Genomic DNA, 140,625 nt, shown 5'->3' with positions numbered 1-140,625 from the left:
GCACTGCCTGACATGGGCGTCTAAAAATAGTCAGCAGTGGGGCGTGGTGGAGCGGGGCGACATTAATCCTGCAGAAGAAGAACGAGGAGAGACGTGGTCTGAAGGATGCAGAGGAGGCTTTTACTATCAGTGGGTCATTGTGAGCTAGAACACGGACAAAATAAGTCAGAAAATCTGAACAAAACATTTAAAACTTGATTTGTTTTTGGTCAATTGTCTTTAACAAGCAGAAAAAAGGGTTGAAAGCATCTGATGCACCATGTGACTTTCCGTGTGAGAAATGAATCAATACATCACTAAAGGAAGCTGTAGACATCTCAACCTTGGTGCAGACCTGGACAGGAACTGTAGGATGGTTTTATTTTCTCTGTATGTTTTTCATGACTTCATGAAAGGCAGAAAGCAGAAAGTGATCGACTTTTAATCTCGGTCCAAAGTTGTCTTCAGGGACATTTCTGGGTCGTATCATCTTCACCTATGGCTTTTCCTAACTCGATCAATCTCCGTCTCCAGGTCAATCTTCTGAGTTAAACAACTTCTGACTAATATCCTGCCATGTTTTGTAGTCCCCCCATCTTTGCCTACAACCTGAGGACTTCAACCAGGTTCAGGTTTGTTGTTAACCTTCACGCTGTTACATAGGAGCTGTAGGTGAGTCACACACTAGTAGGAATCTACTAAGACTACATGTTTTGGAATGTCTCAGCTGAAACGCCCACTGAAGTCCAGACTTGGAAAGTCGGATGAACCTCGGAATCCAAAATGGCTGCTTCATGCGTTAACTGTGTGAAAGCTGTAGCTGTAACTGTGAAGCTGGTCTGAACTGGAACACGGTCAAGTGAGGTGTGACATAATTCCCAGCTTTTACCTGTTTGTGACAGGTGCTCCTTTTCCCGTGGTACGTCCATGTCTTGGACTGGTTATAAAGCACGATTCCCCCCCACTGCTTGGATCCGTTTGGGCAGGATTGGCTGAAATGTGAGGGTCAGTAGCTGATGGTCTTCCCCTGTCCTATAAAAGCTGCTCCATGTGCTCACATGCTCCCTACACATGACATCAACGCTGACTCTGGTTTTCCAGTGAGTCTGTGTGGACTCTTGAGCCAATTTCATTTTCATAAAGTAGATGTGTGAAGCAGGGACCTTGTGTATGGCTTTTTCCTGGAGGCCGATTATAAAAGTAGGTTTGTTTCTTCCTGCTAGTTTAACACACTTCATTTCTGCCTCGTGTGTCCGTACAAACACTAAACAATTGTTAGACCTGTTCTTCCTTTCAAACCTGCAGAAATTTGTCCCTTTTCTCTGCACGTCAAACCACATGTGGGTGTTGACACTGACGTATGACGTGCTGTATGAAACTACACGCAAAGAATCAAAGCTGTGTGTGTGTGTGTGTGTGTGTGGGGGGGGGGGCTCTAAAAGCCCCTCTGGGCCTGTAGAGGTTTATGGCAGTGAGGTGACGCACCGCTGGAGCTCGACGAGGAAGAACAGCAGTGTGGAAATCTCATGACTCCAATGAAAATAACCCAGACTTTAAATCCTGTTTTCCACTCTTTCTTTCCGCCCCTCTTTGGAACCGGAGCAGGGAGGAAATAAAATGTGTGTCCTTGTTTGAGAGTGGCGGTGACCTGGTTTTCCCTGCCTCCACACTGGCTGCATTTGTCCTCCTGATATCAGCTGACTGCCAGTGAGATGTGGACTCCCCAGCCCCAGCAGCGACACACTCCTCCTCATCTGGATGTTAATCCGGTGCATCCTGCTCTCTGGGAGGGTGGGTTCAGAAATCTACAGTTTTTTGGTTTGCAGGGATAAAACTGGCTTGTTTTTCTAAGCTGTGGTGCTCCACAGGGAAATGTTCTGGGACGTTTGTAAAAGCCTGCATTCATCAGAGCCTGCGTCACACACACGCTCATGTATATCACATGGTGTAAACACCCTGACATTTGGATAAATGTAGTCTACGTGGTGTTAGGGGGCCAACACAGAGCTAAACTGTCTGTGAGGAGCAGTGCAGCGTCTCTCTCCACGTGGTCTGGTCCTGCACGAACATATATTCTGGACTTTGTCTCAATAACAGCCTTACAAACACACACACACACACACTCAATTCTCAGTAGACAGATGTTGCCACATGGTCCATGTTGTAATCCCAAGATAAGATTTGTACTTATTTTGTAGATTGAAGGTCAACTGATCAGAGACAAGAAGCTGCAGAGACGGAAACAAAAGGACAAGGACATGAGTGCAACAGCAAAACAACATTTAAAATACAAGTCGATCACAAACATGTTTTCCTCAGGGACTAAAAATAAAATGCTGAGTGAGCCCATGCAGACGTGTCTTTCTTCATCCAGATTATCCCACGCTTTAGTTTGTTTTGGCTTTTCCATCCCCATGACACCGTGCGAGAAACATGCACGAAAAGAGAAGATCTCACTGAAATTAAAGTTCACTGGTGATGTTTTTCTGGCTGAATGAATTTGCCTCAGTTGGTTTTACAATGCGCACAGCGACGGCCACTGTCATTAGACCCTCGGACAAGGAAAACCCCTCAGAAACTGAGACAAAAAGGAAAGTCATCGGGAGAAGGAGACAGAGGGTAAACAGTAGTTGCAGTTTTTCCTTCTTACATCTGTCTCGTCTTTTTGTTTCTAAATCCGGCCCTTAACCGAAGTATCAAGTTCATTCAGGATTCACAGCCATAAAAGAAGCCTCCAATTAACATTTGACTTTGTGATGCAACAACAATGACATAAACACTTTTGATCATTTTCTGGAGAAAGTGGAGATAGAAGGAGGCGTGTTGACGTCAGCACACACAGATCAAATATAGCAGCAGCCACAGGGAGCCAGGGTGGGGGTGGGCAGTTCAAAGGTCGCACTTTGATTCGGGAAACTACCCAAATATTGAGCAAGCCTGGCTCAAAGTGCTGAGCAGCTGCTACACATTTACCAGAGGAAGGTTGGCAGGGAAGCAGCTCGTCCTCCTCCAAGTGTCTCTGTGCTGCTGCAGGGGGATATTTAATTACAAAGCAGATCTGAGGACGATCCGGGCCCCCCAACACGGCTGAGAGCCCAGCTCCGCCCTGCATGGCACAAATCACACTGTGTTTAAAAGCTAACGCTCAAAGCTGAGGCTAAACAGAGGGGCCGGAAGCATGGGAGTGCTCCACTTTAAAGAGAAAATCTCCGAGAGACTTGCCAAAAAGCAGATGAAACGGCGAGGCTTAGTGGGGAGGAGAGGAAAAAAAGTTGACAATCCAGAGACCGGATGAATGACACAGTCAGGTTTTTCTTTGTCAAGCCTCTTTAATCAAAGCCGTGAGTAAAAGACGGCCTGAAACCAAGTGAACAGCAGTGATTTTATCATGGGAATATCCACCATCCAGCTATAACACCTCCCACATACAGCCACACATAGACAAAACCTTGCAGAATGCTCAGGTTTGAATAGTTTAAAGGCCACAAATGATTTCAAGAAATTTTCTGAAATGTGGCTGTTGTGTCAAAAACAGCGTTAATCATTTTTCATAAATCATCAACAGTTCTTATCTCCAGAATGTCTGACTATGGAGTATCACAAGGCTCTATGCTGGGTCCTCTTCTGCTGTGTCCACTAAAATAAATATCTCAGCTATCAAGCAGTTACACACTGTTCCTCCCTCCCCATAAAGACACAAAAATAGAAAATAGACTGCTGTGTTTTCTTGATTAATTAGGGCCCAACTTTTGTTTAAAAAAAAATACAATATATATATATATATATATATATATATATATATATATATATATATATATCTGTGATTGTTTATTCATCTTTAAAATGAACCAGTTGGAAGACGTGATGCTGAGATGTGATGACCCTTCCACAGAAGCACCAGGCTTTAACAGAATTTGCTGTTTGTTCAAAGAAGGATGAGTGCAATGGTTTCAATGAGTCGCCGGAGAGAAATCGACACGTCTCTGGGGAATCGACACTCGCTGATGACACAGAATCAGTCACTGATCACTGATCAGTGATCTCAGCACCTCTAGCTGACAGCCACAGAGTAGAGGAGTCATCCAACCTAAGCAACCATTTACTGTAGTTATTTTGTCTCCACCGTGTGGAGGAAACCACCTTAAGTTTCCCGTTTCGTTTTCAGCGAAGTACAATAGAAAACCCGACGCTTCAAAGTTTGATGCCCAAAGCAATAAAGAAGTGAAAACAAGGTGCAAGACATTTTGTGATGATGATCATTATGTGACACATGGTTTCTATAGTAAAGAATTACGGTAACATTGTCAGTGAGTGTAGTGTTTCGTTTTCATGTAATTTATCTTGTAACGTAAGTTTCTCTATCACCAACACAGTTTTGTGGTTATAAAAATTGGTTCCTGTACCTGTGGGGTCAGTATGATGCTTCAAAGGATGTTAAAAAGTGGCACAATCTGACTTGCATTCTGGGGATTTAGTTCAGGGTGGAAATGTACATTAATGCTTTTAAACTTTTCATTATTAGAAGTTCAGCTGATGTCATCTGGAGGAGTTTTGGAAAAGCAGGTTGACCATGATTACAAACTCCAAAGTGTGAGCCACAGGAGGACATAATCTGAACTGAAGGTTCCTCCAAGTGATGTCACCTGGAGGCATTTTCCAGCTAAAAGTAGAGAGATATTTTAATACAGGGAAAACAGAGGGAAGTTTCATGGCAATAAGTTAAATGTTACAAGTTCAGTATCGGTGAAGCCGTCCTTCAGTGTCACCGTGTCACCGTGGCTACATAAAACCACGTAGTTAATGTTGTGGGATAATCATGTTGTCATGATCAGTAAACACTAACCAGCTGCACAGTGCTTCTTCTCTGTCTTGGGGTTTGCACATCGTTAAAAATGTAGAAAGTAAAGCATTAAAATAAATGTTACATTTACTTTCTTTGAAAATATATTTCTAACACTGTCCTCTGCCACTTTGTCTCACTTGCACCCTCCTGACATCTCACCAGGAAACCTGAGAGACGACCTTCCTGGTCTGGGTTCAGTTGCTGTGCTCAGACACACGTGGTCGGTGTGCAGACATTCATCACCCACATCTCAGCTGTGTGGACTCAGCTCAGGAGCTGCAAATGTTTCTTTCTGCGTGTTATTTGAGCCGGTTCGTTCGCCCTTTTGTCGGCCCGACGAGCCTCTGGCAGGTTTGTCCTTCCAGTCGGCAGATGCTGCAGCAGAGAGCTTCCTGTCTCTTCTATCTCCGCAGTTCTGACGTGATCAATATCAGATTTGCTCGGCTCCATCTGCTGCGTAATAAAACTGTCAGCCAGATAAGGTGCACGCAGCCTCTGAACCTGCAGCTCTACTGTAATTCTGCCTCTCTAGGCAGCAAACAGTCCAACCTGCTGCTCTCAGGTTATAAAGTATCAGCCTGGATAAAAGGGATCGTTTCCCCCCCTGCTCCCCCTCCTCCCTCGCTGTGGCCTTTGCTTCCTGCCAGCTCACTGACGTGGCAAATCCAGCGTCTCCTCTGTTTACCTTCCAGCGGGGATATCCAGGCAACAGGGCTCGGGCTCTTGGTGCCGGCTGCTATATTTGGGCCTTCGCTCTCTAAACCTCTTTTCCAGATAAAGAGTCAACACAACGCTGCGTTCCTTTCTTGGTACTCGCTGCTGGGAGTTCGCTGATTAATGGCACAGGAGCCTCAGTGGCTAATTATAGAGAGTGCAGCTGCTGGGTTTGACCTGCCGCCGTCCCTCCGCAACCACATACAGCCCCCCCTTCACCAAACACATGCTTGTCTCCACGGCTCTGTAGTGCTGCAGTAACTGTCACAGTTTAACAAAGAGCGGGAATCAGGTGAACTCCTGCCGGAGACAATGGAGTCGGTGTCACATTGACACAAAGCTGTTTGAGCTCCGTGTACGTCCATGTTGCTACACAATGTCAGCAGCACAACACGGACACACACAGTATGGATCCACACCAGGCACAGAACACACCATCATCATAGAGGCCGGTGCCCTCGTCCGTTTGGGTAATGAGCTAAAATCCTTCTCGTACACACTCCAACGTGAAGTTGGCCCCTCAGGGCTTTGTCCTGGTTCTTCTTCTGTTTTCATCAGCAGCTGCAGCTTTTATGAACCAAAGTGTTCACTCAGTGTCACATTCATCCAAATCAAATTAATAGATTTAACACAGGACCAGATTCTTTCCAGTTTATATGTAGGAAACGACAAGAACAGAAAGTACTGTTGTGTTTGAGAGTTTCGATTGTTTAGGAAGATGTGTCGACTTTTTTACCATCTATGCAACCAGCTACAAAACGCTGGTGACGACTGCAGCTGATGTCACTGAGCCAAACACATCAGAGGTTTGTATTTTTCTGTCAGTTAGCCTGATAACATAAAGGTCTGAGTCGCTCTGTTCTGCAGGCGAAGTGTTGTACAGCTCAACGTTTCTCCTTATCAACACACACATCTGCACACTGTCTGTCACACTGAGTCAACAAACTGTTGTATCAGCATTTTTCCGTGCACCTGCAGGCTGGAATGATGTCGTATAACTTCCAACTCTTTCCTGAGTTTTGATCATAGATCAGTAGTAAGGTGGATTTTTGTACTTGCTCCGCCATGAATTCTACTGTTCCATGGTTATAATTTCTCACTCACTCTGAACAGGATCGATCGGCCAAAACATTAAACTAACGCACAGAGAATTATCACCTTTCACAGTTTTAACTCAAAAGAACATTCAGCAGTAGAATTCTTGGCATTCTGTGAGACACTCCCTGCTCGTACGAGCTGCCCGTCAGGACTCACTGACCCGGAGGCTCGTGGATAAGCTAAGGTTGCCCCACCAGCAAACATGAGCTTTGCACAGAGTCTTTGAAGGTTTATTATCTCATATTTGGATCCGTCTCTGTTTACACTACAGTATTACTGGAAAGACTATTTCGATTCTCCGGTATATGTTGCACACATTGTGAACTGACAATAAAAGCAACTTGAATCTCGAATCTAGTTTGACTGTGCAGCTTGAATCAAAGCTTTTAATTTGGCAGCTGATATGCTATTAGAATTTTAGTTTTTGGTCTATTTGGCTGTTTTGTCTGCTTGTACCTGTAGGTTTTCTGTGTCAATACTTTCAAGTATTTAACTCATGTCATACTCTTTTTTTTTTTTTTTAAATCAACTATTGAAGTGGAAAGTGAATGTGCATGTGGGACACCATGAGTTTGTCCTTTGTATCACTAATATATGATCTTTGCTGGGTCGTTAATGGATCGTGCACAAGCTCTTCCTGTGACCTTGTTTGCAGAACAGGAATAAGTTCAAAGAGGGAACATTTACAATGAATCATTGCTCATGAAACACGTGCAAAGCTGCAGCCTGTTGTGTGAACTCTCGCCGTGTTCTCAGAGAACAGCTGAGGTTTGTTGTTCCTGCTTGCTGCATGTTTGACTTCAAGACGTGTTTCCTCCAAGTCCATCCTGCACTTCAGAGTCAGGGAAGAGCAGCAGGAGGGGGACGAGGAGGAGGAGGAGGGGGGACAGCTGAACAAACACGGGGAGAAGTGAGAGAAGCCCTGAGTTTTTCTTCAAGTGTGCCACGTAATTTGAGCAAACTCATTAATCCCGGGCCACTGGCTCTTCGGGCCTCTGGGTGTCGAGTTTCAGTGAAAGAAGAAAAGAAATGAGCTTGCTCGGCTGGAATCTGAGGCCGACCTCACGCCGCAGATGAGCCAAGCTGAGAGCCAGAGAGAGGGCGGAGGTCTGGATCTGGTTCGGACTGGCCCTCTGATTGGCTGGCAGAGATGAAAAGGAGCAGCGGACCGACATTTTCCACCCACTTCAGGGGTTTTCGTTGTTGGGAGGAATGTGAAAGTGAAACAGCCGAGCGGGAGCCGGACTTTACTACACAAAATAAAAGTTACTAAAGCACCTCAAGCAGAGGGAACTCTGGGAGTCCCCGTAGTCCCAGAGAACCAGACTTAACCACATCATAATCTACGTCCACATCCTCACCTTCATTGTAACAAGAGTTGTCTTTGAGAAATTATACACTATATACAGTAGGATCCCAAGACTACGGGAGTCTGGTTTTGTTCATTGTAAACTGTTTGTTGGTCAGTTTAGAACAAGGTTTACAACAAGGCTTGGGATTAACTGTAAACACTTGATCCAGGTAATCAGCAGTGAGCAGGACCAGGTCTTTGAGGACCACTGCACAGGACCACAGTACTAATTAATACAATATTCACCAGTGGAGAAAGTACCACAAGCAAAATATTCCATTACAAGTATAATCAGAATGTAATTAAGTGCACGTGTATTAGCATAATGTACTTGAATAAAATTGAGCATGTTAGTGATGAGGAGCTGCTTTAAACTTTTATTTAACATGAGACAGAGACGCAGTTTTGTGTAGAGATGGTGGAGACATGTCCCTGCCAATGTTTGAGTAAAGTCATCCACATAACCTCTGGTGTGAAGTGATGGAATATGGCAAACTCACCGCGCTGGGTAATAAACAGTAACAGCTTCTGCATTTTACCTGTGTTTAGCTGCAGCCACAGTCACGGTGTCGGTTACTACAAACTAAAGAATTGAGTTCAAAATACAAGAAGATTACTTCTAATAACATGTAAAAAAAAAAAGAAGAAAAAAGAAGAAGCAGTAAAGAGGAAATGTAGAGGAATAAATATCAGGGGATTCTGGGTAATGCTTACAGGAAGTGGGTATCTAACTATGGACATGAGAGTTTCTGCAGGTGTAGTTACTGTGGCTGCTTCCCGCTGTCTGTGATGGACAAGATTTCCAACATTGGAAAGTTAAAAGCTTAACTTCTTTAAGCACCAGCCTTGTTCAAACACGTGTGTGTTTACCAAGTGTGTTTGATGAACTTATTTAGGGCGGTTGTGAATGTTGAGATTAAAGCGACACACTCAGCTAATTAATTTGATAACATCGGAGTGTTTGGATGACTGATAAGTCAAAAATAAGGAAAAAAAAAATTCTAATTTTCCTCTAAGTACTTTTTGTTGCAAAATGTCGGATAATTATAGTTATTTAAATGAAATCATCTGTTTGTTCTCTCAGTCAGTGTTAAAATGTTTGGAAATCACACATTTAATTTTTAATACTAAACTATAGATTTTATGTTGGTTTTAAAAATAAACAAAAACTAAATCCAGATGAACAATTTCACCTTGAAATGCAGTGGACTAGAAGCAGAAAGTATTAAAATGTCAACTGTGACTTTTTGAATGCGCCTACAGGGAATGAAAAAAAAAAAAAAAGCATAATCCAAACCACTGCTGACCTGGTTGGGTCTGTTGATCTGGTCTGAATGAATCCGGCTCTGCACACCAAGAAACCACAACACTGCAAAACCTGTCAAACATCATTTTATGTATTTAAATGCAGCGTTTAATAATGTAAACGAGGCCATCGACCAGTTTGACTCAATCATCTGTGCATTTTTCAAATAACCGTGTCAATCATTTTGGAACGCTCGTCTTTGACAAGCAGAAAAAAAGTCCACACAGCTGAAAGCAGGTAAAGTTCGACGAGTTTTGCTGAACACAAAGATGAAAAGATGCTTCTATTTTGAAGCTAAAGTATCATGTTTGTATTACTAATTGAGTCCTTCTCACTGTCTCTAGAATTAATTTTTAAAATAAAAGTCCAGCTTTGTCGCCCGCTTTAAGCAGCACAAGCCAAACTATTACAGAAAAGTATTTAATTTTCCTACTCAACACGTCTGCAGGGGGAGTTTCAACCTGAATCTGTAAACAGCAGCGTGACGACACAAAGGAGCCAAAGAGCCCTGAAAGGGTTAAAGGCCCCCATTCATCCGCTTCAACAGTGGAGGCATGTTGTTGGAGCAGAGAGGGGGGGTGGGGGGTGACTCAGGAATTCCAAAGGGGAGCACGTGACCCCTGAGCAAGGCATTTATCCCCCCCACTCTCCGGCAGGGGCCCCTCTGTACTCCGAAGAGAGAGAGAGAGAGAGAGAGAGAGAGAGAGAGAGAGAGAGAGAGAGAGAGAGAGAGAGAGAGAGAGAGAGAGAGAGAGAGACACTCCATACTATCAGCAACTGTGATGCACAACTAACTGTAACACACACTGAGCCACAAAAGCCCCCCCCCAAAAAATAACACACACACACACACACACACACACACACTAGGTTGGGTTCTGAGAGGAGCCATTTAGGATCATGTTATGGAGCAGGATTCCTACCCCGAGACCCAAAACAAAACCCAGAGGCGTCCGTGTGATCCTGAGGGTCTGTCGCTCGTGACCTCACGTCCCCGACAGGTTTCCAGTGGGATCAGGACGTGGGACATCTGCAGCTTCTCTTAAAAAGAAAATAACCGTCAGGAAAACACGCAGGTCCAGACAAAGACTCGTCACACGAGACGCCACCGACGTGTCAACAAACGTCTCGTCGCTCTGCGGCCAAGTGCACACTTTCCACAACTCACTATTTTTAGAGTCCACTTATCTCCCGGCGCAGACCACGCGGCTCGGCGGCCAGCGACCTCGGCCCGCCTACACTCGATTTGCTGTGCAAAACATTTATGCAACACACTTGTAACCCAGCCTTCACACTCCTCCCTCCCTCTGCCTGCTACCTCTTCCTCTCTCCTTGACTTTTCCTCCACCCACTCTTCCCTGGAAGCCGGTTTGATCCTGTTGGAAGGTGTTGCATCATGGCTGACTCACAATCAGACCATGACTCTCGAACCAACTCCTGGCTGGATACGGAAAATAAGCAAAACCACAGAGACACTAGAAATGTTATTACAAGTTCTGAAACTGTATTTGGCATTTTTTTAATTAAACAAGTGCATACATGTACAGCTCGAAGCTTTTTACTTTGATTTTATTCATTTTTTAAGCCAAGTGCTTAGATTAGTCACATTCTATTCTGGACAAAGGCTTCTCCAGACCTAAAGTACACTGATAGATTGAAAAGAAGCGAGTGTGAAGCTGAAGAGTCTGTTATGAGGCGTACATACCTTTTCTCTTCAAAAATATAGAAACACAATGTATTGAAAAAAAAAATAAAAAAATTATACAGCCACGTTTACAAAGTGTACACTTCCTTTGTGTCCAATATGTACATGTCTGTCAGTTTCTCTGGAACTCGCTGGATGAGTTGTGTTTGTGAGTGAGTGTTTTTGTCCAGCGGTTGTTGCCGTAGTTCGATTACAAAAAGAAAGAAGTTCAGGAAAAACAGCTGCAGGGCATTTTAAGGGTCCCTCTCCTTTTTTACCTTTATGTCCCCAGCCAAGATGGTGGCGATTTCCCCCTGCATGAAGGCCCAGGGCACGTTGGAGCCAACCAGTGGGCACCGCTCACCACTGGGGCAGTACACCTCACCGGTGGCCCCCTGCTGCTTGATGCTCTCCCGGGAGCAGGGGAAGCAGAACTTGTGCGAGGGCACCGACGGGCACTGGACAAAGTGAGTGTCCTCCAGGCGCTCGTGGCACAGGGTGCAGCACAGTGGCACACTGCCAGGCACGGAAGAGTCTGGAATGCTCTGGGGCGGTGGAGCGTGGGGGTCCATGACACTGGGCGCATGTGCGGCAGAAGGGTTGGCACCCATTGGACCATCCCTCTGTGCCAGCCTCCTCTGAGAGGCTGAGGATGGCGACAGGGGGCTACCGCTGTTCCGCCGCGCGCCTGCCGTGGTGGAGTGTACCTGGTTGGCCTCCTTAGGCGAACCCGCGCTGCCTGCATTGTCAGTAGCGAGGATAAGTGCCGCCATTGGGGACTGGCCATTCTGCGCTGTGGCGGCCTCAGGTGGGGTGGTGCGGGAGTGGGGGGAGATGGTAGAGGGGGGAGCAGATGAGAAGCCCGGCAGGGCCGTCGGGGGCATCTTCAGGACCTCAGAGGGCGAGGGGAGCCACGGCTGACCCTCGGTGCCATTCATTTTGGGGCCACTGCTTTCGCCTTCCGGCTCTGGGGAGGCCTTCCTCTTTATGCTGCTGCGTGGGTGCTTCCCCCTGTCTGAGGAAGAGGAAGAGGAAGAGGGAGGGTTAACACCACCACACCACACTACACACAAACACTGCAGCACGCTGCTCTGTGAAGAATGACACACAGGAAATTTCTCAACACACGCGGAATAAAGCTCATTTCTGTAGCTGCTGCCAGAGCTGCACATGCACGGACGTCAACGTGTCCACAGGTGCAGGAAATGATCGAACATTATTAGTCTCACCTGTTTTCGAGGAAGCCGCGCTCGCCTCATATCCCATCACCCTCTGCATGGCGGCGTGCTCCTTCTTGTACCTGTTGTCGAACGCGCTCACCGCCATCAGGTCCCGCACCGTCTTGCCTTTGCCCATCCAGTCCTTGTGACCGTCCGACATGTCCGACAGGCTGTCCGGCCTGTGCTTGTCTTTCAGCTCCTCCGCACGCTTGCCGTGCTCCCCGGGGACAGGCCCGGCCAGAGCCCCGGGCAGACCCAGGTGCGCCGTGCGCCCGTTGAGCGGATGTACGCTCTGTAACGTTATGCCGCCGTTCACCAAAGGCACCAGGTTGGGGGGAACCGTGCTAGTCCTGCGGGGGTTTGGGCTTTGGCGGTTCAGCTCCGGGGGTTCGTCCGGTTTGGGAAATCCGTTCGGGACTGGGAGTCCGTTCGGCTGCCTGCCCGCCTGGTACTCCGGTCCCAGCCGCGGCGGCCGGTCAGAAAGCGGGTAGCGGTCCAGAGGCTGCGGAGGACGTGAGGGGTCCACGGCCGAGTGGTTGAGTTCCTTCCCGGCGTGCTGGGGCTTCCCCGAGCCCTGAGAGCGGCCGTCCTGAAAGCCGTGTGCCCTCTTCAGCTGCCGCGCGGTCTCGATGACGAATTCAATCCGGTCGGCACCCTCGTAGTTGACACATCCGCGGCACACGGGCTCCGTAAAATCCCAGATCATCGCCCACGGCATGCGGGGCAGGTCGCACAGATAGCAGGACTGCCTTCTGGAGGCAGCGACCGCCGCGGCCGACATGTTGTAGCCCGAAGCCACTGCACAACTCCCCAAAATGTCCGTCGGCTTGTTCACGTCGCTGGAAGGAAGAAACCACCTGAGCAGGAGTGAAACCTGTTCGGATTTTCCGTCAGAAAGCGGCGGAGTCGCACCAACCGGAGCTCATCGCTGCTGCGTCCACTGCCTCGGCGCGTCTCCGTCTAAGCTCGCGCCTACAACTCACCTCGAGCTCTCAGTGTTGGGCCGTGACGTCAGCGCCGACAGTAGGCTCGCTCTCCGGGATTCTATTTACTGGATTCTTCGACAACCCTTCCGGCGCATGCGCACTCTATTCTCGCACACACAGATTGCGTGTGACTGAGGAGAGGTATCACTCTTCGGTGTTACTGTGACCGCAACGTGTTATTACAATATATTCAGCCTCAGTTTCTGAGCCGGAGAGCTGCAGATCGCATCTAGCCAGAAGTGCAAGGAGACAAATACATGAACTAGTGCCATAAATCTTGCTGTAGTCTGCAAACATTAGATCTTTTTTTTTTTTTAGGTACAAATAAGAGGATGTAATCATACTATATTCTGCTTCACTGATGTGTATTTTGACTCGTAGTCCATGTAGATAAATGCCATTAGACGTACCTCTGACTTCCCGAAGATAGAATCTCTCTACTTCTAGCTGAAAAACTCCTCCAGATGACATCACTCGGAGGAACCTTCAGTTCCGATTATGTCATCTTGTTGCTCACACTGTGGAGTTGGTGATCATGGTCAACCTGCTTTTCCAGAGCTCCTCCAAAATCTGGATCTTATTATGAAATTATGCAGACAAGTAAAAATGGGTGGGAGACAAGTAGACACATTCTATTACACACTGTTCTATACTATATAACTAACAATTCCAAATCATGGCGTGATAGCAGTAATAATAATGGACTGGTAAACTCTCTAATAAAAATACATAAGCTTTTTAAAAGCACTTACAAAATACAAACCATAAGCAACAACAACAAAATAATTTATGTCCAATTTTTGACCAAAGGAAAAAATGCACTTTACAGAATAAAGTCAAGACTATAAAGATGTATAGAGAAAAGAAGCAGTGTTTTAAATTCTATTCTAGATTGAATGGGAAGCCAATGGAGAGAAGCTAGTGAAGGTGAAATATGATCTCTCTTGCTAGTTCCAGTCAGCACTCTTGCTGCAGCATTTTGGATTAATTGCAGGCTCTTTAGGGAGTTACTGGGGAATTACAGTAGTCCAACCTAGAGGTAACAAATGCATGGACCAGTTTTTCGGCATCACTTTGAGACAGGATGCTCCTAATTTTGGCAATGTTCCATAGGTGGAACAAGGCTGTTCTAGAGATTTGTTTTAAATGTGAGGTAAAGGACAAATCCTGGTCAAACATAACTCCAAGGTTCCTTGCAGTAGTACTGGAGGCCAGACTTATGCCATCTAGAGTTGTCTGAGTTTAGAAGTAAAAAATTGTGGGACATCCAGGCCTTTATGTCTTGTAGGCTTGAAGCTTTATTAACTGATTTTTTTCATCTGGTTCCATAGATAAATATAGCTGGGTATCATCAGCATAACAGTGGAAATTTATGGAGTGTTTTCTAATAATGTTGCCTAAAGGAGACATATATAAAGTAAAAAGTATTGGTCCTAACACAGAGCCTTGTGGAACTCCATAGCTAACCTTTGTGTGCATAGAGGATTCATCATTAACATGAACAAATTGAAATCTATCAGACATATAAGATTTAAACCAACCTAGTTCAGTTCCTGTAATTCCAATTTCATGTTCCAGTCTCTGTAATAAAATGTTATGATCAATGGTATCAAGGCCAACTTGTAAAAATCAACAACTTATTAAAGCTATAGCTTCCTGTAGCTTTGGTGTTTGAAGGGTGTTATTTAATTAAAGCATTTCCAACCAAATAATCTGGACGTGTTGTATAAGAAGTGATCTGATTGTGATCCGCGGAATCACGGGCCGAGTGGGAGCTCTTCTCTCTCCTCGTCTCTGCCTGATCTTTTATCCTGAAACCCTGAGCACACACTAGAAAATCAGTTACATTTTTCTTGCACTTTGTGTTTTCTTTAATGAAAAACACAGAACTAAATACAAAAACGACGTTTACACGGTGTGAAAATGTTATCGCGGCTTTTACGACACGAACTCTCTGCAAACTGAAAGCTACAAGTGGTGAACTCAGCTGTATTCCGGTACGAGGTGTGACGTCACAGGGTTGAGAAGCCAATCACACAATTCTGCTGCTGTTACTAGGCAAACTGCAAACCTCCCTCTTTCATTCTGACTGCTGCAGAGCTGCAAACACCTGCACACAACATTCAGTTCTGCTTCTTTCTGCTGTGTACGCAGGTGGAAAGTACCTTAATACGTTTACTAAAGTACTGTATTTGAATACAAATATGAGGTGGTTCCCTTTGCCATGACTACTTTATAAAAATGTGGTACTTCTTCTCTACTACATGTCCTTGATAAATGTAGTTACCAAGTATGTAAAGTATTTCACAGTATAATTGTTGACAACAGCAACATTAAATTAATGAACACATTTATCCATCAATAACTCTTATCCAGTAAGATTGTATTTAAAACACTTTAATGCTGGATGTTTTTGTACTTTAAGTCAAACTCTGAATGCAGGACAAGTTATGAAAACTGCTTCTCCACATGTTGGTTTTACAGAATTGATACAGTAATATAATGCATTACTATTTGCATTTACTACTTTACTACTATTTTATATGTTGATTACACTAAATAAGCCAAGCAGGAGAAGTTTCAAAGTGAAAAAATACTTTTAGGTATTTTTTTTTTTAGATTGTGAAGCTTTAAAACGGGTCAATTTGACCCTGAACATAACAGGAGGGTTAAAACATTATCAGAAGACAGTGGACCTAGTGCAGCTCATGCAAACAGACCTATGGTGGATCCTCTAAAATGATGGTTTAGTTTCACACTCAGATGTTCTGCTCGTTAGCCTGGTTTGATGAAGTGGAACAGGAGCCTGATATGGTGATTTCACAGGTGGTGATTATGTCAATGATCCAGTTTCAGGAACATGGTCCAGTTGAATTTGACTTGGTGCAGCCACAACGATGTCCTGACTTCACTGCTCCTCTGAGTTAGTTTGGAGCAGTCTGAGCTTTCTACAGTCAGTGAACATCAGACATTAATCAGGGCTCCGCAGTCTCCTGTTTGTACTGTGAAGATAAAATGTCCCTGTGGATCCCAGGACCTCGATGTGGGACACAGGCTAATGAATCTTATTGAGCTGAGGGTGTTTTACCTGGTCAGCTGGCTCTTTAAATAGCCTCTCTAGAGGCCACTCAGATGGAAGATTTCAGACTTGGCCCCGTGGCAAAGGAGGTCAAAGCAGTCAGTTTATTCAGCTTAGCAGTTTCACATGGGGGGAGAAAGTCTGCAGGATAGAAATTCAGCCCAGAAAAGGAGAGCGGGGAGGTGAAGTCCAGGTCAAACTGAGTCCCAGACTAATTAACAGTTTACAGTCACAAAGATAAGCTTTACTGAGAGTCTGAGAGTTCTTCTGCAGACTGGGCACCTCCTCCACAGGCAGCCATGTCCTAAGTTCTGGAAACATCGGGTTTTGATCACTTCACACAGTCCCACAGATACTGTTAAAGGTCTAATGAAATGATTCTCTCTGAATGGCTTTGTCTTGCAGTTTGTCTGCACTTGTTGGATGAAAATCACTATATAAATAACACACATTCTTTCCCTTATTAAATCTTATTCTTGTTTTCCAGAAGGTGAACTGTTGAGATTTTAATGACCCCATGACACGTCTTCTAAGTCCACCCACTTTGGATCCAGCCACATCTTGTCCTGCAAGAACCGATAAAGCCTCAGGGTGTTGTTTCATTTTGCTGTAATCACCTGCAGGAAACACCAGAAGCACTTTCCAGGGAGTTTCCTGCCTAGTTTGCTGTAAACCCCTGCAGGGACTTCTGGGTCAACCCCCCCCCCGTCCACCACGAGCTCTGCAGAAGAGCTGTGCAAACACAAGCGGGTCGATGCACTTTAAACTGCCCATCAGCTCGTATCTTTATTGTCAGGAGATGAGCAGTAATGAACTGCTTCCTGTTTACTGCTGCTGCTCTCTTCTTCTTCTCCTCGCTCTCCAGCTGCAGAACCGCTGTTGGCACCGGACCAACGAGTGTCTGTTTACCCCTTCAACAGACGCATCTCCATCTCATTTACATGCCGGTAGCCTGTGCAGCCTGCGGTGTCTCTCAGTGCAGTAAAACCTTCCTGTCTGGACCTGTCCCCCATCAGATGTCTGCGCTCCTTCACAGGAACACACTCAGGAAATGACTCACGGATGCTCTGACAGACAGCCACACAGATTCAGCAGATTACAGCAGATTATTAGAATTACTGGGACCTAAAGGGGACTGAAAGCCTCCTGAAGCAGCCTCAACCCAGTTCTTCTGCACGCATCTGTGCTGTGGGCTCGTGCACACATTCATGTGAAAGCTGTTGATGCTCAATTGTTTCATGAAGCAGTGATATAATACAATATGGTAAAAACAAGTCCAACACAATTGCAGACAGGTGGTAATAAATTTTGTCCTTGTTATGAACGACTGAACATATCAATCTTTACAGAATGCACTGTGTACAGCAGGTGTCTATTCTCCGTGTTCAAAACACAAACAGTCTGGTTCATCATCATCCTTGTCGACTCTGCAGTCTGCAGGAAGCACCATTTTGGGTGCACCCCCCCTTCGCCTGTCACCTCAGGATACAGCCCCTGACTGCAGCATTTATAAAATGGACGTCTAAGTCCAATATACCCGGGGAAACACACTTTTGGACGCCTCGCATCTGGAATCAGAGCGGCGGTGATGTCAGCCGGGACAAAGCAAGGAGACAAGAGAAAAACAACAAGGCTCTCTTTTTCCCTTCACCCCCCCCCACTCTTTTCTAATCCTCTTTGCAGGCCTGCAGGGAAAGGTCGGCCAGCTGCCAAGGCAAGGGCTGCTGGGAAAACGTGGCGGCTGCCAAGTGGGAGCAGTGGCAGGAGCGGTGGCAACGGTGGCGTCGCACACAGCTTCGTTCTGCCAGAGACGGGACTGGACCACAGCCAGGCTGAAGCCCCACCCACCGCACACACAAGTCCCAGTCTCTCCGGAGGTTTCTCACATGCACACACACACACCTCTCCCTCCCTGAAAGCGCTCGACCCGGCTCCGTGCCGAGGGCTTCCTGCCAAACACTTGCTAGTTGCCATGGCGGCAGAGAGAAAGAGGGAGCGAGCCAAGAGTAATGACTCACTCCAGGAGCCAGATGTGCCACATCTGCAGCCATGATGGAAATTCTATATGTGTGTGTGTAGGAGAGGGGGTGGGGGTGCCAGTTTTGGAGGGGAATGAGGGTCAAACAGGGAGGACGGGGATTCGACTTTGCATTTCCAAAAAAAGGTGATGGTTGGGCAGAGAGAGCTCAGGCCTCGAGAGGGAAACGATCGGAATTTCCCTGGAAGAAAGACATGTTTAAACAAAGAGAAACAAAGCTCAAAAAGCAGAGAGGGTGGGGGTCTGTTACTGGGAATCAGCCTCGTTACCGAGCTGACGCGACGGTGATGATGGCAGCGCTCGGAGCCTTGCCAGCTCCTCTCGTCAGATGAACAGTTTCCAGGCCACAGACAATTTAAGAGGCGGGTGAAGTCCAACACGCACTGCTGTAAAGGTTTTATTTTCAGTCGTGAAGAAAATCTGAATCTGTAAAATCAGACCTGCTCCAAACGTTTCCCTCCCTGTCGCTCTTTACACTTTCCAACAGCGTCTGCAGGGACCAACTGCTAAACTCATCAGCAGGAGAGTGTTTACCTATCACGGAGTCTCCAACAGCCTCACTGCTGTAAGCAACGGTTCCTTTCACCCCCCCTCATCCCCTTCTTTCTCTGTGCAGGGCCAGACTTCCTCCATTCAGGTGCAGAAAGCCACTTGGCCAAAAACAACATCAGCGACACACGGCAAAGTTCAGCCATGATGTAACCGAAGCCCCGGGAGCAAGAATCTGCAAATAATGATGTCTTACGTAACGTCCCGACACACCACAGCCGAACCACAGGGTCGGGAATCTGCCAGGCTGCTGACATCAAACGCCGAGCTCGCCACAAGTTCAAAGCCCCTAGAATCGAGTGAAAGATTAAATATTACAGGGAGTTTCTCTTTAACGATTTAAAGACAATAAACTTCAACAGGCAGAAGACTGTTCTGATCCAACAGGCTCATGAAGGCCGTCGATGCACAACACTGGATCTGACAAACTATGTCACAAATATAATTCAGTGAAAAGAGATGAGGCTGATTTCACAGGTTTCAACTATAAAAAGAAAAAGTTTGCAGTCCTGAAAAACCGAGAAATATGTTTGGCTCTTCATTAGGTCCAATCTGTGTGAGTACAGTTAATGTCTGTCACAGCAGGGATTGTTAAAATAAAGTCTTATCACACACAGAGGTGCAAAATCCTGCAAATGTGAAGCATCAAAATAGCCTCAAACTTTACAGAAAACCAGCAGAGTCTGAAGAATGTTCTGGGTAGTTTGCTAGCTAGGCTAATCATCATCATGGAACTTCACTGACATCAAGGAAACTCCTATTTAGGAACAAGCCTCACAGAAAAGAAGTGACAGAAGTTTTAGGACAGAAATATGAAAATGATTCATGAGGCTCAGTGACTGTATTCATCCAACAAACAAATGTTCTCATACTGAATTTACTTCCTCATAAAACAGCTGATCTGCTGCTACGGTAACGGCATCTGTGGAGCATTGGGGTCCATTGGTGAAAACGTTGGTTGGAAACTTGTTTATCTGTGGCCAAACGATGCTGTTCATACATTCGTTCATAACGTGGAGGAAAAAACAGTGAAATGGAAGTGAACTCAGTGTATTCTTTTAATTGTCTCTGATGTTCGTGCTCCTCCGAACAGGTTAAAAGACAAAAATGAATAAATAAATAATGTCAGAGGAGGAAAAAAGTCAGCCCTCGTCTGGTCGTGTTATTATGACCACTTGTCTGCTTCCTTCTGGGAGGAGAAGCTCGTAAAAGAAAAAAATAAAAGCGTGGTCCCTCCCTGCACAGGAAACACTTTTATAATGTCTAGCACATGAATCCTCACCCTGTCACTCGTTCAGATTTCCACAATGTTTTCCAGGACCCCACCTCCAGCCCTCGTCTCTGCTTTTGTCTTCAGTCCACGGCTGGATCTCCTCAGCAGGCCTCAGCATGTGGCTGAAAGTCTGCAGCTCAGAGCCTCATCTGATTGCACTCATTGAAAACAGGTGTGCGTGTGCATCAGGCCGTGTTCTCAACGTGGTGGGAGATTGATTGTGTTTAAAATAATCAGACAGGGAAGAAGCTCTGCCATCGTCCTTTCCCTCTGAGCTTTTAGAGCTAGAGATAATGAACGGGGCTGATTTTGTGAAGGTGTCACTACGATTCAGTTGATTCTACGGTCGGTGTTGGCAGAGTTGACCCCTGACATGTCGGTGTGCACTGAGGCGGAAACTTGTTTCTGCAGATTCATCTGATCCAATGGGCTCAGTGCAGCTGCATGATGCAAAGCATTGTCTGACCCAACAGAGCTGTTTCCTGTCAGCAGACTTTATGAATTTTCTAGAGGGTGAAGCGTAGCTGGAGGCAAAGTAATTCCCTGACCACATTAGCTAATGCTGGCCTGTATCTAACTATGACTGAATATGCTGGTTTTGACATTTCAACGCCTGAAATCAAATTTGTGATTCGACACCGGCTGACGAGCTCTTAGTCGTGGTTCTCTGCTTGAAAACAATGGTTTGCTCACGTCAGGTTGAAGGCAAGTTGCTGCTCAAAGTAAAGGGGTGTAAGTATCTTGCAGCCTTGTTCCTGAGTGAGGGTAAAATGGAGAAGGGAGTGAGGCAGGAACTGGAACGGGTCAGTGGGCTCACATTTAGAGCAAGGGGACAAAGTTCAGACATCCAGAGGGAGGAGAGGCCGGTTTAGGTGAGTTGGGTTCTGATCAGGATGCCTCCCGGACACATCTAACTGATATGAGACCCCTCAGGATCCTGAGGGCTGGGAAACGTAGCTACGGGACAGGACTGAACCTGCTGCCATGTTCCCTTCTGAGAAAAATGAAACTGATTACAATTTATTTAACATTGTATGAAGATGTCAGTTTATGATTTTAGCAGCAGTGTGTGCAAAGTGTGTCAGCTGTGAGTTCATATCTGTGCACGTGACTCCATCATGTATCTGCTGTGTTGCTTCTCCACAACCTGTTTTTTGCTCCATTTCACTTCCCCCTTAATGGATTTGCACTCGCACTGCTTATCTCCACACACACACACACACACACACACACACTTACAGTGGGTCAGAGTACGCTGGGTGCCCTTGGCGAGACAGATAAGCCGGCGTTATGTGATTACACAGCTCAACTATTGTGCAACCCCATGACTCAGTGCTCTAATGGGAGAGAGAGAGCTTGAACTGACTCTGCTGAAGGAAAATAAAACTCAAATATATTAAAATGTTCCTTCAGTTTTTCCTTCAGCCACGTTGTTGGACAGTTCCATAGGCAAATTAAAACACCAGTGATGCAACTTTGATGGATGTGTGTAGCAACAAAAAGTGCACGTTACTGACGAGACTGGGTCACAATGAAACTGGATGACAAATTGTCCTCCGGGTGACTTGTTGCCTCCCTCATTGCAAAAACATTTCAATGGTCTAGTCAGGCTCCTAAAGGCTGATGTAAACAGTGCAGACCTAATGAGAAAGAGTGGGATCATCAGCAGGAGGAGGAGGGAGACACTCAGTCAGTTCTGTCACAGCCGTGTCATCTTACTACACAGAGAGGATCAGGAGATGATTCGGTTGTGTAACCTCTTATCTCATCTGCGAGCTGCGTCTCACAGCGAGGACGAGGCCGAGCCGTCCGTCTGCCTGCTGAGTTGGCAGAGGAGCCACATGAGCTCACTGCACACGAACAGGCTGTTTCCAAACACTGACGGCCGCTGATGGTTTGCAGTTGGTTTGTTAGCTCTCGTTTAGCTCAGTTTGCTTTTTGTTAGTCCGGGTTTGTCCAGTTTTTAATACACTATTTCTGACATCAGGCTTAGACGGTCGCCACCTTTGTGTGGCACAGTTCGGGTACAGATGTTGTTTATTTGTCGCTCTGCGGTGATTCATGAGCTCGATTCTTTCATGCTTTGTCTAAAGTACAATAACACAGTGACAGGAAGACTTGGAGTCAACGGTGCAAACGTCTTAATTCTATTAACAGCACTAAAGAAATCTGACCTAAATACAGTTGAAGCTGCAGTTTGTAACTTGATGTAGCACTGACATGAGACAGACGTCTCCCCGCTCTGCTACGCTCTTCTATTATCTGCTCCACTCCACTGTCGAGGAAATGTCAAGGACATGTCGAGCACAGGACGAGTGCAGGTCTGCACTTTGTAAGCTGAGGCACGCTGGCCTGTGGGTGACCTTGGTCCTGATGTGTCTGACTTCCTGCTTCCTTCAGCACACAATCAGGTGATTGGAGCAGAGCACTGAGGTGAGAGCTGCCCGGCAGGAGGATGAATGTTTGAGTCACCCTGGCAGCAGCTCGCTGTGCCAAGAAAAACCTCCCCCCCCCCCCCCCCCCCCATTGATCCGCACTACAATGAGGGCACGGAGCCGAGAACACACATGAATGATCTGTTCTCTGAAGGGCAGCAGAGAACAACAAGAGCCTTTCTGAGGAAGAGCTGCTAACACAGTGACTCAGGGCTGAAATGAAAACTAAGTGCTCACTGAGGTGGAAAACCTGCAGCATGGAGTGAGATGACACAACTCGTGAGGGTTTTATCCTGAATTTCTTTTAAACGCAGCAGAAACCGGCTGATTACACAGTCACTGCACATTTGGCTTTTAGAAGCAGTGTTTTAATAAAGGACTTTTCCCTAATTTCTCTAGTTTTGTCTTTAAAGTCCTTTTGTTCCCGCTCATTTCTGTTTTTTTTTATCTCTTTGTGGCTGTTTTGTGTCCATTTTTACAGGTTTTTGTCCCCTTGTAGTCACACAAGAGCAAGTTTATCTGTTTACATGAGGCATAATGGCATTAAACAGCCTCTGCTCAGGTGATCAGCTCCATCTGCAGAATCCACGTCCATGCTTGGACTCAGCAGACAGCAGAGTCTGACTCTGCCAATTCTACTTTTACAAGGTTATAATTTCTCAGTTTTAGGTTGAAACTGTGATAATTCTACTGTCTGTTAATCATTGAGGTCAGAGTGGGGGGTGGCGTTGTACTGAAGTGCATTATAAATAGAGGTGGTTCTAAAGTTTTGGCCACAAAAATCATTGTAAATCGTGTGGAAACAGCGTAATAAAGATAATTAACTATGTATATTGGATTTATTATATTGTCTATACATAATTATCTACATAAAACTTGTGTAGAAGCACAGGCCCTGACGTCGTATCGTGTTTGCTGTACAGCACAGTATAGTACTGTGTACTGCTCACAGCAACGCAGCGTCTCAGGCTGCCAACCTCAGCGATGACGAGTCATCTCCCCACTGCGTGACATCAATGATAAACACTGTTATCACACCAACGCCAAGGCCAACAGCACGGGGTCATGGGTAAACACCCGCCCCAGGGAAGGATGTAATGTGTCACCAGTTTTCCAGAGAGCAGGGCGAGCAGCTACACGTTAGTTGCTGTTTTCCTTCATGAGTTAATCTTTTATTGCTGAAGTGGACTCAGCAGTCAGCTATTAATAGGACAGAGGTGGTGAGACAAGAGGGAGGCTAAAGCTAAAGTGACTGCTTTATTTTATTGAGCCTCAGGAGGAAATGGTTAGACAGCACTCAGGGTTCGATGTATCCGGGGCGCTTTGTGTGGACAGGAGGAACCGGGAGTCAAACCACTGACCCTGTGGTTCACAGACAAGTCTGTTACATATCTACTATTACTGAGCATTAAAAGTCACATCACTGTGTAAGAATACTAACATTTGGTTCAATATAAACTCAATGTTTAGGTCTAATTTCCAAACGTCCTGCATAAATACAAAGCAGAGAAATCAGGGACACCAGCGTTTGTCTGACCCACCGGGCTGATTACACTAACCTGATTTCTGTTTATACGACAGTGTAGGAATGTGGTTCAATCTGTGTTTGACTCTATCATTACCTGATGGATTCCAGGAAAACCCGTTTGTTCCAAGCAGCTACTTCCCGAGTGCTTCGGGTCAGGGCAGGATGATTGGGGTGAGGCAGTGCGGATCGGGGACTGAGAGTCTCTTAGTCCTGCTCTCTGACAGAAAACTGTGCACATTTGTGATGTTACTCTAAATTCTAATGGTCACAAGGAACTTTCCCTTAAGGAAAAGACAAAGACAAAGAAGATGTTTTTAACTTGGCGATTCCAACACTGCGGTCTGGTTCAAAGCCTTCCTCCCTCCAGCTGATGTCATTTTCAGGGAGGTGGAGGAGGTGGGGGCGTCATAGCTCACACACCAGCGAACACACACAACGCCGCAGCCAAACATGAACAACTTTGTTTAGGGATTCCTGTTGGGAAGCCAGAGAGCAGGATAACCTCATTGTTGGAAACAAAAAAAAAAGCATCTGGAAAAAAGCTTTTCCAATCACTCTGGTGTCCTCTGGGATGAGGAGCGACACAGTGTGTGTTTATGTTGGGTTTCCTGCAATTGCCACCCTGACAGCAGGTGACCAGCTGCTCCTCCACACCTTCGTTTGTTCAATCAGAGGTTTCTGTCCTGAAACAATGGAGGACAATTACAGGAAGACGCGGCAGCACAAGCAGTCGTCACCACTTCTCTGCTGGTTTCCTTCTTCCCAATGCTGGACTCGCTCAGTTCACCGCAAACACCGAGACACTTTAGGAATTTATGTCCAGGACGAACAGCTGGATTTACATTAACCAGGTGCTCGGACTTGACTAAACCCGATTGTTAACTCCTGCCGTAGATGCTGGGAGCTCATGTTGTAGGAAGTGAACGTACAGAGAGCTGAGGGGAAACTGGAAATTCCGGGTTGTGCCCTAGCAGTGTGAACCCATCATTCATAAACCCACTGACAATTCTATCATTGTTAAAAACACACATATGCAGCCTGTTCCAACAGTGCGGCCTTTGACCTGCAGAAGGCTTCAAAAAGCATTGATATCATTGTTTATGCGGTATTTCGTTTTGTATATAAGTCAATGAATTTTATGGATGTGGACGAAACTAATCATCACGATGATGAACCACCTCTAATAAACTGCAACGTCAGTGAACAGTTTGTCATATAAATTTCATAATGTAAATGTCTTATTGCCAAATTAATATCAAAACCTTCACAATCGGTCTCAATGATCCAAATACGTCAGACATTGCATATCACACGTTATATGTTTGTCAGATTAGACTGAGTTGATCTCATGAGCACCAGACAGTGATGACTGCACCTAATATTAGGTATTGAAAGATCATTATCAGTCTTAACCATAATTGAAAATATATAAACAGTTCACGCTGGGGCAACTGTGGCGCAGGAGGTAGAGCAAGACACTGAACCACTGAGTACCAATACGTAGAAAAGCGCTATAGTGCAGAGCGTTTTCCTTCATGTTGGAATCACATAACTGTGACACCAAAGACTCACGTTGTTTACAGATGACAAAGTGCTTTATTTTTTGGAGGGCAGGTGCATTTGGATAAAAGCATTTACTAAATGACTTATTGTAATTTTATTTATTTATTTATTTATTTTTGTCCTTTAAGCTTATCCCATAATTTCAGTGTCGCCACAGTGGATCAGTGTCCGCATGTTGATTTGGCACAGTTTTTACTGTGCCAAGTTTTTTCTTCCTGAGACAACCCTCCCCAATTTCTACCAGGCTTGGACCGGCACTGCACCGCTGGGGAGGGGAATGGGCTGTTAGGGGTTCAGTGTCTTGCCCAGAGACCACTGACCCTGTGGTCCATGGACACCTGCCTTTACCAAATGAGTTACAGCCGCCCCCCTAGATGACTAATTGTAATTATTATCCACTTATTGTGGCTAATTTGAATGATTTAGGTCAGATTATTATCTATAAGTATTATTAATAGTGTGCTGGTTTATCCCGGTTGAGAAAATATTGACGAGGGAATAAAGAAACATGTCAGTCACTGCAGAGGTGTCTGCCTAAAGTGTTTAATAGTTTTTGGACGAGAACCACAGCACAGACGAATAAGCTGATCCAGGCTGCAGACTGACCAACAATTAACCACAGTGCTGATGATGGTGAATTGTAGTGTTTGTATGGTGAACGTTGAAAACACCCTTAATGTAGAAAACGAGCCAAGTCCTGCATTAACAGGAGGAGTTATTAGAGCAAGGAAAATGGACACCTGACTGTTAAAAGTCAGAACGACTGGGACCCCGAGCGTTTGGACTGGTGACTTTCTTTGAGTCCAGCGTGATGTGAATGCCTCTGTACACTGCAGCAGTTTGTTCTGCAGCATAAAGACGCTGCTCGTCCACAAAGCTTCCTGTCTTTAGTTAGCAACCAGGAGCCTTTTCCCAACATGCTGAACCTGAGACTCTCGATTTAGCCGGTGCTGCTTTCTGAAGCTTCCTCATCCTCTTCAATGCTCTGTGTGTCTCGCCTCCCATTGTCCCACCGCTATTGAAGGAAGGAGCGTAAACCAACACTGCCGTTCCCATTCGGAGTCAATATGGCCGAGACCCGACACCATGTGAAGCGATGGCTCGGCTCCTCTCAGAGGGATCCTGTTGCTTTGCTTTAAAAAAAAAGGAAAAAAACCAGGAAACCCGGTCCAGCTCAGCACCAGAAAGAAGCAACGTTGTCAGCGGAGTTAGAAGGAGGAGGTGGAAACAGCATGAGATAATGGAAGGACAGCTGACCGGACAGATGGAAATGATGATTCTGGAAAAGATTTGCTCAGAAACTGATATTTCAAATCTATGTAAAGACAATAAAGGTGATATACGTCCAGATTGTTGTTCCATGAGTCAATTGCAGTCAAATTAATAGTCCTGATCCATACAGGTGGGTCCACCCTGCAGGAAGAACCTGCCTGGGTCAAAACTGTCTCTCAGTGCAGTCTGTGCAGGATGTCTCATCCTGTCCATATTCCCCTTAGACTTTTTTTCAGTAATGTCCTATTTAGCCATCATAACCAAAGTCTTTATTAATAGCTCCCCCTGATTTTTACATCATGATAAAGATTTTTAAAACCTGCTGCCACATGAATAATCAAGTGCTTCTGTTGGCTGTTGACTTTTTTTTTCTCTGGGCTGTTTTGCTGAATGAATATGACAGTTGGGCCAAATGTGCAGGAAAAGTAAAGGGATGGAAACTGTCTTATAAATGTGTGACCCAGTTGGATGCTGTGCAGGAATAAAGCTACAGTTTCCACCGAGTCCATCTGACTGCTTGACTTCACCTTTGCATAAACGGAGGAAAAATGTGACTTGCGTAATTTTTTCCTGTGCTTCTCTTTCCCTGTAATCAAGCAGCAGCCGAACCAGGTCGAACAGCACAAATGTCAGTCACACCTCAAACAACAGCGACGGGAAATATGTTTTCAGATGTGTGAGCATCTTATCTAGAGTCCAAAGCTGCCAGCTCCTTGGACAGAGTTTGTGTAATGGCCAATCGAGCTCAAGTAGGAATAAAGCAAAACAAAACCAAGAGAAACATCGAGGCCTAAAGACGAAGAAGCTTCAACCGGGGGGGTAAAGACACTCAGGAGCTTCAGGTGGTGTCTCCTGCTTCTTTGCGCTGTAAACAAAGAGCTGTGGTTTTTGTGGACAATGTTTGGGCCTGATCCTCCTGATACTGAGAAAATGGATTAAGGCTTTGTTCAGAGACACTGTTGTGACTTTATGACTGTAACCAGGTGTGTTCGATGAGCCAGCTCGATTCAACTACATACCGGTGTCCCGTCTTCCTGCCAGGTTCCTCTAGCTCCCCTTTAAGGTCCTTGTTCAACCTACTTCCTCGTTCCTAGTTGTTTTCTCTGGGCTTTGTAGGGGAGTTCCAGTAAAAAGTACAGGGAGGCATCACAGTGGTCAGGGTTATGAAACTAGTTACAAAGAATGATGTTGTGGATGTCTACATCCCCTAAACAAGTCAGCGTGAAGTCATTTTGGGAAAAAAAAAAAGAACAGAGGTAATACTTTGGTTATGTTTCTGATTATCATAAATGTCTGTGATTTTTATGATACAATCAAACACACTGACAGTTTTCATGTCAGATTCTTCATAAGTTACCTGCAGAATGTTTTCCTCAGTTTTTCCATGTCAGCTCCCTCAAACAGACACATTTACTTCATCACATGCAAAAACAATCAAAACTCTGCGGAAACATCGTGAGGATTCTTCAGCTACTTCAATATTAATGTTGGTGTTTCCGCCTTTACACTACAAAAAACAACAAATAAAACCTGCGGTTTTTCATAAATAGCCAGTTTTTACCTGCCATAATGGGGAGATTCCGAACGAGAAAAGAAGTAATAAAAGCATTTTGTGTTTATTTTTTTCCCCATGTTCAGCTCCATGATCCAACAAAAATGCGAGTTGCGTAACGAGTTCTTTTACTTTTATTACCTGAACTAGGTTTTGATGATATACAATTTACTCTTTCCCCACAGTGGTGATGATGCTTTTACTAACATCTTTTTTCTCCTTCTTTGTTTTCGGGCTTCGACGCCCTGAATATGTTTATGAGTTTCCTGCTTGGTTGTGATTGCACAGGATTTCCAGTGAATCCGAGCACTTTCACAGCTTTTCAAACAGAACAGCACAACAACACAATGTGTTTCAGTCGTGGTTTTTTCCATCTGGGCCCCACATGCCGCTTTCCTCCCTGCACTCAAATGACGACACACGACGGCCTTCCGTGACTCACGGGATGCTCCAGGATCAAAGTGTTCATTTCCACCTCGTGGTCCATTTGAAACGTGTGTGTCAGTTCCACCCTCTCCGCTCTATATTTAGGGGCCAGGTTTCAGCCGCGCCCGTGGTTTCCCTGCATCGCCCATCATGCCCTGCGGTTGTTTTGTTTGGCGCGCCTGGCAGCCACGCCCTCCACTTACGGCTTGTTTATGAAGCCAGCCTCACACACACAAAGTAGGTCAGAGCTGGGCAGGTCGAACACGTCAGCAGAAAACATGTGGCTGTTTGCGGTGAGCTGAAAATGAGCAGGTGTGTGCGTAAACGCCGTTTGTGCAGGTTCCACCTGTTCCTGCAGCGAATACTCAACACAGCAGAGGGAAAAGTCACAGTTCACTACTGAATGTGACATGATGTGAAAAGTGATGAATTTAATCAGTTCTAATTATCGACAAAATACAAACAACAAATAACTGATAATAATCTGAAACTGACATGACAGGATCCTCAAATATACTTTAAATTGTCTTCAACTTCGTTGGTAGAAGCTAAGTAAACTCCTACTTTTATAACAATGTTAGTATTTTCATTCTATGCTGACAAAGGTGAAAAATACCATTGATTCTTCAGAAAGTCGGTGTGTTTGTCAGTCAGTATGGGGCAGCTGAACACACACACCAAACACCCTGTGGGTCCATCTGAGGATGGACACCTCATTGACATGCAGTCATTTCCTGCAGACGTCCCCTAACCTCAAACCAGGTCCTTCGCCCACAAAGGACAGTATGAGGAAGTCCAGCTCCCACAGTGTGATTGTGTAAATCAACATGAGTAAACGCACACGCCCACACTGTCCTGTCCTCCTGTCCTCTCTGTGTCCTGTCTGCAGGACTGATCAGCAGCAAAAGTGCAACAGTGCTTAGTGTGGGACAGTGCAGCTCGCACACGTGGAAACACACACGCACACACACACACTGTGGTCCTGCCATCAGCTGTAATGGAAACCAGCAGCAGCCTGTGGGGACGACACTGTGGACGTAAATGGAAAAAAGGACGGAGGCAGAGATGAAGGAAGGGAACGCGAGCGATATTAAACAGGGAGGCTGCTTCATTTTTACCACAGGAGGAGGAGGAGGCCCAAATCCCAACACAGTGAACGGGACAAGTGGGACAAGTGTTTTGGACATTGAAGGAGCGAGAGACAGCTGTCCTTAAAAGTTTGTGAACACGATTTCTTCATAAATGTGATCAAACACACAATCAGATTTTAAAAAGTCCTAACATGACGCAAAAGGGGGAGGAGCAAGACAAAAAAATACTCGAGTCTTCTGGGATGTTTAGAAGAATCTAGTTACGGTTCTACAACAAGCCGATGGCGTGAGTGTTGCATCATGAAGACCGAGACACAGAGAGACGCTCCTGAGAGGACGAGGCTGAGAACAACTTGTAGCTGCAAAGCTATTTCTGTCCTGACTCCCAGAGGAAGGAGGATGTGCATGAATGGCCACAAATCAGTGTGTGTGTGTGTGTGTGTGTGTGTGTGTGTGTGTGTGTGTGTGTGTGCCATTGGGGGTTGTGTTTAATGCAGAGTGAGCAGCAGAACAAGAATGAACTCGCATTCCAATGAAAGTGTGGCTGTGCAAGTCAAAGAGGCACAGAGCTAAAAAAGAGCTGCCGTCTCCACACTGTCTCTTCTTAGTCTGCAACACACACACAGGTTTGTTGCTCGCTGACAGAGTCACGTCCCTACACCTGGTTCTAACGTCTAACAGCCCTTTAAAGATGTGAGGAGCAGAGAAAAGGCCTCACAAACATATAGAAGGATTCAGTGTAAAACAGCGGAGTGAAACTACATCGCTCAGAAGCACCAACATGTACTTAGAATTTGTAAAAGCAGTGCGTTAAAAGACGTTTGGTTTCCTGTGTTTTCCCCTCATCGTGTTCAGATTTACTGAGAAGTGTTGTACAGTGTGCAGTTCCTCAGTGTGGAGTTATTCTTCATTGATGCTGCACCTGCGCCGCAATATCCTGAATACAGTGTAAATATTCTAAAGACGCTTCAGAGGTGTTGCAGGGAGGCTGGTGCTTGCAGCCGTTGCCATGGTCACCGGACGTTAATGGATGGAGTCTGTCTGCTGACTCCTGGCTCCCACGGTAACGAACATGAAAGCAGCAGCTCAGGATGTTTGTGGTTATTCTGCAGAGTCAATCTCAGCAAACTGATCACACGGTGTGAAGGAAGCTTCATACATGCTCCGTGTGGTGGTTAGAGTTAATTCATCACTGCCGTCCACGGTGACGGAAAGGGCCCCCACCCATCCTACACAAGACCCCCACACCAAAGGAGACGCAAAACCATTGTGGGTTACACCATGTTGTTTGTAGTCGTTTTTTGTCCTTTAGGTCTTTTTTGTCTCTTTTCATCAGAACGTATTTGTTGTTGTTTCTAAAGACGAAGGTAAAAAACAATGTGATGATGATGTTGGTAGCAGGAAATGATATGAAATAACTCTGCCCCCCCACCCCCACCCCCTCTCACACACACACACACACTAAATACACCACCTGATCACTGAGGCTTTAAACCTTGTCCCCACAGAGACACAAGAAAGTTGCACACACAGAGGAATTCACTAATCACATGCAAGTCTCTCTCTCTCACACACACACACTTGTGCATTTGGATGACAGAGGTCATGCAGCCTCCCCCCCCCCCACATCACCGCTAACTTGAAAATGCCAACACACTTATCCATTTCTTCCTCCTATATCCACACACACACACACACACCACATCCATTATTCCTCCGTCCAACAAGGCCGACCATTCATCCGCCACGTAGGCTGACGTGCCTGGAATCAGATCACTGCTCTTCTTACAGCAGCACAATGACCAGACTGTGTGTGTGTGGTGTGTGTGTGTGTGTGTGTGTGTGTGTGTGTGTGTGTGTGTTACCTTGTTAGGGCCAAAAAAAATTTGTTTCCTAACCGAGTTCCTACCAGGGACTTTTTAGCGGAGTGAAGACATTTTTGTGGTCCTGAGAAAGTCTGAAGGCCTGTTCGGGGGTCAGCGTGGGGGTTTAGGTCAGGGCTGTCTGAGGGGGTGGGGACCACGTTACACACTCACACCTGAACACTGATGAAGGAGCTTTTCGTTACGTGAAGCAGCGATGTGACAGTGAGTGAGGCAGCAGCTACAGATTGAGTTGAGTTCAAAGATTGGAAACAATTGACACTTTCTGTCAGGACAAAAATAAAGTCCAAAGTCTCTGTAAAGTCTCTGTAGACCCCCACAAGAAGAGTTTGTGGTGAGTCTACGAAAAGATCTGAGCCTCCTGGGAGCTGTGTCCTCACACCAGGACTGTGCTCAGGATAAAACTCCAAAATGAGCCTGTTCTCTTCAGTTATGGTCTCGTGTTTTTAGGAGCAAACCACTGCAGCCTCCAGCATTTGTTTTCAGAGGGAAGCTGAGGGTTAACTGTCAGTGAACATTATTTCCATAGCTGCTGTACGTGCCTGTGTAATCCGGCAGCCGCAGAGAAACGCTGCCGACAGCACTTTCTGAGGAAGTATTGTGGTGTTGCGACATCAGGCTGAGCAGGTTCTGCTTTCTTGTTTGCCAACAGTAAAATGTGCCCGAACCAGCAGTGACTCATCCCTGAGAACAACAAAACAAAGTGTGTGTCACACATGCTGACAGACAGAAGTGTGCGGTTTGTAGAATGTTAGATCACGGTGGGCGGAGAGGCTGCAGGCTTCTGCTGAAATTCACTGAGCGGCTGCGTGTTCTGTCAGATGGAAACTGTGGGACAAGAGCTGATTTTACACCTTTGTGTTTGTCAAATGTCGTTCTCACGTTGGACAAAATGTGAACGTCCTACATCCTGCAGCTTATCTCAAAGATCTCAGTCTTTTCCCACCGGACGTTCTGTCTGACATGACGTAACCAGCTGTGGGAACCAAACCACCGGCCTACAGAGTCTCAGTTTCCATCAGTCGGACAGGAGGCGTTCAGGCGCAGCACACAGCTCGATACACTGTCGCTGTGGTTGCATCAAAAGCAGGAAAACAGACTTTAAAGCATAAAATTTAAAGCATTTCGGGGACACAGTCCTGCAGGTGATGGCGAGGACGCGCGGGGAGCGAACAAATCAACGTCAGGTCTGTCACTTCCTGTTCCAGCAGAAGCCTGTCAGTTAGGAAACTGTGACTTATATGAAATGAAATCATATTTAGATGGTAGTTTTCTATATGCACAGCTGTAGCTATCTGAGATTCAGAGGAACAACCTGGGAACATGAAAGTAATCGAGTGTAAGTATTTTGGAAGTAAGAGGTATTTATCCTAATACTATGTGCTTCAAATGTTCCTAACAACAATCCAAAGCTGACGTGACGCAGCAGCTCTGTCAGTCGGCCTTTGAGTCAATGTAGCATTGGTTGCATGAGTTGAGCTCCCTTCAGGTGTTGCTGGTAATTTGTCCACACGTCTGCGTCTGTAATGAAGCTGCAGAGTTGATCGTGACTCACACAGTGAACTCAGAGGTCCCTCCTAACAACAGATCAAACTGTGGGGACAAACAGAGGACGGGGTCCAGCAGGGTGGAGGATTCAAACTGCTGGAACAGATTCTAACATCTGTATCTGTGATGATGGGCGTCCAGCTGCAGATGCTCTGACCTCCCTTCACATCTCATCGGTCCATGTCCTGCTCCAGGTCTCATCAACTGTTGGAAGCTGTGGATATGTCAGTCCCACTGATTCTTTGATCTCTGTTGTTTTCTATCATTTTATACTGTTTGTCCTCGGTTTTCGTCCTCTGGGACCACCGGCCTGTCTCACTTATTCCACCTTACTATGTGAAGACCTCTGCGTTAGATCCTTAGCAGTGTTACCTGCTGGTTTTTCTTTCTTTTCTTCCAACTGCATTTCAGACAAAAGTCCAGAATTTCAGCTTGTATTTGAAATGTTAAACATTATAGATGTCTCTGTTTCAAGACATTACAAATTGTCCCACCAATAGTTTTGTTCACCTAAAATGTGGCTAATCTACTGCACAAAGGTACTTTTGTACAGTAGAGTTTTGTCTCATACCCATCTTTTGACCTCAAATGTCTTCAGTGAACAGGAACAAATTAGCTTTGCCGAGCCAATAGTTTTGGAGCAAACTGTGACACGAAGCTCTGTGAGGAAACCGTGAAGACAAAGAGGAGGAGGAGAGGTCTGTGGCTGCAGGGTGAAGAGGTTCAGTTGTCTGGTTTGTAAAGCAAACATGGCCGCAGTCAGGGGGGAAACTTCAAAGCTCAGTGGGATGTCTCTGATAAAGACTTCATACAGAGAACGTCTTCGCCTCGTCTTCGATAAACACGCCGTCACAGCTGCTATAAACACACGCCGTGCAGACACGTGTTCCCTGTGCACTCATGTGTGAGCAGATATCAGCCTGTGTTTATGTCAGAGCCTCACGGGGACGAATTAGGGAGGCTCTCACAATGCCTGATGGGATTACAGAGGGTGGGGGCGCTTGTTTCCAGGAGACAGACGGAACCCAGTAACACCTCATCTGTGTTACAATCCACAAGCAGGAAAATGACATGGGTTTGTCCTCACATATTCGATGACTAATAAGTAATAGATTACTTATTACCTAATAGATTACTTAGCGGCTTAGTCAGGAGAAAGGTCTCCTCAGTTCAAACTTGGCACAATGGGAACAAAAAGCTACAAAATGAACCTCATCACACAGACAAACTGCCTGTTCAACACTCTGGTCAGTGTTCACTGGGAATTTCCTGCCCTGATTAATGCCTCTCAGGCAGCTGTAATAAGGCAAGCGATGAAACACATGATGACACGTGTTTGTTCGACGACGCCTCTCTGTAGCAGACATGTCGGATGACAAGATGTTTGGACGATTCCCCAGGAACCACGTTAAAGCAGCAGGAACATCTGGTTTCACTGCTTCCCTTCCACTTCCACCGTGTGCAGCAGCGTCCAAAAACGAAGCTGGAGAAAACCCACAATCCTCCTGGTTTCGCTCTGTGTCATTCGGTGCCAAAATCAGAGCACAAACAGGAAGGAGGGAAGTGAAAGAGCCAGCATGCCAGAGAGTCATGGAGGTCAGGTTGCATCATCACATTGTGACTCTGGGCGCTGGTCAGATCTCGGACATGTAAACAGGAAACGGAGAGGGAGAGAGACAAAACTAGGACATCTGAGAATTCCCCCACTTGAAGACATGAAGTGAAAGAGCACAAAAAAACAAATAATGTAACTGTTGGGTTCTGGGTCCTTCAGCAACACTTCACACAATCTGTATCTTTCCAGAACAATCCCCTAAAAATGTGCCTTATAATTGGCTGATATTTAGTTTTTAATGACCAGAAAAAGGTCCATAGAAGGACAATTCATATGGTTAAAAGGCATCAGAGCTTTGATGGGACAGAATGGGACATTCCATCAGACTGTCCCATACACTCACCTCCTCCAAAAACCAACCCATTGGGGTTAAGTGGGAAACAAAACAACACTGGAGGAGAAAAATGGGAATTTCTTGGCCAACTTTCCCATAGACTGAATTGTGTGCTTCCCGTCCTCATCATCAGTTTGACACACAAATCTAAAAGAATGTCCACTGTCAACCATGATGCAACACTAATGTCAAAGATGTGGGTATTTTACTCGACTTATCGCCCCATAGATCTTTAGCTCGGGAGGCTGTTCAGCCTTTCTCAGAAACTTAAATTGAATATTGGCTGTTTCTCCTTTTTGCCTTAAAATACTCAGCTACAAAAAAATGTTTAAATTCCTCCACTTCCCCTGTAATTAGTCCCAAAAATGTCCTGGTAAATAACGGCTTATTTATAACTATGGATTTAAGAAATTATTTGGGGAACATGAAAATGAGAGTAAAACAAACTTTAATACCAGAAGACTCAAACGCAGCTTTTTTGCTTGTAGCAAAACTGTGGATTTTGTCCCATGACTTCCATTAAAGTTGACGTTATTCAGCAAAAAGCCAGCGCGTCCTCCAACTTTGGCTACACACGACAAAATGGTGGATAGAGTTGCTTAAAATGGAGCCAAAATGGCGACACTCAAAAACACTGCAAACACAGCGTTTTGGTTAGAGTTAGACACAAAACAGTTCAGGGTAAGTTAAAAACAGTCACTAAAATCAGTCTCACATGATGCCCATCATGTGACTTTTCACAAAAGCAATAATAGCACCTGTTTCCCATTGGACTTGAACTCCGGCTTCCTTTGTGAAAGTCCGGCGTAGCCTTCACCAGAGATGTTCTCTGCTCATTCAGGCAGCTTCTTCAGTCTGGACTGAAGACCAGGTTTAGATGATGTCACCTGGAGGAGCTCTGGAAAAGCAGGTTGACCATGATCACAAACTTCACAGTATGAATAATGTGAACTGTAGGTTCCTCCAAGTGATGTGTTCTGGAGGCGTTTTCAAGCTAGAAATATAGATATTTTATTATAAGGAAGTATGACAGAAGTTTAATGACATTTATTTACATGTCTCAGCCAAACTTGAACCAAAAGAAGAACGTTCAGTATCAGTGAGACGTCCTTTAAGCAAACGTGTCCCAGTGGGGACACCGCTCCGGTCTCTGCTGAACTGAAACTCCTGAGACGTCAAACTGGTGTAAAAATTGAAAACAGAAGAATCTGAACTCTCACTTCCTCTGTCTGTGTTTATTCCTCCACTGACTGTGAAGAGACAAACAGAGAGGATGCTGGGAGCCCACCCTGGAGCCACAGCGCCCCCCAGCAGAGGCAGAGGGGCACTGCAGCCCAGTCTGCAGGAGAGACAGCTCAGGAGCTCTGCACCTAAAACACCACCTTTATTTTATAGGTTTACATGGTCATGAACGGTTTTCAGCTGTTGGTTGTCCACATGTTGTCCACATGTCTGATGTGGTTTCTGTAGCTCTCCTTCTAACCACACACCTGCAGCTCAGCTGCTGCCATGTTTGGACACTGAAACCTGGTGGTATCAGCCCTGAAAGATTCAAGTCTTTTTATCTTTTGTATTCTGTTTTTACTGACCTTCTCACCTGCTTTTGGTCCCTGTCCATTTCGTACGTCTGTCCTTAAAGAAAGTGGTACTGTACAACCGATAGAGAACCAGGACCTGGACAAAGTCACGAGGAGGACTTTTCACCAAGTTTTAACGTTTTAACCTCGACTGTGACCCTGAGGGACAGAGGAGGAGGAGGAGGAGTGAAGACAGGACTGAAATAAAAAAATAAATCAGGCAGATGAGGAGAAAACTGAAGCCAAACAAGGACAGAGTCTGGTCTGGTGGAGGTGAGCGTGTCATGAATATTTAAGCTCGTTCCTGTTGGGCTGTGAAGGGAACACATGAACTTTTAATGAGCGCGCAGGTTAAATGGGACATTTTATGTCTGTGAGTGGCTCATCAAGCTCGGCTAAAGTGTTTGCTGAATAACAATAAGGACGAGTGTGGAAAGTAACAGAGTACTTTTACTCCTATAGAGAAATATTCTCTTTTTCACTACATTTACTACTAGTAGTAATAATAATAATAATAAATAACAAATAAGAACATTTTTCTGAATCAAATGCAAAAAATTTAAGATAAAGATGAAAAAAAAACCTAGAAAAACAAACACTGACACTAAAGATCAGAACAGGAGGTGAAGACAGGCTTTGCTTTCTGCTCAGCCACAATGGTTCCCATCAGTATGGTGGCACAGAGGTGCCAAACACCACAACACTGCTTGATCCTGATTGGACAGAACCACAAAAACAGTTCTTCAAACCCACTTCGGAATTGGATTAGTAAAGATTTTCTCACCTGGAATCACTGTGTCTGCAAATATCAACCTTAGAAACCACGATCAGCAGCTTCTCCACTGTTTACCTGCTAGTGACGAAATGAAAGATGGAGAAAATGAGAAAGCAAATTTTTCACCCACCAGAGCAGCTATGAAGAATTTAAAGATGCTGCAGAAAATGCAGAATGATGGAGGCGTCAGACAAACTAAGCGTGAAACCATCATAACAATTCTTTACATGATCTGGGCTTTAATCTCAGAGGAAGAACAAGGTAAAGTTATTCTGCAAACTGTTGCCTGCACTGGGATCCTGAAGTTATGTGGGAACAAATGTCCCAGTGAGATGCTTCTGTAACAGTCTGTATTACAGTGTTAAAGCTCAGGTACCTGATGTGCTGCGAACAAAACACACTTTCCCGCAGCCTAAGTTTTCTATCATGTTGCCTCTTGAGAAATCAGCTGTTTGTCCCACGGGGATGTTTCTTACTCAGACGATCTCTCGCTGTGTGTTACATGTGTTAAACAGCCTTTTGTTGCAGGTAAATTCATTAAAAACTGTCTTAGTCCATCACTCACTAACACACAGAGAGTTCGTGCACACATTTGCGTCTATTGATGACCACATTTTTGTGTTAACAGGAACCTCGTCCACTGCAGCCGGTGACAGAGGAACTTACTCTGACCCACATATAGTTGTTTCCTGAAGCTGTTATAAATGTGCATCTTTTCATTACTGTCTCAGTGACTTAATGTTAAATCAGCTCATCAGCAGCTGGATCAACTTCCTCAGAGTTCATCCTGTTTGCACCGACTAAACCTGAGAATGAAGCTGCTCCTCGTTGGTCTGAAGCGGCTCAACATAGCTTTGGAAAAACCACCAGATCCAGGATCAGGTTGCTAACCTGTTAATCCACGTATCTGACATGTTGCATTTTACAGCTCTGAGCCACCGAACAGTAATCAGCTTCTGCTTTTCTGTCTCAGGGTTCAAACACAGGTGATGTCAGGTGTTTTAAGGTGCACATGTACTTAATCTTTGCTTCAAACTGATCCTTGAAGAGACTTAACGGCATAAAACAGAACCATTGTTTTTTTTTTACACTTTTGTACTGCACAACAATAAAACTCCTGTTATTGTGTTAGTGTTCATGATCTGGCAGCAGGTTTGAACCATGTTAAAGCTGATTGTGAAGAGATCTGTGTCAGACTCTGAGCTTTGAGGAGCTTTGCTGGACTCAGAGGTTTTGTTTAATGTCCGTTGTCTGCATAGCCGCTCGCTGCAGTTAATGAAGCCTGTTGTTGTGCAGCTGTAATAGTCCCAGCTTCACGCAGACTCATTACGCCCGTCTGGATCTGCTCGCATTCTGGCTCATTTGGGAAATGGCTTTCGTCTATGTCATCAATTAAATGAACTGAGTCTCTCTGGTGTTTAGAGGAGAAGAAGCCGACCACAATCAAATTGGACATTGGAGATTAGTCTCTCAAAGTCAGCGAAGCCTCCAGAACGAACATCTCTCATACTAGAAACTAGAAGAAAAACCCAAAACCATGGTTTTGTCTAAAAAGGTGAGCAGAGCTGGTTAAACCCTGTTCACTGCTCTGTGAGCTAAACACAAGCATCAGCAGGTTAATGCAGTTTTAACTGATTGGTGCATGAAACTGTAAAACAGACTGATGGAGTCACTTTAGTTCTATTACACTTAATGGAGTGGAAACTATCAGACGTCAGCTCCTCTAATGAAAACCAGCTGCACACATTTAAATGTTCACAGCAAAGTTTAAGGCGTTTACGTTTTAGAGCTTTGGTGTTTCTGGGTTCAGGTGATGAACATGGTGCTCGGTGTCAAACACTAACGATTTCTTTCTTAATGTGTGAAGCTTTACCTGAGTGAAACCATGACACACGATGCTGCAGTGATCTTAAAACTCCTCGTTTGGGAGAGTGAACCATCTAGAGATTTCATATTTCTGCAGCATCAGTGCTTTGTCAGCAGCTCCGTGGACCTGAGCTGCCATCTACTGGTCTGACAGAGCAACAGGACAATGATCATCCCATCCACCTGATTAAACCTGTCCCCTCACAGCTTCACTCGACTTACAGTAAGTATAGAATCTGATGTATGATTGTGCATGAAACAGCTGTCAGAACATAATATGGTGAAATCAGTTAGACCTTCACTTGCTGGTGTTTCGGTAGCAACACTGATCTTTGTCCTTAGACATTGGATTTTTCACTTTAAAGGTTTACAAAGGAGGCCTGGTGGCTCAGGGGTACAGCATTGAGTTGGGATTTAAACATGTGGCCTTCTGCATCCGAGCCTACCAGGTGCGGCCCCGCCCAGGAACCAAGAGCCCCCCCAGCTCCAGTCCCGAGCCCAGATAAAATGGGGGGGGGGTGTGGCAAGAAGGGCATCATGTGTAAACAGTCAAGTCAAATCAACACGCAGCACATGTTCCGCTGTGGCAAGAGACACAGCGATAAGCTGAAACACTGCTCTTGAATTTTGAAAGTTTACAGCACAAATGTGAAAATTTAAATAGTTTAATTTCTTTGAAAAAAAATATAAAGGTTTTATTTAATATACCACCAACTAAAGTGTCAGTCAAAAGAGATCCAGATTTTGCACATTAGTCAAACTAGTTTTTGTTCATATTTCCAGTACAAGTCTCCACCCAGGACTTGTAACTGGAAGAAAGTACAGAAGAGAGGAAGGAGAAGTACTGTGGGTACTGGGGGGGTTAACTAACTACAGAGCGCATGTAAATGTAGTTGAGTAAGTCAAATGACCTTCCTCCCACCACCCAGCCATTTTATATGGGCTCAGGCCCTGGGTGTGTCCACACCTGGTGGGGTGGGATTCAAACCTGCAGTCTTCTGCATCCCAACCCAATGCTCTACCACTGATGCACCAGGCCCCTGTGTAGAAGTATTGAGTAGCAATTAAAAAAAAACACCCTCAAAGTTGTACTTGAGTAAAAGTACTTTGTTTACATATGTACTTTGAACAGTCTGATGACACCTATAAAGTTTAATACTGGACTTTTTGACCAGGACAGTATTCTGGTATTTACAGTACTACTATGACCTGAATAATTCATAAAGGAAATACAGTCAACCTTTGATGTCTAATGTGAATCTACAACCCACCACACTGCATTCACCCAGTTTAGACATAAGATTTATTGGATCCACATCTTTAAAATCAAAACGTGTACACGGATTATTACAATATATACAGAGTATTTTTCTATTTACAGCACATACCGAGGCTTTAACAGTGAATAAAATCCAACGTGAGCTGCAGGTCGTCAGTGTCCAAACATCTCCTGAGAGGCATACGTCATGTAAAGGAAGCCGTCCTCGTCCTGGTGGTCTTTGTAGACCTGAGCCATGGTGAGAGACATGCTGGCCAGGCCGCTCCTGTCCACTAGGAGGTAGAAGGCCTGAGTGGGCAGCAGGGCCATCCTGTTCCTGAGGGGAGGGACAGAGACAAGGCAGGGGCTGGTTTAGAGACATGTCCTGCAGGCTAAGAGACACACACATATATTTACTGCTCAAATACAATGTGCTGAAAAGACTGATTGAAGTACAGTGGTACGACTACTTACTACCTTAGCAAAAGTACCACAGTATTAGCAGCAAGAACTTGAAGTTGGTTTTGTATTGGGACCATTTAAGCACTAATACCACAAAAGGAAATACTCAATTACAAGTTCAAATCTTATGCAAGAACTTAAGTGAAAGTACTCAGTGCAGAAACATCCCACAGAATATATTAAAAAAAGCAGATCAATTTTACTGAACCTCGTTTGTATCAAAGTATCTTTATACAAGTTAAAGTATCCGAGTATGACAAAACTCAGATACCTAAAAAAGTTCTACTTGATTACAGCACTTTTATAGCTGGTCCACTGCCTGAAGGTTCCCTGAGGATTAAACTGATTCTACAGGTTCACTTGTCAATCATTTCCTTAAATACTGCAGAGACAGAAAAAGGTCTGACAGAGACATGTCCACAGCTACAGTGCATTACTAAAAGTGTAGAGAACAGTGAAGGACAATGGGTCTGACCCTAGTCTGAGACATGTAGCAATGATTGGTACCTTTAGTCAGTGATCTGCTGTGGGACTGTTCATTTCAGGCCTTTAACAGTTTCAAACTAAAACACTCAGCTGCTGATTGTCATTTCTGATGGATTGTGGGTCAAGTGTTGTCTCTGATCTGGACTGAGTTACTGTATACAAGTTCTACACAGAACTGAGCAGAATTAAAATACTTTATGGACACTGATATGATAAACACAGTTGAACCCTATTCTTTACATTACTTAAGTCAGATTTAACTGTACTCAGGAGAATTAATGTTCTTGACTGGAAACAATCTAGTTACTCAGTTCTTGTATTATATTCAAGTTATATTACTTTGTAGACAAAGGTTATATTTTTATGGTTCCAAACCAGTATCCAGTAATTACAAGTACTCTGTACTACAGGTCTGCTCTCATCTTTAAACTCCAATTCTAAAATCTCCCAAAACAAAAAAACAACAAAAAAACACTAAAAGTAACTACAGTATGCAGTACACTGAGTACAGGCAGTACTATGTACACGTGGAGTGTAAATGAGACACCGCTCAGCATGTGACACAGCCTCTCCACCATCTGACTGCCGTGACACCGTGACTCTCTGGACCCCTGAACCCGTGAAAGTGAGCTGATGTCAGCCTTCTGCTGAGTCATCACAACGCAGACCAGAATCAGGAAGCTGAAACTGAGTCTTGAGGCGCCGACTCTGAAGCTGTCAGGGGTCAGATCTGAAACACAAACTGAGCTTCAAGCTTGGCAACGTTTCAACAGATTTTTGTTCTTCCTATTTGTGGCTATAAACAGATCCTTTGGTGAAGCAGAGCCAGAATCCAGATCAGGTTCAGTACAAGTTCTGTGTGTTTCCCCGTTGAGCTGCTGTGGGAGGAAAGAGGGAATCTAAACTTAAACACTACAGCTCTGAAGAAATCCACTTAACTCTTAACTGATTCAGTTTCTACTTTAAAGAAGTGTCATTTCCTACAATAATCTGACTTATAATCAAATCCTGAAACAATCTGAATTTTGGACTTTGACCTGGATTAGTTTATTCGTCTGCTGTAAACTATTAAAACCAGGTCAGACACTGCTCCACTGTAGGACATGTATCAAATCCAAATCCTTTAACAGATGCGGCCCCAAATGTTCTGAGTTAGCAGAACTCAGAGAGGTCTGAAGTTAGCGGGTCAATCTTCACTGGGAACGTTCCAGACCATCAGACACTAAAGGGGATTAGAGACAAGTCATAGTGGAGGGTTGGACCAGGCTCCTGCTTCAAATATACAATAGAATTCAGATCATTTTTACTGAGGCTCATTTGGGTCCAACACATTCTCTTAATGCTCCAGTGTCAGCAAATATCTGTATTTTCTAAATTAACTGAAATTGCCAGTGAAATGTAGTAAAGGAAAAGTACAAAATGTTCGTTGGAACTGTAGTAGAGGCGACAAGAAAATGGGCGTAAATGAAAATATGCTGTGATAACGTGTTTTGGGCAGAGATGGAAGTACTCTGCTCATTTACTACAGCAGCAGTACTACAGTAAAACATTCTGTGGTGAGTGAAATTCCTGTGTTCAGAGTTACTAAGACAACAGTACTACAGTCAAGATCAGTGGTCTCTGGCTTGACCCATCAGGGGTCACCACAGTGGAACATGTGGCACATGTGGATTTGACATGTGTTTTTACACAGGATGCCCTTCCTGCCTCAAACCTCGTGTTTTTATCCGGGCTTGGGACTGGCACCAAGGTGGCCCTCGGTGGATGGGCGGGGCCACATCTGGTGGGTTGGGAATCGAACCCAGGGCCTTCTGCCTCCCAACCCGGTGCTCGACCACTGAGTTTGCAGCATAGAAGTTTTTGGACCATTCAAGTACTCATACCACACTAGAAATACACAAATGCAAGCTAAAGTCAAGAAATCCATATTAAAATGCAGAAAAAAAACCAAATAAAAAATTGTCCAAAAATAAACTGAAGTAAAAATCAGGACTGGACACCAATTGTTTTGGAATAGATTCAGATTGTTTTTAACGGAAGGTCATTTGGGTCCAACAAGCATCTGAGATACAGTATCTGCAAATATCTGTACAATATGAGTACAATTACAGGACAATGTCCCTCTGAACTGTAGTAGAGTAAAAGAGTTAAATATTATCTTTGTCACTTTTCAATTCCAAAATCTCACATGTATAATCAAGTGCACTTTGTTGGTCCAGGCCCTAAAACTCCCAGGGGATCAAACTGATTCTGCAGGTTCACTTGTCCATCATTTCCATAAAAACTGCCGTAAAAGTACAACTTTGCAGATACCACTGCCACTGACAGGAACCAACCTAAAGACGACTGCAGACACAGGAAAAGGTCAGAGACGTGTCCAACACTCATGTTCATTTCTAAAACTATGAAGACAACAGTTAAGGACAAGACTGTTTTGTTCCTGTTCGGTCGGAGACATGTTCCAGTGATTGTGGGTCCAGTGTTGTCTCTGATCAGGACTTGGTCAAATATATCTGAGCAGAAGTAAAAGGACCTGATTCACATTCTGACATGAGAATGTTTAAGTTAGAAAGAAACACACGTTCATTGTCCAAAAAGAGCAGAAGTCCTGATCAACCAGGACTCGACCACTACACGTCACTGAGACGCCAAGAAAAATTCAAACAAAACAAGCAAAGAAAACCAACTGTGAGATTCTTTAATAACCATTATTTACTCATGCTGACACATGTCCTCTCAGCAGCTGTTTGGACAGGGACTCTGTGACTGGGGATTGTCACTAAGGTTATAATGTCTGCACAGACAAAACGGGGGCGTCTAGTTCCTGCAGGAATCTCAGAAATGTGAAGGAATCAGCAGAGATTTAACAAAGGTGGATTCACCAGTTTAAGTAGTTTGTGCTTCTAGAAACTGAGTCTCTAAAGTCACTTTAGCCACAAACAGGCTTTTAAAACGGGTTAATACAAGTAAAAATATACTTTAAAGTCTCTTCAAGAGGACGTTCAGTCAAACGCTAAATTTAAAGTTCTTTAATCTGCTTCAGGCTCTAAATTTAACAATTCGTCGTTTCGGACAACCGAAAACTATGAGAATTAATAAATACATTCCAACATCGAAACGCGTTTTCTACGGCTTCAAGATTCCAGCAGTCGGAGAGTTGAGGCCCGGTTCGAACCCGGTCCGGTGCGAACCCGGTCCGGTGCTGGGCAGTGAGATTTTACCTGATGATGGTGACAAACTGGGTCACGGTGAGTTCGTGCGGCACCAGGAACTTGGTTTTGTCCAGCGGAGGCAGGTATTTCTCCCGCTCGTAGCGCTCAATGATCACCTGTGAGGAGGCGGCACCAGGTGAGCGCAGGTAAAACACACCGAAAACGCTTCTTTTTAAGAAAACCCCGTCTCCAGCTTACCGGGATTTTGTTGGGGAACTTGGACCTGATCCCTGCCACCTCTTGTTTCCTTGTAGCTGCGGAGAAAGAAAAAGAAACTCCGTCAGATTGTTCAGTTAACGACTTTTCCCGTGTTTGTGGCGTAAGAGACGTTTACCGAAGCTCTTCCTCTGTTTGAAGGGTTTGTGCTGCGTCTTGTCAAACGAAGGCATGTTGTGAGGGAGGACGCAGAGCTGGTTCAACATCCGAGCTGCTCCGAGCTGGAGTTAAATAGTGAGGAGAGCCGGCTGTGGCGCATCAGCTGATTAGCACATGGACGCAGGCAGCGCGCTGCAGGGCCGGCGGCAGCGTTTAGGGGCCCCCGGCCCCCTCTGCCCCCCTTCAGTAAGCATTTATCCTGCTTTAAACAGTGGTGCTCAGTTGGGTTTCTTTAAAGTAAAAGTAAAACACACACAAAAAAGAACTTGTTTCCTTTCAATTTAAAAGCAAATGAAAACATTACATCATGCGTCACATGTTAGAAATCACTCATTTTAGGCTGCAACTATCAGAAAAGCATCCACAAAATCCCGGAGGAGCTAAAATTATGCCACATTCACAATAATGAACAGCTGATTCATTAAAATGTAACAACAATGGCAACAATTCACATCTGTAATGTTACGGATCACATGTCATTTCCACGTAGTCGACTGACCTCAGTTCTCAAATGTTAAAAGAGGTGATACAACACAGGGGTAAACATGGCCACTGTTAAATGTGTTGCTGGCATTAAATTCCACATGAAAAAATGTTTTTAAAAAGTCCTAATCTTCAACATTTGATGTTTTTCTAATATTTTTTCTAGGTTTTAAAATGATTTTGTAAAAATAATTTAGTGTCCCAACTTTTTTGGAAACAGATTTGGCATTTCTGGAGCGCACATGTGCTCGTCTCTAATTGGACATTGTTTCTTGCCAATCAGGTAATCAGCTAATGGCATGAGCGAATTTTGCGTGGAGGGCGGGACAACCGGGGAGGATGACGTCAGTTTACAGGTACGTCAAGCTACTTTATGTTAAAAACTGCAATGGCTCCAAAATAAAAGACTGCTTAAGGGAACAAAGACCTGAGAGGTTTTCTGCCTGATGTCTGATACAAACTGGCCATTTATGAGTCATGCTGTGCTGCATCCATGCTGTTTTTGAGATAACAGAACTAACTAAACCTAGGATGCTAAACCATGACATTTAAGTCACAAGGCAGGAAAACACAGGCATTTGCAGCTTAAATCTTCAGCAAATTGCAAGAAAGTTTTTTTTTAGGAATAAAATGTGAATTACTTTTATTATCATTAAAAACTACAGTTTATGATAAGAAACAACACGGACATCCAATTAGCCATGGCCATCTTTCTAATTTCCTACATTTGCTGCAGTATTGTTATTATATCCATCCAAATATGGACAAATCTTGATATTTACATTCATTAGATTTGTTTTACTACAGTTATTCCCACAAGAATTCTTTACATTTCCTACGTTGTTACAGAATTACGTCAACGTGTGTGGTTGTATTTTGAAACTCCGCACCGGAAGCCGCGTGCTAGCGGGATTCGTGAGGTCGACGATTGTCCGCTGGTTTGACAGCCGCTCAGACCGGAGTTGTGCTGCCCAGCTGACAGGGCTCTTCATCGGCCGTACTTCCCTCCTGAGGATATTTTACTGAAGCGACTCGCAGCACCTGACCGAACCGGAACCACCTCGACCCGGTCCGGCCATGGACGAGCAGGCGGGTCCCGGTGTCTTCTTCAACAACAACAACAACTCGGGTCTTCCCGGCGCTGGGAATATCAAACCTCCGCAGGCTGCCGACGTCGGCGGCGGGGAAACGGCCAGGGCTCAGTACAGCATCCCGGGGATTTTACACTTTCTCCAGCATGAGTGGGCCCGCTTCGAGGTGGAGAGGGCGCAGTGGGAGGTGGAGCGGACCGAGCTGCAGGTGAGCAGCCTCAGCCACTGAGGTTTCCATTGTCGGACATTGTTTTGTTTGCTAGCAAAGCTTCGTACTGAGCAGAGCGCTGCGCCAGACCTCGTTACAGAAAATGAGGAGTGTGGATTTGACGCTGATCGGTGATTGTACGTTTGAAAAAGTAGCAAATTAAACTTGGTTCGAATGGGCAATAACAATTATTGAATTTGGCTATAATGCAATTCAGATATGTGCACATTTAAAAAAAACATTGGTATTGTTGTAAATGCTCGTAAAGGTTTGATGCTGTTTTGTGGCTTGTGTTTTTCTGAACACTCAGTGGCGCACATTCATTCTGTAATGCAAAGTTTTGCTGTTGGCTCCTCTATTTATCAGTAAAATGCCGAATTAAAGGGCACAGTGCTGTGGATCCGGTAAAGCCACAGGGAACCGTTTCTGGGGATTGTCTGCCAATGTCAAGCAAGGCCAACTAGAACCGTGCGCTATGTCCATGGACGTGTCGCTGAATGTTGCGTATTTACGTTACCTGCTACCCAGGTCGGTTCTGGTTGACATTTCATTTGTTACAGTTGTAATGTGTCAGGTTGTGTAGTTGCGTCACAGTGTGATGTTAGTTTGTCTATTTATGACGGTCGAGCCAACCTGCTGGGTTGGTTTGCAGACTGTCTGGTCTCAGTGCATCAGGCCTACATCCATTATCGGACAGACAGGTACGCTCGTCAGCAGCAAGCAATCAGTGCCCGGTTTGGCTGTGGATTATTCCCGTAATCAGTTCTACCCACGCACTGCCCCCCCCTCCTCCCCCCAAAGCCCAGACACTGCTATGAGGCTTCGTGTCCCAAATATTTGACTGCTAGATCTGTTGGATTGTGTCCGATAATGGACACAGCAGTGTTGAGCGTCCATGCGCGATCCAGAAATGATGTTGTGCTGGTAAATCAGCTGTAACTTTGAATCAGGAGCCGGTCTGCGGACGGTGTCCTCTCGGTTTGGATCTTGGAGTCTCTGCAAGACAGTTTAGTCCTGGAAACTGTCAATACCATCTTAAAATGCAGGGTGTTAAAAAGAGTGGCCTGTAAACATTTTAATTCATGAAATATCTCTATTCATATTGAAATTATGATCATATATGCAATATCTCAGTGACCTGCACAGCTAACAAAGGGAATATAATAATAGGCTAATAACCTTTATTCATACGGCACCATTACAAACGCAGTTACAAAGTGCTTTGCACCCACAACAACTCATAACCACCAATAATCACAATAAAATGAAGAGTAACAACACAGACACCAAAAAAGTTAAACATGAGATGACAATACAATAGTTTTTTTGCAGCAACAATATCCCGAGCTTTCGTGTGGCATCACCAGCAGGTCAAACCACGCATGTAGTCTCTGCATAGACTCAGTGGATTGGTACACATCACTAACTTTACCAGTTTTTCTGTCAGCAACATTTGACCCACACTGAGCTGGTGCAGCTTTATCTGATCAGTCGTCATGAGGACATCACATTCTGCTCAGCAGTCGTTAGTTGTGTCTCCTCCTTAAAACAGAATAAGCTTTGTTCATCCCAAAGAAAACTGTTGTGCCAACATGCTCTGGTTTACAGAGTAAACATAAGAACCAACCAACAATTTAAAGAGAAGTGACGAATAATAGTAACAGAAAAACAGAAATTGCAGATGAGCCAGTTTGGTTGAGTTTTCAGGATGATCAACTATGAGAAACAACTGAAACAGCAACAGGATTGCATCAGCTATAATAATAATAGTGTCAATAATAAAACTGTGCTGTAGTGTACAAATAGTGAACTGCATATTTTGCAGTTTTAAAATAAAGGGATACAAACTTTTGTACCTAACTGTAGTTGGAACAGAGACAAACTAAGAATAAAAGGTTTATACAACATTCTGTATTATACATAAATTCTGAATGTTTAAAAAAATGGCAGGCTAATTGGTGACAGGTGAGAGCATCACGATTAGATATAATAGAGACATCAGCCAAAGGCTCAGTGTTTGCATGCAAAAATGGGTCTTGGCTCATGAATGTGTGCCAACCTTCATGAGAGAACTGTCAGTCACTTCAAAAGCAATATTCTCAGCCATTTGCTCTCCATAATATTGTGAAAAGATTCAGGGACTCAGAGGAAATCTTGGCAAACAAAGGCGAAAGGTGGAAACCACTGTTGAAAGTTTTTGAGCTTTGAGCCCTCAGGCAGTTCATCATGAGAAACCTGTATACTATCACAATGCCACAAGGGCTCAGGAGTTCTTTGGAAAACCATTGTCACTTAACGCAGTGTGCAGCTGTGTCCAGAAATACAACCAGAAATTGTATTAAACAATCAGTTCAGTGCAGAGAAGCTGGGTAGTTCTCTGGCCTGTGCTCCTGTCAAATGGACTGAAAGGTGGTGAAAACTTGTACTGTGGTCAGGAGAGGCCACCTTTAAGCTTGATTTCAAGCAAAATGGCTACAACATGGCAACGGTTCCATGTGCCAAAGACAAAAATTAACATCCAGACTATTATCAGTGAAAGGTGCAGAAGCCAGCATCTGTGCATCCGTGCACACACCATGGGCGACCTGCATATGTGGATGATTGTAGTGCGACACATGCTGCCATCACTTTAATGGCTTTTCTCTGGAAGTCAGTGGATATTTCACCAGGTCTTATTCTGCACGTGTCTCTAGATATAGAGTGCACCCTTGACTGGCCTGCCTGCCGTCCAGATCTTTCTCCTGTTGAAAACATTTTATTTAATCACATTCTTTCACTTTGTGTTCATAAGCTAAGGTAACTCACCGGGCATTGCCCACAATCCCACAGGGTGACTTGCAGTGAACCTGCAAGATCTCTGTTCTCTCGCAGTGTGTTGGAATTAAGTAGCAGAGCGGAGACTCCAAGTTATTGACCGAGCTGTGCTGTGATGGCAGAGCCTCCATAAAGGGAACCACTTCCTGTCAGTTCATGATGTGTGTCTCTGTGTATGACTGTTCTGCACTGTTTACTCTCATTACAAGCTCACACTGCAGCGTTCTGCTTTGGGCATCGTTTGGGGGGGGGATTCTGGGGTCAAAGCGCCACTCGGCTTTACCGTTTGATTTGTAATTTTCCTCACCAGTGAGCTGGGAGCTGATCAGAGCCACTTGGAGCCCACTGACTGGCTGGGCTGGAAACCAATTTCAGATGTAAATCCATTTGTTCAGCTGCTGTGTGGTGTGAAGGTGCTGCTGCTGCTACTGCTGCTGCTGCTGCTGCTGCTGCACACGGGTTTTATGTCTTCAGTGTCTGAGGCTGTGGAGTGTCACTTCCTCTGAGCCAATCCTCTGCAGGGAAAGAAGAGGAAACTTAGGAAGCTGGAGAACAAGATGGCAGAGACTTAACTGAAAACACAGTAAAAGTCGTGTGTGTAGGCAGTTTCCTAAAGAGAAGGGAGGAGGTGCAGTCTGAGTAATTTAACACCATGGCTGATCACAGCCACTCTGTCCAGGTCTGCACTAGCCGAAGACATAAACCAGACAGTGTGAGATGTTTGAAGCATCTTATCTCACACCTCCTTATCTAGTTAATGCCTGTTTTTCAAGCATTTTTGTAACATACAGTGGAGGTGACAGGAGTATGGGGGATTCGTGATAAGTAACAGGAGGACACATAATGGGACACAAACACCTTTTAAAGCAAAAGAAGAATCCTTTCAGTCCCTCTAGGATCTCACAGGCTGTGTGTAAGAAACAGCAGGACATATTTCCATGTTTTAGGCTTTTGTTGAAATGAAATTATGTCGCAATTTTACATTTTCTTCTTCAAACAGAATTTTGTCATGGAAATAGACGAGCACACATCTGAATGCAACAGCATCTGTCATTGTGATTTGCCTTGTTCACTGTCCCCACGTTTCTCCAGCTGTGTTTTGTGGTAGAAATTTAGTTTTCAGTCGATAACTTTCATTTGTTACATCACAGCATTGTACATGATGCAGATCAGTTCACTAGAGAAGATGTTTGCAGTAATGGATGTAGACACACTCCTCTCCTGGAGGTTCTTGAAATCTCCTCACTCTACCAAATCACTCGCACCTGCAAATATACAATGTCCTTGACTTTGAATATTTCTTTTCTTCTTGTCGTAGTTTTTCTCAAAATGAGACAGATGAGTGCTTACAGTGTACTTGACCATTTTCATCGCAGTTGATCAGCTACAGAAAACTTTAAGAAGCTGGGAGATCATCTTGGTGACCAACCACCACCTCAAAGAGCTGTCCACACTGGTTTTTCCTAGTTTCAAACTTTATCACCAAAGTTGATCTTGGAGAACATCCTAGGACGTTCTCATTGGAGGATGCTTTCTTTACTACAACAACACTTCCTTCTCTGTCGAGAAGATGCTCTTGAGCATCAAGAAGACATGATAAAGGCAGTGAATGAAGAACTTGCTAAGATGAAAAAGGATGATTTTCAGGATTCTCAGGATGAACCAGTGCAGTGCAACTTATTTTGAAAATGAAACTTGTAAATAAATAAGTTGGACCTGTATCTGCTTTATGGACTTTATGGACAATACCATTGGTCAATTACACCCAAAAGAAAGCACAGTTTTGCCCCGGGGGGGTCTGCTGGGACATGACATTGTGGTGAAGTCATGCATGAGCTTGGTTGAGTGGGTTTCGCGCTCATCACTCCAGCTCAGGAGGATGTTTGCTACTCGGCTTCCTTCCTCCGGCCTCAGCTATAAATACACCGATAAGAGGACCACAAACACACCAGCAGGAGGAGATTTGGAGTAAAGACAAATTGAGCCTGAGATTAATAACTCATGCTCAAAAACATCACATGTACTGATAATTGTTGGATGAGAGTAAGGGGGTAATAACAAACTTTGCTGCAAAATAGTTACTTCTCTTTATTCACTACAAACTATGCAATAGATCTGAACTTTAAACTCCATCTCTGTGCAGGGGCTGTGTCTGTGTGTCTGCTGCTAAATACCCGAGAATAGTTCATCAAGTCCACATGATAAATGCGGGTTACTGTTTACAGAAGCAGTATTTCCACGAGGATGCCAGCCACTGGGCTAGTTCTTCCTGAGAGAATCTCCTCTGTACTGTAGAGGAGACCCAATATTTGTGGCCTAAATATGACTCAAAGTTGTTGAAATGTTGGTCGGCATGTTAATGATTATGCTCAGATTCTGATTCCTACAAGCAACGTGCTCAGGCAAGAAAATGTAGGTAGGGGGAGAAACAGGTAAGGGGCTACAGTTTAAAGTGTTTGGATAAGGGCAGGTAAAGGAGGTGGTCAGCTACCTGACCCCAACATAACTCCAACTCTAACTGCTCCAGATCTGCATGCTGTGGTGGTCCTCAAGAGTCTTTTTGTTTCTTTTCCAAATCAAGTCTCATGAACATAGGGTCACATGAATCTGAGACCCTACCTGTTTAAATTCTTCTGATGCTGTAGATCCAGAACCTGAAGCTTCCTCTAATCTAATGCTGTCGGTTGGGATGAGAGGATCAGCTGATGTCAAGTGTTGAGCAGCAACTGAACAGAAGAAAAATGTGTAAATTACATAGAGTCACAGATATAGTGAGTGATGTTTTATTAATACAAAATGTAAATGTTCATAGTAATACACAGTAAATAGTTGATTCTCTGCACATACACACTGTACGGTCATAGTACCTGGGTTCAGAAAGCTGGATTCTCCTGCTCTTATTTTCCACTGCCTAGTTTGTGCAGCTCATTTCCTTTAGTAATTAAACAATGCCCACACACACACACACAGGACGGACGGACCAACAGGCAGGCAGACAGACGTGTTCTGCTGCTCTGTGTGTTTGTGAGCCCAGACTTTGTGCATCTCTGCTTATGTGTGCTGACAGTTTTGACACATTGCTCACATTCCTCCATACCTTTGTTCTGCCCTGCACAGGCATCATACTGGACACATTCCACATCCATCCAGATGGTCGTTACACCTGATTTAAAGTCAGGGTAGATGATGCTCAGCTTGTGCTCATTCCTTCAGGTGCTTGTGCAGTCGTGGACCTGGAAACAATGATTCTATAACAAACTGTTAAAGCACTGCAGTGAAATTCAGAGAGATGGCGTTGACATACCTGACAAACAAGAGACAAGCTAGGGCCTGGTGGATCAGTGATAGAGCATTGTGTTGGAATACAAAAGGCCACAGGTTAGAATCTCACCCCACCAGGTGGGGCCCCGCCCAGCCACAAAGTGTGACCTTGGTGGAAGGGCATCTGGCATAAAAACACATGCCAAATTAACCCCTGAAGGCACAAGCCGAAAGCCGTTGTTGAAACAACAGGACAAACTCTTCTTCAATTGCACTTTTCTTTCATCTGGCTTCTTAATTTGACACAGAAAATGTGGCAATTGTTACTACAGGCACAACATTTATCATGCAGGTTGAAGAATTATGTTTCTTCAGAAGCTTTTCAATTAACTGATGAATTGTTACGACGCTTAAACAGGAAATGGTAAAACAAAAAATGTTTAGTTCACCACAGCTCAAGGTGACGTCTTCAAATGTCTTGCTTTGCCTGATCAACAGTTCAAAACTTTACTCTCATTTTTATATCCGAGAAGCTGCTAACAGAAATTTCCCAGCCACATGTTCTAGCTCCTCTTGGAGGATCCCCAGATGTTATCAGGTCTGATGAGGTATAAAGTGTCTCCAGCATGTTCTGGGTCTGTCCTGGGATCCCTTGCCAGCTGGATGCCCAGAATACCAGGACGAATCCAGATAAAATTTCTGAACCACTTCAACCTTGAAGTGAAAGAGCAGCAGCTCCTCACCAGGTCTCTGAAGATCTGAACTCTGCATCCTTCTAAAGCTTAGTCCATCCACTCTACTGAGGAAAGTCATTGTGGCTGCTTGTGGTCACATTCTCATCTTTCAGTCCATGACCATAGGTGACAGTGGACCGATTGGTAAATTGAGAGCTTTGCCTCCACTTCTGCTCCCTCCTCACCGTAAGGGTTTGGTACACTGCCACATTACTTCAGATGCCGTGCTGGACACCATGCATTGGCCTAAAGTCAAACTCCAACAGCCTGTGCAGTTGCATTTCTCTCCTAAATGTTTGTCGCCATCTTTGCCTGAATGAATTTCAGCTCAAGTGCAGAATAAAACTGACAGTTTTACAGTCAAAGAAACAGCTGACGTTGAGCTGCATTAAAGTGAAACCTCAGTCCTGTGAGTACAGGAACCTTCACAGTCACACAGCAGCAGCATTCCAGTGCTTTGTGTCTAAATAATGCAGCAGAAGGCTTTCAGAGTGTTTGACGTTACATGAGATCGTCTTATGCAACTGCTGACTGGTCCTCAGCCTTAGGCTGTGAGGAGCTGCAGCTACAATACTTACTCCACCTCTCTGCACCACAACAACACGACCCAACCCGGGTGCATGTAACTTAACCATCTCACCTCCTTCCTAAACTTGTTCTTTCTTTTCTTTTGCCTGTGTTCCTGTATGAACTGACATGTGAGGAATGGCATGCACACCTGTTTGTTTTTCAGTCAGACGTCTGCTGGGTGAGGGTGGGGGGAATGCCACGCCTCAGTGCTGTAACCAAGCTTTGTTTTACAAGGCTTTTGGCCAACATTTCCCCTCAGCCTGACATCAAATGGGAGGGTGCACAACCAGCTGGAGCTCACAGTACCGTACAAGTCCTAGTAGAAGCAGACAGATGCTGGAACTGACATTAAAATAGACCTGACAGCAGAAATCAAACAGGCCAAGTTAGAAGGTGAAGGTAACAAAACCAGTGAATGACAATAAGACTTTTGTATTCACTCGTCTTTGGCATTTTTTGCCTTGGTTTGGAAAATTAAATCCTAATTAAGGTCCAATTATGAGCAGTACATGAATTTCCTTTGGTGTTGGATTTGATATGTTTTTGGATGTGAAACTAATGCAGACAGAATAATGGATGTTTTGTATGTTAAGGGGCACGTGGTCATTTCATGAAGCAACCAGTCATTCTCTCTCAATATCTTGTTGACCAAGATGTTTGAAATAAAATCTGAGTTGTTTGCACAGTTGGTAGAACCTTGAATAAAAGCAGCAGGATTTCAGAAATGACAAAAAAAGCAAATAACATTTGACATAGTGACATCTTCATTTCCCCTGACAACACTTTATTTTAACACTTTAGTTTTTCTGTACTGTTTTTATTTCAGTTGTGTTCTGGGATGTGTGACTTTGTATGCAATAATTACAAGTGTTTGTCTAGTGGTCCACAGTGCTTGTAGCATGTTATGTGTGTTATGGCCATTTTATCATTGTGTCACAACCTGAGGCCTTCATCAGGCTGACGCCTGTAAAGAGCAGGCAGGCTGAGGATTACCTGGAAGTGTCGGAGGCTTTAAAGCACACACACATCATACTGCAGCAGTGTGAAGAGAAAATTCTTGGACTCTGTTGCTCACACTGCACACACTTATCTGACACAGTACACAATACACCCACACACAAGCACACACACAATCAGCAGTGAGTGTGAGCACTGGCAGCCTCTGTCCCATGCTCACAGTTTGCAAGTGGAGTTTATAAGTGTCAGGCGTAGGTGGTTTCTGGCATGAGTGCAGAAACACAAACGCACACACACACACGGTCAATTCCTCTACTCTGGTAGAAGCTGTGTGTGTGTGTGTGTGTGTGTGTGTGTGTGTGTGTTACAGACTCCATTAAATCCAGGAATCCCAGCCTGCTTCAGACTCACTGTGCTGAGAGCTGAAATTAGATCCACTTAATGAGGGTACTTATCAGAAGAGATAATGATGGTAATAATATTGGATAATAACAGTCGTTCCACATAGTGGCTGCAGGTTTCTGCTGAAAGCCTGAAAGTCAAAGAAAAAAGTTCAAATCCTAATTCTCTCTGAGAGTCTGAAGAAATTCCACTTCACTCATTGTCTCTGGTTTGAGTTATTCCACATTTAAATGGAGTTGGTTTAGACTGTGACCACGGCATCTGACATTTCCTTAGCTGAAGTGAATATGATATCAGCTGAAAAAAAGTTGCATTGCTGTTGGAAAGTTACGCAGTTTGAATGAAGACAGGCCTTAGTCATCTTAAAAGTCCAGTACTGTACGTGCTCCTGTTTTTTTAAGAAACTACCTATTCAGCACCTTAAAGTCCTCAGAGATTAAAAACTGAGTATTTAGCAAAAACAGCTGTCTACAATACTTTGAAATGGTTGCAGGACACTGTTAAGTCACAAAATGTTACATTTCCATCTACGCTGTTTTTACTGTTTCTGTGTTTATTGAAGGCCGGATGCAGAATTCACATCCGCTGCTGTTTGTCACACAAAGCAAAACCTACAAACTGCAGTTCCAGCTGCCAGTTCACTCTGGAGTTACCTGTTCTGAATGAATGTTGTAGTAGGAAATTTTATAATAAAAAATGTCAATGTAAAATGTTCCCTCCACTGCAACGTTTTCAGCGCTTTAAGCATTGTCTTCATTATCAGTTCATCTGCTGTGTATGCTTATAATTGTTTGCTCTTCCTTATAGTTCATTATAGTTTCTTGCAGATGATTGGAGATTTGTCTTTAAACATCACGGTTGAACACATCACCCAGTGAACAACCACTGTCTGTGAGGCATATTTAGCATACTTGACCCCTGCCTCCTAAACACTAAAGAAAACCTGTATGAACAGTTTAGTTCCTCCTTCCTTGTACAGAAGAAACAAATACCAGTGAGATAAGATGAAATACAACACAAATGACCCCTTGGGGAAGATTTGGCTGATTCCTTTTAGTCTTTTAACCACAGTGCTTCCTTTATTTATGTCCCTGAGGGGTCAGTAATGTGCTCCATGAGTAAGAGTCTGAAGGGCTTTAAGACAATGTTTTGCTTCCTCTGGAGCTCATATAGAAAAAAAGAACTTTAAGTACAAGACTTAAATCATTCAGTACAAATTAAAGTCAAGGTTTAAGTAATTGGGGATGAGTTGACGTTGGGTTGCACAATATATTGTTTCAGCATCATCATCTTGATGTGCACATGCACAGTAGTCACATCACATGATGTGAAATGTTTTTGTTACTTTACTGTCAATTTTTACCTGAATACATGAAATATTTCATCTGACTGTGGCAAAGCTTGTAACGTTGCTAATATCTGCAACATTGTGTTTCAGTTAACAGATCTGCAGGCGTTGCATTGGTTGCCAGCAGTCACATCATATTTTGACAGTTTTCTTTATTCACCTTTACATGTAGGCATTCATCCAGCAAGATTGTCCATCTTCTCTCCAACAAAGACTTTCAGAGACACAATATCTCCAGATTTTTGTTAGATATTGATGATCTACAAAGCAGAATTCTTGGAGTCATAACCCCTAACAAAATTACCAAAGCCTGATTTAGTTACAAGCCTATTATACAAAGGACAGTGGTTCCTCTGTGGTTTCTGAAAAACATTCTTCGATGAGCTTCTTTGCTGTAATCTGAGCCCAGACAGACTGGATGGTTGGCGAGGTTTGTCAGCGTTCTTTGTTCTGCTCAGTCCTCCGCCTCTCCTCAGCTCTGCTCTTAAAGACTTTGTGTTCTAATTAAAGTCTTGTCGGCTTCTGAGGAGCAGACGTGTTGTCGACAATCCCCGTGGGGAAGCAGTGGGCAAGGGGCTTTGTCACGCTGCTATTCCTGTTCATCCCAAAGCCATCACTTCCTCCGTCACTCTCCTTCTCTTGCTTGACCTCTCTCATGTGAAGACGTCGTCCCTTCACCCTCTGCCATATTTACCCCTGTCCTTTTGTCCGTCCATCCATTGCTTCACCTCTATAGTAAAACCAGCACAGTGGAGTTCTGATGATGCCGGCGGTGAAGGAAACTCTGTAGTGTCAAGATGCCTTTGCAAAATAGAAGTGCAACCAAAGGAAGACAATTGGAAATATGGGCTTGTTAGTGGAATAAGACGAGGTAGGTTTGTATTTAAGAAGCTTTGTTGTCGTTCTCCTTTCTCCTCCCTGAGTGTCTCAATATCTCCCATCACTGTGGTTTAGAAGGTAGCAGTTAGAGAATGGCCTCATAGCCTCCAGCTAACTGTCTGCTGACAGACGGTGAAAGTCTGGAATATTGTCTTTACATTAAGACCAGTGACATTCATGAGCTATAAATGTATTGGTGAAGTAAACTTCATGGGCTAATTAGGATTGCTCTTCCATCTCCATGCACCTTGCAAGAAGGCCTCCACTCTGCTGGGTTGTTATGGTAACCCAGCATCTGTTCAGGAAGTTTGGTTTCCATGGTGCAGTGGTGAAACACACCTGTACACCATGTTGGACACAGCACATTAAAGATATATCCAAATTCCTCAAGTGCAAATACATATCAAAACTCAGGACGATACTTATGAACAAACAGTAGAGCGAAAACAAGACAACCTGAATAATATAAGATAAATACAGACGTGAGAAAACTCAGTAATACTCATCTAAAAGTAGAAGTTCTAGCTTGAAAAGCAAAGCCACTACAAGTATTGAGCCTTTAGTTGGTACCAATTAAAAAGCAAATATTGTTGGCTACAAACCAGGAAACTTTTTATTTATTATCAACTCATTTCATATGTGTGCAATAAACTACTATACAAACAAATAAAAATTCTACATACAACCTCCTGTATTTATGTGTGTCTTACTGCATAAAGTAAGTTTATGTTCTAATCCACTCTGATCGGTCTGTCTGAGGATCTTAATGTTATGGAGGACGGAGGTGGTAGAAGTACACAAAAACAATACTCAAGTAAAAGTGCCAGTACTGACCTAAAATAATTCTATACTTCAAATTCTTTTATTCTACTAAAAGATAAGATAAGATAACAATGTATTTTAAACCATACTGATTATGGTAATTATAGAAAAATGTGTATATGGCCATTAAAAAAAATGAAGGTCATGGTTTGTGAAGGTGGAGCTGATTTTAATCACTGTATGTGCTGACAGGTGCTTAATCCATAATGATACATTGGCATTTAGTAGTTCAGAATATGTTTTATAAAAACTGCATCATATTTTTATTTTAAAACCACCAGGTGGTGTTAATGTTGTGGGTGATTGGTGTCAGTTAATTGGCACCAGTGATGTGACAGCTCTTCCTCTCACCCCCGCGTCCCCCACTTTTTTTACACTCTTTCTCTTCTCATCTGCTCGTCTCTTCATCTCCTCCTCTCCGGCTCTGTGGACGAATAATCCCCTCTCTGCTCCAGATTTAAGCAGTGGAAAATCCCCCTCCCACAGGACTCTTCTCTGAATCCCACAATATAGCTTCTTCATTGCTGTGTAAATGTGACTTCAGCAAGGGGTCGCACACACTCATCAGGCCTATTGTGTGGTTCTGTGGTGGGGCACTATGGATCAGGGAGGTGGTGACATCAGAGTTTTTAATTATTTTAGCCCGATTGCTGCAGCTCATGTAACCGACATCACCGCTGACCAGATTCCCAATCATACAGTGTTTGCTTTCATGCTCCCCAGGCAGCTTTAAGCTTTACTTCACTGATATAAAAGTCTGCTTGCAAACACTTGTGATGCATCGAGTTTTGCTGGAAAGCTCCACTTTAAAAAGTCCTGTTCTTTCCCGTGGACTTTATTCAAGATGGTGTTATATTTTTTTACCACGTCTCAAATTGGTTTACTGTAAAAACTAAAGAGTTTGCTTCTAGTACAAGTTGTTGGACAGTAAAACCCCCATTAACAGCACAGTTGCGTTTCTGAGAAAAAAACAAAACCGTGGGAAAACACCTGTACACTGACCGAGACTGGACAGTTCACACTCAAACACCGTTTTCACCTAGTAGAGGTGAGTAAATAGATCCTGAAAATATCAATACCACAGATACAGTTTTTTCAGGTATTTTTGAAACACTGCACCTCAGTGAGATTTACAGAGATTATTTACTTGTAATTAGGCTAAAAATTGGCTCCCTCTCTTAGATCCTGCTACAAATTCTGGCCATGATTGATTTTCCAAACACTGCATTCACACTTAAGGACCAATATCTCCTGTTAAGCAAACGTCTATCAGCACCCACTCATGCTACGCCCGGTAGAACATTGTGGAGGGCTGCGTCAGGAAGGGCATCCGGGGTAAAAACTGCCAAAATCAACATGCGGACAAATGATCTGCTGTGGCAACTCTGAACTCACGGGATAAGTTTGAATTGGAAAAGAAACTTGTAACATTAGTTCTGTTGAGCTATTTAAGCTGTTGCTGTTTGATTTGTTCATTGCAAACAGCTGAAAGTTTGTAATCTTTGCTAAAACACCTAATTTGCCATGTGGATAATTTTAAGTGCAGCTGTAAGTTGTTTTAGAGAATCAGATTAGTATAACAAAATACAGTGAGAACATTCCTCCAACTTTTAGCTATTTACTTTTAGCAATACAGCACATAAAGTGAACGTTGTAGTTATAAAGTTTACATTTATTAGATTCATTGCATACAGCATGATTATCATATGTGTGTATAAGGTTGTTAAAATGAGCTTTATTGTTACCAGCTCAAACATGAAAGTGACAAACACATTGCATCGGTAATTTAATAATATACATTACTTTCAAAAGTAGTAATTAAACTTTAACTTTAGCTAATTTTCTTAAAATAACCACCATTAATGCTCATCTCATATAGTCAGTTTTTAGACTTTACCTGCTGTAAAGTGCCTTGAATTGACTTTGTTGACAATTGGTGCTAAGTTGTATTGAAACCGTATGTGTCCTATTTTACTGTGGTGCTGTTCTCTGTTTGTGAGCTGAAAGTTATAATAGTGCAGATCACACGTCTTTTATTAGACAGGGATCAGCTTCCACCACTCGTGCACGTACAAGTTTTAAGGTGAGCTCACATAAACATGCAGAGGCAACTGCAGTGCAGCATATTTTTAATACTTTTAGAAGGACATTTCATTTATATTTAGTAATAATACTACATTACTTCTAAACAGAAGTAATGTATTGAATTGTAAGCAGTTGTACGAATATTTCAGCATTGTGTTATTGTAGCTTCAACTTGACTTAAAGATCTGAATAATTCATCCTCCCCGTCTCTACAGAAGCTGCTATAGGAATAAGGTTTGATGGATTGTTTTATTATCTCAGGTGTGGCAGCCAACTGCCAATCAGCAACATTTCATTACACAAACCCTCACATAGGCCTGGAGCTCCAAAGAAAAGTGAAAGGCAACACACACATGCCCGGGCAGGAGGCCTCTGGGTTACTGCCAGGTAGATTACTACCAGCTAACATCACCCTGCAATCACCAAAAGCAGCCTGGAGACTCCAGTGCCTCAGTGTCAGGTACTGCATAGTATGTACTGCACATTCAATCATCTTCAGGTGATGTGACAACAGCATCTCAGGGTTTAAAGAGCACATCAGTCACTGCTGATTGGTTCTGTGTGATGAGCTGCTCAGTCCTGCCTCCTCCCACGCTGCCCAGGCAGGACAGAGGTGGAGAATCTCAGTGATGAAGGCCACAGCTGGGTCCAACGTAGCGAGCAGGAATTTAATATGGATTATCTACAAAAATGCGCATAGAAGAGATTCTACCTGTGACGCATCCTGACACAATTTAATCTTCCTGAGGCCTGTAATCCCTGTTGTCTTAAAGAAGACAGAGTCAGATCCACCTTCACTGTGAGGAAGAGCTGAACACGTCTGTGATCATCAGCACGAAGTGTTCACTTTTTATTACAGCTGGGTCATCTGGGAAAATATCCAGTGGCAAGAGGAATATTTTCATTTAGTTTGATAAATGCTTGGAATGGATTTACCAGCTGCACACAGCACCAGTACTGCAGTCTGGCTCTGTGATGCCTCCTGTGCCACTTAACCAGTGCGGTACAAAGGCAGCAGGTGAACGTAGTGCAGCATTTAGCAGGTATTTGCCTCAGCAGGTGGTGGTGGACACCAAAGATTCAACAGGTGGAATCAAACACAGATTTGAATGTGGAAATAAGGTCATTCTGCTGGATTCCTTTATTAGAAAACAAAGATATCTGCTTTAAATGGGCCATACAAAGGCTTAGGCTCAAAGACAGTGGCAGCTTTTACTGCATCTTGTTATATAGTTGTTTCTTTGCATGGAAGAGTTTGAACATTTTTGGATGCGGTGACAAACGGTGTTTACTGGTTTTCAGATGTGTTTCTGAGCCCATGCTGTGATTTCCACTACAGATTCATATCCATTTTTAGTGCAGTGACCCCTGAAGCATCGGTGTTAGGGAGAAAACCAGGTAACCAGCTGACAAAGTGTGTTGACTGTTGTGCTGTTTGACATCGTCCTCTGAACTGATTGTCTATCAAGTGCCTGCTAAGCTTCACTGTGTCAATGTACAGCTTAATGCACAGAAATAGAAACTAATACAAAGTGGTGCTGTTTAATCATCATCATCACACAAAAAAATATTTTTAAGTTGAGAAGAGTTTTGTCTGTGCAGCTTCTATGAATAAAGGAGTTAATTTACATTTCTGCTCCATGTGATTGAATCTAGAGCACCCAGTATTCTGAAAAGACACAAAAGGCTGATGGGAATTGAGTTGCCCTTGTCCTGTATTTAGACTGAAGGCCTCTTTAAGTGGAAAGAATTATCTCAAACTTTTCTACACTTTTATGATTTCTTACTTTCTCTGCATTAACATTCATCTGTGTCCTTTTACAGACTCTGCTCCAAGTCAAACTTCTCATTTGGTCAGTTTAACAAAATAAATTGCTGTTGGAAAACCAAAGTAAAACCAGAAGTAACATAAGCTTAACAAAGTGCTCATCTTTAGTTATAATGTCTCAAAAATATCAGTTTTTCACCAGTTATAGTTCAGACTTAAATAGTAATAATAATTTATCCATGAATCTTTTGTTTATTGAATACGATATCAGAAAGTTGTTAGAAAACATTTTAAAAATGATATTATTCAGATGACCATGATATTTTCAGGGCTTGCAGGTCAGTGAGTGTGGAGCTGTAATGTGTTTGGCTTGATTTAGATCTGATTTTTAGTTTAAAGTAAGTTATAAGCTAATAGCCTGAGATTTACAGATGTAAACTCAGGCATGAGTGAAGAGAACATGAGTGAATTAGCTCACAGCACTTTGTCCTTTCCAACCTGTTTAACATATTCACTGCGTCCGAGCATTTTCATTTCAACTGGAGTGGAAGCAGAGTGAAAAACAACGTGAGGAAACCAGAGAAGTGGAGCATTTTGACGTCACTGAAGAGCATTAATGTGAAGTTGGTGGAAAGTTTCCTCAGTGTAACGTCTGCCATCGATTCGCAGGCTCCACATTGATCCTCCTCGCCCTCATTGTACGACACAGGCTGCTGATGAAACTCCACAATCAGACGTGTCACTAAAATGTGTAATTATAAGAAAAGATTCCACTGACGCGCTGCAGAAAACGCTCGTCAAACAGACACCAGGGCGACAGACGAAGGAGCACAATGTTATAAGTCCTCAACTTTGCATCTGACACATTAGCAAAATTCAAACCAGGGTCTGACAATTTGTTCTGCCCATACGGGTCATTGAAACCGACGGTGAATCGTCTGTACTCACGCATGATGTCCATTTCTGCTCACTTGTCTGTGACGCAGAGCTCTGCTGTTGTCCAAAAATGATGAGTGAAACTGGGTGACAGTCAAACTTTTAGTAAAAACAAAGCATTATAGAATCTGATGCTGTGGGCGTGTGGTGTTATGTCATTTTGATCATTTCTTGCATCAAAAACGTTCTGATTGTCCCTGAACACCTCTCCACACTCAGCTGTTGATAACCTAACATCACAGACAGATCCATCTCTAAAACCAAAAGATATGCACCAACAGAAGGTTGCGGCTTGTGATTCCAGACTTTCTTGCGTTTCCAAACGGAGACGTGGTCTTGTTTTGAAAACGAAGTTTCCTGTCATCATCTTGCTGTGATGCAGATGCTGTAGCCTCGAGTGTGGAGCGACCCACATACAATACTGTGTGTTTGACATGAACGCATGAATGAAGGGCTGGGTGTCCTACTTGCTCCTCGCTGTGTGTGTGTGTGTGTGTGTGTGTGTGTGTGTGTGTGTGTGTGTGTGTGTGTGTGTGTGTGTGTGTGTGTGTGTGTGTGTGTGTGTGTGAGAGAAATGGCCTGGAAGCAGCAGCCTGCATCGTCCACTTTGCTCAGATGAAAACAGTGAATCACCGATGGTTTCATTCACAGATTGCTCCTCAGATTAGTATTAGAACTAGAGTGGAAACAATCTACTAATGAATGAGTCAGTCAGGCAGCAGCTTTTGGGATTAAAAACTCTTTATAAGACATGATGCTAAAAACAAACAGGTTCTGATTTGAAAAGGAAATATTTATTCAGAAATCTGATGGTTTTTGTTCACTTTTTGAACATATTACATACACTACATACACTAGATCAGTCCTGGTAAACACCAGAATATTGACAATGTTCAAATGAAGACTTATTTGTGTGTCAATGTTAGTGATCACACGTCCCCATATCCAGCTGCTCATTCACTTCAACTCTCTGCTGCTGGATTCTTGGCAGGTACTGTACTGGTCAGTGGACTGAGCTCTGTTCTGGTCTCATGTTTCTGCAGCTCCTAAGAAGCACTGGTCCAAAGCAGCGAGCTGAATCTGTGCAAAGTGAGCTGCTGCTTCTCTGCAGGAATCACTTCAGTTCGTGTCTGTAAGAAAGCAGCTGCATGGTAATGTTTCCTGCTCTGCAGTTAACACACGTTGAGCTGGAGCTGTGCTGGATGCAGTGTGGCAGCTGGACATTGTCGTGTTGGACTCTGGCGTTAAATCTAACAGCTGACCTGGTTCTAAAGCGACTGTCCACACAAACACAAACAAATGTGAGTGTGGGGAGAAGACGGGAACAGACAGAGGATGGTTGGACCTCAGAAGTAGGACGTCAGTGCTGATATCATGGCTCCAGCAGGGGAACAGCTGGGTCTCTGCATGCAGAGCCTGCAGCTCTGAAACACTCAGCAAACTGGGAAACAGACTCACGGCCCCAGTCAAGGACAAACATACAGCACCAGCACTTCATTAGTCATGAGTCGTCATAACACAAACATTTACTAGCCACCTAACTTATATTTAGGTTTTCATTTACTACACTGATTAGATGTTCTACTAAACCAAAAACACGATCGAAGTAGCTGGATTTTTACAAATTCTTCAGTTTGTTTTTGTAATTTTTGAGTGTGTTTCTGACAGAGCAACTATATCCACCTGTGTTGTTGACTTGTGCGACTTGTGTCGTTATATAAACTCGGTCGTGGAACAAAATCAGAGAAGTCCTTGCATTTATTACGATGCTGATGATGGACAGTTTGTGTCCTGTCTAAGCTGTTGTGGACTGAGAGTCCATGTGCAAGTGTGTGTATTTGCTAACAAGTACAGATGGGGGGTATAGCTGCAGTGCACCTTGGCATTAATTCTCCAAATCTCCATTACAGAGACACATCCTCTTTCTCTCTTTTCTCATTTTGATGATGTGGGTGCAGAGAATCTACCACAGGTGTTCAGTTGTGTTGGGATTTGGTGAATACAGAGGCTTTATATCATGTTCATATTCAGAAAACCATTCAGCGACTCTTTGGGTCCATTAAACATTTGTCTGATGTAACATTTATTCAGGTTTTCCTTTAATTTGTCCACCGTCTGTTTCTTTATGCTCAGCTGAATCAGGCCTTTGCTCTGCAGTTTGTAGAGCTCTGACAGCTCATCATCATCACCAGGATGGTTATGTGGCACAAACTCACGTCTGTCATTATGTGTTTTTCTCTGTATGCGTCTTACAGCTCAGCCCTTTCAGAGGCCTTGTGTTTCAGAGTTGTCCATGTGCATAAACATGTCAGTCTCCTTAAACCCTGATCTGTCAGCACCAACTGGAGGGAATTAAATTTGCCACTATTATCCGCTTTGACCCAGGGATGAAATTTTTCAAACACAAACCTGAACAGACCTTCATGAATCAATTATTCTATTTCTTTTTGTTAGTTTCTATTCAAACAAAGTGTGTCTCTCTCTGTCATGGTTTTGTGGGTTTAACAGGTTTTACAACAGGAAATGTTTAGTTTTTAGGGTTCACTTTAGGGACACAACAGTGTTGAATAAGGAAGAAGTTTCATTTCCTTGAGAACGACTCTATGCAACATTATGAATCAAAGTCAAATGCAGATATATCCAGGCCAAAAAATTGGACAGGAAGTTTTTATTTTAGCATTTTGATCACGTTGTCAGGTTGATTTGTTCCATCTCCACTCACCCTGATTCAGTGCAGATAAATGCATCACTTACTCCCTTTGTCTCCCAGCTGGGTTTTCTTTAGCTTTGTCTCTCAGAGAATCCACACACCGACTGCTGCCGTTTCCCTGTTCGAACCTCTGTGAGCCGAGCACCAGGATTAGAGCCAAACCAAAACAGAATTAGAGTGGATGAAAGTTTAATGATCTCTGCGGGGGAATCAGATGGCTACACAGCAGCGATGAAGATGAGAGACAATAGGAACTCGGAGAATAATCAATACTTATAATTACAGCATGAGAAAGCATTTGGACTCGCTGCTTCATTGATTCAGTGATGTTGTTTCAGTTTCTCATCATGTTTAATGAAGATTAGATGTTTTTATCGACCCCCTGAGGCTTTGATTCATCTCTCCGCTCGTCTGTTTTCTTTTGCGTTTGCGTGTTGCTGTTTTTAGCTTCGTGCAGTTAACTCAGCTTTGGGGCTTTTACAGGAAACTCTGAATGACTGCAGAGGTAAATAGTAAAGTTTAAATCCTCATCATCGTTCAGCGTTTCCTCTGTCCTCCCTCCAGGCTCAGATCGCCTTCCTGCAGGGGGAGCGGCGGGGGCAGGAGAACCTGAAAAAGGACCTGGTGAGACGAATCAAGATGCTGGAGTACGCCCTCAAACAGGAGAGGTTAGTGCACACATGCATCCTTAACCCGAACACCAAGTTTACTCGAACTCATTCTTGTAAACAGCTACTTAAAGAGTGTAAAATCCAATAATGTGGATTTTAAATATAGTTTTAAAGGGTCTTATAGTTCATGATCATGTTTGGTCCAGTTAACTGTTTTAACACTGACTATTAATGTCAGTTGTGCTTTAACATGTTTAGCATAGTTGTACAACTCATGGATCAATCAAAACACACTTAAGGTCTGTAGCAGCTGCAGGACACATCAGGTGGCAGCTGTCACTTTCTAAGTGATGTGTATAATCCAGTCTGCAGCCTGGATTAGTTCGTTTAGCTGTGTAAAACCAAAAACACTTCAGCCAGACACACAGCTTTCATCCTTCCAAAACGCTTGGTGGTGACATTAACAAACCAAAACCCAAAAGGCTCATTCAGAACATTTCCTTTAAAAGCCAAAGTGCTGTGGGCTTCACCTATGTTCACATCCTTCATCCTTCAAATGCCTCACAATGTGTTAAAAGTGCTCTAAAGCCTGTAGAATGTCTTTATTTTGAAAGGTCTGGTGTGGGCAGTAAAATCTGGCTGAAAAATACCTGTTTCATTGTCCCCGACCTGTGGCTTTGTTTAATGGTTTGTAGACACAATGGACATTGTGGCACAGAGGAATATGATACCTGACCTGCAGGAACACCTGGGTTTAGGATACAAGCCTAACTAGAAATGAGTGGACCGACTGATGAGCGTGATCATGGATCCGTCCACCTCAAAGAGCAGCTGATCCTCTAATGGAATTACAGGTTATAAATCACATAATCTGCTGAGGGATTTCACACCGTTTGGTTGTCTGAGTGTTTGACTGGCAGCTCTGGATTCTGGGAGAGAGGGGTTGTGGGAAAGTCAGTCACTGAAACGGCATCACTGCAGCATCTGGACTGTTACCAGCAGCTCCAGACAGAACCCTGTTGGAGGTTTTGTGTATTTTAGTGTATTATTTACTTTAGTTTTGTTCCTGCTGGTCTTTGTCCTTCATCCTCTGGTTTCAGGTTTTTCACTAAAACATCAGTTTGCAGACAGAGCTGCAGAGATGAGCCGTCACATCAGCTTCATGGTCATTTTTTCTATTTTCTGTCTTAGTTCTGTCCTTTGAGATTTCTTTTACAAGTCGGCCTGGGTTTATTTTGAGGATCTTGTTTTTCCTCTGATTTGGTTGTTTTTGCGTCTCATTTTTGTGATGTACATCTCTTTGGTTATTTTGTAGCTTTTAATCAATTTATTTGCCTTTTTATTCTCTTCATGGTTGTTTTGTCTCTTTATGATGGTTTTTGTTTTCATGTTTACGTCCAAAGAGGTTTTTACGTGATATAATGTCTTTACTTAATTTGTAGTTGTTCTTCACTTTTCACACAGAATCCTTTTTGTTTGTGTCTCTTTCTTTTTAATGTGCCTCCTCTGGGAATTTGTTTTAAACCCTTGTTGTTCATTTGTCTTCTCGTGGTGATTTTATGTCTCTCTGTCATTTTTCAACTCTTTATTTTGAGCTTCTGTGTCTTAGTAGACATTGTTTGTCTCTTTGGGGAAGTTTTTCATCTCGACATAGACATTTTCTCTATTTTTGGTCATTATTTTCTCTTGTGTTTGTCATTTTAGAAATGTCTTTTGTCGTTGTTTGTGTTTGTCATAATCCTGTAGTTGTTTGGTGTCTTGAGATCAGTTTGCATCTTTTGTGGCATTTTTGCATGTTTGACTTTCAAACCAGAAATAATAATATTCATTTCATACAGACACTACCTAAGCACTTAGGACCCCAGGGCTGTGCCTGGTAGACCCCTTTGGTAAAGCACCAATGAGAATATTTTAAAAATCTAGTTTTTTTTTCTATGTCAGTAAAAGGGATATGATAGAGTTAAGGTACAGAGTCTATTACATTAATAGATTTAGAACCAACTTTAAAAATAAGTTTCTGATGTCTAATGGGATTGTGTGTGTGTTTGTGTGTGTGTGTGTGTATATACAATATACAGTATTCCACAGTATATTACAATCGGTATTTTGGGAATGACAGTTTTATTCCAAGGACGTTTTCCTGAGTTGGGTTGAAGTGTGTGTGTGTGTGTGTGTGTGTGTGTGTGTGTGTGTGTGTGTGTGTGTGTGTGTGTGTGTGTGGACCTGTCTGCAGGCACAGTGGGTGTGACTGGGGGCAGCTCTCACAGTGAATGAGAGCTCGTACCAACAATACAGGCTTTGTAGGAAAAAGCATGTAGTGAAATATGGTATTATTTCCTTATTGAAGCTGACAGTCAGGGTGAGCTGGTGGACACCACAGGGTTTATCTGTGAAAGATGTTTTAAACCGACACAAACTAAAGGAGCCAACTCGACAAACCACCTCACCAACACACATGCTGAGTCTAAAGAGCCACAGGTTGACAAATGTGATAGTTAACATAATGACACCATGTTTATCTCCACAAATATGATTCCAACAAGTGTAATTTACATTTTTTCAGCCTCAGAGTTTGGTGAGGCACTTAAGGACAAAGATAACCTATAATTTGGCTTTATCACTTTAGCCAACATACAGAAGTGACCAACATCTGTATTTGAACACTTTTACACTGGTGACGTTTGCATAACCATACATTCTGGCTGAAAATCAGATGTTCCTAAGTATGTAAACCAAAACTCAGGCTATATAAATGATAAATGAATCAGTTACTGGTAATGGAAATTATGACACATACTGTGCATTTTTATCAATAATTATTGGTATTATTAGAAAATGGTCACAGTGGTTATGTGACCTTTTTAATCAGTGACATCTGGTTGCAGATATAAACTTAACTTTTAAATAAAATTATAAACCTGAATATAGTTGGATCAGAATACTGCAGACCATCTAAAAGCTTTAATACAAACCTACACAGATGAAAAAAAAAACTAAAATTTTATTGAGCATGAAAATAATATGTATAAATGACAGTAAGTCTGACACTTGTTGGTGTTGAAGCTCAACCCCTGGATCAACCTGCAAACACACTAGTTGTATATAATGATCACAGATCACTAATAACTTTTTATTTATCTAATTTTTATTTATTTCATTTCAGTATCAAGATATTTATACAGTCTTTGGTATCCATAGTTTTGGGGTATTTGGAGTATTGTGGTTATACTAATATATCTGTGTGTGTGTGTGTGTGTGTGTGCATCCTCAGGGCCAAATACCACAAGTTGAAATATGGGACAGAGCTGAACCAAGGGGAGATCAAACCTCCAAGTTATGATTCAGGTAAGACAGACATCTCAGTCTCTGTTACTAAGTAACTGCCACAGTCCATCCCAGCTCACGGGTCTGACGGACGAGGCTCAGTGGACGTCTCCAGAGTGACTCTGTGAGCTGTGTGGCTCTGCATCTTCAGCAGAGAAACACAATGGCAGCGTAGTGCAGTGATAGGTTGTTTCTCTGCTGACAGAGAAGCTAGAGCTTGTGCAGGAAGTGGGGTTGTCATAAATGTGAGTGACCCACATGTGAGGTACAGGTTATTAAAATGTGCAAATTTACTGTCCTTCTATTTATTGATACTTTGCATGCTAATATCATGTTTTATGCAGAAAACATTTCCCATTGCTCATAAAGGAGGCACAGGTATAATTCTACAAATTGGTCCTCATCAAGCCACAAGCACAACGTTTAAGATGGATGAGCAGGATCTGGTCGTCTTCCTTCTTTTCTTTGCATTTCTCTTTTCTGTCCTTTTCTGTCCTTAAAGGAGACTTTTAGGGTGATTCAGCATCTGGTCTGGGTCACTTCTGGACACCCCCCTGTGAGTGTACTGTGGACAATTAGGAGAAAAGCCTTTGGGAGAGCACGTTAGGATCCCCAGGAGCAGCTGGAAGCTGTTGCTGTGGGATTTCTTGAAAGGGAGGAAACCGAAACATGTCTGTGATTCTCTGTGTGTGTGTGTTTGTGTCAGATGAGGGCAATGACAGTGAGATTCCCAGTCCTCCCAACAGCAGCCATCAGCTCAGCTGGAAACAAGGACGCCAGCTGCTCAGACAGTGAGTTTACACACATGAGCACACACACAGACTAATTCAGACTTTCACAGTGTGTGTGTGTGTGAGTGTGAGAGAGAACACAAAGTCAATCTTCTTAATGGAGCTTACCACTCTTAATGGGACTCAGACACACTAATCCCATGTGTTCCTGTGTGTATGTGTGTGTGTGAATGAACAAACATATTTTCCAACAAAGATTTAAACCAGCTGCACCACATACTCTATATCTGCTACTTCAGACCGGATTTACATCACATGACTGTAATTCATCACACAGGTAGTCACATGAGGCCCTGCCATGCAAACTGAAGATGAAACTGAATTGACACCATGATTTAGATACGAGCACAGTTGATTGGCACTGTGTTAGTCTGAGCATCATGACTGTGAACAGAAACAGGAAACCTCTCATAGGATGGTTAACGTGCTCCAAACCTGAGCCTCTGCTTAGTCCTTGAGTCTCCTTGTTTTTCCTGTGACACGTTTGCAGGATGCACATCTGTGACTGTAATCAGTAACAAGTTTGCTTGTTGTAAAGGTGCAGAACTAACACACAGTCATGTTAAGCGTCACAGCTCTAACATCAGGAACCTGGCAGCAGGGTCATGAAGAGTGAGACGTCATGTTACTGCTGTCACTGTCCTCCTGCACATGGATGTGCAGCAGGACACAGAGACACAAAATGTCAGACTAAAGTCAATCTGGTTAATGAAGTGGCTTCACTTGTGGGAGTAAAGCTAATTAGAGTGAGATGTGGGGCATTTCAGATAGAAAACTGCTTTAGACATCTAACATTTATTTGTCAGACAACTCAGTGAGCAATTGTTCCGGGTTGAAATGTGGTCCCAGATATCTGAAATTCCACTTTTGCTTTGGAGATATTTGTAAAGTGGATTCTGACTCATGCAAAATGGAATTGCGACTAGCAAACTTTTAACTGTAGAAATCTTATTTTGTCATTCTTAATAATCTGGGTCTAATTCTAGAAGCCTTGTAATTTTGGAGTTAAACTGAGTTTTAGTATCTGAAATTTTTAATTATGAATAATTAAAAAGTTCTGCCATTGACTGGTGTGTTTATGTTTCTTTGTAGTAAACTACAGACACTGTTCCGTATCTGTTGTAGTTTTTAGTAGATGGATATTAGGTCGGTGCTAATTACCTGTATGATCTGTCGTGTTATTACTTGGTTGGTGGTTGTAGGACTTGAGTTTTTGTCAGGGGCCTTGAAGGATTTTCAGAGCGGCAGATTTGTGAGGAGCTACAGGGGTCAGTCATGAACCCGAGGAACTAATAAACAGGAAGATGATGGCTGATGTTCTTTTCATTATCAAGTCTCTGCTGCTGGTTATCGATTAACCATCGTCTTAACACAGTCGGTACAGTTGACATCTGTTTGCGTCTTCTCTGTTTTGCAAGTTTTATGCATCTGTGAGGACACAGAGAGTGTGTGGTTAATGTGTACAGCATATACATTGTATTATTTGTATATGTGTGTCAGCAGCGACGCTGTGAGTGTGTGTGTGGTGACTGTGAATGAAGGATTGTGCAGAGTCCTGCGATCGGAGAGGCTGGTACAGAGGGAGGGAGGCCAACCTTCCTCCCTCTGTTTCTCTGTGTGAACAAACACATTAGATGCTGTTCAGAATAAATCTGTGTCCACTGAGGAGGACGCCTCTCGATAGGACGCTGCTCGCCGGGTGTCCCAGGGTGAAGGTACAGTACACAGTTTGAACTTTCCTTGGGTAGAGAGATGCTTCTCATGAGATTTTTGCAGGAGTTCTGCAGATTTTAAAGTCTTTTTTTGCAAGCTTACATTATATCCAAAACCCTTAAATCCACCAGAAGAGTCTGGAATTTGTCGTGTGACTGGTGTAAAATCAGCAGCTGCATTGACTTTGTGCAGAAAGTGCTGCTGTGATTTAGTGCAGGTGACAGACATAGTGATGAAGAATGAAAAATGAATATTCTCCAGGTTTATTTTGCTCCTTTTAAAACACGGATAAAACCGTAGCTGAATTCGTTGGTGGCACTGCCCTTTAAGGAGGCGGCAGTGTTGATGTAATTGTGTTGTGGGTACAGCAAGGCACCGATGCTGCTGACACCAAGAAACCAAATAAAATCTGATTCTGGTTTAAGATGTTTTTATGCAGAAATACAGAAAACTGTCATGAACTTTTTCACAACACTGTATAATGAAGATGACGTCCATGAAGATTCTCAGTCATTCAGGTCACTTGTAAGAACTGTTTGCACATTTTTGTTATAAATTTAAAATACATACAATTTTCAAACGAGACATTGATGTCTGTCCAAACTGACCAACCACATAAACACCAGACACTGTATCAACCAAACCAGGCACTGCTGCTTAACCACTGGCTGTAGCCTTCTGGTTGTCTGAAGGCAACCAGACCGACCTGACTGCTGACCTCTCAAAGTTAGGCTGTGTGGGATGTTATGGTCAGTGACTTTTTGTACCCTAACCACTCACCGTAGCTACTGAACAGGTCCATGAATCCATCTCCTTTCAAGTTGAACTACTTGGTTTTCCTGTGACGTCTGACAGCCTTCAGTCAACCAGCTTCACTTGCATTGAGCTGTTTTACGGCTCCTTGTCCTCCCTTAGATACCTGCAGGAGGTGGGCTACACAGACACTATCCTGGATGTGAAGTCCCAGAGGGTGAGAGCCCTGCTCGGTCTGGCCGGAGACTCAGGAGAGAAACCTTCAGAGAAGAAAACCGAGCCCATGGTCAACGGCACTGAACCATCCTCGCTGAAGGACAGTGGCGTGGTCAGGTACAGAGTGACAAAGAAATAAAAGTAGATGTTAAATGGTACATGACCAGTTAGTGCAGGCTCTAGGAGATGATGTGTCCAAGTCTTGACCTTTGTTTCATGAGGAGATCTATGACACACTTCAGAAAATCGCTTAAAAACTGCATAACGTACATTAAAAATAAATCCTGAACCAGGAAAGGTTCTGAGTTTCATGCTTTACTAGTTTGAGATCTTTTATGTTGTGTTTACTACCAGTCCTGCTTTTTCCGTTTCCCTACAGTAAACCTGACATGTCTGGCTCGGCCACTGTGCTGGAGGCCTTTAAGTTTATAGAGAGTGCTGCAGCAGAGTTCAGCGACGAAGATGAGGATGAGGACAGTGAAGGAAGGGACAAAACCATCCTAGACCTGGCTGCAGTAAGAAAAGACACATTAACATCTGCTGACTGTGGGTTATTTTAAGAGTTTCAAACCCACGTGTGAAACACTAACTCGCTCTTCTCTCAGGAGCTCATGCTACTACCAAACAAGAAACTAAATATTGATGAACTCAGACTTTGCCGTCTTCCTCCTTTTGTCACGTTGAACAGATGGTGAGGAAGAAACAGTCATCCACTCCGTCTTCCACATCATCTGACCTCAGCGATGACCCAGACACAGAGGAGGCCCTGAAGGGTTTTGATTTCTTAGCCAGTCCAGATGAGCAGGATGGATCCCCAGAGTCCAGGAGTGGGGAGGACAGTGGAGAGTGGGGTAAGATGAGGGGGGGCTAATTTGGTTTAACAGGTTCCCACTGTCTGGTTAGCAATTTGCAAAAAAATGTTTACGGAACGTGCCCTTAGATTTTAGGCCTTTGTAAGTAAAACAGGGACATTTAAGAGGATCGAATACTGTTCCCTGAGGAACTCCACAGCTTTTTCCAGTCCATTAACAACAAGTTTAAATACACTTTATATTATTCCTGGTTTTAATGGATTTACAGTGATACTTTGGTGGTAAAGGTAAAGATAAATAACTATAAAGGGGAAAACACATGGTTTTATATAAACAATACATATTTTCCAGCTGGTGACCTGGCAGCCGCTGCAGTTTACACAAACCCCCCTTTTTCTCCTGTTACTTAGCAACACATTCAGTGTCATTGGGCCAATCACAAACAGCATCCCCACACAGTTAGTGATTCAACACTTCACAGTCCAGATAGTTGTAAGGGAGAGCTGACTCAATGCTGCAGATCTCACCCCACACTCAGTTGTCAAGGCATCAAAGAGGAATATTTGGTGATTTTCCTCATTTCAAAAGCCGCATCTTTTCATTATCAGTTCTCTGTGTGGATACAGCCAGCTGGCCACACTCATGCAGTAACAAAGGACAGTAAAACAGCCTGTGGTTGGCTGCATGCGTCGTTATGAAACACATTTGTCATTTCTGACTCTTATTTTCTTCCTGAACCCACGCCACCTCCATGACGACGCTCATCGTCTGCCCAGGGCAACATCCATCACTTCTTTTCAGCCTGTTGTCATAGTGGCAGGCTTTATTCCTGGACACGCCCCGTTTTCTGAATGTTTCTCATCTCTGCACCAGCTGATGGACACTTAAACCTTCTAAAGACATTTTTGACAGCTTTTATTTTTACCATCACGTCATGTAATAGCTGGTATCTAATGATGCCGTACATTCAGAGTCTTATGTTTACCTACAGAAACTCTTGATTAAATCCAAAATAACAGCAGTGTCCTTTTTAATCTCACACACTGTATTTGTGAGGAGGTCATTGATCCAAAAATTCCGTGTCCTGGTTCAAAAGTATTAATATCATCACATTGAATTATTGATATGGTTTGATGAAAAGACGTATCCCTGTTGGATTTTCTGGTAGTGTTCTCAAACAGTCTTTGACTGACAATCTTATGAACCCACAGACATGAGACGGATCTGAATGTCCCTCACTGTGAAATAAAAGCGCTCTTCTGTCCAGATTGTTAAAGCCTTGTTGAAGTTGTGCTTAAAAGTACGAATGAATGTTGCTCATCATGTTTTTATTTGGTCTGTCAGCATAACGATGGTCTGCGTGTGCTGTAGTGCATCCAGACACTTTAACTGTACTTATGCCACTTTCTTCCTCCTCTTCCTCCTTCTCTTCTTCTTCTTCCTGCCGGCCTGTAGAGAAGGAAGAGCAGTCTCCTCTGGGTGAACTGGCCTGGGACGTGGATCAGGGACTGATAGCTCAGCTCAAGGAACAGTACAAGAAGGAACGCAAAGGCAAGAAGGGGGTGAAGAGTAAGTCCAGCCCAGGAATCGACCTTTCTCCCCACTCTGTCATTTTCCTTCCTTTGTTTTTATGTTTTCTCCTCTCAGTCACCACTGCCGAGTTTTTGAATCTATCTGTTTTGTTTTCAGCTTTGATGTCCATTTATGGACATGGTAGTGCAGTGTGTTATGGATAATTTAGTCACTGACTCACTGTAAAAAAGACTCATTCCACTCACATTCTTTCAAATATCAAACCAAAACACTGTTAGAGAGCTGTAACATAGCAGAAGAAACAATTATTTGCTTTACCTTGATAAACGTTTCATTTCTGCTAAATTAGGACAATACACAGTCACAGCAGTGGTGCATCTATAACCTCCCTGTTTCTTTCTTCATTTCATTTCACCTGTTTCGATATTTCCAGCTTCCACTGTTCCTTTGGTTTTATCTTCCTTCACCTCCTCTGTTCGATGCTCTGCACAGCTGTTGCTTCCACCACGTTCATCTTGCTTTGATGCTGGTGGTCTCCGAGTGTAAAAACTAACAGGACGTCATCCGATTTTTGTTCGTCTCCTATGTTCACCTGTCTTCTGTACTTGTCCTCCTCTTTCTCCAGGACCAAACCGGTCTAAGCTGCAGGACATGCTGGCAAACCTGCGGGATGCTGAAGATCTTCCGTCCATGCAGCCCCCTGTGACACCCCCCTCCCGGCCCATCATGCCCAGACTCAATGAGCATGAAGTGGGACGGCCGGATGACGGTAAACTGCTCTCAGTTCTTTAGCCCGTTCATCCTACTGGTCACAGCGTAACTGTGCAGGATGCATCTTATTTTGTGGAGGTTCGTAACAAGTCTCGTTTTTTAAAACAAAGGCTTTTTGTTTCATTGCTTAGAGGCAATGACCTTCCTGCCATCGACCGGGAAGTCCTTCATACTGGGCAGAGTGGACGAGGCTGTTTCTAACGAGCTGGGACTGGGGGAACTGGCCGGACTGACGGTGGCCAACGAGGCTGAAAGCCTGGCGTATGACGTGAGTGAAATAAAGCGGCACTGCAGCAGCTCTGTCTTATAGCTGCTATGTATACAACCCTGTAATAATTACATGATCGTTGTACACATGATATAAAATTTCACCTGGAACATTAACGCCATGTTAGAAATAGGGAACAAACAGTCCTCATTCTGTGCAAAGTCAACTCCAAAGTTGACTTTAAATCACCCGAAACTTCAGCCTGTGTCTTTCAAAGTTACTGAACATCAAAGTGCTTTTTTGCAAAGAATCCGAGCAGAACCCTTCCTTTAATGTGCTCCTTGGCTGTCAGACTGTTTCAGGACGACCTCCTTTCAGACCACGTCATTATTAAATACATGTCGAGGAGAAATGTCAGTTTATGTTGAACAATCCCAAGTCACCAAATGAGAACTGTTCCTCTTTCAGATCACCAACAACAAAGACGCTCTGAGGAAGACCTGGAACCCAAAGTTCACCCTGCGGAGTCACTTTGACTCCGTCCGGAGTCTGGCCTTCCACCCAGTGGAGCCTGTCCTGGTCACAGCCTCTGAGGATCACACGCTTAAACTGTGGAACCTCCAGAAGACTGCACCCGCCAAGAAGTGAGCTTTGAAACTTCATTCCTCGGATCTGAACTTCCTCAGATTTTCAGTGTTGACTCACACTTTAGTGAGACATTAATAGAATCTCTGCTTTAATCTTCCAGATGTGCTGCTTTAGATGTGGAGCCAATCTACACATTCAGGGCCCACAGGTGAGATCGTCAGTGTTGCTGGAGATTAAGTTCTACAACTCTATATACAGCTCAACAGGTTTTACGTCCGCACCGCGATATATTGTGTTTATGATTAGTTTTGTTTATAATTCAGTGCCAGAACTCTGACTTACTGTCAGAAATAAGTTTCAATGAATCTTCATTAAATCCCTCATCACTTCGATTTTTTCCTCTCTTTATGTTTATTTCTAAATAAACGAAAATATTCCAGTGAATTAAAAATGTACTGAAAATAAGACTTGTAGTAAATCTGTATACACGTGTAATGAACAGAGACAGAGTCTGTGCTGTTTCTGTCCATGTTAAAGACAAACGGACTGAACCGAAATGTTGTGTGTCCTGTAGTGGTGCGGTTCTCTGCGTCACCATGAGCTCGAGTGGTGAACAGTGCTTCAGTGGTGGACTGGACGGCACCATTCAGAGCTGGAACACCCCCAACCCCAACGTCGACCCCTACGACTCCTATGGTACGTTCCAGTTTGGTCTTTGTTCAGACCATCTCAGGAGAAAATGACATAACTGTAAAAATTGTGTCTGACACTCTCGTCTCTGTCCCGGTGGTGGCAGAGCCCTCAGTTCTTCGGGGGGCGCTGTGCGGTCACACAGATGCAGTCTGGGGTCTGGTCTACAGCTCGGCTCACCAACGCCTGCTCTCCTGCTCGGCCGACGGGACGGTCCGGCTGTGGAATGCCGCCGACACATCGCCGTCTCTCGCAGTGTTCAACGAGCGGGGAGGTGAGAGACGCATGGTCCTTTGAGGGGCTCGTCCACTGTGGTCAGAGCAGGACAGATTTTTAAATCTCTGCCTGGTTTTAATGGTGCTGTAGCAGAGATGGCAGCCAGGAGATGGTGAACTCGAATAACTTGATGTTCCAATTATTTTATGACAGAAAACCTGTAAAACTAATGACCACTTCTGCAGCACTGAATCATTTTAAGGCTTAGTTTCTGGATCTGGACACTCACGGTCCAAACGCAGTGTAAACACACTAACTGGGCCTAACCTGTGGGTTTGTGCCATCGCAGAGCTGGGGGTGCCGACCTCAGTGGACCTGGTGAGCAGCGAGCCGGCTCACATGGTGACGGCCTTCACCACCGGACACATCGGACTCTTCAACATGGAGACGCAGCAGCTCGTCCTGAAGCTGGAGTCTGCTGGACCCCCAGGTGATTACAGTTAGGCCAGAGATAAAGAAGAAATCTAAGACACTGTTGAAGGACATTTTAATGTGTGTTAGATAAAACTAAATAAATATGTTTTCTTCATTGTATGTTGCTCTAAAGTGCGTTTAAGGTTGTAAAACATGGACCAACAGTTGTACTTAGTCACTGCCACTGTTTTTCTGCTGTACATCCAAATCAAAATGTCCCTTTGGAAAAACACAGATTTTAATTTTGTCAAGTCTTTCTTATGTTTCCTTTTTAAAAATAATGATAATATTGATAGATTTAATTTAATTTTATGCAAAGCCCATTTTTCTTTACTACCTATTGCAGAATTTCCGTTGTTATTTAATTTATTCCTCTGTATAATGGTTTTGTTTCTTAAGACGGAAAATGATGCCGAGCTTCACCAGAAAAAAGCTACAAGTCTGAAAATATAATACTGACTTTTTGCTTTTCCTGTAAAATACAGTATGTTGGGTTTGAAAAGACTCCTGTGCTTGTTAGCAAGAGATTCTTGTTGTTAGTTTTAGTTTGCACACGAAGGAAAAAACATCACCCGAGTTCTGTATTTTTCTCATTGCACTGAACTGATTTAGACAGTTTAGAAAAGCAAATATCATCGGCAGCGTGTTGTCGTGACGCCTTCTCGTTACCATCTCTAACAAAGTGCTTGCAGGCCAAACCGATGGAGTGAAGACTGTAGGTATCAAATGCTAATCTTGTCCTTCTGCCGTTCGCCCCCACACAGAAGCTCCCTGCAAGATCAACAAAGTTCTGAGTCATCCCACGCTGCCAATCACCGTCACCGCTCAGGAGGACCGACACATCCAGTTCTTTGACAACAACACAGGTACAGATTCGCATCTGAGAGGAGCCACTCCACCAGTTTCACTTCAGATCCCGTTTTATTAGTCACAGCGAGGGCCAGACACTTTATGAAAGCAGTTGCATAATGACTTCTGCAGTGGCGGGAGAAGTACTCAGATCTTCCACTTCATTAAAAACCTCATTACCACAGTGTGGAAATGGAAAAGTGAAAAAGTCATTTACTGAAGCTGTCAAATAAATGGAAGGGAATGAAAAGTCCCTTACTTTAGTGAAGTACTTCAAAATTCTGCTTACAAATAGTACTTGAGCAAATGTACTAAATGTTACTTCACATCTCATTTTCTTTGTCCCTAAAGAAGAATTTCCAAGTGTGAAACTGAACAAAATAACATTAGACCTGTGCTTTACCAGGCAAAGAGGCTCTGTGCAGGTGAATTGTGGGAAATGTAGGATCCAAGGATATTACAAGCATGGTGGACATATTACAATGTCCAATGATCCAATATGATTATCATAGAGGATGTGCACGCATGCTTCCTAAAGATTACAACAAAAGGAATTTTACCAAAGCTGTGTCAAACTTTAACTTCTGAATCTCTCACTTCTGAAGGAAAACTAATCCACTCCATGGTTGCCCACCTGGACTCTGTGACAAGTCTCGCTGTAGATCCAAATGGACTATACCTCATGTCTGGAAGTGAGTGCTCACCCACACACCATCTGATATCTGCAGCACTGTGTATAAATTGTTGGGTTGCCTTTAAATTGTTTGGCCTCTCGGCTCTATAGTTTCTGAGTCAGAGGCTCTGACCAAGGACTTTACAGGTTCAGTAATCCACTCAGCTATTCATAAATTTAACACTAGGGTTCAGCCAGCCAACATCTGTACATAAAAGTTAAATTATTTAACAATTTATTAGTATTCTGAGGGACATTAACCTTTAATTCAATTAGACAGAAAAATAGTTGTATCACAAGTGTAAATTTCACACGGATTCTCTCTAATTTTGGAGACAAGTATTGAGTCTGCTGCTGTGTGGTGTGTATATGAGGTGCCAAGAAGAAGTCCGTTGGTAAAGATTCTTAGCATAATTCTTGACTGATACAAGCTGGATTTAAGAACTTCGGCTGCACAAAGTGTTGGGTTGCACATTCACAAAGAAATGGCCTGATCTTTCCAATGCTGTAGAAGGCAAATGTGCTGCCTGAGACATGGCAGAAATGTGGACATTAAAGCTCAGTTGGCTGGGTCTTGATGCTGTGTTACATGGAAGATCTGGCTGGGAAGACTCTCTGTCATCCAAGCACAGCAAAAGGTAGAAAAGCATGATGAGACAGTGGAGTTGTCCAATGGAAGAGAAGACAGGATGAGCTGTGTGTCATCTGCATAGCAATGAAACTCCATCGTTGAATCTAAACATAAACTCTTTGTGTCTCTCTCCAGGTCACGACTGCTCGATCCGTCTCTGGAACATGGAGAGCAAAACATGTATCCAGGAGTTTACCGCCCACCGCAAGAAGTTCGAGGAGTCCATCCATGACGTGGCGTTCCACCCCACCAAGTGCTACATCGGCAGTGCCGGGGCTGACGCACTCGCAAAGGTCTTCGTATGACCAGAAAGTGGTCTGCAGCAGACTGTGACGCTCTGAGGATGGATGGAGAGGAAATGTCCACCTCAGGACGAAGCATAAAGTTGAAGCTGAGAGTGGCTCCTTAAAGATTAATCAAATATTCATCCCCGCCCTGCTCCTGGACTCAGGCTGGCCTGGGTCCTGAAACCATGAACCTCTGGATGAGACAATAATGAAAGCAAAAAAGAAAGGACCCCAATACATTTTACAAAGTTGGCATCTTTTATTTTACAGGTAAACATGAAAACTCCACCTGTCCACCGTCTCTAACCACAAACAGTCCAGTTAACCTCCTGTGTCTGTTGGTGTCGCTTTGAAATATTTGCCATGATAATGTGCCTTTTTTCAGCAGAACATAACTTCTTTTAGGTGTTGATGATTAGAAGATGTGGGAGCAGCTCTTTTGAATAAAACCTGTGAATGGTCAGAATCCAACAACATACCCGACTTTGCACAGGATGTGGTGGATTTTGGCTTTGTAGTTGATTTGGTGAGATTCCCCTAAAACCACTTTCATCCTCTAAATGCCCACAAAGGTGTGAGGTGTCAAAGGTCACAACCCTGACCTGGTCAGGAGTCAGCACCTTAGGTCAGATAGAAGTCTGATCTGAATAATCATCAGTTTTTTATGTTTTGCATTAATGAAAGGTGATGGGCTGCATGTAGCCTCACGGTGAGGTTCTACTTATTTTGTCCCAACGTGTACACAAAGAGAGCAGCTGCGTGACCTGTGTCATTGTTGACACACTCCCTTGTGTACTCTGTTAATGTCTGCGGGATTTTAAGGCCAGGGAAACCTAATTTCTTCCTTGTGAAGTAATGTCTTTGCACATGGCGACACGTGGCAGTTACAGTTCTGTTGATGGTGACATCACAGCGGAGTAAATGTTAAGGACGTCATTTTCAAAGCGGTGATGAAGCTGTTCCTCTTACTTTGCTACCCGATACAGAGCTGCTGCCGAGGTGATGTTGCCCCCACTAGATGTGGGATGGCATCTCACATATGTGTAGCATTAATTTCTAAACAACACTCCAAATCAACACGGGCTGTGCAGGTTCATCGTGATGCACAGACAAAAATGTACAGATGGCTGTAATCACACCATTCAATGAGCTGTTATCAGTCCATTAGGACGGCTCAGGCTTCTACCTTCCTTGGAGCTTCATGTGATAGAGAGGAGACATCTAGTGGATGTAGTGATTTTGCTGCATTCTTTGTGGCGGTTTTGAGTCTCTGTCACTGTGTTGGGGCCCGTGTCGCGTCATGATCCACACATTTCTGTAGATCAAACGAAAAAGGAATCTGAGGCGCTGCAGGTTTGAGTTTGTGGCTGATTGGTTTGTAAAAATGCGACAAAGCTCGATTTGAAAAGCTGCTGCTTTTTGTCGCCAGTTTCTGGTTAAACCTCCAGAACCAGGCAGCTGCAGCGACAAATAAAACCTCTTTTACTACCAATGAAAAAAGTCCAGATGAAGCCAAACTGTTGAACTGAACTGAGATTCTTCCCTCCGAACCGGACAGATGTTGTTGCTAATGCTAATTAGCCCGTCTAGTTGTAGAAAAATAGTCTTTTAAGTTCCACTTGTTGATTCCACGAACTGCACACGAGCTCCCCCTTAGATTTATACATGCTTTATATGCTGACTGCCTGAAAATATTTTGTGTAATTATCTGGACTAGTTTTTTAAATGAATGTTTGTGTTTGGTGACAGACTTGTAAGATAGAGATAGATCTGTTTTTTTATTCTCTGTTTTACTTGAAAAGTGATGTTGATTCCTTCGGGGTTCCTGCTGGTGTTAGTAGACGTAACGTATACACGACTGCACCTTTCAGCACTACGTAACACTTTTTATGTTTGCTTTTTACCAAATGGTGGGAAATTAGTTTGTTTCTTTAAACTGGTGTAAAAACGGGAAACATATATATGTGTACAGTTTATAAGTATTAAAGCAGATCTATTTATTAACCTGGTGTAAAGAATAAGAAAACTTTAACTGCAGAGTGGAAGACGAAGGGATCAATTATTGACCTGAGCACAAAGATCAAACATCATCTGTGTGACATAGAAAGTGAGTTTCCATCCTGTAAAATGCTGTAGAAAATGAATGGAGTCTGGTTAGAGTGGGCTGAGGTGAAGCACGTGACCACCAGCGCTGGAGGAAGTACTCAGATATTTGACCTACTCTATGTAAAAGTACAAGTACCACAGTTCCATGTTTTGAAATTTGAAGATTTGCTGCTTTTATCTTTATTTATTTTATTAACTTTCAATCATTTGTCATAATTAAAAAATGTGTATACTTTTATTAATGTTTTACACATTTTCAACCCAAATAAGAAAAAAAACAATTGGCATATTATTAAACGGTCCTGCATTTAGTACTTTTAGTTTCCTTTTAGGTGTGAAATGATCCTTTTCCACTTTCCGTATACTTGTACTTTACTTGGTATTATGTAAGACACTGAGTGCTTTTCTCCTGATCTGCAGAAGGTTTTGTTTGAATGTCACTGTGTGGATGATGAACATCTGAAAATTGTGCTTTTTCTGGCTGCATGAATGCGACACACACTTTTTCCTTGTGTGCTAATCATTTTAACTTTAGTATCACATTTCTGCGTCCCAACAGGAAGTTGCTACAACAAGCCGTTGTATGTTGCAGCAACTTGCATCCTGGGGCAGCAAACACACTACACTACTGCTCTTTTCAGGTGTGTTTGCAGAACCATAATGCTGATTTAATCATGGATGGATGGATGGACGTCCTCTAACCAATAACTAATGCTCTTTTTTTTTTCCTCCTGTTGATAACAATGTTAATGTCATTCAGCTGCTGCAGGCTGTTAAATTAAATTGAGATTAAATTCACACCTGACTGTTCACATTTGCAGCTTTTTAAATTGATGCAAACAGAAACTCCAACATGTCCATTTACTCAAACAGAAATAAAGCTTCCAAAGGGTAAAGAGATGACGAGTCAGGAAAGAAAATAAGATGTTTGGGGCCCACAACTTATCAAGACTTCATACATGTAACTGTCCATGAACTGACAGGATGAAAAACGATTCACCAGCATCTCCTGCCTTAATGCAACAACTGAGGTTTTAAATTCATCGTGACGTAAGACTTATTAATCTTTTCTTCAGATGATAATTGTGCAGCTAAAAAACTGCACAATCTCAGCAGCAAAGGTTTTCTGTTAACTCGTTAACTCAGCAAATAAAGTGGTTACCAGGTAACACTGATAAATAAACAACATACAGGTTCATTTATGAGCTTTTTTCAGCTTTCACCTTCTAACACTGACCGTTTTACAATTTCGGCCACTTTTCCTCCGTCTCCATCATCTGACAACCTTCCATCATTTAAACCTGTTAAATCCTCTCCAAAAAAAAACACGTCTGGGAAAAATCTAAATGAAATAGAAGTGACAGGTTCAGCTTTCTCCCATTTTTGTGTTATTTCCTTTCTGCAAGCTGCTGTTTAATTTTAGCCAGATATTCATCCTTATGATAACAAAGCAGTGAACCACCCAGTGGAACATTATGTGTCGGTTTTATTAACAGTTTGATTCTAGAGGTGTAAAGTTACCATAACTGTATGGAATTTTGTTTACTTTTTTACGATTTTACATTTTCTCCTCATTATTAGTTATTAAAGAAAAAGAGATTCTGCCCCTATAAACCAAGCTGCAATACAGCAGAATGTGCATGAATGTTAATAACTCATTCATAAAGATTAAAATGTCTCTGCGGTTGTGTAAGTTGTTGTTCTTGCATTAGGCAGGTGACAGTGTCCTGACAGTTCCTGTGATCGTTTGTAGACGCCTACTATTGAGTGTGATTGTTTCTCTACTCCCTTCAAAAACTGTTGAAATGAAACGATATCAGTTTGAACGGAGCTTTGCTTCATAGACACGTCTTATTATAACAGCTGATGGCGCAGAAAATAACGACGCTTGGTCCAGTAAAACAAAAATGATCCAAACCAAGAAGTAAAAGAGCCACAATCCATAAACCAAACCAGACTCCATGAACATTTTGTTAAACTTTCATAGCGATAGAATCACAGCCTCTTTCCACAGTATGTATATTTATTCTAAAACTATTGGAGCTGACTGTGATGGAGGCAGCTCAGATGGAGCTTTTCTCATCTTCAGTTAAAAGCTGTCATCAGGTTCAGTTTTCCTGTACATTGTTTTCTCGTCCTTTAATGTGTACAGTGAAACTCTTACTGAGAGATTATAGAAGCTAATGTGGCTGGACGTAAAGTACATCCAGATATTGTATTTTTTTTTTCATGTTTTTATTTTCAAAATGGGAGACTGACAGATTTATCAGTAACAACAATAAAGGAATATGTTGTAAATTGTGGTGGTGACGTGTGAGTTTGTTGTATTAAAAATGAAGGTAAAAGGTCAAATTCTGCAAAAATTGAAGTTTAGAAAAACATCAAGTTACAACATTAGTCACTTGGTTTTATCTCGTCTGGTTACAGCTTCCACAGACTGAAAGGGACACAAGCAGCTACAAACTCGTTTTGAGTTTCTTTAGTCACTTTTTAGTTATTTTTAGTCTGTTGATGTTTTAATTTGCTGTCATTCTGGGTTTTGTGTCTGGTAATTTTGTGTATCTGATGAATTTGTAATCATCAAGTGCTTTTTACTTAGTCCAACGTGAGCAAAGAATTTGAATTGGTATTTCTACTTGTAGTAGAATATTGTTTTAGGCAAGTTCTCACTTTTTCTTGAACACTTGGTTGTGGTTCTAGTAGTTATGTCGGCCCCAACAAGAGTGCGTAGGAATAGTGTTTTCATAATTTTTAACTATATGGTTTGTATAACTGCGTTAGAAACAAAAAGCTGTTCCCTCAACATTTAGGTGTCGTGAAGATCAGCAGCCTCAGTCCCAACAAGCAGCTTCCCGTCCATTAAAAAACAGCACTTATCTGTTCTTTTTCTGTGTGGAACTGTGTCTCACAAAACCTTTTTAAAATTGCAGTTTGTTGAGTGAGATGATTAAATAGTTAGTTAGTTGGTGTGTGTGTGGTTACACCAGCCTCCTCCGCCTCCTGACGGTGGCGCTGCTGCTCCTCTAACGTGCTGACGGCGTAGAAGAAGAAGCGCTGCGCTACTGTAAACAAAGCTGATCTGTCAGCGAGCGAACGGCTAAAATCTGCTTAATGTGCGGAGAAGTTCGGAGCGTAAACACATGTGAACAACACTGAAGTAAGTAAAGCTGCACTCACCGACCGAACCGCCGACAATAACTGAGACGTTAACTCCTAAACTTAGCGGAAAACCGTTTAGTTTTGTCGGTGAGCTAACAAACTAGCATTAACATGCTATCGTCAAAGCTAAAACGCGTTAAACAACTAACTTTGTATTTTTCATCGCACTGTCTACGTGTCTCAGTCATGACGGGATTTAATGTTGTAACGTCTTAACTATTGTACAAACTAACTGGTAAAGTGGCTGCCGATGTGTCGCTAGCTGTGCTAACGTTAGCTCCACAGCGACAAACTGTCGCTTTTACATTTTAAAGAGTTTTGTTCCTGTCCATTAATGTCTGAGTAAAAACTCCATTAGCAGCGGTTCTTTCCGGCCCTGGAGCTGCCATGACTGCAAAATAATGGCTGCAGAGCTGTTTCCCACTAAGAAGCTGGTCCCCTCCGCCTCAGCTAGGAGCAGCACCTCCATCCGGCAGTACCAGCAGCAGAACCTGACCAACAACAACACCACCAAAGCCGCCTCACAGGGCTGCTGCAACTGGCAGGGCCTGTACCCCACCATCCGAGAGAGGTGAGTCTCTGACCCTCACCCAAAGATGGAGGTGACGGATGTAAAAAAACCAGCAGAGGTCACAGTCAGTTCTTTTAAAGTACAACCAGAGAGTCTCTGCACACGGAAGTAGGTAAAGACATGAGGTCATGTGTAACAGTACAACTTGGTCTGAGTACAGACACCTGAGGAACCTGAACTTTAAGCAGGAAGATGTAGTTTTATTGTGTTGTGATTCCAGCTCGTGGACAATGGCTTAAGTACATGTTGTTTATAGTCAGACTCCAAGTATAAAGTGGGATTCAAAATAGAGATTTAGGTAGTTTGTGTGTTACACTGTTTGACCTCTGTGGGTCATCGCTAGGATTCTTTGGGCTGCTCAAGGAGAAAACAAAACCAAAATATGAATTGATCCGATTGGTCAGAAGATAAGAGTTAAAGTTTTTTTTTAACTCCTTAAAGCTACAGTCGCCACATGTGGGAATAAAGCTGTGAATCAACCCACCCACAGGTTTCGCTGTGTGGAAGTAAATGTACATTTAAACGAGTCCCGTTTTTTCTCTCATTATACACTGACGGCAGGCGTTTTCTCTGTTGTTGTAGGAATTCAGTCATGTTCAACAATGAAATGATGGCAGATGTTCACTTTGTGGTCGGGCCTCCCGGCGGGACACAGCGAGTCCCGGGACACAAGGTAAAACCCCTGCTCATCCTACTGCAGAGTCTTTGGTGCGAGTGTCAGGCAGCCAGCGATTTAAATTAGTGTAAACATCTTGTGTATTTTCAGGCTCTGCATCCAGAGATAAGGTTGTTCCATGGACTCTTTAGACAACGCGCTCAATAAATCTCTTAGAGACAGTTATTCACAAAGAAACAAAGACAAAGCTTTGAGAACCTTTCTGAATACTTAGCGGTTTCTGTCATAAAATGTCGTCATACTGCAACAAATGCACAATACTGCAACCGACCAGCTCCACAAGATTATAGTGTGAAAGTGCAACAGACTCTCGGTTTGATCTTTGTTCCTCCTGTCATAACAGTTTTTCTCTGCTTCAACAGTATGTCCTGGCTGTTGGCAGCTCCGTGTTTCATGCCATGTTCTACGGAGAACTGGCCGAGGACCAAGACGAGATCCGGATTCCTGACGTGGAACCTCCTTCGTTCTTGGCCATGTTGAAGTACGTCAGCCTCTGATTCGTTCGCTTTGATTGGAGCGTTTGAGTTTGCCTCTCTGTAGATAACCTCAGACAATAAATAATGTTTACCTTGACCCCCCATACTCCTGTATCTATTTGCTCCAGTGCTCCAAAGTTTGAGATATGGAAAAAAGATTTTTAAAATATGTATTAATGTTCCAGCTGTGTCTCTGTGTGTCTGGGTCTCTGTCCCCTCACTGCACCAGGTACATCTACTGTGATGAGATCGACCTGTGTGCTGACACGGTGCTCGCTACCCTCTACGCTGCCAAGAAGTACATCGTGCCTCACCTGGCGCGGGCCTGTGTGAACTTCCTGGAGACGAGCCTGAGCGCCAAGAACGCCTGCGTGCTGCTGTCTCAGAGCTGCTTGTTCGAGGAGCCCGACCTGACACAGCGCTGCTGGGAGGTGATAGATGCTCAGGCCGAGCTCGCTCTGCGCTCCGAAGGCTTCTGCGACATCGACTCCCAGACACTGGAGAGCATCCTGCGAAGGGAGACGCTTAATGCCAAAGAGATGGTGGTGTTCGAGGCAGCGCTAAACTGGGCCGAGGCCGAGTGCCAACGACAAGACTTGCCGGCGACCATCGAAAACAAGCGGCTGGTGCTGGGGAAGGCCATTTACCTAATCCGCATCCCCACCATGACGCTGGAAGACTTCGCCAACGGAGCGGCACAGTCTGGTGTGCTTACGCTCGATGAGACCAACGATATCTTCCTGTGGTACACCGCCGCCAAGAAACCTGAACTCTTGTTCTGCACTAAACCCCGTAAAGGTCTGGCGCCTCAACGCTGCCACCGGTTCCAGTCCTGTGCCTACAGGAGCAACCAGTGGAGGTACAGAGGCCGCTGCGATAGTATCCAGTTTGCCGTGGACAAGCGCGTGTTCATCGCCGGCTTTGGCCTCTATGGCTCGAGCTGCGGTTCAGCTGAGTACAGCGCCAAGATCGAGCTGAAGCGTCAGGGCGTCCCAATGGCCCAGAGGATCATCAAGTACTTCTCAGATGGCTCCAGCAACACCTTCCCCGTCTGGTTCGAGTACCCGGTGCAGATCGAGCCTGACACCTTCTACACAGCCAGCGTGGTGCTGGATGGCAATGAGCTCAGCTACTTCGGCCAGGAGGGCATGACCGAGGTGCAGTGTGGCAAAGTGACCTTTCAGTTCCAGTGCTCTTCGGACAGCACCAATGGCACCGGAGTGCAGGGAGGCCAGATCCCAGAACTCATCTTCTATGCCTGAGCCGGAGCCAGAGGAACGACGACGTAGAGATTTCAGCTTCACTGCCATTTTTTTTTTTTCAGTCGATGCTTCTGGGAAGCTGCTGCAGGAGTGGAAGCAGGGTGACTCCTGTACTTACTGCTGAGCCTTTGATTCAAACATGAAGAGTCTGAATCCTCATTTTCCTTCACCACCTCAGTTTCTTTTGGTTACACTTCTGCTGGCAAAATACATCCGGAGGAGAGAACATCTGTGTCACAGATGTGCAGCTGTGTGTTACAATGACTTCTCTTGTGAAGTTGCACAATTTAAAGTCAAAGTATGACACTAATCTTTATTTTTACTGTCAGTGAATCCAGAGAAAAGACACAAATCTACAAAGTGTTGGATGTAAATCTTTAGAAACCGCTCACAAATATCAGCTCCTCACTACAGGTTTTATCAAACTAAATGGGAAATGGTGCATTTGTTCTTGGAACTATTTTCTCTGGTGGATTCTCTGGTCTTTGCAGTGGGACAGAATAAATAGGTGCTTTCTGATGGTGATACAGAAACACATCACTCAGTGGAACAGACACAGGAGCTAAATCCGGCTTCACTGTGTGTTCGTAGCAGACATTCGCTGTCTGCAGTTACTGGAATTCGCTGAAATTTGTCGACGATAACACAACTTTAACATTAAATCGATCTGTGTAAAGAAAGCAATCATGCAAACATCTCTGAATGTCAGTGATGACACCTCACCTATTGTCCGACCATGTCACAAGACACGAGCAGAAAATCCTCAGATTGGAGATTTTACAAAATTAAAACTGTTATTAAAATTGTTGCCCATAAATTTTCTCTTTTCTCCATTATGTTCCCACTGAAGCTGACGGTGCTGATTTGAGCGTTTCTGCCTCACGAGTGATAAATTTAGTCCAGTCATTTAATCATTTCAACACTAAATTTAAAGCTTAACCACACGCTGCAACTTTTGGCATTTTATTACAAGTAAAAACAGTTAAACATGTTTATTAATGTCTATACAGCAACAAGTAAGGTGTACAGACCTTACTTTAAATATACACAATAAAATCACGACTAATTCAAATAGTTTTGTGTGATGAAACTGCACAACACAAACAGCCGATCTCCTCCTCTCATCAGCTTTTGGTTGAACCAGTTGAAATGTTCCAGCAGTTACTGGAAGATATTGAAAATGAATGAAGCACTTAAATAAAGTTGTGGTGGTGTTTTTACTGTTTTACTTTATTAAAGCTGAATAATAAGTTTAACATTTATAACCTGACATCTTGTCACACTCCTGTCTCATAATTTTGTCCACTACTTCAGATCGTGTTTTGCGACTGATTGTTTGATGAAAGTCATCATTTAAAGGTGCACTTCACTCGTAATCTACCTGAAACTCTTTCCTGTTTATCCTGCAGTATAAAAGCTTATAGGGTTTAACTGGAAGTGTCAGACATCACTCCTACAGAGCGACTCCTGTGCTTTTATTTTGAAAGATTTTCTGTTCCTATTTTAATGTTGTTTAACTATAATTCTGTAAAGCTCCACTTCATCTAATCTCTTTGAAAATGGAGGACAAACTTTTATATTTGATTCTATATAGCGAAAAAGTATTTTTGGATGTTTTTGTTTCCTGTTGTCTCATTCCAGCCAGAATGTGCAGTGAGTCTGTGGCCTTATTAATGTGTTGTTGTGACATAATTTGGAAATAAAAGGTTCAATGGATTTGTTTTGCTTGTCTTTGAATCCACTGATGTGACTGAAAAAAGAATCACATGTTAAACTATAGAGACCACAGTATTGGTCCATTACTGGGTCAACATTTTGGTGTAAGAACCCAGCAGCTATTTAATGTGGTCCAACAACTATTCAGTGAGTCGCCATTAACTCGTTACAGGAAATTGATTCTCGTTCTGTTCTTGTCTACATTTGTTTACATTGAGGAAAACTAAGTAGGACAAATTTGCTGTTAGCTGTTACCTTTGGCCTTGAAGTACTGAAGGTACTGATAAGTAACAATTCATTACTTTGATACTGAAGAAAACCTAAAAACCTGATGTTTCTCAGACAAGTTCTGCCTGAGTGTATTTATAGGAGCAGAAATAAAACCTTAAAAATCCAATAATTCTCAGGCGGATTCTGAAAGTGTTTGAACTCCTGCCTCAGTGACATTCTAGGCTGCAAACTATTTGAGGAATTAGCATCTTATAACAATTTAACAGATGTTATAATCTGTCGTCGTAATTATGCGATAGTAACTCGTAAATCGGGATTCGATATCTCGAGAATCTCGATATGATTTTTATCCCGTCCACCACAGTCCAGTCCAGTTGGTGGCGGTAATTCCCCATTTTGTTGTTTGCCAACCGCCATAAAAGCGTCAAGAAGAAGAAGAGGAGGAAGTGACGCGTTCTGACCGGGAAGAGTCCAAAGAGCAGAGTCCGACTCCGGTTGTTTCATGTTGGAATAAACCGTGCGATTTGTCGTCATAATGCAGAGATTAAAGATTATTTCAGGTCACTTGTCTCCCAGACGGGAAGTGTGGAGTTCAGACTGTGGGTCGGTACCAGCAGCGAGCAGCTGGTCGGAGGACGTGGTGGTGGTTCATGGTCGGAGGACAGCTATCGGCAAAGCCAAGAGGGGGTCTTTCAAGGTGAGCGTGCTTCACCTGTAGCGTGACGCCAGCTGCGTCTGGGTTTTATGTTGCACTAAGCGGGGAAGCTAGCGGAAGGCTAACGCTAACGTGACGTTAGCGGTCAGTTACAGTGACATTTACACTGAGCGTCGTTTTCTCTAACGTTAGCGTGACGTCACTCCAACATATGTGACGTTCTACGCGTAGCTCTAATTACTAACGTTACGTTACGTTACTGCTGTAGACCTGATTGACCCGAACCTCTTTTACTTCCTGCAGGACACCACACCTGACGAGCTGCTGAGTGCCGTGATGAAAGCCGTGCTGACAGATGTTGGACTGGCACCCAACAAGCTGGGAGACGTCTGTGTGGGTGAGAGGACACTTTGGTCTCGTTTCTTTTAGTGCAGGACTGTCCAAACAATCAGATCTCTTTGAATGTGCTAAATTACGTTTTCAGCTGTCCACAACTGGGCCTGAGCTCGGTAAATCAGTTGTTTTGAGGTAGACTGGTCTAGGTTCGTTGCGCTGCCTAACGACTTCTGTGCTCACCTGTGTGCAGGTAACGTGCTGCAGCCGGGGGCCGGAGCTCTGATGGCCAGAGTGGCTCACTTCCTTAGGTCAGACTCATGAGCCACAGTGTGATCTTCTCTGATTGTGTCTGAGTGTTTCTCACCGCTCTGTCATCCCCCCAGCGGGTTTCCAGAGACAGTTCCCGTCTACACCGTCAACAGACAGTGCTCCTCTGGTCTGCAGGCTCTGCTCAACATTGCAGGTAAAAAATGCAACTAAACGCTCTCCGAGGGAGAACGGGGTCCTCTGCTTATTCACCCGGTGTGTGCTGTGTTCCTGCAGGAGCAATCAGGAGCGGGTCCATAGACCTGGGTCTCGCATGTGGGTACGTCAATTCAACAACAACAACAAAAAACATTTGTACTAGCTGAACGTGCATTAACTATTATGTTGATTTGGGGGGGGGGAATCTTGGTTGCTGGTTTCTGAAATCAGGGTAGATTCCTGTCAGAAACAGATTCCTGTGCCATGAATACAGGTAACAAAAGGCTGCAGACAGTAACACACCGCTGACTGAAAGAATGAATGAAGTCATTAATGAGCTGCCTCATTTTAAAAACTGAGTCTGCCACAGAAAATTTAAACGGCAACTTCACCAATGTTTAACTTTCTCCCCGTGGCTTTAATTTAGAGTGTAAATGTACAATAATGCTTTTAACCTTCTCTCTGACGTCCATATTTTAAAGTATTTGTCCTCTTCTGGCTGAAAAATGCCAGCAGACTCATCACAGGGAGAAGTTAGACATCATCAGGAGTTCAGATAATATCTGGGGGAGCTCTGGAAAAGCAGGTTAACCAAAATCACACTCTTCATAGTGTGAGCAACGAGATGACGTAAGCTTCCTCCGAGTGATGTCATCTGGAGGCACTTTTCAGCCAGAAGAAGAGACAAATTTAGATATAAGGATGTCAGAGAGAAGTTTAAAAGCATTATTGTATATTTACACCCTAAATTAAATCCACAGGGAGCCAGCTGAACATGGGTGACTAACACAAAGTTCCTTAAAAAGTCACTTTCCACGTGGATTTTGAAACTTCACAGCATTAATGTTGTGGATCAGCTGTGTGTGTCTGCTGCAGATACAAACACAGCAGAAATCTGGTTTCTCTGCTGCTTCACGTATACACACATTTCCAGTAACCAGGTTTCTTAAGTCCATGTAAACAGTCAGTGACGGAACAAAACGTGTGTCTGTGTGTCACAGTGTGGAGAGCATGTCGCTGAGATCTGTCGGTAATCCAGGGGACCTGAGCTCCAGGCTGATGGACAATGAGAAAGCCAGAGACTGCATCATTCCTATGGGGTGAGACCTGCTGCATCCAGGTGCACATCACACCGTCAAGGTCACAGTTCTTTGCTCAGTTTCTTGTTCCAATGAGATGCGGTGGTAGTGACATGCAGCTGCAGAGGAAAGACTTACATTTGTTTCCTGTTTCTGTTTGAAAATGACTCGAGAACATTTGACGTGTGAATCGAACATCTGTGATTTGAAAGTTATGTCAGAAACAAGAACCAACCAGTGGAGCTGGTTTCACCAGCAGGAGGAGGAGATGAGATTAGTGGTTCTCCTAAGGTGAATGAAGGAACCAACTGATGGAGTGTTGACTGAGTCAAACGCACGATGCCACACAAAATATTTTATTAATTTGTTTGAGCTTTTTTATGGGTTTAGTATGTGATGATGGGTCCGACTGTCTGCTGATGTAGTTGCAAGATGGTCCTGGAAGTGCTACACAACTCTTCCAGTCTTGTATCTTCCCCGTTCCAACATCTTAAAAAATGCTTTGTAATTTCATGTCGTCATGCAGAAATAATGTGAATTATCGCTATAGTTTTGTCCTGTCACATTGCTCATCCATAGCATCTGTGAATGAATCTGACCTGTGTGTTTGTGCAGCATCACCTCAGAGAACGTTGCAGAGAGATTTGGAGTCTCCAGAGAAAAGCAGGACGCCTTCGCTCTCACTTCTCAGCTGAAGTAATTAAACCATTTTTAATCACGTAACAGTTAATGTTGTCATGACATCCGTGTGTTTGTTACATAAGGGCTGATCAGCTGTCAGGTAAACCATGCAACTCAATACAACTCAATACCTGCAGGGTGTTTGTGTAAAATCAGTGCTGTGGATGAATTCTGAGGTGTGTTTTTTTTTTTTTTTTTCCTCAAAGACCAGAGAGAAGTTATTTCTTGATATTTTTTTAGAAACTTTTTGCACTTCTGCTTTTTTTTTTTTTTTTTTAAACTTATCTTACAAATTTAAGACATGGTTTTATGGTCTTAACAATCCTAGTAGTTTTGTTTTTAGAGAATCGAGGTCTAATAACCAAACAAATTTGAATGATTTTGTAGAATGTGTTCAATGTGTCAGGTTTTATTTAACATCTCTAAGACATGAGGTGAAACACTGTCGTCTGTCCTGGTGGGTGCACAGATGTTTTCAGGTGTTTCTAGCAGTTGTGCTTTAACCAACTGGATCCTCCTTCACCTGCAGAGCCGCTCGAGCTCAGAGCTCTGGACTGTTCGACCAGGAGATCGTTCCTGTAACCACCAGATTTGTAGATGAGGCAGGTGAGGAGCGACAGGTGACTGTGAGCAAAGATGAAGGGATCAGACCGGGGACGACTCTGGCAGGACTCTCAAGACTCCAGCCGGCCTTCAAAGCCGATGGCAGCACCACAGCAGGTAAGTCTTCGACCGGAAGCTCGGGTGAGCAGGTGGGTCTCTATCAGACTGACTGACACACAGGTGTTCTGTTTCAGGTAACGCCAGCCAGGTGAGCGACGGAGCAGCGGCCGTGCTGATGGGTCGCAGGTCTGCAGTGGCAGCTCTGGGTCTGCCGGTCCTGGGGGTCCTGAGGGCCAGTGCGGTGGTGGGTGTCCCTCCTGATGTGATGGGCATCGGACCAGCATTCGCCATCCCTGCAGCTCTGGAACAGGCTGGTACGACCTGTGCATCAAACTAAGTACATTTACTAAAACTGAAGGTATCTTCTCATAGCATCTTTTGCAGTTTAGATGGAAATCTGACAGCTTTAGATACTTTACTGAAAAGAATCTTGTTTTTATCTGAAATTATTAATTTGTAAAGTGAGGTAAAAATTTTCAAAAACTGCTGTGCTTTTTAAACTATCATACTTCACTAATCTGTTTGCTCTGCTCAGGGCTGACTGTGGCTGACGTGGACGTGTTTGAAATCAACGAGGCCTTTGCCAGTCAGGTGAGTTCCTGAGGAGGTGATTCGTCCGAACCAGTCAGTAAGTGGTGATGCAGCTGACATGTTTCTGCCTGCTGTGCTCAGGCCGTGTACTGTGCGGAGAAGCTGGGGATACCGATGGAGAAGGGGAATCCGAACGGGGGGGCCATCGCCCTGGGTCATCCTCTGGGCTGCACCGGAGCTCGACAGGTGGTGACGCTGCTCAACGAGCTTAAACGCAGAGGAAGGAGGTTCGACTCAGCTGCAACACTCGTCTCATATTTAGGAACCATTTTAAATCAGTTTCTCATAGTCACTCGTTTTGTTTTTTCCCTCCCGATTGTCGTCTGTAGGGGGTTTGGCGTTGTGACCATGTGCATCGGGACGGGGATGGGAGCTGCAGCAGTCTTTGAACACCCCGGACCATAGGATCAAGACACGGTGACGGATTTAAATCCCTCTGACAGGACGGCTCATATGCAAAAACTGCTGGGAATTTGTCTGCAGCTGTCAGAGCTATATTACCTACAACTTCTCCAGCGGTTTGTGGCATCGTATAGATAAAACTGCTCTAGTTGCAGTAAACCTCACTCACCGCCTGATGTTATGTCAGCCTCACCACGTTATCGACCTTTAACTAATGCTGCCAGACTTGATTGTTGTGTAGACACATTTCAAACAGCAGCTGATGAAGTGCCTTTGATTCTCTGCTCTGACACAATGTGTTTTACCAAACCTCACAACCAGGCAACATTTCTGTTTAATCCACATCAAGTGTGTGAGACTTACCTTCCAGTGAGAATCTTCTGATTTTTGTCCCACTAAATACCATTTATCAGCAGAATGTAAACTGTGTATGACGACAAAGTAGCCGTGAACAGGTTTATAGAACCCAGATGTAAAGGCTGTATTGTAAACAGAAAATGACAATATGGTAAAACATGAAGTTATGATTGTTATTATTAACTCATGAAACTGCTTATTTGGGACTTGGGACCAGTTCAAAAATGTTTTGTCACTGTAAACATCTGTAGCTATGATGATTTCAACAAACTTTGAAAAATGTTAAATAAAACTCTTAACATGACCTGAGGCTGCAGGATTCACTTTTTACTCAGCGTGTGCGTGATTCCATGTTGTGTTCCAGGATAAACAGTTTAATACATCAAGCAGATCTTGTAACTTCAGGAGGAACCAACCAGATAAAGTCTGAACAGTTTCCACTCAAGCCTAAAGCAGTTTTGGCTTCTTCCGAGCCTGAAACTGCTCGGTTTTGCTTTTAATTGACTTGACCAGCAGAGACAAACTCGGGTCCATCGGCTTCTTTGCTGTCGAAGCATCAGAGTCATGTTCCTTCTGCCCAGTGGCTTCCTGTACATCATCGACAGGCTCCACTCGTTTGGCCGCAGCCTTCTGAGCACTGAGAACATCTTTGCTCCTCTGCTGCTCTTCCCGTTCTCGTCTGCGCTGTTTCTCGGCCTGGATGCTCTCTGTGGCTTTGGTCTTTCTGTAGCTGGGGTGGGACGGGTCCAGGTTGAAAAGGTGGGAGGTGAACATGGCCTGGAAACGAGGGTCTTGAACATTCACCTGAAAACACAGTGGCGAGACATTTTAAAGGATGAATTCTAAGAACCATGTAACAAATGTTCAGACTTTGGGTTTTAAAATTCTGGCTTTATTTTTGGAAAATTCACCACTTTTTCAAAAACCTCAATTTGTTTAGATATTAGAAATATTTTTTTACTTAAATTTTGTGAATTAATGTTCTGTATATTAGAACTCTCTTTTTTTTTTTTACTATGACCCTGTGTGATCACATATGGTTGATTGCTCTGCTGTAATATGTTCAGATTCTGCTAAAATAAAATCTATTACAGACATGGATGAAAATGACTTGTAACTGACAAAAGGAACAAACAAATTAAATCTATAAAATCAAACTGTTTTTTATTCAACAGAATATTTCCAATAACACGACAAAGGCCAAACTGAACAGTTACTATTTTTGAACAACTATTATATGACTAATCCAACAATTGTTTTTTTTAATCTGTTAAATCAAAAGCAAATTGAATTTTTTTTTTCTCAGTTTCAATTTATTTTCACAGATAATTGTTGGTTCTTGGTTTTATTCATTTTCCCAATAGAGAAGGGTTCTAACAAATTAACCACATTAGTAAATCTGAGTTCCATTTTGGCCTTGAATTTCTTAAAGTTCTATTACTGATAATCAAATACTTTATTTATACTTTTTAGTCAGTTCTCATTGCTTTGGTTGTTGATGCAAACTGAACAATTTGTCAATTGTTAGTGATGGAACTGAACCATCCCTCATTCAGAAAATACAAACTTTACTGAAATGTTTTTATGTTGAGCTTATTCTGATACTTTATGAAAATTTTTATCTCGCAGTACTTGGTGTACACTGTAGCATTTTGCTAAATACTGACTGATATTCGCTAATTTATTATTATAAAAACTACAAATCCAAAGAAAAGAACAGAATCAAAATCTCTGAAGCAGAGTTTCACCTGGAAGTCGTCGTCCTCCAGCGGCTCCTCGCTCTTCTTCAGGAGCTTCTTCCTCTTCTTCTTGCTCAGGTTCTGTTGTTCCACGATCTTGTCATAGTTGAAATGTTTGTGTTTGGCTTCATCAGTGTCGTCATCCATCAGCAGAGCCATCTCCGCCTAGACACACACACACACACACAGGTTCACACACTTTCAACTTTCTAACATCGACCCTCATCCTGTAGTGGAGCAGTGCAAAAAACTAAAAATCAAACTAGGATCCGTTACAGGTTGTACAATGTATGTTGACCTCTGACCTTTTGTTTCTCCAGCTCCTCTTCCTCCTCAGCTGTCCGCTCCTCTTCCCCTTGCTGCTTTTTCTTCCTCCTCTTCTCTTTGCCTTTACGATCTGCAGACAGATCAAACTGCTGTCAGTGAACCATTCAGATCTTGCTGGTCTACATGTTTTACCACCTCTCTCTCTACGAGCATCAAACTCTGTAGTCAATGTCACAGCCGTCCATCTAATTATTGTCTCTGTGTTTCCGTCTGATGTAAACGTCCATTCACAAGGATCCACTGATGCATCAAACCCAACCAATAAACAAAATCAACACTTTGACCCTTTGACAGTAGTGTTCACCTGTTGTGCCGAGCTCGTCTGTGAAGAAAGGGTCACTGAGGTCAACGTCTGCAGGAAGCTCATCATCGCTTAGGTCTTCGTTACCTCCTGCCTGATACGAAAAGAACAAAATGACGCGTTGATAAAATGTAGTCAAAGGTTTGTTAAATTAACTCTCAGGTTCATCATTACAGACACACACTGTGCTGCTGCTTCTAACTCACCTCTTTCCTCTGAGATTTCTTCTGCTTCTTCTTTTCTTTCTTCTTCTGCAGATATTCCTCCCAGGGGGTCAGCTTGTCCTTCCCCTCCATCTTCTTCTTCACCAGCCGCTCCGCTGTCTCCTTCAGCCCTGCAGACAAAAAATTATATTTAACAAACTACGGTTCTCACCAACTAAATATAACAGTGCTCATCAATAAACTCTATCATCTATATATGGTGCAGCTGTACCTTAATAGTCTGTGCTAGACAAAAGTGAAAACCAATGACAGAAAGCTGTTCATATAAGATCATAAGCTTGATAATAAACAAATGTTCAGGATTTGCAGTTGAAGTGCTGGCACTGGCAGCCAGCAGTGGTGGAGGAAGTATTGAAATGTTAAGAACTAATGCCGCTGTATAAAAATACTTTTCACGTGTAATCGTGTAATCAAAACACAGGACTCTACACTGGGTTTTTAAAAGCAGCAGTATGGAGAAAATATCCTGGTGACTGTTAAAGTTAGTTTCTAATTATTTTATCAAGGGGAGTGCAAACTTTTGCACCAATACAATTTTCAACAATTGACTAAAAATATATTTTTATACACTACGTGACCCTTTTACACATTGTCTAAATAAAGACATACACCAGGTGTAAACGTTTGTAAGATACATTCCACCACTGCTTGGCTACAAAGTTTGACAAAAGTAATAACTTGAACCAGGGTCACACACACATCCATCTCCTCGTACCTGGAACCCAGGTGATCTCCATCTCCATGTCTTTGTCTTCCTGCAGCTTCTTCTCCTTGTCCTGAATTCCTTTCAGCAGCTCTCTGTACTTTGAAATCTTCTCCTCACTGTTCTTCTTCTTCTTTTCTTCCTGCTGAGGTTTCTTTACCTCCTCCATGACTTGTTCTTCATCATCTTTATCTACAACAACATATTTACAGTTTTCTCCATCATTCCATTAAAACTTCAGCAGGGAAACAAACTCAAAAGAGTTTTCCGACTCCTATATTCCAGTGATTTTTACCCTCTGCTTTGTCTCCATCATCCCCATCGTCATCGTCCTCTTCATCGTCACTGGACGAGGCCAGGTAGGCAGTGAAGTCCATTTCCAGGAGCTCATCTTTGTTGAACTTTCTGTTCAAGGCAGTCACACGTTCGTGGTCGGTCTCATCCCATGTCAGCTGCACCTGTTCAACATAAACTCAGAGACGTCAGACTCCCTGTGTGTTGGTCCAGAATTCACTTAATCACTATGCTGTATTAAAAAGAGGAGTGAAGGAATAATGTCACCATGTAAATTCACATAAAGCAAAATCTGATTTTAGACTGTTACAATATAAAAACACCTTTACAGACCTTTTTAATATCACATACAGTTTGACATGAGTTTCATGTTACTATGGAAAGAAACCAAGTTTGGAGTTAATCTGGTTTATCTGAACCCTTTTTCCCCCCAGTCTGGATAAATCGTCTCACTCTTCTGGAACTACAGGATCACTCAGCAATAATTCAAAAGTAACCGTGACTTGCCTTTGAGGTGGCAGTGGCTGATGAGGTGAACACTTTGGGTGTGTAAGCACCAAGGTTAACGTCTGTCGCCACATCCTTGGGCTCGTCATCAAACTTGACGTCATCAGGAACAAACCTGTTCAATGAAGGACGACAGAGAGATTTTCAAAAGGAACAGGAAAACAAAACTGTGCACGACTTTCACCAAGTCAAAGTTCAGCTGCAGGTTTGTTTTCTTCTCATTACCGGAGGTCCAGGACAGAGCAGCTGCTCTCGTACTCGAAGCCGTCACACTCTTCATAGATCTTGGCAGCCGTGGCAGCCGAGTCACACTCCACCACAGCGTAAAAATACTTCAGGCGCTTGAACTGGTAATCACGCATCTTCTCCCTGTAAACCCTGAGAGGAGACACACAGAGGACAACAAGCAGACTGTACTAAAGTGGAGGATGGCAGAAACCTCAGAAAATGACATGAAAGCATCAAAGATGTTCTAATAATTTGTGTGAACGGACTATTACACTGGTCAAACTTTGGAACCAGACAAAATAGGAAAGTTTTTTTATATCCACCCAAATTATTCACAATCACATAATTGGATTTTACTGACTGTTTGTGTGTGTGTGTGTGTGTTACCTCTCCTCCTCTGTGTCGTCCTCAGAGTCATCTGGCAGTGCCTTCAGCTCCAGCGGTCCTTGCATCTCCTCCGTCTGCAACCTCTGCTTCCCAAACTCTGAAGGGTAAATCTGGAGGACAAAATCATGCACCGCGGATTATCTCACAGACCGAAGCACAAAACCTCAACGTTGGCCTTTTACTGAGCACGTTGCTTTATTTTGCCCCACAGGTCACATGTAGTATCTGCTTCCTTCCAGAGCAGCTTTACCTTGACCGACAGCACAGCTCCTCCTTTAGGTGTGAATGAGTTGAGCAGAGCCAGCAGGTCTTTGGCTTTCAGACGGTCCCAGTCCATGTTGCAAACGGCGAGTCGAGCAGAAACCTGAAACACACACGTTAAGAGCAGACAAACAAGGTTACAGCACGTTACAGATATCACGATGTTTATTAACTAAATACTGAACTTTATGCATTTCACAATTACATTATTTGTGTGACAACTATAATTACTATCATATTAGTTTCCTTCCCCTGCTGTCCAGTGAAAAGCTTGTGCGTAAGACTATTGTCTCTCCAAACTGGGTGACTAAGTTGCAATTTTATTATACAGAGGACTATGTGTAGGATCACACATTGCCATGTTTGAATTTAATGGAAAATGCAGAGATCTGCACACACAGGTGTGTTGAGCTCATGAAAAATGAGCCATGCTACAAACATCTGATGGTCATAATGACAGGAAACACAGTGGAACCATAAACAGCTACAATATTAATGATTTTAAACATATTCTGTATAAGAATAAAACTGACAGAGGGACTAGTTTCACTTCTGTGTTTTACAGCTGGTCACAAAAAGCATTTGAAAATGAGACTAAAAGATTAAATATCAAAAAATGTAACAATAACTTTTAAGTTTAAATAATTCTTTATTTTAAATAAACTACATTAAATAAGTGTTTCTACATTCTGAATACTTCTGACAGAGTAACACAGCAGTGTACGTCTTTTAGCAAAACCAGCCATTGTCTCACCTCGTCACTCCGTGGAGCGTCTTTGCACAGTTCTCCCCAGTCGTGTTCGATCTCCTCTTCCTCTCGATGAAGCACTGCATCCACATAATCATCATCATCATCATCTTCTTCATCTGAGCTGGTCTCTATGTTGCCCTTCCCTCTAGCCAGATCCGGACCACTGTCACTGTCCTCCTCTGAATTCAGACCGGACTCGTCCTCCTCATCAGATCTGCTCACTGAATCACTTTTCTTCTCCTCCTCAGCATCATCATCATCATCTCCTTCTCCATCCTCCTCCTCTTCCTCCTCACTGCTGTCCGAGACACTGTCTCCAAGGTCAACGCCATCCTCTTCCTCCTCCTCAGTTTGCGGGTGTTTATCGTCTTCATCTTCTGAAGGAAAGAACACAGTAAATGGCCTGCACTTCTTTACCTCACTGGACAAAGTGCTTAACAATCTTCAATAAAAATGTATCTGTTAAACCCCCCCAGAAAAAACCCTGTTCTCACCTTCATCCTCCCCTGCTCTGACTCTTTGCTCAGGTTTCCCTCCTTTAGCTTTATCTCCTCTGCTTTGCAGCACTTTCCCTTCCTTCCCCAGCTTCACCGTTTTCTTCTTCTTGCCCTCTGCCTTCTTCTTTGCAGGGTCCTTGTCGTCGTCATCTTCTTCATCCTCAGAGTCTGCGAGTTTATAGAAACGCTTCAGGTCCTCTGTGGACGTGTGGTTGATGGGTCGACCTCGTTTGTCCACTGTGTACCTCACCTTGAAGCGCTCATCGTGAAACATGGACTGGAAGCGTTTGTCGATCTTGATTTTGCGTTCTCTGTCTGGCATTTCCCAAAAGCGCGGGTCTTTCTGCACACGGAGGAAACGCTCATCGCCATCCTGGTTCTTTTTGGACGACATGTTGGCAAAAACTCGGTGTCACCTGCCAAACAATAAGATGTAAGTGGGTGAAGTGGAAAACAAAAATGACCCTTTTCAGCCCGTAGTGGACAAGTTATTTTATGACAATGCAACCTGGTTTAAGTGTATAAAAGTAGATTTAATGGCCAAATTCTTCTATAATTGCTCAAAGAAATTATGCTGTTTTTCTTTTACTTTGTAAATATTCAGAAATTACTTAGCTGACTAAGTTTTGTTTATTTATTTTGTTTTAACTACATATATTACTTGACATCCTTCCTGTTTTTACCAATACAGATGTTACTGACAGTGAACAGTGGAGGAAAAAGTACTGAGATCCTTTACTTAAGTAAATGACCAATGACCCTCATGGATCGTCCATGAGTGAAAACACCAAGGTAAAACTAGATTATTCATGCTGCTGCAACAGTTTATAAAAATTTAGGCTTTTTTTTTTAATATATATCTCTTTCATGTAAGCTTTTATTGTGACACTCCAGGCAAAGTGGAGCTGACAAAAACTCAACTGGGTCCAACCACAATAATCTTAAAAACAACATTCCAAACCATAATATTAATCCTTAACAATGTACTAATGAATTTACATTTAAAATAATATTCTGAAAACTAACGTTGACTAGCTGAAAATGAAAAGTAGTGTTAGCTACAACATTACCTATAAAGTGGTGTGAGGAAGAAGAATATGAACAGGAAAACACGTGTAAATAGAATATGACAAATAACACGACTACATCCTAACGACGCTGCTCGGTCTAAACACTGAGGACACTGTGGACATGTCCAGTCTCAGGCTGAAAGCTTTCGCTTCACTCGCTGCTTCAGTGTTGACATGTAAACAAAATGTCCGCGCGGGGAAGACGAACACGAACGGCGGGAAACCGGACAGCGACTGAAACTAGGCACGAGAGTCCGAACACACATGTGGACATATACTGACACGTGTCTTACAATGGGTCAGAACAACATAAATGAGAAATGTTTACTGATACCTCAGCGGCCCGCTGTTACACGTGTTTTCCCAGCATGCAATGGTGCCGTGACCTTTCTGTCTTCCCGCCCCTTTTTTCTAAGGCAAGCAAAGTGGGACAAACTGAGGAAAACGCGAAATTCATATAAGGCTCAAATATTTAACTGTCTCAATATCGGCAATGAAATTAATTTATTTTTAAATCATCAACTTATAATTTAAATATAGTTTCCAAGTAAACATTTTAAAATGCTGCTGTGTCCAGCCCCTCAAAGGTGACGATTTATTGCTTTTGTTTGTTGTTTCATATTGGGTGTAACTTATAATTAGCATTTTTTTCATAATTACTACCTGATACTTTATAGATCAGAGGCTAATCAGGTAATTGATACAATAATCATCAGCCACTTGAACTCTGGGAAATTTCTGTAGATCGATTAAATTAAAACAGTTTGCTGTCAACAGATCGCTAATGAAAACAGCTATGTTAGAGATTAAACAATTCACTTGTTAGTCACCAAAAATTATTTAGAATATTTTAGTTGTGCTCCTACTTTTATTGATAGATGCAAGACATATGTTACAAAACTGAAAAGAAACATTAAATTACCATAAAATGAGGTTAGGGGCTTAATGACTGAAAATAGACATTAAATAAATATGTAAATATTTGTTAATATATAAATAAATAAAAAGAGATGTCACCTGATAAAACAGCCATGTTTACCTGATGACAAGCGATAGTAATAGCTGTGTTGAGACAATAAACCAATGTTTAGTTCATTCCTAGGCTGTAATCCAGTTCCATAGATTCCAGTGAGTCCAGCAGAGTCCAGTTCCACGTTTTCCCTCCTTCGCCTGTCAGAGGTCATTCGGTGTGGAGGACAGGAAGGAGACAGTTCACAGCAGCACCATGAGCAGCAGAGTGTGCGGATGGGTCCTGCAGAGGCTGCAGACAGCCGGTTCCCTCCCTGCAGCCTCCTCAGCCAGCAGAAGCCGGATCAGAGCCGGGTATTCCTCCCTCTGCTGCTGCTGCCTCAGATTCCAGCACGGGCTGAGGTCCGAGCCCCGCAGAGACATGTCAGGGTCAGGCAGGGCCACCATGAATGTGTTCAACAGGGAGATGAAGAAGAGGCAGAAGAACTGGGCTGCGTCTCTGCAGGACGGACTCCAGTATGACTACCTGAGGGACGAGGTGAGACAGGACACATCTGCTGGGGTTTGGATTTGAGAGTGTTGGTGCTGTTACCACAGTAAAGGCTTTGAGTACCTGATCCACCACTGGGGGGTTTATGTGCACAGAACCAAATATTACTACTTCAGTTCTAAGTCTGATTGAGTGTCCTGCTGACTTCCAGGTGGGCAGTCGTGTGGCTGATCGGGTTTATGATGTAGCGAGGTGGGTTCACAACAAGAGGATTTAACACAACCAGCAGTAACCCAGTGTTAGAAATGGGTCCAACAGTGTGTCCCTCTTCCTGTCTTCCCAGGACGTTTCCTCTGGCTTTAGACATCGGCAGTGGGAAAAGTCACATAGCCGAACATTTAAGCAAGGTGGGCTCTAAACCCGCTGGCTTCACAGACAGCATCACTGCTCCTGAGGCTCTTTGATGATCAGATCCTGAAATGAGTTTCTGTTTGTTGCTGTTTCAGGATGTAGTGGAGCGTCTGTTCCTGACGGACATCTCAGAGACGTCTCTGGTAGGTGTTGACAATTTGAAAAGCAGCTTCTGATGCCTTACAGTTTTAGTAACGTGAAACAACCCTGGTGAGAATCAGTTTCATGGAAACTGTTGTGTGTATTTATCCTGACACATGATGTGAATATGACCTAATTTTAACCTGCAGAAACACAGGAGACAGAGTGAGATCCAGACCCAGTGCTTTCTGGCTGATGAGGAGTTTCTGCCGTTTAAAGAAAACACCTTCGACCTGGTGATGAGCAGCATGAGGTCAGAGGTTTCATCATTAGTGTCTGAGCAGGCTCATGACCACGGAGTTTCCAGGGACGTGTTGCTCTGTTTAGTGCATCGTGCATCATCACACAGTAGTTGTGAGGGTCTAAGGGGAGAATTTATCACACGTGTTTACTGGAGATGGGTGGATGCTGCTGAACTCCAGTTTCCATCTGTCATCTCTGAGTTTCATTAGACCGAATGTGATGTGCAGAATGTGTTAAATAACAATGCGTGTGACACTTTATTCAGATAAAAATGGACAGTCACTGAGAAATTGGTGAACTTTGCGGGGAGCAAAGACCTGCTCTGTTTTTTATTCACTCTGCAGATACTTTTAGTCCCAGAGGAGAAATTCTTGTTTGAATCTCAGCCCAGACCTGAACACGTCACCGAACCACTTCACTGTCACACTGACTGTGTTTCTCTTTCAGTCTGCACTGGATAAACGACCTGCCAGGTGCCCTCAGACAGGTGGGTTAACAGAAAGTCACATGGAGACAGCTTCACTACGAATAAGGCATCAGAGCTTTTCCTGATAATTTGAGATTATCAGTACGTCCAGCTGCTATTTCATCATAATGAACAAATAAACAGCAGTTTGATCCACATGATGATAAAACATAAGACACACAGAGGATTCAGAAGAGAAACATGATGAATAAATGATCTTAAGGGTTAGTGTTACTGTAACAGGAGAGACCTGACATAAAGGTTTGAAAACATTTTCTCGGGTGTTTAAGGAAACACCTTTTACAGCACCGACCACCTCACTGTCCATGAGGTCCAGGTCCAGGTCATCAGGTAAAATAGCTGAAGACCTGATTGTATTTTAGGACAAATTGAAGCATAAATGCAGGTAATTCCAAAGGGTTCCTTTACTTTCCTTTGCCACTGAACGCAGCGGTGATGCTGGTTCTGATCTCCCAGTACCCGTCCTGACCCGCTCCCCTGCAGACGCTTGTCGTATTCCTGCGTTCAGCTGACGTGTCTTCACTCAGATTGTGCCTCCTGTGCTCAGATCCACCAGGTGCTGAAGCCGGACGGGGTTTTCATCGGGGCCATGGCGGGTGGGGACACCCTCTACGAGCTGCGCTGCTCCCTCCAGCTCGCCGAGACCGAGAGGGAGGGAGGGTTCTCCCCCCACGTCTCCCCCTACACCGCCGTCACCGATCTGGGCAACCTGCTCGGCCAGGTCGGCTTCACCATGCTGACTGTGGTGAGGAGAGTTTCCTCTTTACGTTAAACACGGGAGCAGCTTTGATTTAGGCTTCAATGTTTCATGTTTTTAACTAATAATAGATAATATATAGACTATAGATACTATACTACTACTAGATAATATTAGGCAAATACAACTTTTTATAACCCTGTTACTATTTACTGTAATGTTTTCACACAAAAAAACCTTTTGAACAAGACTGTAGGCAGATCAACATCTTCCTGTGTCTTTATTGAAAAGTAACAGAAGTGTGATGTGTGACATCATTTCATGTTAATGTGTTAATCACCTCTGTTTCAGGATGTTGATGATGTTCAGGTTCATTATCCAGGAATCATGGAAGTCATGGCAGATTTACAAGGTACAAATTGCCAGATTATTAGGTACAGCTGCTCAGTAGGTTACAACACAAAAATGAGTTCAAGTTAAGTCAGTGTTTCATTCTATTTATCCTGAATTCACCAACTTCTCTGAGGTTTATTTGTGTTCTCTGCAGGAATGGGAGAGAGCAACTGTGCGTGGAACAGGAAGTCGCTGCTGCACAGAGACACAATTTTAGCAGCAGCAGCCATTTATAAAGGTGAGTCATTCCTGATGTGGGATCAGCTGCTGCTCCTCCTCTGTAACAAGTGACTACAGACATTTCTTAAACAACACAAAGTGATGACAGAGACACTCAAAACGTCGGCAGCAAACTCGTGTAGGAGCTGATGCAGGAACAGCTTCAGGAACAGCTTCAGATATTTTATGTGTCTTTTTCCTGTTCTTTTCTAACATTAACTTCATTTCCTTTATTTACCTCGATCTTTATTTTTCATCGCCCTTAGTGATGATAAATAAACCACATTTCTGCAGCTTTCACTTCCTCTTTCTTAGAAACCGGCTGTTGGACTGTTCTGTTAACTTTGCTCAATGTCTCTGTGTGTTGTTTCAGAGATGTATGGACATGAGGACGGGTCAGTCCCCGCCACCTTTGAGATCCTCTACATGATTGGCTGGAAGCCTCATGAGTCACAGGTAAAACAGCTGAGCTCCAGGGCCTGTGTTCTCTAAGTGTCTCAGACCCACTTAGGAAAGTTAACTTTGGACTAAAAAGCAGCTCACAGTCGGAGATAAAGGTATTTATGAAGCCTCCCACTCATTCTCAGGGAGGAGTTCAACTACTTCACAATTTTACCACATTCAGTGGCACAAAGTACAGATGGGAGCGATGCATGTTCCTTTTTTCACTTCACAGAGTTTTGTAGTTTTACAGAGAAGGAAATCAGCTGCTTTTCCAATGAAAACACAGGTCATCAAACATAAGTGAGACATAATTTATGTCACTTGTCTTTCTGTGGTAGCACATTCATTGGACATGGAAAGTCACTGAAATCCACTGTGTGAGTCGACTCTGTGGAAATGTCCTCGTCAGTCCAGTCCTGTACACACCACACTGAGTAGTATCACAAAAAGTACTTTATTATGTCGGTTGAGACCCAAATCAGCCACAACCTGCCTGCAACGCCCGCAGTTTAGCAAATATACTGTACATAACTGTCGTAACTGTTGCAAAGATGAAAATCTTAAAAATTTTCTTGAGAAATATGATTATGACTGTTAGTAACTAGATCTTAAGACTTGAACCCAAACTCTGATGTGCTAAACATTTTCCACCTCCCTCTACCTGCTGAGGTTAATGTGGTATCAGCCGCAGTATTGGAGAGGTTTTACAAGTATGAGTACAATTACACAAATGACACAAAGACTTTTAGACCAGTTAGGACACGGATCATCCAAAGACTTCCCTTGTGTCCCTGAATGTCCGAACTGAGACATTAAACACATCACTGCTGTTTTCATTGTTTCCCTCTCAGGTCAAACCGGCGAAGCGAGGATCAGCCACTGTGTCGTTTGGGGATCTGCCAAAGATCAACCAGCCAACCAACACACACAGGCATAGATGAACCAAAGACACTGTGTTTAAATATCATTTGTATTTGTAGCTTGTGTGTTTTTGTCAGAGAATTTTCTGGAATAAAGTTGTACAGTCAAAGCAGCATCATGAGCAGGTTCCGTTTCCTTTAAGTAAAGACTTGTTTACAATTATGGACAGGAGCATTCAGGATGTGAACAGTGGAGGACAGACTGTCTCTGTGTGGATGAAATCTGGTCTGAGATGCTAAATGGTGGACAGGGACAGAGCCTGTGGACTGACAGACCAAGGTGCTGGGTCCCACATTTGAAGAGGGGCAGCTGATGCTGCTCAGCCTGTCTGGAAAAACGTTGGTGGTGGACAGGAAGCCAACTGTCAAACCTCCAGGAGGACCAATGAGAAGTCTGTCCTGACTGTGGAACAGTGGACTGTCTCTCGACCCGTCTAAAGTGCCTGGAGGGTTCACTGGTGTTTGTCGTCCATTCTCCATGTGATTCAAAGACTTTTTGTGTCCACATTCTTGACAATATGTCCAACATGTCCCAGCTGGTGGGATCCTTGTGATCTTCATAGACAGGACATCAAGGCGTCTTCTTTTTTGTTTGCTTCTTTTTGTGTCTTACACAGTGCACTGACTTCCTGTAGATGTTGAATTTATACTGTGTAAAAACATTTGAACTGCATGAAGGGTGTGAATACTTCCACCACTAAATATCTGCAAACTACTACTGGTACTGCAGTAGTACAGCTGCAGCTGGTCCCCTCTGTGCAGCTTCACGAGCAAAACACGACGCCTAAAGTGAAACGTTAATAATTCACCGCTGCTGAAACTGTTTAGTAACGTTACTACAAATACCAGCTCCTGTACCTGCTGAACTGCAGTTTTTACACTGAAACACATTCCTTCATGCAGAGTGTGAGAGGAAACTTCTAATTCCTGTTAGTGTTTTATTTAATATCATATCATATCATCTCATGATAAACTACAACATACATGCAAGTTGCTGAGACACAAAACAAAACAGGATTTATTATAGTAAAAAATTATTTATTACATTGAATTTATTAAACTACATTTTTCATGTTCTGATTCTGTCTGAAAGTGATGCTGAGGGATTTAAAAAAAAAGAACTTTTAAGTTAAAAATAACAGGAATATGGGCTGAAAAAGTGATGAACTGACCCAGACCCAGTTCAGAGGAAAGAACGAGTACACGTCATGATGACTGGGTAAAAATACAGGTTCCATCTTTACATGCTGCTTTTTGACTGTACTGTACAGTATAATCCAAGTATACAATAGGTTTACTGGTCGACACTGTCTTAGGTTTTGTGTCCTGTCCTGTGTTATCTTGTGTTGTCTGTCTACACTGTCATCTGCACTGTTTGCACTCGATGCACTTTACATAGCTTGTGTTGTTTTGTAGCATCATGGTTCTGGAGAAACGTTATCTCGTTTCCACTGTGTACTGTGTATCACTGTGTAGTAAAAATGACAATAAAAGCCACTTGACTTGACAAGATGTAAACACAGTGGTAAGAATGAGTCAAACCAGTTTCCTGTTTTCTGCAAACATTGTTCATAAAATATGACCTAATCTTCACTAAATTTACACCAACAAACCCAGTAAGCACACAGTCAAACACAGTCAAACCTCAAACACACACTTCCTGTAGCTCAGTTGTTAAGGCAGTTGACCATGGACCACAGGGTCAGTGGTTTGATCCCTGCTCCTGGCTACATGTCAAAATGTCCTTGGGCAAGACACTGAACCCCAAGTTGCTCCCTGAACGTCCTGCTGCATCACCCGCTTCTCCTCAGCAGAGTTTACTGATCCAAAACACTGATAAGATATGTGGTCATTTTTTCACAGCTGCTTATTTTTGTCCCCAGAGTTGAGGCTTGAGGCTTGAGGCTTGAGTTGAGGCTTCTGCTGCGTCCCTGTGCAGTACCATCAGTTCCTCTTTACATACAGAGAACACACAATCTGTCAGGCTGCAGACATGATGTTTCACCTCTACGTTCTCCTCGCTGGAAGCCTCTGTCACACTGTGACTGGTGAGAAAATCTACTTTCTGAGTCTTTATAAGTGTATTAGTGACGTGTCCTCCTGTGTCTGCCTTTGTCCAATGAGTACACCTTCAAATTCCAACAAGGAAACATGTTACAGTGGTAGTAGATGTACTCAGACACTGCTCTGAAGCAAATGTACAACACAGTAAAAATACTAACAAGTCTCAAGTTACCATAGTTACTGAGGATTCTGAAAAATAAAAATGACTTTTTTTTATTTTGATTCAAATTTTAATTTAATTTTAATGTGTCCACTAATGTGGACAGTGTTTGTGTATTGATGTGTAGTCTGTGAATTTCTCTCTGAGCATCAAACACGTCTTAACAGAATATTGTTGACTGTATTGATCTGAACTGATCAGAGTGAACAGTGCAGTTGAAACGTATCATATTTCTTTCTGAAATGTAGAGTTAAAAACATATTTCCACAAGTAAAATGATCAGAGTTCTGTTTGAGTAAAGGTACAAAAGTATTATCAGCAACATGGAGCCACAAGGGTTTGAAGTTTTTATGTATGTATGTTTTTTTTTATCCAACACAAGAAGATATTTTCATTTTTAGCTTCTTTGTTTTGTCACAGGTCAATTTTTACCTCCACCATCAGTGACTGTGCTGCAGGACACAACAGCTGTGATTCCCTGTCCTGATCCCAGGCCAGATGTTACATGGAGTTGCTTCATACATGGTGCTACAGTGACTCTAGTGTCTGTGAAAGATGGTCAGAAGCAGAAAACTGACAAACGCTTTGAGTTACAGGCAGATAATTCACTGGTGATAAATAATGTTAAGAGTGATGATACTTCACTGTATCTGTGTAATGGAAAACAAGTTTATCTGAACGTGGTCACAAATTCCAGTGTGAAAGAAACTCAGCCTGAAGGTAAAGTCACACCACGAAACAAAGAAGTGGATCTTGAATCAGACCAGAGTGGAACAGCAGCAGCAGGGGACACAGTGGACCAACCGTCCTCAGACCTGTGCTGTAGTTTTTACTATGTGAAGGTTGTTGCGGTGGTTTGTGCTGCTCTGCTGCTTCTGAGCATCTCGACCCTGAAATTCTGCTCAAAAACAAAGACACAGAAAGTCCATGGTGGACAAAACTGTGACGTAGCAGAGGAGACGGCCCCATGATCATCGTTCTCTTTTTGTGTCCATGTGTCCATTTTTTCAATTGAAAAAAATAAAAATAAAATATATAGCATAACAGCACAACTATTACTCATCTAAAGGTCACTTTATATCTAAAGGTTTGACGTGTGTGTGTGTGTGTGTGTGTGTGTGTGTGTGTGTGTGTAAAAGCAACCAAATTATGAAATAAAAATGAGGAACAAGTTTTAAGAGAAGCAAAACAAACTGGCCTCAAAACAGTGTCAGGTCGTCTTTTGTAACATAAACTCATTTCCTTTATTCTAGCAGTTCTTTATTAATCATCACCCTCAGTGATAAAAATAGTCTTGTTTCTGCAGCTTTAACTTCTTTTTTCTTAGAAACAAACTGTCGGACGGTTTCTTCAACACACACACACACACACACACACACACACACACACACACACACACACACACACACACACACACATACACACACACACACACAGGCCATAGAGTCTATTTCAGCTGCTGTTGTTGTTGTCAGGTTATTTTCTGGACTAAACTTGAACAGCAGCATCATGAGCAGGTTACGTTTCCTTTCACAGGAAGTTAACTTTTAGAAACCCTCTCAAAGAAAAACACCGCGTGACATCACCTTTGTGTCTTCATCCTCCTGTAGTTGTCCTTCTAGCTCTCTGTTTCCCTCTCTGTCTCCCTCTGTGTCTCCCTCTGTGTCTCCCTCTGTGTCTGTCTCTCTGTCTCCCTCTCTGTCTGTCTCTCTGTCTCCCTCTGTGTCTGTCTCTCTGTCTCCCTCTCTGTCTCTCTGGACCTTTCTGCAGGTGAACTCAGCTTTGGAGCTGTGGGTTTTTACTGTGCAGCTCCTGCTCCTCCAAACCTGCCCAGCGTTTCCTCTGTTTCTCCTCTTGTTGCTCCTCTTTTCTTTTCTGTCTCTCTTCGAGGCAGACGACTCCACCCTGAGCCTGGTCCTGTCCCAGGTTTCTTCTGTCTCCCATTAGTTGGGTTTTCTGTAAATCTGTGAAGTGTGGAGATGATTTTATTGCTGCTACGTGAATAAAACTGAATAGAATTCACAGTCCTTCACACAGAGATGACTTCAGATGATCAGACTGATAATTCAGATGGAATAAAAACGTGAGGACTATGATACTGTTACTCTAACACGACAGTTCTTCAAACTAAACTGCAAGAACAGATGGAAACCCAGCAGTTTCTGATGACGTTGAAGTTGCACAAATAAACATTGTTCTTCTGACATTATTTTACTTCAAGAAGATGATTTATCCAAACTGGGTCTGAGTGAGAAGCTGTCATGGCAAAAATGACAATTTCAGGTCTTAGACACCTCAAGTGTAATTAGTAAAGAAGCTTCAACATCCAGGACGTCTTTTATTTTTATTTTATTATCTTGCAAGAGAGAAGAACATCAACAGAGTTTCAGGTGCAGTTCTAAACTTCATACATCACACATTAGTTTTATAACTTTCTGTTGCTGGGCAGAACATTCTCCACCCTCAGGCTACTGCTCCCAGCTCTTTTCTCCTTTTAGGGAAACCTTTTCCCTTTTCAGCACTTTGATAAGCAGCTGTGATCATGGAGTGACTCTGGGTCACTGCAGTGTGGGAAAGTCTGCTGTTAGACAATAACTGACCTGGATATGAGACAAAGTTTGAACAACATTTTAAACATCTTTCAAAAATACACTGAGTACAAGTTGCCATTATAACTAGGTAGAAATGCTAAGAGTAAAATGAAATAATTTAATCATACAGGCAGCAGAAACCTGGCGTTCAGCCGGACACTGAACGTGGATTTGAGGAGTTGGGGATTGAACCACTGACACTGTGGTTGGCAGAAAGATGGCTAAGGAAGAGTCCAGAAACTAAAAACCAACTGTAAAATTTTACTTGTAAAAAAAAAAAAAAAACTTTCTGCAGAATTGATTTTGAATTCACAGTGTTGTAGTAGTATTTTCATGTACTAGGTATCACTTAATATCTGCAGGCTGGACATGAAGTCACACTCACACACACTAAAAGAAAACGACTCCAACTCCCTGCTACAACAACCTAAACTAACACACGATTTAGCTGCTCAGTTCAGAGAAGATCCACAAGTTACGAAGGAGGAGCCTCATCAGCCGACTACAGTGTGAGGCCAGTTTCACAAGTTTCCACATTTGTTAGTCACAAGTTCCTGTTTTCATGATGAAAAGATTTTCATCAGTCAATTTTCAGAGACCCAGGCTGCAGACATGATGTTTCCCGTCTGTGTCCTCCTCACTGGCTGCCTCTGCAGCAGCGTCTCAGGTAGGAAAAGCTGCTTTCTACTGGACAAACTCTGACTTTCTGTTCTCTGTACAGAGCAAATTAATCTATTACTTACGTGACTTTGTTTGTTAGAATAATCTGATGCTTGAATTCTAACACAACAAAAGATCAAGTTATTTCAAAAGTTTAACCATTTTGCAGAATTAGGCAACAATCTGATAAAATGTTAGGAACAAACAGAACTAATGTGGTGGAGTTACAGTAGTAGATGTACCCAGATAAAAGTATAACATTGTAAAAGTACTAAGTAAAACACAAAGTAAAGTAGCATTCAGAATATTTTCAGGACTTTTCTCTCCTGTTTGTTTTGTTGCAGGTCAGATCCTAAACTCATTATCAATAATGATCTTTGCTAAACTTAAAACTACATCATTATTTATGACAAATACTCAGAAAATAACTAATTTCTTTACTTTCTGTACTCATGCGTACTTTGTTCATTCCTGCCTCAAAGAAGTTTTAACATAACAACATGTCATCATTTATCTGTTCATCGTATTTTACTGATCTGACCTGAGCAGATAAAGTTGTACGGCAGTAAAAAGTACAACAATGAAGTACTAGGTTCCTCAATTGTATTTATGCAATTTCCTCTCGAGGATTATTAAAGTAATTCTGACTCTGATTCTGATTTAAGTTGTAATTTAGTATCCTCAGTTAAAACTCCTGCAGTCAATTCTACTTGTGTATTAATACACTAGTATTATCAGCTAAATGTGCTTCAATTATCCAGAGTAAAGAAAAAGTACTTTTTATTCTGTGTGCTGGCTGCTTTCAGAGTGTTACATTATGGAGCCACTGTGGGTCTGAAAGTGTTGGATCTTTCTTTGTTTTGTCACAGGTCAACATTCACCTCCACCATCAGTGACTGTGCTGCAGGACACAACAGCTGTGATTCCCTGTCCTGATCCCAGGCCAGATGTTACATGGAGTCGCTTCATACATGGTGCTACAGTGACTCTAGTGTCTGTGAAAGACGTTCAGAAGCAGAACACTGACAAACGCTTTGAGTTACAGACAGATAATTCACTGGTGATAAATAATGTTAAAAAGGATGATACTTCACTGTATCTGTGTAATGGAAAACAAGTTTATCTGAACGTGGTCACAAATTCCAGTGTGAATGAAACTCAGCCTGAAGGTAAATTCACACCACGAAACAAAGAAGTGGATCTTGGATCAGACCAGAGTGGAACAGCAGCAGCAGGGGACACAGTGGACCAACCGTCCTCAGACCTGTGGAAAGTTCCTGTTGGAATCATCATCGGTGCTGCTCTGGTGCTCGTGGCCCTCACAGCCCTGAGGTTCTGGTCCAAACAGAGAGCAAAGGAAATGTCCAGCCTGGACAAACCTGTGACCGAGTTGGTCTACGAGGAGATCAAAGACGGTGACGTGGAGTCCAGGAGGGAATCTGATGATCCCAGTCTGTACTATTGCAGTATCACTCACATTGCAAACAGCTCCACAGAGTACAAGCCGAGAACACGGAGCGACCAGGAGATTGTGTATTCTCTGGTTCAGAATCCAGCACAGACAGGAAACACGAGTTCATCATGACTCACTGTCAGCAGGGACGGTGCAGAGAATCCAACTTTCTGATGGACAAAAGCAAAACTTAACTTCAGTACTGTACAAAGTGTGTTTTCTTCCTTCCTGTCTGTTTGTTGCTTTCTTCAGAGGCTTGTGATGCAGATGTGTCAGAACTCAGCTGCTGACTGTGATTCTGTCCTAAAGAATTTTATCACAGCTACTCACACAGATAACACAACGTCCAAAATGTCCAAATATCTCTGTGTTCATTTTAACACCGTGTTTTAAAGGAATAAATTGTTGGTGTACAACTCAAGTCAGATACATGTATTACTGAGTACACTTGGTACTTACATATATTCACTAATAAAAGTACCAGTGTGAATGCAGGACTTTAACTTGTAAAAGATTATTTTCATACTGCAATTTTGATACCCCAAGATCTGAGCAATACTAGTACAAGTACGTATAACAATACTATGGTACAAGTAGAAATACCACTTCACTGTTTTGTCAAGTACAACAGGTTACATGCTCTAAAAATACTGAAACTACAAGCAGCCCACTAAGAAAACTGTGGCCTCTATTTAAACACTACTGATAAAAGTAAAGTAGCATAAGATATAAATACTGCAAGTATCTCACTGTTCTTATTTGCAGTACTGCGCAGCACCAGCAAACCGAAACGTCCGCTGAAATTCAAAACAATGCATTTCAGTATGAAAACCTGACGTCACGTGTCGCCGTTGTCATGACAGCGGCCTTTGTTTAGGTGTTGCTGGGGGCTGAATCTGCGGGTCAGGCTCGTTCGTTCAGCTCGAAGTTCGAAAGTTTAATCTCTGTTTATTTTCTCTCCCCGCGTTCGAAAGTTCACAGAAACTACGATGGTGAGTCAACACGTGTTTCAATCCGCAGCTCGCTTCTTTGTGATGTCGTGGACTGTAGTTAGCATGTGGTAGCTTAGCGTTAGCCACACAGTTAGCTTAGCAGCCTCTGTTAGCTTTGTTACGGGTCCAGTCACCTAAATGTGAATCCGTTTCATTTGCAGCCACCAAAAAATAAAGGCAAGAAGTCTGCGAAGGGGAAGACGTCCTCAGTGGTGGACGGCGTGTCCACGGAGGAGATGTCCAAGGACCAGGTCAGGAGCAGGACAGAGGGTGTTGTGTCCTACCCTCGAAACAACAGCTTACTGATGTTGGTTCATCAAACTAAATCATTGAATCAACATTGAGATTTGCTTCCAGCGGCCAGTAATGTGTAATAACCTGGTTTATACAGTATGTTTACATACAAAAGTGAAAGAAATAATTCCTTAAACACGTAACAGAAATTGTATGTGTGACACAAAAAGTTCAGCACATTCTGAGGAGAGTGTGGAGCTGGAGGCAGCTGCTGCAGTGACGTAAGGAGACACACTCATGTTAAAAGTTTCATTAGGAGTAAAACCTAAACGCTTTCTGCTTAAACGCCAAAACAGTCGAGTTCATATTTCATGAAACAAAGCCTTAAAAACGCAGAACAGACACACACCTTTGACTTTCAGACTATTTTAAAGCACATTGCTGGAGAAAGTAAAAAAAAAAAATATTGTTTAAAAGTCAGTTCACCCCAACATACTGACCTGAATGTGTTCACCCTACAGCTGGAGGAGCACATCATTCGCCTTCGGGAGGAGCTGGATCGAGAGAGGGAGGAGAGGAGCTACTTCCAGCTGGAGAGGGACAAGATCATGGCCTTCTGGGAAATCTCCAAGAGGGACTTGGAGGAGACAAAGGCTGAGCTGAGGAACAGACAAAGGGAGAGAGAGGAAGCAGAGGAGCGTCATAGAGTGGAGATCAGTGTGAGCTGCACACACTTTGACATGATGCAGTGTATAGCACAGTAGAGAGAAAGAAAGGGTTTGGGCACCTGAATCTAAAGAATAGTGTTTTTAAAAATTCATTTTAAAAATATACATCAGCACAGGACATTTTTACCCAATGTAGAAGTAACTTCTAAAGCAACTGTATTAAGATTTGTTAGTCATTTATAATCACATTTGCACCACGATGTGTGTGTTTGCAGGTGTACAAGCAGAAGCTGAAGCACGTCCTGTCTGAGCACCACAACAGCATCTCTGAGCTGAAGCTGGACGCTGTCGCGGCTTCCTCACTGATCCAGAACCAGCACACGGAGTCCGAGCTCAGGCTGCAGAAAGGCAAGCACGGTCTGCAGGCGGACCTCAGGGAGAAGCAGCTCCAGAACCAAAACTGCATCAAAGAGCTCAAACTGGTGGGAACACATCAACAAAACTGGTTCCTGTGGTTCCAGTTTGGGGAGGACATATAAATGAATAATGGCAAACCTGATGTCCCAGGAGCAGACGAGATATAAAGAAAGCAGAGGGAGGACTGCTACCATTCATACACATGTCACCCCCAAAATAGAACCATACAACTTTATTTTTCCACTTTTGGTGCTGTCTGCTTTTTTTTTTTTATTTCTAATTGAGCCTGACAGATGTGCTGTGATTGTCAACAGAAACACCAGGTGGAGCTAATGGAGCTGAGCAACGACTACGACAAGACAATAAGACGTGAGTCAGACTTAGCCACACGTCTAAAGCACCAAATGAAGAATAAAACAGAGCTATAAAACTCGATAATCAGGTGCCTTTAGAGTTTTGTCCAGTTTTAAACATGATCATAAAATATGATCATGTTTTAGGTCAAATCTATGAAAAAAACAAAAATTGGAAAGGTTCACAAAATTTCAAGCATCAGATTTTTACTACAGATTCTTCACATATTCATTCACATTCACAAAATGTTTTTTCAATAAATACAATTTTGTTCATTTTTGAACAAATTTGCTGCAAGTAGGCAAGAATGAGATCATAATAAGGAGAATTTACACACACACACACACCACAGTGCTGGAAGAATTACTCCCGATCATTTACTACAGTAAAAGTAGGAATATCAGTGTAACAATGTGTGACCTAAGTAAAGGAAGCGTTTGCTAATAAAATATAAAAAGTTTTTATTTTCACGTTTGAGCAAAACTTATATTCCTTTCAAACTTGTACTTTCAGCAGTTTTTCTGAGCTGAATTCAAAAACATTTCTAACCTTAAACGCTGTTTTTTATGTGACCAGAAATTCAGGTGAAATATCACGAGAAGATGCAGTTGATGGTGGAAGAGGAGGGAAAGAGGCGCAGGGCGGAGATCAACGAGCTGGAGGACAGGATGAAGAGTCGCATCGTGACAATGATGGAGGAGCATGAACGAGCTCTGAGGGGAGCTGAGGAGTATTACTCCACTGTTCAGAACAAACTGCTGGCTGATCAGAAGGTGCTGAAGGTACGTGAGCGACTCACAGCAGCTCCGTCACAGTGATGATAGAAACTCACAGAAATGGAACAGGAATCAGTCTTTACAGCAGAATTAACCTAATGTTCCATATGTTCTATAGATCAGTTTGGTTTGTAACTATATGCACATAATAAAGTTTAAGAAATGGTTTTAATTGCCTCACAAACTTTGTTTTAGCCTTTTGCATCTTATATCTCAAGACATTTTCAGTATTGAATTTATCAACCTCAAATTTTGATCTGAACGAAAGAGAAAATATGATTCTGACACTAATGTAACGAGATCTTCTATAGTGAAGATGTATCACTGTGTTGGGTTTTCCAGCAGTGTGACAGAGTGAAGCATCTTTCATCACAAACACTCTTTGTCTGGGTGCAGACACTGGAGACACTTTAACCATCAAGTTGTTCACAGAATGAATGTTCATTGCTGAAGCTGAGACCACGAGTTCTGCTGCTGACAGTTTGGTGAGACCCTGCACCAACCTCAGTGTCTGCTCTGTGTGTTGTTGTCTGTGCAGGAGGAGTTTGCAGAGGTGCAGAAGCAGCTCGCGCAGGCAGACAAGGAGCTTTCAGTGGCTCAGCAAGAGAACAAGCGTCTGCATGAGTCTCTGCACGAAGCCCAACAGAAGCTGCCTGAGCTCCAGAAACAGCTGCAAGAACACAGCCAGGCCAAGGCCAAGATGGCGGTGCGTTCACTGCACAGAGCTCAGACGAAATCGTGACACGCTGTGCATCATTTTCTAACAATTTCAGTGCTGATGTCTGTGTGTCGATGAACTGAACTTTAGGGAACCTCATTAATGTTTTCCTTCAAATTGCTGATGCTGTGTGTGACAGGCATCCAGAGCTCGTTTGAAGGTGAAGGAGAAGGAGCTGAGGGACCTGATGGTGGAGCACGAGCTGCTGCTGCAGGCGTTTGAAAAGGTAAAAATCAGCTTGTCTCATGTTTGACCTTCGCTCAGCGTGGACGCTGTTGACATCTTAATGTTTCATCCCTGCAGATTCAACAGGAGCGTGATGAGCTGCTGAGGAGGCAGACGCAGACCATCCTGGACATGCAGCAGAAGAGCGGACTGAAGGAGCTTCTGCTGGAGAGGAAGCTGGCCGCTCTGACCGAGACTCTGGAGAAGAAGGAGGCCCAGCTCTGCGCCGCACTCTCCTCCTCCAACCTCGATCCGACTGCAGGAAGCAACTCTGCTAACAGAATCCAGGTACAACTGTATGCAACTGGATTTGCTGTAAATTCTTAAAGACCTTTCACATCTCACCCAAAAGGCTTTTAGGTTCAGTTACCACCAGTCATGGTCGAGAACAAATATCTGAATGAGTTCTTCCTGCTTGCAGGAAATACTGGAGTCCAAACACATCACCATCAGTGCCCTGAGAGAAGACTTGACTCGACAGTGTAAGGTGAGTCGTCCGTTGGCTGATGCTTCTGAGAACACTCACTGCTGCTCCTGCTGCAGTTTTACTGTCCACTCACTTCAAACTGGTTCATCTACAGGAGTATGACGACCTGCTGAGCACCTGTCAGGAGCGGCTGAAGGCTCTGGGCGTCCCCCTGTATGAATTTCCCTTCAGGCCCTCAGAGCAGATCCTGGCTGGTCCAACCCCAAAACACTGAACTCCTGAAGGCGTCTGCTGTACTGTCCCCTCCTCCACCTGGAGACATGATGATGAACTATCAGGCCTCTCTAGCTCGCTCTCATCTGATGAGGTTATGAGACAAACTGCATCAGAATGTGGGTTTTGGTCAACAGGAAGGTTGTAGTGACCCTCAGCTTTACTTGGTGTTAGGACAACTTGGACTTAAATCCCCTTATAGACGAAGAGCTTCACAGCATCTGATGCAGCTTCCTCTCTGGCACAGTTCCAGTCAGGATTCCTCTGAGAGGACTTGGACAAAGTAGATGAGTAAATTAAGACGTGGGTTTAAAGGACAGAAATCACGCAGTGCTTTGCTCACATGTGAGAAGCTGAATGTCACAGAGGAAAAAGTCACTCAGCTCTGATTTAGAAGAAAACTCTTGTTGTAATTGTGTCCCTCTAACTTTATCCAGGTGCAGGTTAATCCTCCACAGACCGTCCTCTGCTCAGCTGCTTGGCCTGCGTTTTCCTCATATAAGCTGCAGGAGTTCCCCACAGGTTCTGATGGACACTGAGAGTCACAGTCCCAAACCAGGCAGGAGCCTGTAGCAGTCAGCAGAGAGTCTCCATCAGCAGCAGACGGATGAGGACAAGGATCAGTGATAGGGACTGATTTCATTCACCCAGTGTCCATCTGGTTAAGGAGACATCACTGAGTCTGTGTGGGGAAACTGTCAGTCACTCTGTTCCACCAGTCCTGCAGCAAATCCTCCTTCATGAAGGTGATAATGTTGATACCTTATTTTTATATGTGTCCTGTATTATTATGTGTAACATAACATCTGAAGATTAATAAAGTATCTGTCTAGAGGAGTTGATTCAGTTGTGGAGGCTGTTTTTTTGTGCTGCTGTTGAACTGTGGTGCAGACAGGAGATGTTGTTATGTAGCCAGTCCTCACTGACATACTTAATGTGGTGGACAAAGTAATAGAGCAAACTGTCTCATAACATACAGTTTCCAGCCAAATAATCAACCCTAATATCAGATTCTACTCTTGCTGCTATAACCATTTGCTCTGCTCTTGATTTGTCACCTTCCAGCTCTGCAGACGTAGCTACACAAACAGGTGAAAGTGAGTTACTTCTCTTAAAGCAAAGTGCAGTGTCAGCATTTCACCGCTGAAAACTAAAGATTAATACAATCGTGACTAAGAAGTGATCTAGAAATCTGCTGGTAATATAAAAAAGTCAAACTGATACTTTAGCTGTCATCATATTTAAACTAAAGTTAACTGTTTACTGTTTTTTATAGACAGTAAATTCCCATCACAATATGTCAGTCAGAAGGTTTAAATAATGAGCTGCAGTGCACAGTTTGTCATATTTGTTTAAAGAGAAGCTGATTGAGTAAAATATTGAAATATAAATGATTGATAAATTCAAAATGTTATTTTTTGTGAATTAATTGTTGAATTGAAAAATAAAAAAGAGCTTAATGGGAAAATTGTTGTTAGAATAATCGACAAAGACGATGGTTAGTTGCAGCTGTAGAGAGGACAGCTGCACATCTATGACATGAATCTTGTTCCACTAAAAGATGCTCTGTAGGAGTTAGATCTGATGAATGTGGAGGACATTTGCTTAAAGAGAACTTATTGTTAGTGTCAAGAAACCAGTTTGAGATGATCTGAGCTTTGTAACACGGTGCGTGATCCTGCTGGAAGTAGCCATCAGAAGCTGGGTCCACTGAGGTTTAAATGATGGTCAGTAGGTACAAAGGATCAAAGTGAGCCAAGAAAATATCCCCCCACCATTAAACCACTGGCAGCCTGAACTGTTGATGCAAAGGCAACATAGATCCAAGCTTCATGCTGTTCATGCTAAATTGTGACCAACCATCTGAATGTAACAGCTGACATGTTGTGTGTCCACTTCAGTCAGAACTAGCAGTTAATTCAGTCACTGTTGCCTTTCTATCATCTTGAAGCAGTCCAGCCATTCACCTCTGACCTCTGACCTCTGACATCAACATGACCCTGTCACCCAGAGAACTGCTGCTCACTGGATACTTTCTCTTTTCAGATCAGTTTCTGAAATACTGTGTCCAGCATCAACCACCGTGTCACATTCAAAGTCACTTCAATCACCTTTCCTCCCATTTTGATGCTCACTGTGAACTTTAGTGTTAATGCAGTGAGTTGCTGGTCTGTGATTGGCTCATTAGACTTTTGCGTTGAGGAGCAGTTGAACAGCATCTAACTGCATGAGGCCTGTAAACAGACATTAAAAACTATACTAACATCAAAAACAAAGTCATATCAAACCATATGTGAAATTACTATTAGTAATACGAGTCTTCATATAGTGTTTGTTAAAATTATGCTCAATCAGTTCCTCAACGTTCAATATCCTTTTAATATTAGAACAGTTGTCATGTTTAAAGTCTACAACTATCTCTTTGACTTTTCTGTCCATTTGTCCTTCAGGGTTTCAGGTCTGCTTCACTTTTTGTCCACTAGTAAGTTTTATTCAACCTGTGTTTATGTGTCTTTTCATTGCTTGTTTCTTGCTTTATGTGACACTCAACTTTTAATGTGTGATGCTCAAAGAATGTGGGATCATTTTATTTTACACAATTCTTCTGCACCACAAATTATAGAAAGAGTATTGGTCTGTCCAACCTGTGGGGGGAAGACGCATCAGCATAAATCCTCTGTACACGCTTTTAAATCTGATTTCCACAAAATAAGACAATTTATGTAAACTACCTATGTAAATCAACGTCTTTACATCTGGATGTCACAGAACTTCTTGCAAATTAACCAGAACAAACCTGAGATTTTAGTTATTGGTTCAAAGGCTCAAAAAGAGGAACTGGTACCAAACTTAGATAGTCTTGAACTGTCCTCAAGCCAACAGACCTGAAACCTTGGTGTCATCTTTGATTCAGAACTGAATTTTAAGGCTCGTGTGGGCCAGTCACCAAATCTGCTTTCCAATTACCTTAAAAAAAGTTTCAGACACACTAACACAGACTTCTCTGTCCAGCAGACTGGACTATTGTAATCCATGAACCAGTCCCTGCTCTCAGATCCTCTGACAAAAACTTTTGGTGAGGCAGCTTTTAGTGTTGATGCTCTGAGCTGTTGGACCAGTCTGAGGGTTTTAAAATGTCCCTGTTACACCCCTGTCTAGGGGGTAGAGGTGCAACATACAAAGATAAGTTACGATGTTTCTAACAGAAAGATATTTATTGTAAACGAAAAAAATGTCAAACAAATCATGACACTACAACTCAGGGCGAACCAAGGCAACATAATAAACAAAATAAGCTATTTCCCACAGAAAGTGCTAGCTAGCCTGATAGAAAGAAACAAACCAAAAGACAGTCGCTAACCCTAACTCCCTAATGTGAAACGAGAAAACAATCAAAAGAAAATGGCAGTTCACCCCTACAGATTAAATACTATTTACAAAATGTACAATTTACAAACAAAGCCACGCCACAAAACCTAACAGTTCAAAAAAATGCTAAATAAGGTCTGGACGCCAAGAACAGCGAACAGGTGCTGCTGCCAGAAAAAGCCTCTCGCTGGCTGTTGGGAACCGTACTTTTCAAACTCCAGGAAGTGTAGGATGGACCAATCAGCTTCCTGTACTACCCCAATCCGGCCAATCAGGCAGGGCACCTATAAGAATAACAAAGTACAAACATACGGCCAGGGCCGTAACAGTCCCACCACTGTTCAGGTCTCTGCACTGACTTCATCATGTTCAACGATCTGTCTCTCACCTACAGAGTGAGAGGACGTGAGGAGGACGTGACTGATAACAGACCAAATTTACACTAAAGGCTGTGTGCAGAAGTGTCCACATACTTATGACAATGTAGTTCATCTGAGTAACAGTAGATCGTGTGTGGTTTGTTGAATTGACAGGGTGTTGCAGAAAGACTGTGTCTCTGCCATGAGAATCTAATTTCAGAAGAACAGCAGATGTTTAAACAATGGGCCCAAATGTTGAGGCTGCAAACAGGAAACAATGAAGTTTCAGAAACACATTTCTCTTTGTTAACATGTTTCTTTATCTGAGGATCCTGTGGGACTCTGGCTGCTTCTTCAGTCCTCACCAGTGAAGCTGCTGCAGGCTGTTAGTGCTCACAGACAAAAAGACACTGGACTTGTCCCTGTTTCTTACACTGATGTCTCCAGGTGTAAGCTGATGCAGCAGTGACCTCTAGTGGCAGATCACATGTTGGTTATTACTATGATGATCCAGTGTTTCCATGCACTGACAGTGAGGAAGCAGCTTCTTTACCTGCATGTCCGCACAGTCACACTCCTACTTCAGTTCAACTCAACTTTATGTAGAAATTCACAACAAAGTCATCTCAAGACACTTTACAATAAAGTCAATACTATAAAGATGTAAAGAGAAAAGCCAACAAATCCCCTGAGCAGCATTAGACAACAGCAAGGAGGAAAAAAACACTTTAATGGAAGAAACCTCCAGAAGAACCAGGCTCAGGGTGGGGGGACATCTGTCAGGGGGGTGTCTATGTCTATAGCAGCGTGACTATGACTAAAATAGAGAGAGTTTCTGTCCCCACGCGGATTTGAACTGGGAGCTGGTTCCACAGAAGAGGAGCTTGATAGTGTTAAAGTCTGGAAACAGACAGATAAAGACGTCAATCTGAGAGTATTTTCTTGTCCTGTCTGAACAGTTGCAAACATGAATCTGCTGTGTGGTGAAGCAGCTCAGTAACTAATGTAGAAGAATGAAATGTATGGACATGACATTTTTGGACACTACTGAATCAGTTTTTGTCTTTCCTGAGGTGAACCATTGCTCATTAATGTCTATAAAATGTGTTGTGTTGCATTGTAGGATTGTTAACACACTGTGTAAAAGGTTTAAACTCCATCAAATGAAAACTGAACCTCTTAATTTCCATTTTTTGATCTTAATCTCAAATGTCTTCATTAAACAATAGTAGTATAAGTATCAAGAGCAGTAAAGTGGGTTTTGATTCTCCACTGTAGATCTGACATCAGACTATACAACAGGAACAGTTCATGTTGAACTAACTGAAGTTTGTTAACCTTCAGCATCTAAATGAGCTTTAAAATCAGATCCACTGCTGATCCTCTTTCAGATCCAGAGGATCACACAGGGATGATGGTGGACTTGACATTGTGTCTGACAGTGGAGCTGTTCTCAGAGCAGTTCAGACTGCAGCACTGAGAGTCATCTCCACTTCTTCTGATTCCTCTGTCAGTCACTGCTGGATGAAGCTCTGCTCTCCACTCTACCTCCCAGTAACATGGTCCAGTCAGAGCCTCTCTGCACACAACATGCTGCTGCTGCAACATCTGGATCATCAGGACAAACATGCTACTCTGAACACACAGAGATAATGTCATGGCAAAAATGACCATATCTGGTCTTAGAAATCTCAAGTGTAATCAGTAAAGAAGGTTCAACATCCAGGACGTCTTTTAGGGTTTAATTACGTTGTAAGAGAGAAGAACATCGACAGAGTTTCAATTATTAGAACTATGCAGTTCTAAACTTGATACATCACACATTAGTTTTATAACTTTCTGTTGCTGGGCAGAACATTCTCCACCCTCAGGCTACTGCTCCCAGCCCTTTTCTCCTTTTATGGAAACCTTTTCCCTTTTCAACACTTTGATAAGCAGCTGTGAGCATGAAGTGACTCTGGGTCACTACAGTGTGGGATGGTCTGCTGTTAGACGATAACTGACCTTGGAGCAGTTCTGCAAACACTTCAAGACAAAACATGGATATGAGACAAAGTTTGAACAACATTTCAAAAGTAAACTAAATTCAAGTTGCCATTATAACTGGGTAAAATGCTAAGAGTCAAATGAAATCATTTAATCAGACTTGATTTTCCATCACAGATCATCACGTCCACCTTTAGAGAGAATGAGAGAGAAGAGAGGAGATCAGTGTTTCTAGGTCTATTTTGGGAAATAAAGAAAGTTACCTCACAGTGCAGCTCACTAGTTAATTTTTTGTTGTAAAAATTAACTAGAGCATAAATAACCATCTGTGTTCTGAAATCATGGGACAACAATTCTTCAAGACACCACTGAGATTAGTGAATAAGAAAATAAACTTGTGGAGCAGCTTCTTCTCTCTGAGTCTAAGCAAGGACGGAGCTCAGCCAAGTGTCCCTGTCCGCAGCAAAGAGGAAGAGGACAACACTCACTCAGAGGAGTTGATTCAGTGGTGGAGGCTGTTTTTTTTGTGCTGCTGTTGAACTGTGGTGCAGACAGGAGATGTTGTTATGTAGCCAGTCCTCACTGACATACTTAATGTGGTGGACAAAATAATAGAGAAAACTGTCTCATAACATGCAGTTTCCAGCCAAATAATCAACCCTAATATCAGATTCTACTCTTGCTGCTATAACCATTTGCTCTGCTCTTGATTTGTCACCTTCCAGCTCTGCAGACGTAGCTACACAAACAGGCTCAAGTTGTGAAAGTGAGCTACTTCTCTTAAGGCAGGAAAATCACAAAGTAGGTATTTCACTGCCGAATTGACTAAAGATTAAAATGTCATTGTGACTATTATGTGACCTAAAAATCTGCTGATAATATAAATATGAAGTTAGAAAAGAGCCAAAGTGACATTTTAGCTGATATAGTGTTAAATCTACAGCAAACTAAACTGTTTACTGTGTTTTCTAATTCTGTCAGTTTACATTTCCATCACAGTCAATCAGAAGGTTTGTTGGCTTGTTATGTCTGCACTTGCTAACCTTTATGTGACCTTTTGGTGTTTGTTATCAACTCTAGTTCCCCTGTCTGGTTGGAGCTTTACAGGAAATACTGGATCTTTGCTTTGACACTGACCTCACAGTTGTTAGTCGATAGTCTGGATTATTTACAAGATCAGACAGAAGCTTCACTGCTGAATCTGGAAGGTTGTTGTCACTCAGGTCCAGTTCTCTCAGAAAGGAGGGGTTGGACTTCAGAGCTGAGACCAGAGAATCACAGCTGATCTTTGACAAACTGCAGCCACTCAATCTGAATAAAGAATCAAAGATGTGGATCAAATCATTAGTAACAATCAGATTTGTCCTAATCAATGGTGTTAGAGGGACTTTGTCCTTGTGTTATTGTGGATCATCAGAATGTCAGACTTCTACAGACATCATCCAAATGTCAGCACAACATTCATACACCTATTCATGTCAGCACTGATTCAGAACATGCTGCTCACCTCACTCACCTCTGGAATTATCAGACAAACATCAAATCACATATGACAGACTAAAAACTTCCTACAATACTTTGACTCATCAGTGAAATGGATCAAACTTTAAAGAACCAGAACTGATCCAGTAAAGAGGTCTTGCTTGGTCCTGGTCTCTGTCCTGCAGATCAGCAAAACTAAAACTCTTTTCATCCCAAATTACAGACGATTTCATGAAAACTTTGCTAAATGTTCAGCACAAATGTCAAATCAAGACAATCGACTTGAAAAGAAAACCCTGAATATACTTTGGGCTTGGAATCATTCTTGTTTTTTTTTTTGTTGGACTGTTGATAAAGAATTTAGGATCATTTTTTTATTTTTTATTCACTATCTTAAATGTTAGGACAGAGACCTGAGTGGTCCCCCCTAAAATAAAACCACAGTCACAAGTGGATCATGAAACACAGAAAATCTCCAACAGTATCAGTCAGTGAACTGACCTCAGAGTCTCCAGTCTATAGTGTGGACTCTCCAGAAAACCACACAGCAGCTTCACTCCTGAATCCTGCAGGTTATTGTTCCAGCTCAGGTCCAGTTCTCTCAGATGGGAGGGGTTGGACTTCAGAGCTGAGACCAGAGAACCACAGCTGATCTCTGACAAACTGCACCAACTCAATCTGCATAAAGAATCAAAGATGTGGATCAAATCATTAGTAACAATCAGATATGTCCTAATCAATGGTGTTAGAGTGACTTTGTCCTTGTGTTATTGTGGATGTTGTGGATGTTGTTTGGTCCTGGTCTCTGTCCTGCAGATCAGCAAAACTAAAACTCTTTTCATCCCAAATTACAGATGATTTCATGAAAACTTTGCTAAATGTTCAGTAGAAATGTCAAATCAAGACAATCGACTTGAAAAGAAAAACCCTGAATGGACTTTTGGACTTGGAGCCAGTCTTGGTTTTTGTTGGACTGTTGATAAAGACTTTAGGATCAGTTTTGGTTCAATATGTGAAGATGATAGTTTGAAAATGTGTCTGTTGTCCTTGTTTGGTTTCAGTGTTTTCTGTTCATTCAGTGCAGCTACAGGCTGAATGTTAAGTCTGATTGTTTAAACCTGTTTCCTTTGTGAAGGTCGACTAAATGAACCAAACTGACTTCTATCACAATCTGAAATGTCAGGACAGAGACCTGGCTGGTCCCCTGACGAAAAACCACATCACACAGTCACAAGTTGATCATGAAACACAGAAAATCTCCAACAGTAACAGTCAGTGAACTGACCTCAGAGTCTCCAGTCTACAGTGTGGACTCTCCAGAAAACCACACAGAAGCTTCAATCCTGAATCCAGCAGGTTCCAGTTTTCACTCAGGTCCAGTTGTCTCAGATGGGAGGGGTTGCACTTCAGAGCTGAGACCAGAGAATCACAGCTGATCTTTGACAATCTGCAGAGACTCAATCTGAATAAAGAATCAAAGATGAAAGTTTAGAAACAAAGTTCCTGTTTGAAACCATCAATGTTTCATCATCTGATCAGAGCTGAGATCAGGATTTTCTCTCAGGATTCTTCAACAATATATTTGTGTCTTTCTTCTTCTTCATGTAATCAGTCCATGTTGTCTTTGTGAAGACAGAAGCAACAATCTGATCATTAGTGAAATGTTAGTGTCTAAACTCTGCTAAACACAAACTTCAACCTCTTGTCTGCTCTTAATGATCAAACCTTCAAACTAAGGTTTTTCTGTGTCTGTCTTCAAACACTGGACAGAGACAGAGAGGAGGAACTTTGTCCTCACACATTTGAAATGTCACTATAGTGGATCTCACAGCACAGCTGCTGTCATTCACCTGGATTTGGCTTCATGTGATCAGACAATGTAGTGATTGGACAAAGATCCAGTTTGTCTGCAGCAACACTTTGGTCGTCCTCAACACACATTTGTCCTCCCTGCTCTCTCGTGTCTCTCACATGTCTTCACACATGCAAACTATTTCCCATATGATGTAAAGCTGTCAATCATCTCCTGTTGCACTTGATAGTAGTTGTGTAATGTTTGGAGGATTTCTTTCCTTTTCTCTGCACCTTCCAATCCCACTCTGCTGCTCCTCTCTACATTTATTCCACTCAAATCAAACAGGATCAACTGTCTCTGCTTCTTGACACAGTTGGCAGTTGGATGCTTCTTCATTAGCTTCAGTCAACTATTTAGTGCTGTGTGTCCTGTTCTTAACCTGCTGATTCTTCTCTCCTCCTTCTATTTGCTCCAAGCTGATTCTCTGTTGCTGCTTTATACAAGTGTCTTCAATTCTAAGTCTGACAATCAAATGTCATTTTCACATTTTTACATCAGATTTTTTGACACTTTCAAAACTTCCTTTCAACCACTGAACAGTTTGAATGTGATTTGGCCTCAGAAACATGAACCTGTCTGTAGTTTAGTGTCACCACAACTTTCACATCATATTAATCTCAGCACACAACTAAAAAATGGTGTCTGACCTCAGAGTCTCCAGTCTACAGTGTGGACTCTCCAGAAAACCACACAGCAGCTTCACTGCTGAATCCTGCAGCTTGTTTTCACTCAGGTCCAGTTCTCTCAGATGGGAGGGGTTGGACTTCAGAGCTGAGACCAGAGAATCACAGCTGATCTCTGACAAACTGCATTCATTCAATCTGAATAAAGAATCAAAGATGTGGATCAAATCATTAGTAATCAATCAGATATGTCCTAATCAATGGTGTTAGAGTGACTTGTCCTTGTGTTATTGTGGATCATCAGAATGTCAGACTTCTACAGACATCATCCAAATGTCAGCACAACATTCATACACCTATTCATGTCAGCACTGATTCAGAACATGCTGCTCACCTCACTCACCTCTGGAATTATCAGACAAACATCAAATCACATATGACAGACTAAAAACTTCCTACAATACTTTGACTCATCAGTGAAATGGATCAAACTTTAAAGAGCCAGAACTGATCCAGTAAAGACGTCTTGCTTGGTCCTGGTCTCTGTCCAGCACATCAGCAAAACTAAAACTCTTTTCATCCCAAATTACAGATGATTTCATGAAAACGTTGCTAAATGTTCAGCAGAAATGTCAAATCAACTTTCCACTTCATGATTGAAACATGTGAAACCAACAGTTTGGTTTTTTAAACCTTTTCTAACACATTTAACAAGTGAGTTAAATTCTATGAAAAACTATAACAACACATATCAGTAATGACAGCTCACTGATATGAGCTCAAAGTGAAGATTTCAATGGATTTAAACCAAATATTAGTTTGGATGATTTTCTCATCCATTCAGTGCAGCTACAGGCTGAATGTTAAGTCTGATTGTTTAAACCTGTTTCCTTTGTGAAGGTCGACTAAATGAACCAAACTGACTTCTATCACAATCTGAAATGTCAGGACAGAGACCTGGCTGGTCCCCCTAAAGAAAAACCACATCTCACAGTCACAAGTTGATCATGAAACACAGAAAATCTCCAACGGTATCAGTCAGTGAACTGACCTCAGAGTCTCCAGTCTACAATGTGGACTCTCCAGAAAACCACACAGCAGCTTCACTGTTGAATCTTGCAGGTTCCAGTTTCCCTTCAGGTCCAGTTCTCTCAGATGGGAGGGGTTGGACTTCAGAGCTGAGACCAGAGAACCACAGCTGATCTTTGACAATCTGCAGAGACTCAATCTGCATAAAGAATCAAAGATGTGGATCAAATCATTAGTAACAATCAGATGTGTCCTAATCAATGGTGTTAGAGGGACTTTGTCCTTGTGTTATTGTGGATCATCAGAATGTCAGACTTCTACAGACATCATCCAAATGTCAGCACAACATTCATACACCTATTCATGTCAGCACTGATTCAGAACAGAACCTCACTCACCTCTGGAATTAGAATAAAATCAGACGTGTTGGATTCAAAGACTGAATCTTGTTTCTTTAATTCATCTTCTGTTTCTCTAAATCTGAACAATTCTGTTGAATCTGATGTCAAATGTCAAATATTTGTCTCAAATTCCAAACTGACCATTATTGATGAAATAACTAAAATCAGATTTAAAGTTTGTGTTTCATATAAAAGATAAATGGATTCAACTTGTCAAACTTCTTTTCATTTGCTTTCGACACTTTCTAGTGTCACATACAGTCTGTGAAGTTTCAGAACAAACTGTCCCATAATTCAGTTTTAATGCAGTTTCCTCCTTTCATTGTAGAGGTGGAGACATTTGAACTAACAATGCTGAAAAACAGTGGTATAGGCGGTTTGTTCCTACCCTCTCATACGACCAACAGGACGTCTGTTCACACAGTGCTGCCACATATGGAGGCAGGTATCACCTCTATTGGCACCAAGTTTCACTAATCTTTATCCCAAAGTACTAAATAAACATAACCAGGTGTTTTTACACTTTCATGGTTTTAAATGAATTTACTGTCTGACTCAGTCACAGCCTCCTGTTTTCTTGACCCATCCATCCACCTCAACCTGCTCCCAGTAAATGTTTGTGTGTCCAGGTGACTGTTATGTTCACTGCAGCTGCTACACGTCACCTCACTGTAAAACGTATACGTTGGTCATTTTTTCCTGATTTTTACAATGAACTAACCACTTGGAATTTACAGGAAAACATTGGTATTGACAGTTGTGGATTTAAGATGTACAAGAGAAAAACACTGACCTCAGAGTCTCCAGTCTACATTGTGGACTCTCCAGTCCAGCAGAGAGCAGCTTCACTCCTGAATCCTGCAGGTTGCTTCCACTCAGATCCAGTTCTCTCAGATGGGAGGGGTTGGACTTTAAAGCTGAAGCCACAACTTCACAGTGAGTCTCTGAGAGTCCACAGCCAGAAAGTCTGTGATGAGAAACAATATTAAATTTGTAGTGTTTGAACCTGCAAAACTTGAAACCTGTGTAATCTGTGAGATTTTAGTTTGTTATTTCTCTGATATGTTGGGATATTTGAACAGATGTTCACTGTTGGGAACCTTTAACTGAATGAGGATGATGAGGTGGATGTTGGATTCATTCTACATGAGGGAGGATGTCGTCCCCTCACATCCTCTCTCAGCTTAAACAATGATTATAGATGTTGTAGAAAAGGTGAAAATGGACCCAACAGTTGTTACTGTGAAACAGCTCAGAAACTGTTGGAAAACAACACAAGAACAGCAAGAATGACATGAAAGACATTTTCAGTTTGAAGGTCTGTTAGTTCCACCAGATCCCAGATATTAGAATCAAAGTGTGTCTGTATAGAAAAAGATTCTAGAAACATGTTGCAGACACTTTATCCACTGGAAACAAATGACCATCAGCTGTGAAACATGTTGACTGTCAAAACCTTTTCAGCAGAAACTTTAAAGACCAAAAGTTCTTCTGTTGGATTTGGATTAAACCTCCATCAAGCAAAGAAAGACTGAAGATGCTGATGTTCACAAAAGTAGATTTGATCAAAGTGCTGAAAAAAAGCTGTAGTCTCTGTTTTTCTATTCTATATGTGTGTAAAGTGTTTGTCTTTAACACTGAGGCTTCAGCTTCATCAGGTTGTGGTGGAATTTTATGGATCACAGGTCATTGATTGTGTCAGATGTCCTTTAGGACATGTATCAGTACATGAGGACATGAAATTTCCAGTTTTGTTTCCTTACAGAGACTCAGGGTTCAAAGTGAGGTGACTTGTTGTCTCTGCTCACTCTGAGTCTTCTGTGTGTGTTTGGGAAAACTAGTCACTAGTCTAAACCGTCTCCACTGTCCTTCTTAGTTGAGGACATGTGAGACTAGAATATCTCACTGGTACTGAATTGTCTTTAGCAGGATGTGACATGTCACTGTGTGTTGACATCAGACTCTCTGGACAAAAAATAAAGAATTCAATAAGACATCTTGACATTAAACTTACTGAGCCTTTCTGCAGTTCCTCACAGCTGGGATCAGTCTCCGTCGTCCCTCCTCTGATGTGTTGTACTTCTTCAGGTCCAACTCATCCAGAACCTCCTCTGACATTTGCAGCATGTAGGCCAGAGCTGAACAGTGGATCTCAGAGAGTTTCTCTGATCTGTTCTCTGACTTCAGGAACTCTTGGATCTCCTGATGTACTGAGTGGTCCTTCATCTCCATCAGACAGTGGAAGATGTTGATGCTTCTGTCAGGAGACATTTTATCACTGTTCATCTTCTTCAGGCTGTTGATGACTGTCTGGATGATTTCTGGACTGTTCTCTATCTGACCCAGCAGACCTCCTAAGAGTCTCTGGTTGGACTCCATAGAGAGGCCATGAAGGAAGCGAACAAACAGGTCCAGGTGACCATTTTTACTTTGGAGAGATTTCTCCATGGCTTCACTCAGGAAGTCATTCAGGGGAGGAACATAAGTATCACTGTTTCTAAAAAAGGTAGAAATCTTCTTTAATACAGACTCTTGTTTTGGTTTTGAAGTGCTTTGTTTGAAGCCTTTCAGGTAACTCTCCAGTACCTGTCTCTTTCTGTTGGTGTAACAGTGGAAGAAGTAAACTGCAGCCAGAAACTCCTGGATGCTCAGATGAACAAAGCAGTAGACCGTTTTCTGGAAGATCACACTCTCTCTTTTGAAGATCTCTGTACAAACTCCTGAGTACACCAAGGCCTCTGTGACATCAAGACCACACTGCTCCAGGTCTTCTTGGTAGAACATGATGTTTCCTTTCTCCAGATGTTCAAACGCCAGCCTCCCCAGCTTCACAAGAACTTCCCTGTCAGCCTCCATCAGCTCCTGTTGACTGGTCTCATGTCCCTCATCATACTTGTTCTTCTTCCTCTTGGTCTGAACCATCAGGAAGTGTAAGTGCATGTCAGTAAGGGTCTTGGGCAGCTCTCCTCTCTGCTCTGTAGTCAACATGTGATCCAGAACTGTAGCAGTGATCCAGCAGAAGACTGGGATGTGACACATGATGTGGAGGATCCTGGATGTCTTGATGTGGGAGATGATTCTGCTGGACAGCTCTTCATCACTGAACCTCCTCCTGAAGTACTCCTCCTTCTGGGCGTCAGTGAAGCCTCGTACTTCTGTTACCCTGTCGACACATGTAGGAGGGATCTGATTGGCTGCTGCAGGTCTGGAAGTTATCCAGACCAGAGCCGAGGGAACCAGATTCCCCTTGATGAGGTTTGTCAGCAGCACGTCGACTGATGACGTCTGTGTGACATCAGACACAACCTCACTGTTGTTGAAATCCAGTGAACGTCTGCTTTCATCCAGGCCGTCAAAGATGAACAAAAGTTTACAGACAGCCAGCTGCTCTGCTGTGACCTTCTGTAATGTTGGATGGAAAACATGGAGCAGCGTGAGAAGACTGTGCTGCTCATCTTTGATCAAGTTCAGCTCCCTGAACGAAAGCAGAACCAGCACACTGACATCTTGGTTTTCCAAGTCCTCTGCCCAGTCCAGACTGAACTTCTGCACCGAGAAGGTTTTTCCAACACCAGCGACGCCGTTGGTCAGAACCACTCTGATGTGTCTCTGTTGGTCAGGTAAGGCTTTAAAGATGTCGTGGACCTTGATTGGAGTCTCATGGAGGGTCTTCATGTTGGAAGCTGTCTCAAGCTGCCTCACCTCATGTTGGGTATTAACCTCTTCACTCTGTCCCTCTGTGATGTAGAGCTCAGTGTAGATCCTGTTGAGGAGGGTCCCACTTCCTGTTTCATCACTTCCTTCAGTCACACATTCACATCTCCTCCTCAGACTGATCTTATGTTCATCTAAAACCTCCTGCAGACCAACATCTGCTGACAGAAGAAGAACAAACAATGTGAGACCAAACAAAAACACCCACTCGTTCTTTTTATGTCTCACACAAAAACTATTCAGTGCTGTAGAACATGTGATAATGATGAAAATACACAGAACAACTGTGAGAGTAAAAAAGTGAGTCTTGTTTTCAGAAATGAGGACATCAGCAGACAGATGTTCAGTCTTACTTTGGACAGAGCTGCTCTGACTGACTGTCTGCAGTCCAGCTCTGGATCTTTCTCCACACTGGGGACAGGAGGAGTCTCCTGATGAACCAGACTGGTCCCAGTATGAGCTGATGCACTGTCTGCAGAACCAGTGTCCACAGCTGGTAGAGGCTGGATCCTTCAGGACGTCCTGACACAAAGCACAGCAGGACAGCTGCTCCTCTATAGAAGCATGAGTCCTCTTCTCTCTGTGAAAACATTTGTTTAGAAGTAAAGTAATTTGCTGGTTGTGGATGAAAAATCTCCAGATGTGTCCAACACTGTGTAGAAGCTCAGATGGTCACAGAAACAGTAAAAGTGCAGCTACTTTTCTGTTTGAGTTCAGCATCAGTCTGGAATCCAAAGGATTTTTCTCCTGCTTCAGAAACACTAATGAACTGCTTTTCCTGTCTGACTGTCTTATAAACCTTTAGTGATCTGACTGTAGTTTGTTATTAATACAAACTCAACACTTCCTGCAGCTCCTTCACAGTAAAAGCCTTCAATTAAAGAGAACTGATTGTGTCCTTTACTGTTTTAGAGTCACTGTGAGCAGCTCAGCTTGGGTTAGTTAGGTCTGAACTGAGCTTAGAAGTGTTCTACAAACTGTGGTAGACCAGCCGTCTAAAGCCGGAATTATGCTTTTTCATTGATACAGTTAAACATCGACATGGACCAACGCTCTGATACGTTTGCACATTTGTCTTTTGTATCCACACGTAGATGCACGTATGTGTCCACAAGGGGACAGTATAGAGTCAGTCAGCGTCTGTGGATTGCAACCTCCCTGCAGGAATAGTTCTTTGGCAGGATGTTCTGCTAAGTTGTGGTCTAGTGAATTGAGTGTCACAGAAGTAGAGAGCACAAAATTACAATGACAAGAGAAACTATGTGAAGCCTCTGGAGTTTTTCATGATTTTTGAATTCATTGCTCAGATGAGGATGTGATGTATTTGATAGACATAGAGAACTACAATGTCCTGTCCTTTGTTGTTATGGAATAAAACTATAAATATTTTCAGAGATAACAGGAAGTCATTTCAATAACCAAATGGTAAATTTTCATTAACTAAATAGTTTGTGTCCCATGTGAAGTATAGTATGATATCAAACCAAGACTTTTATTTTCCCTTTTTTCATTTTCCATTTTGGACACAAAAAGTCATAAGTTAAAATACATATCTCAAAATACACTGAAAACAAAATGAATTTTATAGAAATGAACAAAATTTATTAAACAACATATTTAAATATTACATCAAATTAGTGTGAACATCTAGACATGTATAAACGGTACGTTTCCTATTTTCCGGTCGTCTTTCTGGTTCTATTCCTGTTTCAATCCTGACAGTCAGTGTGTTTGACGCCCTGAACAACGTGTTGTTGAGATGTGGGAGATGTCTGTGACCTACAGTTACCCATAAATCAGTCTGTGCTTGTGTCCACGTCGACGTTTATGTTTATCGAGGGAGATGTATAAATTGGACTTTAGACACACAGTAGGTAACAGTGGGGTCACATGTTCAAGTCCAGATGGTTCCTGTTCTGTTTTCTGTCTCTGTCTATTGTCAACTATCAAATTATCAAACTATCAAAAGGAATAAATGTAAAACAAAAATTCTGAACAAGAAAATCAGATTAAATCTGTATTTGACCATTTTCTGTCTCTTTTCTGTTCACAGAGAACTTTTCCATGAGAACTGACCACAGATGTCTGTTAGGGGTCAGGCTCTAACTAACTCCTGACATGGAGGTTCTCAGGTGTTTTACTACAGAAACACCATCAGTAGTTTGTGGATATAAAACCCAGACTAAGATCCATCTTAGTCTGAACCAGTATCTGCACTAATAGTTCTGTATCCTGAATATAAATCTTTGAACAGAACATTTTGTCCTCAATGAATCATCTTCATCAGGTCAGTTTACAGTAGAAACTGTCTCTTACTTTGTGTCTGAGGGTCCAGGTTCAGGACTGAAGTCTGGAGGAGAATCTTTGGACCAGTCACTCTTCATAGACAGACAGCTGGACACTGGAGACTCTGCTCTCTGTCTGTGGTTCTGAGCTCTGCAAACACCAACAAGTTTTTCTTCAGATCACATCAATCACTGATAAATTCTCTGATTAAAGTCATTTCTGTTGCTCTAAACACAAACTGCTGCTGCTGCAGATCATCAGGAGGTTTCACAGTTTGGAGCAGTTCTCTTACTTTGTGTCTGAGGGTCCAGTTTCAGGACTGAGGACTGGATGATCATCTTTGGACAGGTCCCTCTTCACAGACACACATCTGGATCCTGCAGACTCTACTCTGTTCTCCTCTTCCTCCACACAAACACTCATCTTCTAAACCTCAGTCAGACTGAGAGATAAACCAGTGAGACTGAGCTGAGAAAAGGAATCAGGAGAAACACGTCTGTTCACTTCAGTCCCACCCTGAGACAGACTGAGACACCAGGAAGTAACACACACAAACACACATTAGCTCAGTGGAATAAAACCAGCCAGAGTTAGTTCAGCTTTAATCTTATTATTCACACAATCAGGATTTGCTTTTCACACATGAATCAAACTGTTGGCTTCATAAAACTGAGACAACAGGAAGTGACACACACAGTTTGATTCTCCTCCTTTTCTCTCAGTGTCTTTGTTTGGACACAAGTAGACAGTGTGTGATGTGTCCTCTAAAGTCCACAGGGACAAAAGTGACTCAGAGACTTTGACAGCAAAATGAGAATAATGTTGGATTAACACTCTGCCTCAGTCTTCACTTCTCCTCCTCCTGCTCTGTCCACTCTAACTGGAGTCTGAACTAACTCAACACTTTCAGTTCCAGTGGCTCCTCCCCCTCCATTAACAGGAAGTCAGGTGACTTTACCTGTTTTAGTTGTGTCCATGTGACAGGTGTGAACCCAGCTTGTCTTTACCAAGTTAACAATTAATAATATTTTAGTTTTCTATAAAGTTTATGTCACATGACCTTTTACCTGAAGTCAGGTCATCATGTGACATGTCCTGGCTAATGGAGTCTTGGGGACACAGCAGACAGATGCTCTGACAGCTGGATCTCCAGGTCTCCAGGTTCTACAGACTGTCTGATATAAGCTTGGTAACGTGGATCCACAGATATGAACCATTTCAGTTTTTGTTGCTCTGCAGTGTCGTTGGGTCGACACTTAATAATCCTCAACTACTGTAATTAACAATGTGCATGAAGACAGAAAGTACAGACGGACTCAGGATGTATTCAGGACCAGCCCAGGATCCAGGGCAGAGAGACATGCAGACTACAAACTGTCCAAGTGTAACTTAGTGATATTTCACAGAATCTAAATACAGGTTTTAAACACAGACTGGAACTGCTGTAAAATAACTGTTACACAGAAAAACAACTATGGTCTGATGGTGTTAAAGGGTCGTTGTTATTAGTAAAGTTTGTTTCACTACAGCACATTTTTCATTTTTGCTGAACTTCATGAACAAATGAAGTCCACATGACTGAGTGATTTGGTGGCAGCATCAGAGCTGTAGGAGGAAAACAGAGATCTGCAGCAGAGTTCAGGTGCTGAGGAACAAAGTCCAGAAGACCTTTGGTTCCGTGTTCTGGTTGGTCTTTTTTTTAAATTAAGATCATGGAAGGAGACACTGTGTCTGTCTCTCTAATGATTAGTTTTCTTTTTAAAAAATGTAACAACTTTGATTAGAGTAAAAGTC

The 140,625-nt window shown here is 42.9% G+C and overlaps 9 protein-coding genes and 1 long non-coding RNA gene across 18 annotated transcripts; 5 read left to right on the top strand and 5 right to left on the bottom strand.

Moving 5' to 3' along the window:
- Nucleotides 1-10,773: 10,773 nt before the first annotated feature.
- Nucleotides 10,774-13,238, bottom strand: irf2bp2b (interferon regulatory factor 2 binding protein 2b). Its single transcript, XM_067497221.1, has 2 exons — nt 12,205-13,238; nt 10,774-11,990 (listed from the first exon to the last, which is right to left on the bottom strand). Exons 1-2 carry the CDS (start codon nt 12,974-12,976, stop codon nt 11,230-11,232), a joined length of 1,533 nt encoding a protein of 510 aa, XP_067353322.1. The 5' UTR covers nt 12,977-13,238; the 3' UTR covers nt 10,774-11,229.
- A 27,631-nt stretch (nt 13,239-40,869) lies between these two features.
- Nucleotides 40,870-45,496, bottom strand: map1lc3c (microtubule-associated protein 1 light chain 3 gamma). Its single transcript, XM_067497220.1, has 4 exons — nt 45,338-45,496; nt 45,202-45,257; nt 45,013-45,119; nt 40,870-41,180 (listed from the first exon to the last, which is right to left on the bottom strand). Exons 1-4 carry the CDS (start codon nt 45,423-45,425, stop codon nt 41,018-41,020), a joined length of 414 nt encoding a protein of 137 aa, XP_067353321.1. The 5' UTR covers nt 45,426-45,496; the 3' UTR covers nt 40,870-41,017.
- A 1,277-nt stretch (nt 45,497-46,773) lies between these two features.
- Nucleotides 46,774-85,039, top strand: strn (striatin, calmodulin binding protein). The gene is made up of 18 exons (XM_067497332.1): nt 46,774-47,160; nt 67,011-67,114; nt 70,329-70,402; nt 71,088-71,172; nt 73,801-73,971; nt 74,234-74,369; nt 74,543-74,705; nt 76,122-76,235; nt 76,825-76,968; nt 77,102-77,238; nt 77,647-77,822; nt 77,927-77,974; nt 78,341-78,462; nt 78,563-78,730; nt 79,022-79,162; nt 79,911-80,012; nt 80,601-80,687; nt 81,435-85,039. Exons 1-18 carry the CDS (start codon nt 46,939-46,941, stop codon nt 81,602-81,604), a joined length of 2,364 nt encoding a protein of 787 aa, XP_067353433.1. The 5' UTR covers nt 46,774-46,938; the 3' UTR covers nt 81,605-85,039.
- LOC137123516 (uncharacterized) lies at nt 47,155-54,151 on the bottom strand. The gene is made up of 3 exons (XR_010913858.1): nt 53,072-54,151; nt 52,594-52,700; nt 47,155-50,489 (listed from the first exon to the last, which is right to left on the bottom strand). It is a non-coding gene; the product is annotated as an uncharacterized lncRNA (long non-coding RNA).
- Nucleotides 85,040-86,688: 1,649 nt separating the features above from the next.
- btbd3a (BTB (POZ) domain containing 3a) lies at nt 86,689-91,552 on the top strand. 3 transcript variants are annotated; one of them, XM_067497333.1, is made up of 5 exons: nt 86,689-86,849; nt 87,210-87,422; nt 88,005-88,095; nt 88,461-88,579; nt 88,804-91,552. In XM_067497333.1, exons 2-5 carry the CDS (start codon nt 87,253-87,255, stop codon nt 89,834-89,836), a joined length of 1,413 nt encoding a protein of 470 aa, XP_067353434.1. In that variant the 5' UTR covers nt 86,689-86,849; nt 87,210-87,252; the 3' UTR covers nt 89,837-91,552. The 3 variants fall into 3 exon arrangements, with proteins under 3 accessions (XP_067353434.1, XP_067353436.1, XP_067353437.1); XM_067497335.1 differs by having other exon boundaries at nt 86,705-86,849; nt 87,213-87,422; XM_067497336.1 differs by lacking the exons at nt 86,689-86,849; nt 88,005-88,095 and having other exon boundaries at nt 87,283-87,422.
- A 661-nt stretch (nt 91,553-92,213) lies between these two features.
- Nucleotides 92,214-97,316, top strand: acaa1 (acetyl-CoA acyltransferase 1). The gene is made up of 12 exons (XM_067497337.1): nt 92,214-92,480; nt 92,742-92,835; nt 93,025-93,082; nt 93,158-93,237; nt 93,318-93,360; nt 94,241-94,339; nt 94,934-95,014; nt 95,529-95,719; nt 95,797-95,976; nt 96,198-96,253; nt 96,335-96,480; nt 96,583-97,316. Exons 1-12 carry the CDS (start codon nt 92,319-92,321, stop codon nt 96,656-96,658), a joined length of 1,266 nt encoding a protein of 421 aa, XP_067353438.1. The 5' UTR covers nt 92,214-92,318; the 3' UTR covers nt 96,659-97,316.
- A 2-nt stretch (nt 97,317-97,318) lies between these two features.
- Nucleotides 97,319-104,703, bottom strand: esf1 (ESF1, nucleolar pre-rRNA processing protein, homolog (S. cerevisiae)). Of its 3 annotated transcripts, none has more exons than XM_067497329.1 (14): nt 104,636-104,703; nt 103,229-103,647; nt 102,738-103,111; nt 101,973-102,086; nt 101,723-101,832; nt 101,333-101,485; nt 101,108-101,222; nt 100,602-100,764; nt 100,319-100,498; nt 99,586-99,713; nt 99,383-99,473; nt 99,057-99,148; nt 98,761-98,916; nt 97,319-97,816 (listed from the first exon to the last, which is right to left on the bottom strand). In XM_067497329.1, the coding sequence occupies exons 2-14, from the start codon at nt 103,623-103,625 to the stop codon at nt 97,460-97,462; spliced, it is 2,430 nt and encodes an 809-aa protein (XP_067353430.1). In that variant the 5' UTR covers nt 103,626-103,647; nt 104,636-104,703; the 3' UTR covers nt 97,319-97,459. The 3 variants fall into 3 exon arrangements, with proteins under 3 accessions (XP_067353430.1, XP_067353432.1, XP_067353431.1); XM_067497331.1 differs by having other exon boundaries at nt 102,738-103,108; XM_067497330.1 differs by lacking the exon at nt 104,636-104,703 and adding an exon at nt 104,302-104,628.
- Nucleotides 104,704-105,483: 780 nt separating this feature from the next.
- ndufaf5 (NADH:ubiquinone oxidoreductase complex assembly factor 5) lies at nt 105,484-109,829 on the top strand. Its single transcript, XM_067497328.1, has 11 exons — nt 105,484-105,808; nt 105,972-106,012; nt 106,104-106,167; nt 106,267-106,314; nt 106,462-106,565; nt 107,003-107,042; nt 107,590-107,787; nt 108,091-108,151; nt 108,287-108,370; nt 108,725-108,807; nt 109,647-109,829. The coding sequence occupies exons 1-11, from the start codon at nt 105,527-105,529 to the stop codon at nt 109,734-109,736; spliced, it is 1,095 nt and encodes a 364-aa protein (XP_067353429.1). The 5' UTR covers nt 105,484-105,526; the 3' UTR covers nt 109,737-109,829.
- Nucleotides 109,830-115,059: 5,230 nt separating this feature from the next.
- LOC137123510 (dynein regulatory complex subunit 4-like) lies at nt 115,060-122,685 on the top strand. 4 transcript variants are annotated; one of them, XR_010913857.1, is made up of 13 exons: nt 115,060-115,197; nt 116,060-117,635; nt 117,797-117,886; nt 118,391-118,588; nt 118,813-119,019; nt 119,269-119,323; nt 119,885-120,090; nt 120,623-120,790; nt 120,942-121,028; nt 121,106-121,315; nt 121,449-121,514; nt 121,609-122,072; nt 122,165-122,685. XR_010913857.1 is itself a non-coding variant. In XM_067497324.1 (12 exons), exons 2-12 carry the CDS (start codon nt 117,633-117,635, stop codon nt 121,726-121,728), a joined length of 1,410 nt encoding a protein of 469 aa, XP_067353425.1. In that variant the 5' UTR covers nt 115,060-115,197; nt 116,060-117,632; the 3' UTR covers nt 121,729-122,682. The 4 variants fall into 4 exon arrangements, 3 of the variants coding, with proteins under 3 accessions (XP_067353425.1, XP_067353428.1, XP_067353427.1); XM_067497324.1 differs by having other exon boundaries at nt 121,609-122,682; XM_067497327.1 differs by having other exon boundaries at nt 117,797-117,942; nt 121,609-122,682.
- A 4,498-nt stretch (nt 122,686-127,183) lies between these two features.
- LOC137123508 (NACHT, LRR and PYD domains-containing protein 12-like) lies at nt 127,184-139,528 on the bottom strand. Of its 2 annotated transcripts, XM_067497322.1 has the most exons (10): nt 139,124-139,523; nt 138,862-138,981; nt 136,899-137,125; nt 134,846-136,706; nt 133,625-133,798; nt 132,453-132,629; nt 131,426-131,599; nt 130,209-130,385; nt 129,425-129,601; nt 127,184-128,752 (listed from the first exon to the last, which is right to left on the bottom strand). In XM_067497322.1, the coding sequence occupies exons 1-10, from the start codon at nt 139,252-139,254 to the stop codon at nt 128,518-128,520; spliced, it is 3,453 nt and encodes a 1,150-aa protein (XP_067353423.1). In that variant the 5' UTR covers nt 139,255-139,523; the 3' UTR covers nt 127,184-128,517. The 2 variants fall into 2 exon arrangements, with proteins under 2 accessions (XP_067353423.1, XP_067353424.1); XM_067497323.1 differs by lacking the exon at nt 130,209-130,385 and having other exon boundaries at nt 139,124-139,528.
- Between the last annotated feature and the right edge of the window lie 1,097 nt (nt 139,529-140,625).

Source organism: Channa argus, chromosome 3, assembly GCF_033026475.1.
Source record: "Channa argus isolate prfri chromosome 3, Channa argus male v1.0, whole genome shotgun sequence".
NCBI classification, from domain to species: domain Eukaryota; kingdom Metazoa; phylum Chordata; class Actinopteri; order Anabantiformes; family Channidae; genus Channa; species Channa argus.
Note: the sequence above shows the minus strand (reverse complement) of the source record. Positions and strands in the feature narration are given on the sequence as shown.

Bases quoted from the DNA above. Each gene is read 5' to 3' on its own strand.
- irf2bp2b (XM_067497221.1), bottom strand. From the start codon at position 12,976: ATGTCGGCCGCGGCGGTCGCTGCCTCCAGAAGGCAGTCCTGCTATCTG. The intron at 11,991-12,204 runs GTGAGACTAATA...CCTCTTCCTCAG, and splicing joins CGCGGCTTCCTCGAAAACAG to ACAGGGGGAAGCACCCACGC.
- map1lc3c (XM_067497220.1), bottom strand. From the start codon at position 45,425: ATGTTGAACCAGCTCTGCGTCCTCCCTCACAACATGCCTTCGTTTGAC. The intron at 45,120-45,201 runs GTAAGCTGGAGA...GCCTCCTCACAG, and splicing joins AGTTCCCCAACAAAATCCCG to GTGATCATTGAGCGCTACGA. The intron at 41,181-45,012 runs GTAAAATCTCAC...CCCTCCCCTCAG, and splicing joins CAGTTTGTCACCATCATCAG to GAACAGGATGGCCCTGCTGC.
- strn (XM_067497332.1), top strand. From the start codon at position 46,939: ATGGACGAGCAGGCGGGTCCCGGTGTCTTCTTCAACAACAACAACAAC. The intron at 77,823-77,926 runs GTGAGCTTTGAA...TTAATCTTCCAG, and splicing joins AAGACTGCACCCGCCAAGAA to ATGTGCTGCTTTAGATGTGG. The intron at 80,688-81,434 runs GTGAGTGCTCAC...GTCTCTCTCCAG, and splicing joins ACTATACCTCATGTCTGGAA to GTCACGACTGCTCGATCCGT.
- btbd3a (XM_067497333.1), top strand. From the start codon at position 87,253: ATGGCTGCAGAGCTGTTTCCCACTAAGAAGCTGGTCCCCTCCGCCTCA. The intron at 87,423-88,004 runs GTGAGTCTCTGA...CTGTTGTTGTAG, and splicing joins TACCCCACCATCCGAGAGAG to GAATTCAGTCATGTTCAACA. The intron at 88,580-88,803 runs GTACGTCAGCCT...TCACTGCACCAG, and splicing joins TCGTTCTTGGCCATGTTGAA to GTACATCTACTGTGATGAGA.
- acaa1 (XM_067497337.1), top strand. From the start codon at position 92,319: ATGCAGAGATTAAAGATTATTTCAGGTCACTTGTCTCCCAGACGGGAA. The intron at 92,836-93,024 runs GTGAGAGGACAC...ACCTGTGTGCAG, and splicing joins GCTGGGAGACGTCTGTGTGG to GTAACGTGCTGCAGCCGGGG. The intron at 93,238-93,317 runs GTAAAAAATGCA...GTGTTCCTGCAG, and splicing joins GGCTCTGCTCAACATTGCAG to GAGCAATCAGGAGCGGGTCC.
- esf1 (XM_067497329.1), bottom strand. From the start codon at position 103,625: ATGTCGTCCAAAAAGAACCAGGATGGCGATGAGCGTTTCCTCCGTGTG. The intron at 98,917-99,056 runs GTCAGAGGTCAA...GTGTGTGTCTAG, and splicing joins AGGAGCTGGAGAAACAAAAG to GCGGAGATGGCTCTGCTGAT. The intron at 97,817-98,760 runs GTGAAACTCTGC...CTGTGTTTTCAG, and splicing joins TGGAGGACGACGACTTCCAG to GTGAATGTTCAAGACCCTCG.
- ndufaf5 (XM_067497328.1), top strand. From the start codon at position 105,527: ATGAGCAGCAGAGTGTGCGGATGGGTCCTGCAGAGGCTGCAGACAGCC. The intron at 107,788-108,090 runs GTGAGGAGAGTT...CCTCTGTTTCAG, and splicing joins GCTTCACCATGCTGACTGTG to GATGTTGATGATGTTCAGGT. The intron at 108,371-108,724 runs GTGAGTCATTCC...GTGTTGTTTCAG, and splicing joins AGCAGCAGCCATTTATAAAG to AGATGTATGGACATGAGGAC.
- LOC137123510 (XM_067497324.1), top strand. The intron at 121,029-121,105 runs GTAAAAATCAGC...TCATCCCTGCAG, and splicing joins TGCTGCAGGCGTTTGAAAAG to ATTCAACAGGAGCGTGATGA. The intron at 121,316-121,448 runs GTACAACTGTAT...TCCTGCTTGCAG, and splicing joins ACTCTGCTAACAGAATCCAG to GAAATACTGGAGTCCAAACA.
- LOC137123508 (XM_067497322.1), bottom strand. From the start codon at position 139,254: ATGAGTGTTTGTGTGGAGGAAGAGGAGAACAGAGTAGAGTCTGCAGGA. The intron at 132,630-133,624 runs GTCAGTGTTTTT...TTCTTTATGCAG, and splicing joins TGTAGACTGGAGACTCTGAG to ATTGAGTCTCTGCAGATTGT. The intron at 131,600-132,452 runs GTCAGTTCACTG...TTCTTTATTCAG, and splicing joins TGTAGACTGGAGACTCTGAG to ATTGAATGAATGCAGTTTGT.